Source organism: Falco biarmicus, chromosome Z, assembly GCF_023638135.1.
Source record: "Falco biarmicus isolate bFalBia1 chromosome Z, bFalBia1.pri, whole genome shotgun sequence".
NCBI lineage: Eukaryota > Metazoa > Chordata > Aves > Falconiformes > Falconidae > Falco > Falco biarmicus.
In genome coordinates, this window is record NC_079311.1 from 41,882,528 (window position 1) to 41,985,311 (window position 102,784).

The 102,784-nt window shown below is 41.5% G+C and overlaps 3 protein-coding genes across 8 annotated transcripts in view; 2 read left to right on the plus strand and 1 right to left on the minus strand.

Annotated features, from left to right (window-relative positions):
* ISCA1 (iron-sulfur cluster assembly 1) overlaps positions 1 to 1,805 on the plus strand; it is a 6,761-nt gene extending 4,956 nt beyond the window's left edge. Inside the window, exon 4 of the mRNA XM_056323772.1 lies at positions 1,371 to 1,805. Coding sequence (XP_056179747.1) covers positions 1,371 to 1,519 — 149 coding nt within the window. The 3' untranslated portion in view covers positions 1,520 to 1,805. The remainder of the gene's footprint in view (positions 1 to 1,370) is intronic.
* A 34,982-nt stretch (positions 1,806 to 36,787) lies between these two features.
* GOLM1 (golgi membrane protein 1) lies at positions 36,788 to 69,560 on the plus strand. Of its 5 annotated transcripts, none has more exons than XM_056323795.1 (11): positions 36,788 to 37,029; positions 37,510 to 37,831; positions 43,976 to 44,152; positions 46,176 to 46,355; positions 52,258 to 52,312; positions 53,345 to 53,447; positions 60,097 to 60,235; positions 63,909 to 64,038; positions 65,276 to 65,560; positions 67,593 to 67,706; positions 68,033 to 69,560. In XM_056323795.1, the coding sequence occupies exons 3-11, from the start codon at positions 44,024 to 44,026 to the stop codon at positions 68,080 to 68,082; spliced, it is 1,185 nt and encodes a 394-aa protein (XP_056179770.1). In that variant the 5' UTR covers positions 36,788 to 37,029; positions 37,510 to 37,831; positions 43,976 to 44,023; the 3' UTR covers positions 68,083 to 69,560. The 5 variants fall into 5 exon arrangements, with proteins under 5 accessions (XP_056179770.1, XP_056179767.1, XP_056179769.1 ...); XM_056323792.1 differs by having other exon boundaries at positions 44,031 to 44,152; XM_056323794.1 differs by having other exon boundaries at positions 37,510 to 37,571.
* Positions 69,561 to 70,041: 481 nt separating this feature from the next.
* NAA35 (N-alpha-acetyltransferase 35, NatC auxiliary subunit) lies at positions 70,042 to 98,923 on the minus strand. Of its 2 annotated transcripts, none has more exons than XM_056323790.1 (23): positions 98,829 to 98,923; positions 97,349 to 97,490; positions 96,237 to 96,270; positions 94,679 to 94,793; positions 93,640 to 93,714; positions 92,214 to 92,381; positions 91,317 to 91,383; positions 90,508 to 90,551; positions 89,863 to 89,913; positions 88,976 to 89,059; positions 87,075 to 87,189; positions 86,523 to 86,701; positions 85,553 to 85,612; positions 84,475 to 84,581; positions 84,179 to 84,245; positions 82,801 to 82,899; positions 80,810 to 80,988; positions 78,915 to 79,051; positions 76,821 to 76,888; positions 76,455 to 76,595; positions 74,610 to 74,732; positions 73,117 to 73,197; positions 70,042 to 72,647 (listed from the first exon to the last, which is right to left on the minus strand). In XM_056323790.1, the coding sequence occupies exons 2-23, from the start codon at positions 97,470 to 97,472 to the stop codon at positions 72,588 to 72,590; spliced, it is 2,178 nt and encodes a 725-aa protein (XP_056179765.1). In that variant the 5' UTR covers positions 97,473 to 97,490; positions 98,829 to 98,923; the 3' UTR covers positions 70,042 to 72,587. The 2 variants fall into 2 exon arrangements, with proteins under 2 accessions (XP_056179765.1, XP_056179766.1); XM_056323791.1 differs by lacking the exon at positions 98,829 to 98,923 and adding an exon at positions 98,525 to 98,760.
* Between the last annotated feature and the right edge of the window lie 3,861 nt (positions 98,924 to 102,784).

The following is a 102,784-nucleotide window of genomic DNA, read 5'->3' on the forward strand; positions in this document are numbered from 1 at the left end:
ACAGAAGCTATGTTGGTAGACAGAGCCCATCTTCCAGCTGTCTTCAACTCATAAATTTTATTCTTTAACAGAGAATTAGTTAGAACTTAGAAAATTACTAAGTTGAACCAGATTGTGTGAGATAGGGACTGCCACCTAATTCTGCAGGTGCCTCGATTTCAAATTCAGCTGGTTTCTGTAGTTGCCTCTTATTGATTCAAGAGCTTCTCTAGCTTTACAGTGCTAAAAAACTGTTTTCAGAAGGTATTTCCTGGTTTGGGTCTTAAGGAAGATAAAAGTGGTTTCCCTCAGTCAGGTTGGAGACTTTTTAAGTTTCAAAGCCAGACAGTATTTCGAGCGTGCCTCTGTGCTTTCTGTTTTGCTTTGGTTGCTTCTAGACAGTTTTCCATTGAAGGCTCTGACTTCTAGCTCTGTATTGAGGGAGTCGGTGGCTTTGGATACCTGCAAAAATTTTCTGGCTTTTAGGCAGGAAGGACTGTTTCAAGATCAGGTCCATGAACTTCCATTAAGTTTAACCTTCACTGTCAGTTACTGTCCAGATTGACCCCCAAAATATGTAGATTCAACTCAGTTGCCCATAGACTTGAGTTGTGTTTTTCAATATCTACTATGATGAGAAGCAGCTTTCCAGCAATCTTTCATATTACTTCTTGACTTCTTGTTGCTGTTTATTGATACAATTTTACATTTTTATTTTTATTAATTCTAGTCTGTGGACAGCTAAAGCAGTCCATTCACACCTTTGTATCAGATCTGCAGTTTTGAAGTTCAGTAACTTTCCGGCAAGGAAGGTACTCTGTATACTTTAGAAAAGGGATCTCCTTCTAGTTCCTAAGATGAACTACTCATTCTTCATCCTTACAAGTTGTAGTATCTTTGAACATTCACACCTTTGCCTTATTATAGGATTCAGTATTGCTAGTAGTTAATGTAGACCTAGTTTTTTTGGCACAGTAAAAAAATAATTTTAAGAGAGGAACAGTTGCTTTTTCAAGGGTTTTAGGCATATTGTTGGATGTGCAGACTTCAAGAATGGCAGGAAATGGATTACTGACTAGTACATGGGAATTGTGAACGAATCGCAGATTCAGTATTTGTGTTCTACAGCTTATTTCCCTAGGTATTGTGTTTTTAAATAACCCCTCAAAAAATACATACATTGATGTGCACACAAAAACAGTTCTGTACTGTTGCTGGACTTTTGTGGGTGCAGTAAAAACAGCCCATGTTAGGCCAGGAAAACCAGGTTATACTGGTAGTCTTCATATTTAGCTTCTTGTATTATTTTTATCACTCATTGAAAGAGAATTTCAAAGTTGAGTTGTGGTTTTGCTTTATGTGATTTTTTTTTTTTCTTTGTTGTCTTCAAGGGGTTAGAGTGTTTATTGAGAAGAAGGCACAGCTGACGCTTTTAGGAACTGAAATGGACTATGTAGAAGACAAACTGTCCAGTGAATTTGTCTTCAATAATCCAAACATCAAAGGAACATGTGGCTGCGGAGAAAGCTTTAACATCTGAAGTCTCAGGACTGCTTTTTTGACTTTGAACAACACAAAATACTTAACTATTATGGCTTTCAGATGCAAATGCATTTTCTTTAGGTTCATACACTGCATAAAGTGTGGATACCATTAAGAAAAACAAAGCTAAATAATTTTGAAAACGCAAATTGTGTGTTAAATTATACCACTGATGTAGTTACGCTCTAATTTGTTATGAGTTGGGATCCAAAAGGTAAGAACAGGAAGTTCTGTAGTAACATCTCTGTACTTTCACATGCCAAGGAAATAAAATCTCACTGTTATTTTCCTTTGTCATTTTCTTTATTCACACTGCTCACAGTTCCCCATCCAAAACCCATTTGAAAGAATATATTGCCTATGTGTTCTACATTAATCGGGGGGTGGGGTGGGGTGGGTCAAGGCCCAGACATTTGTATGTGTTTTCTATAAAGATTTATAAACCCAGACACACAGTCCTCAGCCTCAGAATTCACTGTGATTGCGTAGATGCTTGCTTGGGGTTTTTTTTAGTTTTTTGATGTTTTCCTCTTTTTATGTGTGGGTTTTTTGGTGGTTTATTTTCCCATAAATCCAGGGAAGTTCATGTATTAATATAGCGGTAGGCTACCGTACCGCTACTTTAGAAATACTTCAAAATGGGCTAACCCAGTTTTTTAGTTCTGTTCCTTGCCTTGTTGAAGCATAGTCTCTGCTGTATTTAGGAAGTAATTTTCAAGAACATGAAATGTATTCAGTCACTGGCGTACTAAAGCAGGATACACACAGGCCTTTTCTCACATTTTCTGTAGTTAATCTTTCTTGACTGGAATTGCAAAGTGATAAACTGCCTGCGGATTCTGATTCCCCATGTTCACAGAATGTGCTGTCTGTGCACTAAAAGCTATGAACACCTCTTTTTTTTTTTTTTTTTTTTTTTGAGAGAGAGAGAGAAATCTAATACATCTCATTACTTTTAGGTTTTTGTAGTCATGTCTGCTAATTTTGTTACAGCTTGAACTCTGCTTCATAACTCAGTGAAAAACCCTAGATTTTACCACAAAACCTTATGGTAACTTCTATTTAACTCCTGTCTTGAAGTTAACTTGGTAACAGGAGAAAAAGAATTTGTAGTTTAAAACTATAGTATTTCTTAATAATTTAAAATTAATCTAGACAGTGATTAAAATGTCATGCTTACAAGAGGCCATTTTTTCATGGGAATGTAAGCTCACTTGCTTCTAATCAGAATCCTGATTTTTGTAAACCAGTATTTTTTAGGCTTATGAACTCTTCAGCAGTTCTCTGCTGGTGCTTGGGCAGAAGTGTACGTGTCTCCAGGCCTTCCCAAAAACTGGTATGAGAGAATTACTCTTCCATCCTTTTATCTCCATGTTTCTCTGATCGTCCAAAGATGACACTATGCAGCTAAGCTGCTCCTTTGTGCAAAAGAGAAGATAACGTGTCTGCCTGGGCAGCTGGTTGGAACAGCTGGTGAAAAGGGTGCGAATAAAAAGTAGGGGACAACAGGCCTGGGATCTTGCAATCAAGGACAAGAAGGTGTTGGGATGAAAGTGAGCTGAGAGCATTAGGGCTGCATGCTGAAAATCCATAGGTCGTTTTGGTCTGGTCAGTTGTACCCACATGCCTATTAACAACTTTGGAATAGTAATGTGCTGAAGATGTAAAATTGCAGCAATGTTTTTATTCTTCCCTCCACACCTTTTCCCACGTGCAGAGGGAGGAATAAAAATAAGTCTTGATTTGTTTTACGTAGTGCACAGGAGCAGAAGGTCAGAATTTACACACCTTTGGTTTAATATTAAATGCTTGAATTCTGGTTGTATACTGTATCATCTTTTGATGTAAAACCACTTTATTTCAACAGTCAACTGTCGTGCACGGTTACTTTATATAGTAATGCAGGAATTACTGGTAATACACTGGCTGTGTGCATTTATAGTGCCATCTTTCAGTCTTGTCAAACAAAAAAATGCAGTTAATGTGATACAGCTACATTAACATGTCTAAAACTCCAAGCTAAGGGCATTTCTTTAGAGTGTGTTTCTCTGCTGCCTGCTAGAGGGTAAGACTTTTAATGTGGCAGTGCTGGTGGTTGGCAAGAGTACTAATACTCATTTAACTTGATGTACTTTGGGGCAGAGTGGATTGGTTTGCATTATTTTTTTTAGACCTGTGGTATGTATAGCAATCCTTTTCAAGTGTTCTGTGTGTATGCCTTGAATGAAAGTTGGCACTTTCATACTCCCATGAAATAATCCTCTAAACTGTCACTTTACTAAGACACCTATCACACAATGTGTTAAACTTCTGTTAAAGTGCTATTTACAGTTGCATAGGAACATGGTTTTGTTGGTTATCATTATAATTCTGTGCAATACTGTATGCAGAGTTCTCAGTTATAATAATAATAAATATTGCCTGTTGGTAAACATGAAATATTCCTATCCTGAATGATTCTGTTTACAGTAATAAAGCACTGGTGGGAGAGAACAAGTTTGTATGCTGGGATTACAAAGTAGATAAAATATTACTGTTACCTATTACTGTTACCTGAGTTAGTATTTCGTAGAAATATTAAACATTTCCAAATATGAACAGCATTGGAATAGCACAGAAACATATGGCAAAAAAATTAACTATGTACAGAAAGGTATTTACAGAAATCAGAAGGGTGGGCTGTTAGTGCGTAGACTTCTATTAAACTTTGTGATACACTGTTCTCAGGGTAAAACTGCTAACAAGCAAAACAGTTTGAAGGCTTCAACATGCAAAAAAATCATTGTGGTATGTTTTAATGCAGGATGATGATTCTTAATAAAGTAACTGTTGTCATAAAAGGTTTTTAACTGGCTGGGCAATTTCAGGGTAGGAGTCAAAGGGCATTCCTGGCCATTCCACTTCAGGGCTGTGTAATGGCACACATATGCCATAATGCACTATGCTTATGACCCATTCGGAGTTTTTTTTATATATACAGGCTTTCCACCTCCAAAACTGCTTATTTTCCTGTTATGTGAAGATGCTGAACAACGGAGAGTAAAGTCAAAGTAACAGGAAGTCTGAGGGCAATCAAGAGAGACCTCAGGGCACTGGGGTAACTGGTTGAGGGATCAGGAGCACAAGCAGAGTTTTCTTCTATCCTACCAGTTGTAGGGAATGATGGGGGATGTAGTCGGAAGATCACACGGATCAGTACCTGGCTCCAGGCCTGGTGTCACCAGCTAAATATTGGGGGTTTTGATCATGGATCAGTTTATATGGCACCAGGCCTGCTGGCAACAGATGGGGTTCACCGGCCTCAAAGGGGAAAAGGGATTCTGGGTCAGGAGTTAGCAGGGCTCACTGAGAGAGCTTGAAACTAGCTTTGGAGGGGGAAGGAAACAGAACCAAGCTCACTAGAGGTGAGCCAGAGGGCAGAATGCCAGTGCTGGAGTGAGATCGATGGCACAACCGAAGTGCATCTACACCAATGCCTGAAGCATGGGCAACCAACAGGAGGAGCTGGAACCCACTGTGCAGCAGGAAGATTATAACATGATCTCCATCACAGAAACGTGGTGGGATAACGGACATGACTGAGTAACATCCATGCTGGCAATGGGTGGCAACAAACTCTTCAGAAAGGATAGGCAAGGGAGCAGAGGTGGTGGCGTAGCTCTGTATGTCAGGGAGTATTTCCACTAGAGCTTAATGATGGTAACAACAAGGTCGCATGTTTATGGGTAAGGATCAGGGGAAGGCCAACAAGGTGGATATCCTGGTGGGACTCTGCTATAGACCACCCAACCAGGATGAAGAAGCAGATGAAACATTCTACAAGCAGCTGGGAAAAGTCTCACGATCGCTAGCCCTTGTTCTCATGGGGGACTTCAATTTACCAGATGTCTGCTGGCAATACGACACAGCAGAGAGGAAACAGTCTAGGAGGTTCCTGGAGTGTGGGAAGGACAGCTTCCTGACCCAGCTGGTGAGGGAGCCACCCGGGGGAGATGCCCCACTGGACCTGCTGTTGGCAAACAGGGACAGACTGGTGAGTGATGCAGTGGTCAGAGGACATCTTGGGCATAGCAATCACGGGATGGTAAGAGTTTTCAGTTCTCAGAGAAGTAAGGAGGGGGTTCAGTAGAACTGTTGCCTTGGAAGTTCCAGAGGGCCAACTCTGGCCTGTTGAGGAGCCTGGCTGACAGTCCCTCGGGAGGCAGTCCTGAAGGGCCAAGGGGTCCAGGAAGGCTGGACAGTCTTCAGCAACGATATCTTAAAGGTGCAGAGGCAGGCGGTCCCCACGTGCCAGAAGACAGGCTGGTGGGATAGAAGACCAGCCTGGCTGAACAGAGAGCTTTGGCTGGAACTCGGGGGAAAAAGGAGAGTTCACCACCTCTGGAGCAGGGGCAGCCAGCTCAGGAGGGCTGTAAGGATGACACGAGGTTATGCAGGGAGAAGATGAGAAAGGCGAAAGCCCAGCTAGAACTCACGCTGCCCACTGCTGTACATAATAACAAAAAATGTTACAAACACATTAGAAACGAAAGGGGGGCCAAGGATAACGTCCATCCCTTATTGGATGCGCAGGGAACATGGCCACAAAGCACAAGGAAAAGGCTGAGGTACTTAATGCCTGCTTTGCCTCAGTCTTCAATAGCAAGGCCAGTACCCTCACGTTACGCAGCCTCCTGAGCTGGAAGATGCGGACAAGGAGCAGAACACGGTCCCCACAGTCCACAAGGAAACGGTCAGTGACCTGCTGCAGCACCTGGACACGCACAAGTCTGTGGAGCTGGCTGGGATCCACCCGAGGGTACCGCGGGAGCTGGCGCAACAGCTCACCAACCTACTCTCCATCATTTATCAACAGTCCGGGCTAACTGGAGAGGCCCCAGCTGACTGGAGATTAGCCAGCGTGACACCCACATACAAGAAGGGCAGGAAGGAGGATCCAGGGAACTACAAGCCTGTCAGCCTGACCTCAGTGCCAGGGAAGGTTGTGCAGGAGATCACCCTCAAAGCCATCATGTGGCATGTACAGGACAAGCAGGGGATCAGGCCCAGCCAGCATGGGTTTATGGAAGGCAGAACAAGCCTTTGACACTGTTTCCCACAACATTCTCCTGGATCTGGGGGTGCTGGCTGAACATGAGCCACCCATGGACCCAGGCGGTCAAGAAGGCCAACAGCATCCTGGCTTGTGTTCAAAATAATGTGGCCAGCAGGACAAGCAATAGCTTTGACCCCCTGTACTCGGTGCTGGTGAAGCTGCACCTTGAATACTGTGTTCAGTTTTGGGCCCCTCAGTTCAAGAGGAACGCTGAGGTGCTGGGTGCATCCAGAGAAGGGCAATGGAGCTGCTGAAGGACCTGGAGCACAAGTCTTATGAGGGGCAGCTGAGGGAACTGGGGTTGTTTTGCCTAGAGGACACTCGGGGGGGACCTTATTGCTCCCTACAACTACCTGGAAGGAGGCTGTAGGCAGATGGGGGCAGGTCTCTTCTCCCAGATCACAACCAACAGGACAAGATGAAACGGCCTCAAGTTGCACCAGGGGAGGTGTAGATTGGGTATTAGGGAAGATTTCTTCAATGAAGGGGTGGTGAATTGTTGGAACAAGCTGCCCAGAGAGGTGGTGGAATCACTGTCCCTGGAGGTGTTTAGAAAAAGCATAGATGCAGTGCTTAGGACATGGTTTAGTAATGGACTTGGCAGTCCTGTTTCACAGTTGGACTTGATGATCTTTATGGTCTTTTTCAACCTAAGTTCTCCTGTTATTCTCTCATTCTAAGTAATAAATTTCAGAAAAATGCTAAAAATTGTTGGTACAGTTTGTTAATACTCTTGCAGGGCTACAATGTTATAAGCATTATGGAGACATGGTGGAGTGACTTATGACTGGAGCGTCAGAATGAAGGATACAGGCTCTTTAGGGAGGACACTGAGTGGGTAATAGGAGGGGGTGCCGCCCCTTATGTTATCAACCAGCTGGAGGGCATGGAGCTCTGTCTAGGGATGGGTGAGGAGCCAAGCAAGAGCTCATGACTCAGGATTAAAGGGAGCATAGGGACAGATGGCATTTTATTAGTCCTCTGCTACACCTGGCCGTGAAGACCAAGTGAATGAGGCCCTTTATAGGCAGATAGGAGCCACCTTATGTTCATAAGCCCTGGTCCTCGTGGGATACTTCAGCCAACCTGATATTTGTGGAAAAGACAACACAACATGGCCTAGGAAATCCAGAAAGTTCTTGCAATGCATTGATGACAATGTCCTTCTCCAAGTGATAGAGGAGCCAACAAGGAGAGGCTGGTGGGGAAAGTGAAGCTCAAGAGCAGCCTTGGCTGCGTTGACCACAAAATGGTGCCATTCAAGATCCTTAGGACAGTGAAGGGGGTGTATAGCAAGATTACTGCCTTGGACTTCAGGAGAGCTGGCTTTGGCCTCTTCAGGGATCTGATTGTTAGAGTACCATGGTGTAGAGCTTGGGAGGGAAGAGGTGCCCAAGAAACTGGTTGATATTCAAGGATCACCTCTTCCAAGCACAGCAGCAATGCGTCCCAACAAAGACAAAGTTGGGCACAGACACCATGAGGCCTGCATGGATGAACAAGCTGCTCCTGGACAAAATAAAATACAAGAAGAAAGTGAGAAGGAAGCCTTACAGGGGATGTAAGGAAGGACAGGCAGCCTGGAAGGAATACAGAGAATTTTTCTGAGCAACCAGGGATCAGGTTAGGAAAACTGAAGTCCTGACAGAATTAAATCTGTCCAGGGATATCAAGAGCAACAGAAAAAGCTTCTATAGGTATGTCAGCGCTAAAGGGAAGACTACGGAAAATGTGGGCCCTCTCCAGAAGGAAATGGCAGACCTAGTTACCCAGCACTGGAGAAGGCTGAAGTACTCAACTTTTTCACCACTATCTTCACCAGCAAGTGCTCCAGCCACACTGCTGAAGTCCCAGAAAGCAAAGGCAGGGACTGGGAAAATGGACTGCCTGCTGTAAGTGAACATCTTGTTCGAGACCATCTAAGGAACCTGAAGATGCACAAGCCCATGGAACAATGCATCTGTGAGTCCTGAGGGAACTGGCACATGAAGTGACTAAGCCACTATCCATCACACCTGAGAAGTTGTGGCAGTCCAGTGAAGTTCCCATGCACTGGAAAAGAGGAAATGTAATGCCCATTTTTAAAAAGGGAAATAAGGAAGGCCCAGGGAACCACAGGCCAGTCAGCCTCACCTCAGTGCCTAGCAAGATCATGGAGCAGATCCTCCTGAAAACAATGCTAAGACATATGGAACATAAGGAGATGATTGGTGACAGCCAGCTTGACTTCACTAAGGGCAAGTCATGCCTGATCAATTTGACAGCCTTCTGTGACAGGGTTACAGCACTGATGGATCAGGGCAGAGCGACCGACATCATCTACCTGGACTTGTACAAAGCTTTTGACACTGTCCGCATTATATCCCTGTCTCTAAACTGGAGAGGCATGAATTTGACAGATGGACCACTCGGTGGATAAGGTATTGGCTGGATGGTGGCACTCAAAGAATTGTGGTCAACACTTCAATGCCTAAGTGGAAACTGGGAAAGAGTGGCATTCCTCAGGGTCCATACTGGGACCAGTGCTGTTTAACATCTTTGTCAGTGACGTGGACAGTGGGATCAGGTGCACCCTCAGGAAGTTTACCAGTCACACCAAGCTGTGTGGTGCGGTTGACACACTGGAGGGAAGGGATGCCATCCAGAGGGACCATGAGAGGCTTGAGAGGTGGGACCACGTGAACCTCATGAGGTTCAACAAGGCCAAGTGCAAGGTCCTGCACCTGGGTTGGGGCAACCCCCAGTATCCGTACAGGCTGCAGGACGAAGGGATTGAGAGCAGCCATGTGGAGAAAGGCTTGAAGGTACTAGTAGATGAAAAGCTGGACATGAGCTGGCAATGTGCATGCGCAGCACAGCAAGCCAACTGTATGCTGGGCTGCGTCAAAAGATGGTTGAGGGAGGTGATTCTCCCCCTCTACTCTGCACTGGTGAGACCTCCCTGCAGTCCTGCGTTCAGCTCTGGGACCCCCAACATAAGAAGGACATGGGCCTGTTGGAGTGAGTCCAGAGGAGGGCCACAAAGATGATCAGAGAGGCTGGAGCACCTCCCCAGTGAAGACAGGCTGAAAGAGCTGGGCTTGTTGAGCCCGGAGGAGAGAAGGCTCCTGGGAGACCTTACTGCAGCCTTCCGCTACCTAAAGGGGGCTTATAAGAAAGATGAGGACAGACTTTTTAGTAGGTCCTGTAGTGATAGGACAGGGGGTAATGGTTTTAAACTGGAAGAAGGTAGATTCAGGATAGAAGTAAGGAAGAAATTGTTCACTGTGAGGGTGGTGAGATACTGGAGCCGGTTGCCCTGAGAAGCTGTGGATGCCCCATCCCTGGGAGTGCTTAAGGCCAGGCTGGATGGGGCTTTGAGCAACCTGATCTAGTGGAAGGTGTCCCTGCCCATGGCAGGGGCGTTGGAACTACAGGACCCTTAAGGTCTCTTCCAACCTGAACCTAGAATATATGACTTTATGAGTTGCACATTCATGATTCTGGAGAAAGAACCCAACCCTCATACAGTCAGGAGCCTGGAAATTCAATGGTTTCATACAGTCAGGAGCCTGGAAATGCAACAGTTACCCTTCTGTTGGATTTCTTACAGAATTAATAATACAGTATTAGTTATTATTATAAAAAATACAATAACAAACCACTTGCTTGCACCAGCAAGTCAGTATTCCTGATCCACCCCTTTTTATAGCACTCTTTGAATGGTCCAAGAACATATTGTTTAGGAAAACATGAGCAGTTCAATATGCAGTCATCCTTACAACAGGTGATGGGACAAATTTAATTTGAACTGCAAAATACAACATAGCGTCGCTGTTGACACAGAGAATTGTGCAGAAAAACCGAAAGGCCAAAAGGCCCTGTTTATTGTTCTTACTAAGCCTTTTTATACTTTTCTTAAGAATATGTGTCTATACATGATTGGTTTAATTACAGACCACCAGCTCATGATTGGATGACCTTTTGTTTGATACATCTTTGATACACTTCTTCTACTTGTGCATCTGGCAGTTCCTTTATCTCGTTAGCTCAGCCCTTCTTGGGACTTTCCGGACTCTTCATGAATACACAGGTATCTGTTCAAGGCTAAGCTCACATTCCGATCCCTCGGACCAGCCGAGGTTTCCCACAATTCCCCCTTCTTGTATTTGTGTAACAAAAATTGCCAGAGTTGTCCGCTGCAGGGCCTTTTGCAGCAGAGATGCAAGACATGGCAACATCAATAACACAACTACAACAATGAACAAAATCAACAACCTGGTTTTCATCAGAGACAGCAACCACCCTGAGAGTCCCCATCCTTTAAACAAGTTATTCAAGCAATCCCATCCATCACCTACTTGTAATTCTTGAGTCCATCTTTTAGAAACTGAATACTTTTATGTAATGACTCAGAGTGATCCAATAAATTCATACAACACGTTCCCTCAAAGTCTTCACATCCATGTCCTTGTGCCGACAATAAAAAAATCAATAAAGCTCGATTTTGTAGCGATGCATGACGAGCAGAATCAATATCTTTTAATAAGCCAGAAAAAGCATTGCTTGTAGCATTACTTTCTTTAGCAAGCCAACAACCTAACTTGTTGAGTGAATTAGGAGCATGTCCTGTCCCTATAGAAGGGACTAAAAAAGCAAAAATGCACTGCACTGCATTCCAGAACTCAACCTGAGAATTACAGTCGGTTGAGAAATCTGCACTGCCCTCTTTCTGCGTGTGTTGTTTCCACATCCTAACCACTGAGTCATTGGGGTGAAAAAAGGAAAGTTTGCCAAATGTACAAGGTCCCCCTATTGCCCTACTCGGAATTCCCTTCTGAGCTCTGTCCTCACAAATCAAAAATGTGTTTTTCAAAAGGCCAGCAGGGACTGTACTGGATTTAACTGTTCTAGGGGCAGTATAATTGTACCATGCAGACTCATTTCAATAGATTGTCAAGGTACTAGTTAAGTCAATACCCATCGTTTCATTTGAGTCACTAGGTGACCTGGTAAACTTTAAATAAAAACACACGGGAGCTTTTATAGTTACTAATAATTTAAATTCTTGGGGCTCTAACGGAAGGGCTGGGAAGTTGCTAATTTTGTCAAGACCTGTTCCCGAATCATTCTTTCTATACCACCGAGCACTTTCACCCCCTGTTAACCGCCAGGAGGCGTCACACCACCATTTCGGTTCCCGAACGCCCGTACTGACGCAAGCCCCTTGTACAGTCTGATTATACAATGAATCCCATTCCATCTCAGTGAAAGCAATGCCCACCAGGCATGTTTGGAATGGATTTGCTGGGCTACTCATGGGAACACACAGTGTAAATTGAGTGGTCGCATTGGTGAGGGTGAGACAGACGTTGGTATCAGGTAGAGCAGGCAGATGTTAATAGCCATCACTTCTATAGATCATCCAGGGCAGGCCAAATGCAGCAAGCAGGAACCACCAGGGGCCACCATCCATGGAGACACCAGCATACCCTCTTCCCCAGGTTAATAAATCACATGGAAGTGACCATTGACCGCTCTGCAGGTCCTTCACCTTTACCTTAACAGTAGAGGAGACAGTGGTCATTTTACGTAGGGACTCAAAGTGGCGACCCATAGGTGATTCCTGCAAGTCCTCTGTTATATTAACAAAATGCAGCACATAGGTGGCTTTATTAAGCTGTGCTTCAGGGGATTCACCAGTTATTCCCCCTTCTTGTTTTTGAAGAAGGCGCTTGAGCGTGCCGTATGCACGTTCCACAATGCTCTGTCCGGTAGAAGAATGAGAGATACCAGTGGCATGGTAACCCCCCAAAGCTGTAAAAAAGCTTTCACTTGACTGGAAACATAAACAGGACCATTATTGGTCTTAGTTTGATGCGGAACATCACATACAGCAAAAGTTTGTTGCCAATGTTGAATGACATTCCGAGCTGTTTCCCCTGTGTGCACAGTAGCTACCATGACTGATGAAAATGTGTCAATAGACACGTGCACATATTTTAATTTACCAAATTCTCCAATGCGGGTAACATCAGATTGCCAAATCTGCAAAGCCTGTAACCTCTGGGTATCATACCATAATATGCAGGTATGTGTTTTCTGAGGTTTCCCACAAAATAGCATGCAGGTAATGGGACAGTGAAATTTAATATTGAGGAAACACACTTTCTTTTTCTTTCAATTGAATCCTATCTGCCATAGGTTGCTTCTATTCAGTTGGGGGTTTTTTTAATCCTAATTATTATTCCTCCCATTTATTTCAACCAGTGCCTTCAGTGGAAAAATTCTCCAACTATACCACTATTGTGCTTGCACTGGCTGCCTGGCCAGTTATTAGACAATTTTTTTATGATGCTAGAATTGTGCGGTCTCTTTTGACAGAAGAATCCCAAAGTTATCTGATGTGGCAGAGTATGCACCCCTGTGTTCATCCAAAAAAAGCCCTCAAAAGAGTACTTGAAAAATTAGGTTTTGTCACAACCAGTACAGCTTTTTGCCTATGGAGGGATCTGTCAGACAGTGAGGAGTTTTAAAACCTATGAGACATGCTGCTTCAACTTGTTGAGCAAAAATGCAAGTACTTAGCACAATTCCACATGCATTTATTTGGGTTTGAGCAGCATTTGAATGGCAATTTTGTATGCAATGTCTGGCATTTTCTTTACAATGAGATACAGCAAGGGAAGATTAGCCACTGAATTGGAGCAACGTCTTTGCCCTTACGTTTAGGGTGCCCTTCAGTGGACCATTTTGCCAGCCAGTGCATGCCTTAGCTGGCAGCCGTCCTCCCCAAGCTTCTCACACGCCGGAACTCAGGGGTCCCATACCATGTCTGCCTCGGGGCTGGGTCTAACCTGCTCAAGGTTAGATCTAAAGGTCTAACCTGCTGTAGGTCTAACCCCTGCTTGCCTTCGTACACTCGACTCGAAATTCAGAGGATCTGGGAACAGACAACTACTGCCACTGCGTGGCAGCAAGTCTCCAGCCCACGCGTTTCGAAAGGCGAATCCCTTCTTCCCCGACACCCGTGTCCGAAGTTTCCTATAGCATTTCCTGAATACCGCAGTACTTTTGCTTACACGTATGAAAACTATCGTTCAGCTCTGCTGTTTGTCCTTCTTGTATTCTGTGCCATGCTTTTCACCTGTTCCTGAAGGATGGCAGATGACTGCAGAAATGCAAAATGCCAAGTACTTCAGACCTCCTGATACAAAAATAAGCAAAGGAGCAGGGTGGAGCTTTCTGACCAGCTTTGACTATTGAGGCATTGATTTTTTTTCCAGCATTCCTCCCTTTGCTAGTAGTGTGCTAATGTTGTGTCCAGCTCCAAGTTATTGCAGATTTATTTCTGACTGTTAGCTTTAACCTCTAGGGTAACAGAAGTTTCTTGCTGGGTTAGTACAGTTCAGTGGGACAAAGAATCTCACAAAACAGTATAGTCTTCATTCATAACAGAAATATTCTCATCCCCTACACCTTACTTATCTGGGTCTTTTACTGATTGAATAATGATTTTCTTGCATATGCTTTTAATGAAAAATTCCTTCTGTAGCTTACTGAAGCTAAGTCCAGACAGCAGGAATAAGGTCTCCTTACCAGCTTGTAGGAGACCAACTGGAAAAACAATCAATCTAACACCAAGGAAAGGCATTGCACCCTCAGAAGGGTGCAAACAGCAGCAGGAGATGAAACTCGTTAAGGCAATAGGGCGTAGAGGTCCCCTGAGCCTGTCCAAGGAACGTCTCAAATACAAGATTCAAATGAAAGGTTACTTTGTATGAACTGAAGACTGAAAAGAGAGAACAGCCTGCCAAAGGGTGGATAACGGCACAAGAAACAGCAGAGTTAGCAGATTTCTGCAGTAACTGGGGGAAAGGTAGATGCAGCAAAGGGGAGATTGCGACCACTGACCCAATTCAAGACCAGAAAGACTTGCCCCCTCCTTGATGCCTATAAGGAGCATGAGTGCTAGTTCTTTATATGGCAAGCAAGGCTGATTTTAATGGGATTGGCCATGAAGGATAAGAATAGAAGATGAAGGTAAATGCTATTTTATGATTTTATTATTTAATTATGCAGTAAGAATAGGAATGAGAATGGGAATGGGAATGGGAATGGGAATGGGAAGAACAAGTAAAGAAGAAGAAAAGAAGAAGAAGAAGAGGAAGAAAGACGAAGGAACTTTGGATGAGTGCTTCTACAAGGAACACTCCCCATCAGCAGGCCAAACACTGGATCCAGGACTGGGGATCTGTCTCCCTTTCTCTCTCTCTCTTTCTCTTTCCCCCCCCCCCCCTCTTTTTCTCTTATAGTTTTACCTTTTTCTAGTAAGTAATGCAATGCATAAAATTTTATACACATGGCAAGTGATAAGCATTTCTGTTACCTGATTATTTACCAATGAGCTTGACTATGGAATAAAAGTCTTTGTTTACCTACAGACCTGGTATTATGTATACCCTATCCCAACCAAGGGAATCAGTGAATCTTAGTAACTCCGTCCTTCTTGGCGGGACATGACATAGCTAAAGAAATGAGCTTCCAAAAATTTGAAATAACCTGAATAGCAGAATTCAGTTCATTCAGATTTGCAGCTAGCCACTTCCTTTTTCAACCATGTGTTTTAATCTCTAATTTGTTCACGGTGAGTCATTCACATAGAACTTTCATTCCAAACACAGTCTTCCTTCTGATTGAGTACTGAATAGTTGTACGGAGTGTGGCAAAACTGTGTTTAAATTAGATTGCTGTTAATTATATTATTTCCTTCCTTGTGCTTGTTCCATATAAGAAGCTTAAATGAAAGCAAGTATTCAAATGAGGAGAAGAGGCAAAGTGTTAATGAATGTAATGTAGGATCTTACAAAGCACATAAGTGGTAGGGAACAGGAACCCATCCCTCCTGTCAATCTCCATTTTTACGAGGTATTTGCAGAGTGCAGTCCACCCATTGGCACATGAGAGCTAGCTGAAGTGTATAATCAACATTTATTTCTAGTGAATATCTAACAAATACTCCCCCCAAATAAATAAATTGAAAATCCAATACTTGAGTATAAAAAGTGATAACATAAAACTGCTGTTTGGAAACTTCGTTGAAAAGAGAAATCATATTGCTTTTCCTTGAGATACATCCTCTGAATTTCTTCCTTTACTATTTGAGCTATAAACTGTGATTCTACTAAATGAACATTGGCAAATATTGCTGAAGTGGTTTTAGAAGTTTCCTGTGTACTTGTCCCCTCTGAGGCTGCCACTCTTATGGCAGATCTGTGAAGCAAGTGCCTGAGTCTCAGCTGCTGATGGTGACTTTACATTAATGTGTTGCAGTGTGCATATAGTTGCTCCAAGAAAAGAACCTGTTTACTGTTGGTGAAATGGGGGAAAACCCGGAAAAGTGATAAATACTTATATAGTGAGTGCAGTTTACTTAAACTACCCTGTCAAGAATAATGGAGATCATCTGCTGATGTCTTAGGGAGCCTGAAATACCTTCTGCAAGGATTTTGTAAGCTGCATCCCACAGTATTCTTTTCATGAAGACTCTCTGGTTTCTACATATAATTTAGAACATTAAAATGCTCTTGCAACCCTTAAACCCAAAGCTTATTAAACATGTCACAGGGGTCTTTGCCATTCCCATTTGACGGACATGGCCCACTGCAGAACTGTGAGGCAGCTTGAAAAGACTCAGAAAAATGGTTTTAACTGCAGGTTTGGAAACTTTCAGAGAAAACTCTTCAGGTTAGATCTATACATTTGCCATCCTATGTCTCACTGAAATGTGCTGCCAGGGCTGTACTTAAACTGGTTAAAACATCCCTACATTATGAATAGGCCCGTATGTCACAATAAAGAGCCTTTTGTATGCATGTGCTTCTAAAAATGGAATTCTTGGTTTATTATGAATTGAAAATTCGTTTTCTGGAAAACAGCAGTCTGGTGGTAACCCACCAGCACTAAGTTTTGCACAGGAGATACTTGGGTGCGCTGCAAAGGCTGTGGCTTTGTTTCTGCTCTGCTTGATACCTCTGGGCCAGCCAGCTGGAGAAGCTTCCCTCATAGCCACGCACTGTTTAAACCAAGCCTGCCACAGATCATGGCACTTTTAATTCAAGAAAGTGGCCTTTTGAGCAAGAGGTGAAAGGAGAGAGAAAATAGGCAGAAACTCAATGATTTTTCACCCAAGGTAAAGCATTTAGTAAAATACTTAGCCAAATAAATAAAACTTCCGTTCAAATCATGAAGTAGCCAGCCTGAGCTGCCACTTACTGACGCTCATTTGCACGGTCCAGAGGCCCCAGGAGTTACCCCGTGACTGAGACCTGCCTTCCCCTCCAGCTATACCCACTAATACAGAGCTAGGGAGCTGGGGGTTCCCCTCCCTTTGAGGTGTGAAAGAAGGACCAACCTTTCCCCTTCCCTCCTGCTGGGCAGCCAAACAGAGAAAACGAGGCATGGGGCAGATGAGGGGCCCTGCTGGTGGCAGACATGCTCCCCAACCCTGGCGCTGCTGCCTCCTGCCCCCCCCCGCCCCCCCCCGGCACCTCCTGGCACACCCCACCCCACCCCCCCCCGAAAGTGTCCTGAGCTGCTATTGGCTAACTCATGCTCTGTTACCGCCCCATCCACCCAGCAAACCAATCGTGTTCTCCCTGGTCAGTTACTCCGCCCCCCTCAGTGAAGGTGCGAGGGCGGGGTGTGGCCATGGGCGTTCCTTGTGGTGGCGGGTCCCTCACAGGCCCCGGGGTGAGGGGCCAGTGGGTGTTTCCAGCACCCCTCCTTTTCCATCTCACCAAGAGCGTGGTGGTTTGTGCGTGGCACCTGGTGGGGCCTACCAGGAGCCGGGCTCACGGCGAGCAGGGTGTGCCCAGGTTGTCACCAGAATGAGCACCCATGGGCATCCCCCTGAGCAGGAGCCCCTTGGGGGTCTCCTCTGCTCCCCTCCTGGGGTGTGGAAGATTAATTCAGGGAGGATCACAGCAACAGTGGGAGGGCTGCTAGGGAAGCCCACAAAGTGATCTTAGAAGATAGTAGTGTGCCTTGGCAAAATGTACAGAAAGGAGAGAAAAATGCTGGTCTACCAGGATGTGTAGGCAGCAAGCAAGCAGGGGATTTGTCTACTGCAGGAAAAGGGAAACCAGGGGAAAAAAAGAATGATGCTAAGTAAGGAAAAGTTACGATGAGCTTTCTGCTGAAATCTCTTGGTCTGGGAATCATCTCACAAGGGAAGTGAGAAATCCTGCCATCTTTGAGGTTTTACACTCCAGTGGGTAAAGTACTGATGCATCATACAGAGGCACTGTGGTTAGCTCAACAGACACCAGGCAATAAAGGACTGACTCCCTCATGGGCATTTGTATTCTTCCTGTTCATCTTTTTACCTTTTAATACTGTTTCCCTACCATTTTCAAGTCTCTAAACTACTAATTAAAAGTAGTAAAATTGGTATAATTTTAACACAGTGAAGGCACAATGGATCAAAATGGGAAAGATAAACATAGGGGATGTGATACACCCATTCAATGCTGTGTTTCTTTGCCCAGAAATTTATAAAGTTATTTCAGAAATAAGTCCCATTATCTAATTCAACTCTTTCTGGGCTACCATGCCACCACAAAATTTGTCTTTCAAGGCACAAGATGGTGTTTTAGGCAGTGGCATGGTTTACAGGGTGTGTTTCTAGTCACCCAGTAGTTTATTCCATCATGGTGAGTATATAGCACTTGCCTTGGCAAGTTCTTGTTGGTGAGCCAGTGTAAGTCAATTTGCCAGGCCAAACCATACCAAAAAAGCAGCCAGTGCCCTCTGTTAGAGGGAGATTTTATTTGTATGGCTTGCTTGATTGCAGCATGTGTTTCACATTCATGAGTGACCTATGTGATGGCATCCACGGTCAAGTCCATCACTCGATCAGGAGCCTATCTGTATGTTCCATCTGTCCCTAGATGTCCTGAGGTTTCATGGGCCCATTGAGCTACAAATACCTCACCCTTATGCTACCAGTACAGGTCCACCTGAGCTGCTTCAATTTCAGCAGCCTTGTCTACCAGTTCATTGTGTTACTATTATTCAGTAGCACAGCTTTTGAGCATGTGAGCATCTACATTACATACCTTTAAAGCCATGTTTTTCACTCAGGCAGCAATGACCTGCCACAATGCAGCAGCCCAGACGAGTTAACCCGTGCACTGCCAACTGGTCTTCTTCCACTGTTGTAGCCACCCCCACAGGGCACTAGCCACCATCCAGGAGTCAGTACAGAGGTAGAGTACTGGCCACTTTTCTCATTCAGCAATGTCTAGTGCTAGTTGGATGGCTTTCATGTCTACAAACTGACTTGACTGCCCTTCTACTTCAGGGGCCTCAACAACTTGTCCTGTGGGACTCTACACAGCAGCTTTCCACTTCCAGTGGTTTCCTACCACACGATGGGATCCATCAGTTAACAAAGTGTAATGCCTTTCACCTGCTGCTAACTCATTATATGGTGGTGCCTCTTGGGCACGAGCCACCTCCTCAAGTAATGCTCCAAAATCTCTGCCTTCTGGAAAGTCCATGATCTCTTCCAAAATTCCTGGGTGACTGTGTTTCCCCAGTTGAGCTCATTGTGTGGTCAATGTTACCTACTTACTCAGTGTAGCACTGGTTGCGTGATGTGTGGAGGAGATGTTTCCTTTCAACAACCAGCGTAGGCTATTGCAGTGCAAAAAGGAGACGTGCTTCTGTACCAACATCTTCTGAAGTGGCTCAAACCCCTGCATATGCTGCTAATATTTCTTTTTCAGTTGGTTTCTGGCGGGCTTCTGATGCTGACACCCTGGCTCCAAACCCTAATGGATGACCTCAAGTTTCTCCTGTTCTCAAGTTTTCTGCCAGAGGCTCCAGGTGAGACCATGCTCCCCACCTGCAGTGTAGAGTACATTCTGCACAGCTGCTCCTGTCTGGACAGGCCCAAGAGCTACTGCATGAGCTATTTCCTGTTTGATATGCTCAAGGGTTTGTTGTTGTTCAGGACCCCCCCCCCCCCCCAAAATAGTTCTTCTTTTGGGGTTACTCAATAGAGACAGTTCACAAGCTGACTATAACCTGGAATATGCGTTCTCCAGAGCCTCACAAGGCCTAGGAAAGCTTGTGCTTCCTTCTTGTTAGCTGGTGAAGACATAGTTGCTATCTTGCTGACCACATCCATATGCATATGACCACATCTATCTTGCCATTTTCTTCCCAGGAACTGAATCTCCTGTGCTTATCCCTTGACCTTGCTTTTCTTTTTGGCAAAACCAGCTTTCAGAAGGATCTGAATTACTCTTTTTTCTTTCTCAAATAATACTGCTTTTTTGTTTCACACAATGATCTTACTGATGTATTGTAGATGTTTGGGGCATCACCCTTTTCCACTGCACTTTGGATGAGTCCATAACAAATGGTAGGGCAGTGCTTCCACCCCGGAGTGGTCAATTCTGGGTGTATTGGACACCCCTCCCTGTGAAAGCAAACTGGCCTGCACTGTGCTGCCAACAGGATTGAGAAAAATGTGTTGGCAATGTCAGTTGTAGCATACCACTTGGCTGCCTTCAACTCCAGTTCATACTGGAGCTCTAACATGTCTGGTACAGCAGCACTCAGTGCTGGCATCACTTAATTCAGGCCACAATAATCTACTGTTGTCCTTCACCCTCCATCAGACTTTTGCACTGTCCATATGGGACTATTAAAATGCGAGGGAGTCTTGCAGATCACTCCTTGGCTCTCCAGTTGATGAATTGGCTCATGGATGGGAGCCAGGGAGTCTTGATTTGTGTGATATTGCCACTGGTGCACTGTCCTGGTAGGAACTGGCAACTGCTGTTCCTCAACTTGCAGCAGCCCCGCAAGGAAGGGACCTTCTGAGAGGTCAGGCAGGCAGACAGCTGTTTGATCTTCTCTGTATTCACAGCGGCTACACCAAAAGCCCATCGGTACCCCTTTGGGTCCTTGAAGTACGCTCTCCTGAGGCAGTCTATGCCAAGGATACAAGGGGCCTCTGGGCCAGTCACAATGGAGTGTTTTTCCCACTTGTCCTATGTTAAGCTCACATCAGCCTCCAATATAAATTCTTGGCATCTCCCTGTCACTCCAGAGATCCAGAGGGGTTCTATGCCTCTATACCCTGATGGCAGCAGCATACACTGTGCACCAGTGTCTACCAAAGCCTGATACTTCTGTGGGTTTGATGTGCCAGGCCATCAAATCCACACGGTCCAGTATATCTGGTCATCCCTTTCCTCCTGATGGCCGGAGGCAGGGACTCTCTGTTCCTGATCCTGGTCAGAGTATTTACTGACCCTTGCAGTGCCAGACCAGAAGTCCCTCAGCAGGATCAAGGGAGATGATTTCAGTTCTTCTGTGCCTGTGGGAGTGTTGATTGCCTTCCTGTGTCTCTCCAGCCACTACACTGACAGCCTTCTTGGCTGACCCCTTCTTAACAGATGTCTTCCCTCTCAGTTTGCATACACAGGCCTTCAGCTTAAAAGTGGGTTCATCATCCCACTTCCTCATGTCCTCCCCCTGGTCACGCAGGAAGAACGACAGTGCCATGTGCCTGGGGCTCTCTTTCCCTCTGACTGGAGCAAAAGAGGACTGATTTCTTGGGACACCCCTGACAGCCAAGCTGCTGGCTGGGAGGGATAAGGAAGTACAGAGTTTTTCTTCAAAGTACTGGAGCCAAGAAGACACTTTCTCCATAATTGGAGTATCCATATCTGGACAATATATCATTGCCAAGATGTTAGAATATGACACTGGGGCATTTTGAATCACCTTCCTCCACATGGCTGGTATGCACAGGACATCCTCTTCTGGATCTTTGGAGACCTCATCATCGTCTAGATCACTGTAGATGACTTCCAGTACCACTAGTTCTCTCAGGTACTGGATGCCTTCATTTGCAGTAGTCCACTTCCCTAGGGAGTTCACAAGATCTTCCTTGAATGGATATCTCACCCTCACACTTGAGAGGAGGCACCTCCAGAGACTGCAGATTGCTGCCTCTTCCAATTCCTCTCCCAATTCCCCAGCTTCTAGCAAGGGATCCCAGTTGTTGGGCTTCCTTGCCTTCCAGTTGCTGACTGTCGGCCCCGTTATTTCAGCATTGGAGCAGCCAGGCAGCAATCTGCTCACCTGGCTGGTGACTGTAATCTTTCTGCATATCTTGAAGTTCTGATGAGGTCAAGGACCAGGTGATTTCTGCTTTCTGTCTGAATTCTCTCATGCCTTCCTCCAATTTCTTGGTTGAAGGACTGGTCTCGATCAAATCTTTCTTCTTCTTCCTCCTCCCTTATAAATCTATGATCTGGACCCATTGTTCTTCCTGTCCACTGTATCTTTTTTACTACTGGGATATTTACTCCAGTTGTCATTGTGTCCCTGTCACAAGCATGGTGTCCTCAGATGCAGTTTGGGTCCCTACCTCAACCACAGTCCTCTGAGAGTGCTGAACTGTGGCTCAATAGGTACAGGCCAGGCCTCAGTACAGTGCTAGAAGCTACTGGTTTTCACTGGGGTAGGCAAGGCACCCTTCTATCAGGTGACATGTCTGTGTGCCAGGGTTGCTTGCCTGTTCAAATGTAAAGTCCAAGGCTATGGGAGGTGATAACCGTCCCAGGAATCTGCCCAGATCCTTCCACACACGCTGCCACCCCAGGACCAGCTGCCTTGGGACACATTTCAGTATTACCTCACCCAGAAGTTATCTTCTCTTACACCAGGATGAGGCCAAATTCCACAAAACCCATAATATGCCAACAGTATTAATTACTAGTATTAAACAGCTCACATAAGGGTGAACAAGGATCTCAGGAGCCTGCATAACAAAACCATCCACATCAGTCCTGGGCAGGAAGAGGCAGATGTATTCTCTCATCTTCCCACAAAATAGCTGCCCCAGCACAGCAAGGCCATCAATGCCTGGACAAAACGCATAGCCACTATTTCTATTAATGTGTTCGCAAGCTTAGAAAAATAGACATAAGCAGTTCAGCCAACAAGCTTTGTGACCCACACAGGAACTTGATGCTTAATAACTGCTATAGCTATAGCACACTTAACACAAGCTTGCTGTTGTCTTGCCCCACCTTGGGCGCGAAAAAGACTGTGGTAGATTGACCTTGGCTGTATGCCAGGTGCCTACCAAGCTGCTCTGTTACTCCCCTCTTCAGCGGAACAGAAGGGGTTGAAAATAAGATGGAAAAAACCTCACTTGTGGGTGAAGATAAAGGCAGTTTAATGAAGCAACAGCAAAAGTCATGTGCATGGAAGCGCAGCAAAACAGAAGATGTTATTCTCCACTTCCCGACAGCAGGCGATGTTTGGCCACTTCCTGGGAAGCGGAGTTTCAGTACCCATAGGGGTTGCTCCAAAAGACAATCGTAAATAATGAATGCCTCCCGTTTCCTCCTCCTTTCTCTAAGTGTTTATATCTGAGCAGACATTGTATGGTATGGAGTATCCCACTGGTCACTTTGGGCCAGCTGTCCTGGCTATGTCCCTCCCATCCCAAGATCTTGCCCACCCCCAGCCTGCTGGTGAGGGGGCCAGGGGGAAGGTTGGAGAGGCAGCCTTGATGCTGTGCGAGTGCTGCTCAGCAGTAGCAAAAACACTGGTGTGTTGTCACCACCTTTCTAGCTACCGATGCAAGCACAGCACTATGAGGGCTGCTCTGGGGGTCAGCCAGACCCAGTACACCCATTAGACTCTCCCGTTTTATGGCAGGATTCTTTCAGTCATTACAAAGGACATCTCTCTTCCAGACCTACAACCTTGTCTCCAAGTGTTAGCAACATCCTTGGCTCGCATGGTTGTCATTGCTAATCATCAGTCCAGTGGTGTCGCCTTGCCAAAAATCCTCCCTTCTTCCCAGGTGCCCAGAACAGCCACAACCATTCTTTTCAAGCTACTCAGGGGTCTCCACTGCTGGTAGCTGCCTGGTAACTATGCTCTTTTTCTGTCTTTGCCATGTAAATAAGTTATTCCCTGGAGGCACATGTGACTGTTAAACACAGCAGATGAAAACAGTCATCTCTTCAAGGATGAGATACCAAGCATGGATGCAGTCAAGCTGTACCAGATGGTGTTTATCTGAAGAAAAATCACCTAAGCTGCCTTCCCCACCCACCACTAGCCATTTTCTCAGAAATCCCACTGGATGTAAGCTATGTAAAAATGTCAGGTTTACTCTAAAGCTGTAAAATATTCTTTTCAGATGCACAAGGGCTGTGGGAAGGATCTGAGTGAAAACCTCAGCTGGGTTCTACTTTGCTCAGTTTTAATTGTATCCCCACCCAGAGGCTGGCAGCTAGGTGGTGAAGTACTACTATGTGATTTTGGGGTTTTCTAGATTATCTGATCTGAAATTCATCAAAGTTAATGAAAACTTCCAGACTTCAATGAACTTTGAATTGGGACCACAAAGCATGAAATTGGCTTCTTCTGACATATGAAAGGTAACTATTCAGTGAGGATCCTTGCTATTTTCTGGTAACAGCTGTCCCCACTTTAGGATTCTAGTTTGAAAGAACGTGTAGCTTGATTCCCCAGACATGTACTGCTGGAAGAAAGCACTGCCTCTGAAAAACAGTGTGCAACAATGTTCTACCTGAAGGAGGGTAATGTAATTTTCCTGTAGAAATGATTCCTTTAAAAAATGAGGTGTTTTAATGCTGCACAAAGGGAAGACTATGCCTTAGCTTCTGAAGACTCTTGCCTGATGGTGGTGTCATACCGTAGTGTCCTTCCCTCACCAAGTGATCTACAGAATGACAAAGCAGACTCTATACCTCTGATTCCTTCTGCTCATAGAAACACGCTAAGAATGTGAATCTGACATTTATTTAGATGAATTCATAGTGCTAGAGTAGAATATGTGACACAAAGTTTGTGTAGATCTTAGAACAAGTGCCTATAAAATAAAAGGAAGTTTGCGCTTCTGTTTCATTTGTAGCGCTAGCTTAATTGTTCACTGTCTGTAATTTGCAGGAAAGACATATTTCCTAGTATAAACCAAAGATTGCATAATGTCCAGGAGGTCCGCTTAGACTATACTTATTTATGATGCTTAAAACTCATGGACAGGCTAAAACAACTGCTTAAGAGCCTTTGGAGAAGTCTGAGGAGGGAAAGCGAATGAGAAGGAGGAGGGCACTGTGGTTTATATCAATGTATTTATTGACGTAGTTTTCACAGTGAGGAATTTAATTATCACAGTGAGGAATAAAAAAATTATTCTAACATCACTGTGAAACTAAGTAACCCAAAGCTGTGTGTAGGAGAAATATAATCTATTTTTCCAAGCTTTCAGTATCTGCTATGTCTTTTGAGGACTAATTGAGCTATTATCCCATATCTGTAGTTACCTTTATTTAATAAAGATGTGAGAGTCTAACTTTCAGTGATGGTTGTAATGTTGGATGTTTAATTCTGAAGTCCTTTATTTCATGCAGGGTGTCGGAGCTGGCTCACCGTACGGTGCCTGTGCGTTCCAGTGGAAGCCTCTCTGTCTTGATGTGGGTCTTTGAATCCTACTATGCAGCAAGATGATTAGAAGTTACATCTTTAAAGGTGATCTTAAACCTCTCCCCTCTCTTCCATATATCCCCAAGTTGTCCAATTAAGTTCTCTTTAGCTCTCTGTCATTTCAGGCTTACAGACACTGTATGGGCTCTCATGCAACAAACAGTATACATAAAACAAGGGGGAGTTTTGTCCTTTCAAGGCTGCTTCTTTCTCTGACCTAACAATGTGGCAACAAGTTTTCTTTGCCCTGTGATTAGTACTGTAACAGCTTGCATATTTAGGAATGGCTGTGTCACAGTGGGCTGTTTTTTCTTACATCTGAAGCACAGCCTCACCATACAATTATACTGTAGAGGTAACAGAAGACCAGGTTCTTTGGTGAATTACATGTAAAGCACAAAGAACCAGGGCCATTACATTGGAAAGAAGCGGTCCATCCCCACCAGAACTTTATAATCCTCACTGAAATCCTTTTTTATCATTATGTTTTAAGAGTAACATGCGGTGGTGGTATGATGAGAGCAGTTTTCCTCTGTTACGTAGTGGAGTAACTATTTGCCTTGTACAGATTTGCTATGATATCTAACAAATTACAATATGTAACAATTTAGTCTATCATTTAATAGGTTTCCACTAGTTGTTAGTTTGTGTGATTTTTTTAAGTAATGCTTGACAGTGACAGTATTATCCTGCATTCATGCACCCACTTAGAAATCTCAGTGGGTATTTCACTGGCTTTTCCCTAGCTCTCAGAAACAGGCACTTGGTGACTCAAGCTGTGAGCATGAACAGGGCAGCAAAGTTCAAAAACTCTTACAAGATAATATCCTTTTTTGGTTGCTTTCCCAGTGTACCAGTAAATATTCCTGTCTTTTTAGTTTTAGTTTGTTAATATACTTGTTTTGTTTTGTATGACATTGTAGCTTAACATTTCTGTTATGTTATATGCATGGTGCACATAAACACTGGACAGCTACTGAACTCACCAGCCAAAAAGCCTCAGAGCAACTAATGAACCAGCACATGTATGGAAACTTGAAAATATAAAGACTGCTTTCCCAAGGTCACACAGGCAAAGTAGCACATCTGGAAATAATACTCAAGAGCTATTGTCTTCAGCCTCTTCTATTATGCCTTGTAAATCATGCACTGCCCCAAAGCAAATATAAATTATCCTTCTCTTGATTGCAATAGTCCCTGTGTGTTGCCAGAGTAGCATGAAAGGGCTACATGCAAATGATTGTCACAACTGACAGTTATTAATTCCATGTAATGCAAGTGCAAGGCCCTGCTTGTGGTTTCTTGAGGGACTGCAGAGAACAGAGTAAAAGGCTGTCAGTGCTTTGCGGGGAAAAAAATGAAAACAGAAAAAATGCTAGAGCCTGAAGCATGGCAAGAGTTGGAGATGTGGAAGAAACCACAGCAGATACACTGAGATTCACAAAAGGACAGCTGCTAGGCTTTTCCAATTGCTTCATGGGGTTGCCTTCTGTACAGAGAAGGGAGGTGATTAAATTTGAATGGAGACACCTCAAGACAGCCCGGATCCTCTTTCCCACCTGGAATGACAATCACCCAGAAAGCACACATAGGAAAGTGTTACAAGTATAGCTAGGAAATCCATGTTTTCTTTAATGTTTGGGGTTGGTTTTTTTGGTATTTCTTTCCTGCTAAGGTTGTTTTATTATAAGGGAAGATTTTTTAAAGTTCCTTCTTTGTGAGATGGAAGAGTAACATTAGCAGGGTGAGTGGCACAGGTCATGCCCAACAGTAGTACTGCAGACTTGGAGCACTGCTGAGCAGCCACTGCAAAAAGTGAGAAAATGTTTGCTCTTTCCCTATGTCCCAGAGTGTTCTGGGGCAGGCATAAGTGTGTTTGCAGCAACAGCTTGTAAAAATGGTTCTCAGGTCTGTAATTGCTTGTACTTGCAGCTGATTTCAGGCTCTTAAAAATCACATTCATACAATCAGAGAAGAAAAATTATCAATGCAATTAGTCCCCACTTACTGATCCTCAGGCACCAAGAGAGACAGTCTGTGCTGAGCTATGTTCCAGTGGGCTGTCATATTCCTGCTTTGAGTATATTATTTCAAATGCATTATTTTTAGAGCCTTCAAGTCTATAAAGGTCGATGGATATTGGACAAGGGCCAGCTCTGACTGCACTCCTAAAAGTGCTGTCCACAAAGAGCTATTTAGGGTAGTGCCGTGGATAACGTGCAGATCTAATAAGCTCCTGGGCTGTGTTGGGCCAGCTGTGATTTTCTGTGCTGCAGAGCAGCTAGCTCATGGAAGGTGCTTATGTGCAGTTTATTGTCAGACCTAAGGCAGTCCCTGGCTATGCAAAGAGTATGAATTGACTTCAGGAGTTAGCCTTAGCATGCCATAAGCAGGCAAAAGGTAGAAGGGCCCCTACACATAGTTGCATTTCAACTGTTGCACAGCTTCCTCTTCATCACTGCTGCTCCAAATAGTCTTTTGTTGGCAGTTTCCTATACAAATTCAATGATAGAATTAGCCCTGATAGCACTACACTTTCCACCACTGCCACTGTCTGTATCAATAGTCCACATGAAATAATCCAATCTTCTAGGGGAAAGATGGAATGTAATAGTAAACAATATCTCTTCCCAATGGGAACTGTAGTCACTGGTGAAGAGGACAGGCACAGATATGCCTTAATTTCTGTCCTGTCAAGGAAGGTGGTAAAAGCAGGAGCAACAAATTATCTTTCCAGCTTCCACTACTGTGATCGTTGTTCAGAAAGCAACAAAGCAATCCACACAGAGCATTATTTAAAGTGGAGGCTCTGATGGGATCTTGTCAAGGAAGATAAATATTTCCGCAACAGCTCTACCAGCTGCCACTGCAGTATCAAGGGGAGAGACAGAGATGAGACCCAGAAGTGCATGAGGACCAAAGAGAACTTGGAGATGGCCAATTTACAGCAACTTACCCCTAAGTATAGAAACAAAACCTGATGTTTTTACCTACCTTTAAAAGCAAAGGATCCAGAATTTTATCTCACGGTTCTGGTGCAAAACGTCAGTCACTTAGAGGCATGGATCACCTGACAAGCAAAGCAGCATTGCCAGCCTTTGTGCAGAGCTGGCAGAGACGTTGTGAACTCTTCAAAATCTAGCATCTTCTTTCTTGTCAATATCTCAACTCTTAAGCCAGGAAGCTCTAGAAACAAGAATTATTCTTACAGTGGTGATGGCATTGGATTCAAGTGCTGGCAAGAGGTTTTGGGTTGGTTTTTTTGCCACCTGGTAGTGATAACCCATGCAGATGTAAGCTTTTGTGCTTCACCCAGAAACTCCCAAAGGCCTAATGCACTCCCAAAAGGCCTAATACACTCTCCCTTACACACACACTCAGTTTTGGAAAGCCTTGTTTCCTAAACATTACGCTGTTTTGATGTCTGGGGAGACTGTGACTATAGAAGACTGATGCAGTCCCTGTAGCTGTGTAAATCAGGATCACCAGAAATATAGCATACTGTGGTATTTGATTAGGAGTTCTGTATCTATTTATCTGTGGGACAGGACAGATTTTTATGTTTGCCTAGAACAGCCTAGAGGCCAAATCACTGTTGCTTTGGTGAACAGATGGTATTTGCATAAAGTAGTGGATGAAAATCCTGAAAAGGGTTCTTCCACTGCACACTGTTCACTTCTACAACGTTTATGCAGAAGCTATCAGGCCAAAGAGTTTAGTAAGCACCAAAGACTTCTTGACTTTAGATTGAGAATCAGGTTTGACAATGCAGCAACCAGTTGATTGAAGACTACTGTGAATCATATTGCTGATTTTTGTGAAAATCCTAATTTTGTCTCATCTGTTTGTTTGAAGGAACATAAAGGATGTGTTCTGCTAACAGGAGCAAACTGACCACAGAGGTTGTTTTTCATGGGTGTTTTTTGATGTAGAAAAGTTTGACCCATTGTTCATAATTTATGTAGTATTTTTGCAGGTCAGCCTGTTGAGCTCACATGTATAAACACATGCATGAGTTTTCATGGTTTCAAGAAATGTAGTATAACTGAGAAAATTCAAGATACCCATACTATGTGGTTTCTACCATCTGGTGGCTATCTCCATACACTGCATTTTTATTTGCTAATTATTTCTGTCCCTTTAAAGGATTCTGTTTTTAAAATGTATCTGTTGTGCAGTATCAATTCTTGCAGGTTTGCAGGTGAACAGTGTCACAGAGGCTGTGTCTAATCTGAACCTTCAGACTTTGCTATGGTACCCATATTTTTGCCGCACAAAATCTGGAAATGCTGTTGATGTGACACATTCCAAAGGTGATGTGTTCTTATTCCTGCTATGTTGGGAGTGTAGAAACACCATTTGTTTAATTTCAGCAGTATTCTGTACATACCATCTTTGAACTACTGATGGCAAAAGGAGGTTTGACTGCTGTAGCCAGTGAGTTAATGTTGGCAGCAGTCTCAGCCCACTTGTGGATAATTAGCTAGCAGCCCTAATGGAAACGCGTTGTTTTGTCTCAGTGCTAAATCACTTGTAAGGCTTTCATTCTTTATTAGCTCCCTGTTGTGACCCATGAGATGGCAAATCAAGTTCACACACAGGTACTTGTGCCTCACAGACATTAGTTCCAGAAACCACAGCATTGCCTTCACAGAAATAAATACCACTGTATGAAACTTGTACCCTGGAGAAAGCTTTTCATAACCTTTATCCTGGTTTATGTATTTACATTTTTATATATATAAATACATATATATATTTATAGCCACATACTGTCACTAATAAATTGAGCCTCTCAGTGTCCTTGTTAGGTGGAAAAAAGCATTCTTATTCTGACATATTGAAGAACGCAGAAGATTGACTTGTACTTTAACTATGCACAGCAGAGGTCAGGCTAGAACCTGCACTTTCTGAATTTCAGTCAAATATGCCTAAATTTTGCAAATGACAGCCCATGGTCTCAGGAAAACAGGTTTAGCCTGTGACCTGCGCATGTGACTGTGCAAATCTGCATCCTTTATTGCATATGCAATTGGTAGCACAGAAATCTGTCCATCAGTATAACATCCATAGAAAAGAACGTGTTGCATTCCTTTTACTGGCTTACACATACGGAAACTAAAAGGGTTGATAATAAGGGACTCAGTCTTTTATATTGTTTTGGAAAAGAATTACTTAATTCTGGCTACTTAGGTATTCAAGGTGAACCATCAAGAGTGAATACAGCCATTGCCTGCAGGTACTACTTTTCTAGAGAAAATGGCAGCAATCAATACTGAAGAGTAACATTAACCAATGAACCTTCTGAAGCAACCTTCAGAGATATCCTGAATGAAGAACGTATTTCCCAGTGCAGGACAAGGGAGCTGTCAACATACCAAAGACACAGAACTAAGGTGAACAGAAAGAAGTCACACAATGAAGCTGACAGTTAATCTGGTAAGGATCCTGGACAGATATCCAGATGTCCAAGCCAACATGTCTTTGCTAAGGTGGCATTTTACTGCCTTTTCAGATGATAAGTAGATGTTGATTTTGTTCTGGCAAGACCAGCCCACCTAACTGTAATTCTTAGTTAGCCTGGAAGCTGTATGTTTTCATATCAGAGCATACTGGACATTTTCTCCAAACAAGGCTGTGCAATTAAGCAACAGAGTTGATACTTCGAGGCAATCTCTGCAGAGAGAGCTGAAGAAGCCAGAATGATGCTGCCATTTACAGACACTATGCCCAGGGCCAGCATCCAGGGTTACTCAGAGAGAGCATACAAAAGCTGGGAAAGGCAAAGGACATTTCATTGATCTGTGATAAGATGTCTGTACTTAAATAATGCAAGACTGCAGCCAGATTTCAGCTGATAGTTCTTCTGAGATCTGTTGTAGAGGAAAATGTACTGTTCCTTGTGTCCTAGGTATTGCTTTTTTTTGTGAATGCCTTGTTTCAATTTAACATGACAAAGTGATTACCTAAATAGGTGAGTTGGAATACAGATGAAGCTCTCAGAGGGGTTTCTTTTAAAATGGAAGTAGAAAATACCACCTAATACTAACACCTGTAAAAGGAATTAGTATTGTTATATGTGGACAGCCTACAGGCTTTTAAGATAAGAGATCAGCCCCTGAATGTGCATGTAAATCAGGATGCACTTAAAAAAAATACATGCACACCTATTGTGCAGAAGAAAAGACATGGTTCATACTACTTTTTTGTCTGCTACTGAGAAATGTGTTGCAAATGTGGTCTTTCATATCCTGCAATGTGCTCAGCACCTCTGAAGCACATAATGTGGATTTAAGATGCCCTCCCTTGAGAGCAGGAGACAGGAGGCAGGGGAGATGATCAATCTCCCAGCAGCTGCCTTCAGCACCCCATCCCTCTCTAGTTTTGGTATATAGCCCTGACTTAATTAAAATATTTTTTGTTAATTCTTGTTGGTAATCGGTATTTTTATAAATCTTTTGAATGCTTAGATTACAAAACTTCATTTCTTCAGGTTAGATCAGATGTTCAAGAGAATCTCACCTTCAAAGGTAGAATCCTCAAACTCTATGACATTGCATGGATGAGACTTGTCAAGAGTAGAGACAGATGTCTGGCAATTTAAGTTAATGGTATATGGAAAAAAAGGAAGGTGTTAAACCTTTCATTTCATTGGATGCTGTGGGGAGTTAGACCTCTGTTGCTTGGGATCTTTAGGACTAATAGTATAGTCTGTCTTACTTACTGTGATCAATACATGACTAACACTTTTCTTGAGTAGTTTGAAGTTTTATGGCTCTGCTGGATGATAATGGTTTTCTGATAGTACTTTATCTATGGGTGTCCAGAGGGTTATATCATAACTGGTTTGGCACTCTTGTTCTACCAGAAAGTTTTCAGTAGCTTTCAGTAAGCAGAGTGATCATTTTGATTTTTCTTGTTTGATTACTCTTTTTAGTGAAAGGGTAATAACAGTCAGATTGGTTTACCTTATCATTTAGCAGAAAAAGCATGTTAGGAAATAACAAATTGTTCAAGGTAATCTATTGCTCTGCAAAATTTTGAGAGTCGCTCCTTCTTTGTCATGTGATAGGAAAGCTAAAAAACAGAAAAAAGGATCTAACAGAAAAGAGTCTGAGATGTAGGACTGATAAGGAAGTCTGAAAAAGTTAGACCTATTTCAGTTGCAATTAGATGGTAGTAAACTTTTAGCTAAGACATATATGCATGCGGTTTATTTTGTTGACATAAAATCCCTCTCTCTCAGTTTGCTTTGGAGAGGAAGAAGTGACAGCAAGTCTGCCAGCGTCAAAAGTGCAGTCAACATATTTAACACTGTGAAGCACCAGTTTTTATGCTTGGTCTTTTAGGATTATTTTTTTCCCCTGTTGATCCTGAGAAGATGTTCTTACTAGAAAAGACACAAGATAAAAACTTGGACTTTAACAAGTGAGTGACTACACTTTTTTGTCTTTGAAAAGGGACGGGATTTTACTGAAGGAAAAGTTAGCCCAGCTAACATCATATTTTCAGTCAAATTTCAGCATGGGTGTAGGGTCTGAAGATGAGGATCTACTTCAACACAGATGCTCTTACATTTGCTTCTTCTGTAACGTAATTCTTTTTCTTTGACTTGGTTTGTTGGGTTTTTTTAGGGGTGGAGAGATGAGGAGAGGGGCAGGAGGAAGCCTGTGCATAAGATGCATTCAACTTGGAGAGTCAGAACCACTGTTCTGACTGGAGAGTCTATTGTTATGGTGCTACTCTGAGTGATCTAAAAGGCGAATTAACAATAATGCCCTAAATCTTTCTTCATCTAGGCCAGAAGCTGGAGTTACACTTACAATTCTTCAGCATTTAGAAATCACTGTAAGTCTCTGTCTTTTCGCATTAGCTCTGGTAGCTGACCTTTTTATATGTATGTATTGTTTTCATAATGAGAAGAAAGAATACAAAGTTTCAACTACTAGTGCTGTGAAAGCTTCTATAAAAAACAATCCTTGTCACAGAATCACAGAATTGTCAGGGCTTCTATGATTCTAGATGAGGGTTCTTCACCCGGTGTGCAATAAGCCCATCAACACACAGCCGATACTTGCTTTCATTTCTAGTTCTGCAGAATCAGGTGCCAGGCATCTAATGCAGGCAGTACAGCCTCATTCTGATTAATCGTTATGTTTACAGTACCAAAGTACAGCTGGTTGGTGCATAACAATTTCTTTTACTGCCCATAATTACACACAATCATGTTTATGCATTTAACTTTGTGTTTAAAATATTTAGGGAGGCATAATTAGCACACTCGTTATTCACAAAGGGGTGTGCATTTTAGTATTATAATTACCCAAAGTTAGTTAAGCATTCACTGTTATGTGAATGCTGTTCCAAATTCTTGCATGTGTATCTAAGTGAGTAGCCGTAAGACAGCAAAGCAGAAATTTACAGCCTATCTTACCTTGGGGCTTTCCATGATGTTCTTCTTCAAGGTTAAATACCTTTCCATGGTTTAAACACTGGCCTACATGATCGCTCACTTTGGAACTCTTAACCCTATTCTTTTTACATCGTTGCGGGGTTTTAACATTAGTTTTGTTCATTCATACAGGTATCAGAAACACCACACAAAGCACAGACACATAGCACTGGGCTGGTAATATCTAAAAACTGTAGACTGTACAAGTCAAGCAATTATATGTTAGTCATCCCCTGGAAATGTAGGATGCCCACACTTCAGAATAATCTCCTGATTTATTTGTCCAGGAGTTCAAGAAAAAGCAAATGTACTATTTCCATAGCATCAACTGCAAAGTACTTTATACCTCAGATGTTTTCTTTTGATGGAAATTTCAACATCTGTGGAAACTACTGCTTATAACGAAGTCTCTGTGCAGAGAGGCCTCATAACATGGTAAAACTAATGTAATACAGGCACCTACAGAATGCTGTTATCTTTGATGGGATAACTCTCAATGTTATAAAAATGTGCACCACCATCAGTTTTAATGTTTCTGACACAGATAAACCAACATTTGTTCCTTTACCATTGACTAATTTGCTGACTTCAATTTTTGCACCAGAATGCATCCTGGTTTCAGTGCTATGCCAGCTATATAAATATATATGTTAATGATCACACATCTACTGTTGCATTTCCAGTTCATCTAATTATAAATAACCATTATTATACTAATTTGGGTGCTTTTAATACCTCTTTCTCAAAGCACATCGCATTTTCTTACTTCATTTAAACAGCAGTTTTGATTTTCAAAAATACCTCTGGAACAGATACAAATGATGCAGGTGATCCACCTCCAGCAGCCTTCTGTTAATTGTTTACTTCTAGACCAAGCTCTTCAGGCACAATATTTTGCCAGCAGTAAGTCACTAACACTCAGTCCTAGTATGTAGGGTTTTCTAGTACGAATCTGGCTTCCTTCTCAAGGCCAGCTCTCTCCAGGCTTGAAAGTCACATTGTCTTGTGAAGCCTATATAAATAATCCCTTATCAAGTGTATTGCTGTTAGTACTGGTCCCAAGACATCTTGCTGAGATTCTCAACTTTTCTACAGTTTAATGTATGTAGATGTGCACTCCTATTGGCTTCAAAGCAGTGTTAGGACACAGTTCTGAAAGACCACTGTAGGACTGTGAACATACAGCAAATAGGAAACCATGCCGAGTGGTCTGGCTGCTGTATGCCACCCATTTTGTTCTTCTAAACCAAAATAAGCGGTTTTCATTCAAGGATTCTTTGCTTTACTGTGTTTACATTTAAAGACAAAACTTGTGGTTTTGTTAGTTCTCTGTTTAAATACATGGCTATTAGTTTTAAAATAATGATACATTTTCATTAGTGTTGCATGTTCTACTAGTTTTTGTGCAAGATTGGTTATAGTTGTCATTTAAAGTATTAATTAATAGGGAAATAAATGTAGGCTATGATGATGAAATAGAGCAGTTGTTGGTTGTTTGTTTTTTTTTACATAGGAATTATTGCTCTGCAGCAACTGAGCTTTTCACAACTATCTTTCTGGCCGGTATCAATTACTGGTATTTTCTGAAACAATGGTGATGACTGCTGATAAACATTTTGAAGCAGTTCTGTCACTGCCAATGTGTTTAAGTCTTCTTCAAATCACTGTTTTCAGACTGCATAGTGCTGTATTTTTTTAACTTTAATTTTTTCTCTTTGGATCCATACAGCAGACAGTGCTGGCCTTAATAAAACATTCACTCTGCATATTATAAAGACAGGTTTTATGGTCAATAAGGTTTTGAGACTTGTCAGTCATTTCTGTTATCTAAATGATCCACGCCCCACCAATCTTCTGGACAGAACTGCCTCACCTGAAGACATCCTCATGAGACAGGGAAAACAATGGGGTTATGTCTCCAGAATTTTTAGCTGCCTGTAAGCAAGAAGGGCAAAATCAGTCAATCAGTGGTTCCAGCTGCAGGCAGTCCTCATTTTCTTCTGCTTGCACAGTTATTCCTAATGAGTATTTTTATTGGTGTTTATTTTAAACATCTTCCTGTCTTCCTGACAAAAGATGAATGAGCTGTTTTCTGAGTCTCATTGTGATTTTATGGATCTCAACAAACAATTCAGTGCCCCAAACATTTGAAACCTGGTTTTAGTTAAATCACAACTCTAGACTTTGGCTGGGCTAGGCTGCTAATGAAGGATCCACTTTTCCTTAAAAACTGAAAAATAAGGGGAAAAAAGCTCCTACTTGGGAAATCATGTATCTTCCTAACTAGAAGGATGTGATCCGACATGGCTTTGAACTTGTAAGAAAAAATTCTCTTTCTGAGCTAGACAAAGCCATTGCATGTATTATTTAGAAAAAAAAAATTAAAACCCCCTTGTTCTAGCCCATAGGAAAGCTAACATGGAAGTCTTACACTGCTTTTAAATGGTCTTCAAGGACTGGAAGAAAGGCTTATATTCAAAATTATCTTGTGACATGTGGAAGATCAATTTGGTTAACTTCGAGCTCTTTGTTCATTTAGAAATACTACGTTTTTGTTAAATCACCACATTGTTATGGAAATTGATCTCAAAATCGTAACTTCTACCAAAGATTAATAAATTCTTTTGCATTTTTCATAGCCTGCAACTGCTGTTGCAGCAATTTTTATAGTCTGCTTTCACTCTGATCGTGTATCTTCCACTTGCAAAAGCTAACTTGCAGAAACAGCAGGCAGGTCGCCGCCGTGGGCAGCGTTCAGCTGAGCTGATCGCCGTGGAAGACACGCTGCCTAACGCCGAATTTTTTTTTTTTTTTACTTCTGAACGAAGAAAACACCCGCTTCACCCATTTGGCTGTCAAAAATAATGTTCAAACGCCCTTCCAGAGTTTTATGCCGCTGGTTTCTGATTTCGCACACGCAGCTCTCCCCACGCGCCGCTTTCCAGACGCTCCATCGCCTGTGACCGCGACCGGGACCCGGGCCCTGCGCGGGGCCGCGGGTCGGGAGCTCCGCCCCGGCCGCTGGGGCGCGACGCGCGGGCTGAGGGGAGCGCGGCACCCGCTGCTGCCCGGCGGCTTCACCGCGGGCGGGCCCGAGAGCGCGGCGCTGCCGCCGCCAACCCCGCCGCAGCGTCCGGGCGCCCCTGGCCAGCAGGCGCCGGCGGGGCGGGGCGGGGCGGGGCGGGGCCGGGGGCGGGGCTGGCCGCGAGCGCCCGGTGTCGGGGCGCGCTCGCTGCCCCTGCGGCTGCCAGGCTTCGCCCGCGCCCGCCCTTCCTGCGCTGCCCGCCCTGCCGGCCGCGCCCCTTGCCGCTGCCACCGCTCTGCCTCGCGGCGGGCGCCGGGGGGCTGCGGGAGGCGCGGCACGGGCCGCCGCCTGCGGTCGCCTTCCTGCTCGGCGGGCGCGGCGCCGGCGGCACGGCGAGGTGAGGTGAGCGGCTGCGGCCCCCCGCCTTTGCCCGCGGGGCTGGGCCGGGGGCTGGCGCGGCCGGGCCTGCCGGGAGTCCCGTCCCCCTGCACCTCGGTCTCGGCGGCGGCTGAGGCGGCCGGCCGGCGGAGGCGGACCGGGCCGGGCGAGGGGTGGGCGGCGCGGCGTCAGAGACCCCGGGCCGCGGCCTGCCGCTGCCCCGCCGGGCTCGCCTCGGCCGGCGGCAGCAGCCCGTGCCCGGCGGCGGGAGGCGGGCGGCGCGGGAGGTGCTGGGCTCGGTGGGAGGCGGGCGGTGAGGCCGGCGCACCCGGCCCGGGCTCCCAGTCCCGTCCCCCGGGAACTTCCCCCTTGCCGCGGGTGGATGCCTGCGGAGGCACTGGGGTGGCTCGTCAGGGCTTAGGTTGCATGCATACCCGACACTTAACAGCGGTTTATTGTATTAATTATTGTTTTTTTTTAATTTCATCAATCTTCCCTTTTTAGGTCTTCTGCACAGACGTTTCTGCGTGTTGAGCCCACGACAACTCTGAATATTCACAGCAGAGGTAGAAATAATGATGGTTAGAAATCAGAAAGGGTCATAACAAGGCGGGGTGTGAGATGATCTGCAGGCTCCCCTTCCCGGGAAGGACTGGACCAGATGGTCTTTCGAGGTCCCTTTCAGCCAAGGCTGTGGCCTGAAACTGTTCACCTTTCCTACTTCTGAGCCAGCCCTGCTTCAGCAAGTTCCCTGCTTTCCCTCCCCGTGGCCAGACAGAGCTGTGGAGGTCTTCTTGACTTCTGCTGGGGTGGCTGATGCCTTTTTGTAAGTTTGTGCCTCCAGAGGCCTTCCTGCTTCTGCTTGGAAAAGTGTTTCTTCCCCCACCTCCTCAGAAACTTTGGCTTAACTATTGAGTACACAGTAATAACTGGGTTTATTTCCTGCACTCCAAGAGGTTTACCTTTCTTCGCTTTGTTGTTTTCCCTTGTCAACTTGAAGATGGGAGTAGCTGATCAAGTTTTTAATTAACCTAGCTCTTGGATTGAGTCTTATATCATCTTTTACGTTAACAGCACTTTGCTCCTATAGAGCTATTTGTAATGTTGATTTTTATTTTTTTCTCAGGGGAGGTTTGCATGTTTTACAGCGAAACTATACGTGTTGTGTTACAGGGGTGGGAGGATGGTAGCAGTTTAGTGCGGAAGGGTGAGAGTGCAGTTGCTGAATGTGTTCAGCTGTAAATGCTTCTCTGCTTCCTGTTCTTGTATAAAGTGTAACTTCATAATTTGGGCAAATAGTGACTCAGTGACACATCCTGCAGCGTCTGTGTTTGAATTATCTTTTTTTTTTTTTTTTTTTTTGGTGTTTGCTACTTTGTACTTTGGGCAACTGGCTCATTTCAGAAGTTTGAAAAGTGTTACTGAATGTTTCAGGAGTTTTTTGTTTGTTTTGTTCTCCTTTCAGCCTGCAGTTTGCGAATTGTTGTGGAAGGTATTTGGAAGGTTTGTGGTCAGCAGGTTTGAGTTCATTGTACAAAGTTTAAATCTCCATTGGAAGAATATTTGTTGACCTCTTTTTGACTTGCAAACTTGGGGAAAAAAACCACCCCTGAAAAGTGTTGTGGCAGAGGATAAGAAATCTGTGTGCTGTGTTTTGTGACAGTGTATTAGACCCAGTCAGCGCACCCCTGAAAGCATGAAGGTTGCTTTTGGCGGTAGCTGGTTCTTGCTATGTGACTGTGAGTGATGGTACTTGTGGGTAACATCCAGCTGTGAGTGAACACCAACAACTGGATTTCTCTTCAAGGATGATCACTACTGTATGTTAACCACATATGAAACAAAAAATGAAAGCTTTTGACTCATTTTTTTCACCTCTCCATTTCCATTTGCCCCCAAACCATCCTGGTTTTTAAATATGTGCTTTTTGATTCACTTTTTTAATAATTACTTTTTAAAAGTTTTAGTTAGTTATTTTTAATAACACACCATTTCTGGTACCTTTAAGTCAGATTTAGTAAAGTCTGAGTATAACTGACTTGTCAGCGAAAGAGCTTGACTTGCTTGATGAACTGCTTGTTTGGTTAAGCTGATATATTTTTATTCAAGCAGTCAGGCATAGAAATTTGATGGCAGTAGCTCAAAAACCAGGTAATTCTTCCAGAATCTCACTGACAAACTGGAGAGGAATCTGCAAAAGGTGAGGCTAGCACTGTTGTCTTATCTGCGGGAGTCCCTTGATGGAAAGAAGTTACCCCAGTCTGGGCAGAGCAGTCACCTGTTGGCCAGTCTGATTGGGGTGGCATTGTGTATCCTCTCAGAGCTGTCTGGTAGCCCTCAGGTCCTTGTTGGATTTTTGCCTCTGGTTATCAACCTGCCTTTCTAAAGGGGTTTTCGTCAGTCTCTGTCCTTACTTGGCGGTGCAGAGCTCTGAGTAAGATGCACCTTCACACATGTTGCACATGCTCTTCACATGCTGCTTCAGCTTAGGATGGCTTTATACCATGTGGTGGCTGGGTGGTGGAGGAGGTAGTTGGTAGGCATGTGAGTGGGCCAGGGTATAAGGCACTCCTTTTGCTTCTGCTGTGGCTGTGCACTGCTTTTATTTAATGCTTCATCTGCTCAGCAGGTCTCACACAGATACAAAGAGCTGGACCTTGTGAGCAGAGGGGCTTGGCTTTCCTTCTGGGAGTCTGAAATGCACAAATTGTTTTGCTCTGGTTTTGCCTCTGTCTTAGTGTTGAGACTTAGTCAGTGCAGCTGTTAATTATCTGTAGTGGAAAACTGCTGGATACCAGCTATCCTACTTCAGCTGAGTACACTAAAAGAAGGAATTGCTCAGACTGATAGTATATTAATAGGGGAAATAAAAATGTGTTCTACGTTAACTCACTCGAATATCTCAGTCTAAAACATCTTCCTCTCCAGTGAAGCACTGCTTGGTTGGTAAAGCAGAAGGATGAAATGTGCTATTAAGAAGTCAGGAATTTTATGCTCTAGCAAATGTGGAGCATTATGCACATGATACACCACCTCATGTTCACATCTGTCATAAATATTCATGAAACACAGATTCCTTCAAGTTCAGTAAAATCACTTTTTTATCCATAAAATCAGAAACATATTTATTTTCAACTCAAACAGCTGTGACAAACCAGATGTTTCCTGTGAAACAGCATGTAAAAATACATTTCCATGTAAATGTACTTACAGAGCCGATTTGCTTATCGCTTCTCCAAAATGCATATGTGTGTGTGTATCCTTGACAGGAAGTTAAAGTTTTTATTTTTAAACTAATGAGAAGGGGAATATCAATATTGCAACTGAGGTAATGTTTTGGATCTGCGCTATTTGGAAGGAAGATCCTTCTGTGTTCTTCATCTCTTTCCTCTTCCTTTTGCCTTTCTTTCTGTTGAGTATAAAAATACGTTCCCAATTCACATGATTTATTTAAGGGTAAAAAACACTGGATTTTCTATAGAGAGAAATGTATTGAAGTCAAACAGGTTTTGGTGAAATCAATGCTTTCTTGCCTGCCTGCTTTTAATAGCTAAAACAACAGAAGAGTTGGTGAGGCTGCTGGGTTTGTGTACTCATGTAGTGGGTTTGCATGGCAAGGTTTTGGTAGCAGGGGTCTACAGGGGTGGCTTCTGTGAGAAGCTGCCAGAAACTTCCCCTGTGTCCAATGGAGCCAGTGCCACCCGGCTGCAAGACAGGCCTGCTGCCGGCCGAGGCCAAGCCCGTTGGCGACAGTGGAAGCACCTCTGTGGTAGCTTATTAAGAAGGGAGAAAGAGAAGGGGGAAAAAAGCAACATGCAACAGCAGAAGAGAGGAGTGAAACTGTGAGAGCAAGAACTCTGCAGGCACCAAGGTCAGTGAAGTAGGAGGGGGAGGAGTGCTCCAGGCGCTGGAGCAGAGACTTACCTGCAGTGTGAGGTGCAGCCCACGGTGAGGCAGGCTGTGCCCCTGCAGCCCACGGAGGCCCATGGTGGAGCAGATACCCACCTGAAGCTTCTGGAGGACCCTGTGTTGGAGCAGGTGGGTGCCCAAAGGAGGCTGTGATCCCATGGGAAGCCTGTGCTGAAGGAGGTTTGCTGGCAGGACCTGTGGACCCATGGAGAGAAGAGCCCAGGCTGGAGCAGGTTTGCTGGAAGGACTTGTGATCCTGTGAGGGACCCATGCTGGAGCAGTCTGTGCCTGAAGGACTGCACCCCGTGGAAGGACTCACACTGGAGCAGTGCGTGAAGAACTGCAGTGTGTGGGAAGGACTCACGTTGGGGACGTTCATGGAGAGCTGTGTCCCGTGGGAGGGACCCTGTGCTGGAGCAGGGGAAGAGTGTGAGGAGGAAGGAGCGGCAGAGACAATGTGTGATGAACTGTCTGTAACCCCCATTCCCCATCCCACTGCAGGGAGTGATGTTGAGCCTGGGAAGAAGGATGGGGTAAGGGGAAGGTGGTTTTTTATGTTATTTGAATGGTAATAAACTAATTTTCGCCAAGTCAAATCCATTTTGCCCATAATGGCAATTGCTGAGTGATGTCCCTGCCCTTATCTTGACGCACGAGCTTTGCATTGTATTTTCTCTCCTCTGTTCGGTTGAGGAAGGGAGTGACAGAACAGTTTTGGTGGGCACTTGACATTCAGCCAGGGTCAGACTGCCACAACTCGGTGGGTGTATTGGCGTTCCTTTAACATGGTTTTGTGCCCATGCTTTAAGCTACACAGTGAACTATTCGTTCTTCCTTTGAACAATATAGTTGCTTTGCATCTGAACCTTTTTTGAGCTTAACAGCTAGTCACAAATATTTGTACAGTAGTTAAATTCCAGTGCAAGTTGTTACTGCAGGTAATGTGGACTGCTTTCTCTACTTCTGACTGCTAGGAGGAAAATGCAGATTATTTTATTCAAGTAACATTTGGAATGATGCATTATGTCTTCCAGTGCTATGTTTAGTAATTTTTCCATGTTTTCAAGTATAGCGGCTAATATTCTAACATTGAAGAGCAGGATACAAATGGCTTCATGACAGATTGCTATATATATTTTTGGAAATGTAGTATTTTATTCCAGTAAGCAAAAGTAAATGAATTATCTCATTCTTAGCTGATGCAAGAGTGCTGATCATCCCCATTTTCCACCTCTCATTTTTGCTGTTCTGGAGATCTGTGGTTTGTGGTTTTCAGGGAATCTATGTAAGGCAAGGTCACTCTGTACTTCTCAGGCTCTGCTTGTAGGATGGCACAGAAGGAGCATAATGTGTGCAAAATGTAGTTGTTTCTGCAATTTTTGGCTTTGTGTTGGAAATTTGTGTGTATCTATGTGTGTGTTTTAGTCTACTGCATTTCTATTTTTCTGCCTGTTTTTCTGCTTTGCAGCTGTGTTGCATCTATCGGTTTGCTCTGTAGCTGAGGTTTTCTTAGGCAAGAAACTTGAGCCTTGGGTGTTGGACCTGTGCAGCTATGCACACTTTTTTTGGTTTGTTTTCAGTTTGGTTTTGGAGGGTTTTTTGTCTCTGTTTATGTAAATACATGAAGAGAGACCATTTTCAGGAAGCCATTTTTTACTCTTAGACTCCATATATACCCCATCCCCACATTCACAAACTCTTCAAATGAACATGTAGACTTGAAGCCGTAACCAATCTGGTGAAGTATCATGCAGTCCCTGCTGAGAAAAGAGGAGGATGGTTTTATTTTATATTGCCTGTAAAGAGGGTTTTCTGCAGAGGGTGCCGTGTGCACAGTTATGTGTGAGCTGGACATACAGTAAAACTGGCATTTCTGGTACCTGCTAACTGCTGACATCACCTTCTTCCTCTGTGATTACAGTGTATGTCCATGTGTAAACCCTTTGAGAGTTGATACCATTTGTTAATTTTTAAATACATCACAACTTGTGAATTGCATCCATAGGAAAAAGGTTGGTTTATTTAAGAGCGTGCACCTTGAGAGACTACAATATATTAATAGGGAATGTACCCATTTTGGATTTAGTTAGTGTCTTGTGATGCATCGGTGTTTGCTGTCTGATTTTCTGGGCTCATTTTTGCTGGTTTTTCTTTGCAGGAGCACAAAAGGGGAAAAACAGTTGATCTCTCTCTGTTTACAAGAGAGCAATCTGTTACAAACCGTGCTCAAGATTCCCAGTGGATTTGAGGATTCATTGAGTTAGATGCTATTACACTCATTAAGAACAGATTTTACCGTGTCATAGGATGAGTATGGCCTATTTCAAACAGCATTGGAACTGCCCTTTGCCTCTGCTTTTCTGCTAAGATAGGCTATTCCACAGAAACAACCCAAGTTCAATAGCAACCAGTAGTACCATTGGTACTGCTCATTCGTCAAAGCAAGGTTGTCTTCTGTTGGGAGCAAAGAAAGCAGCTGAGGATCAAACCAAACATCACATAGTACTAATTTACCATTGAAATCAATGGAGTGTCTGCTATTTTTTTTTTTCATTATTATTATCTTTAATTTGGTACAATCTGATTTATTTAACTTTCTGGTTCCAACACTGAAAATAAAATAGTATTATCAGAAGGAATAAGATGAAATGAGCCAAGTTTAGGAAGCAAAATGCAAATTACTCCTGAAACAGTGAGGCCAAGTGTATTTTCGGACTGAGGGAATTAACAAGAAATCTATCCTATCTGTAGACCATTGTTGTCTCATTAGCTTTTTGGGTGGCATGTATGATAAAAGGATGGCTGGTTTGTTCTGTTTATTGCAGATCTTCATCACATTGTTAGGAATATTCATGATTCCCTCTGAAGTCCTTGTGAAGCTTTATGTACAAGATTGCTGTTCTTTGTCCTTCAGATGAAAATACCTGGACAGTGGGCCTTCCTTGCTTGGTGTAGGTCCCTTCAGCTGACAGCTCTTGTGTTACTGCAATAAAAGTTTCATTGTGTATATAAAATAGCTGTAGCGAAGGATGCAATATAATTTGTCTGTTTTAATTTGCAGGTTTCCACACTGTTGTGGATTTTTGGGTTTGTTTTTTTTCTTCTTGAAATGGTAGGGCTAGGAAACAGCTGTAGAGGGATGAAGTCTCCACCCCTCCTCCTGGCTGCGCTTGTGGCATGCATCATTGTTTTGGGTTTCAATTACTGGATTGCAAGTTCTCGCAGCGTGGATCTGCAGGTAACTTTCCTATTGCTCTGCATGTCATCTTGTAAATGTGTGGTTAACAGGATGCAAGATGGATGTTTCCCCTGCCTGTGGTAGGCCAGGAGCTTCAGCTTGTTACAGGCATTTTCACAAGTTGTTGCTTACCAGTAGTGGGAGGTGGGGAGAAATGGGAGGAATGCCTTTTTGTACGTGGGTGGGACACAGAACTTGAAGACCTTCATGTATGGTACTTGTTACTTCTGCTCACACAAAGTGTTCAGCCATCTTGTGTTCTTTCAGTTACAGAGGTGGCAAATGCCATCCTCTTTTCTTCCTAATTGTACGTTGAGATGGGCACTCCATTTTTAATGTGAATGGGCATGTGCATTTTGCTCATCTCCCTAGATTTTTTTTCTTACATGACCTATAAGAACGTATGCATACTTCCCACCAAGTACAAGGAAACCTTGCTTGTTCAGAAACAGTGTCTAAAGATCTGTATTTGTGCTTCTTGGAAACCTTTCCTAAAGAGGGCACACAACTAACATGGAATAATTACCTTGTCTGTTATTTTTCTAACAGTAACTGTATTTGCTGTGACTGTTGAACTTTGTTTTTAATCCTTTCTGGAGTGTACTCTGAAGTTAGGTATGTGAATAAAGTTTCTAGTTTGTGACAATGTGTGCAGGATGGTTCATTTTTTTTCTTTGCCCTTTTTTTAACAAGCAAACATAAAAACTAATGAACTAGTGATTAAACATGGCTGATGAGAGCTCCATCCAAGTTTTTCCAGTGAATTTGTGTCCTCTTTGTAATTGAGCAAGATGTTAGTACTGAGTTGACAGCTGTAGCAATCGAACTGTTTCACCTCAGAGTGCGCACTGTTCAAACAGGGTATGTGTCTCTGGCCATGTGGTTATGGGTATGCCTTAGCTTTCCTTTGGTGAGGGTATGATGCCCTGTCCTCTGGGACTCTGGTCATCCCTTGTTTTCCCTTAGTCAGTGGCCTCAGGGTGGTGGCTACCAGCAGTACTGCTGAAGCTTTGCTGCATGGCTGTAAGCCAGCTAATAGGGGGGAAAATAAAGCTTACTCTTTATCTCAATAAACTAGAGACACAAGGTCCTCTGTACTGTTAACTGATTTAGTATATCATCATGTACATTTCTCCCAAGATTAGCTTGAAAATAGTTTCAGTTCTGCATAGTCATGTACTCTGAAGTAAAAGCGTAACTGAAGATGCAGACAGAGCTTCTAAAGCGCGCTGTCAACTCATTCGTTGGCAAGACTTTGCAGCTGTTATGACTGAAATGGAGTAAGTGCTTTTCTTTGCTCTTCCAGCTAAACTACAACTCAGCGCCTCACCCCATCCCTGCCACCTCTCCGTTCTCTCTCTCTCTGTGGCAGAGAAGCAGAGTAGGCGGGCAGTAGTATGTAGCATACTGTGGTGTGTGAATTTTCCTCTGATTGTCACTGCTCTTTGAGCAATCAAGAAGAATGACAATGTTCTGCTTATAAATGGGGTTTTCTCGTATGTGTCTTTGTGTAACAGCCATATGTCAGTGTTTTATGTTGGGCAGTGTTGTTGTTCCTCTACTCTTTCCCAAGTCTTTCAGGAAAATGTATTGATTTGAGAGATGAGTTTTCCTTCTGAATTAATTTAAGATCAACACTGGGAAGTGCAGTGATATCAGAATTGCCTGGATTAACTTATAAAAATTATTTGACCTTGTACTTCAGAAGAATTGTAGACTGCAGCCTTTTTTCGTGGGTTATTTTTGTGGGAGTGTTTTTGATTTTCTTCAAGCTCAAGTACTGAGGCAGCTTTGCATTTCCCTTAACTGAAATTTTGATTGTCTCGGACTATGCTGTACTGTTAATTTGTGTAAAACTGGGGTGGGTGTGTCTGTGTGTGGCAGGTATCCCCAGCTGACACTATACTTTGGTGACATTAGCATTGTTAGTTCTGTGAAATTTGGTATTCTTTGAGTATATTGGGGAAGAGTCTGGCAAGGGGGAAGCATTTCTGTTTGCTTTGACTAATTTGCTCATCCTCAGGGTCGGATCATGGATCTGGAAGGCAAAGTCCGCAGGGCGGCAGCAGAGAGAGGCGCTGTGGAGCTCAAAAAGAATGAATTCCAAGGGGAGCTAGAGAAGCAGCGACAGCAGATAGACAAAATCCAGTCCTTGCACAGCTTTCAGATGGAAAATGCGAACAGAGTACATCAGGAAGAAAAGGTAGGGCCTTTTCTAGCCAGTTTTCTGCGAGTCTGGTTTACCAAGACACTCTGCAACAGAAAAATATTGCTCATATGTTCTAGCCGATACAGTCAGTATTGGTGTAGCAAAATATTTATTTCAACTATTATTGCATAGTATATAGAAAATGGACATCGAATTCACATTATAGCATTCATTGTATGTTAAATATTAGAAGCTGAAAGTAACAGCACTTGTGAATAAAATCTTTACCCCCTCTATAAATTATTCTTACCAATCTTGGGTTGGCCTCTGGCTTCCTTTCCTGTATGCTGATGTTTTAAAACTTCATGAAAGGAAGAAACTGCACCAACAGATATATTCATATTCCCAAATACATTTGTATGTATTTGTAGGCATAAATGGTTGACATTTATTTCTAAATGCGTTACAAATTTTCTGGCACCTCGACCTTCTGTCTCCAAGACCCCATAGTGTTGGGAGACATGATAAGTTTAGACTAGCCTTTTGTGGCAGTGCTCCTGACAGTGCAGCATTGCCAGAGAAGTTGGGGTCCTTTGTGAAGAATGTGACCATACCTTCTTAAATAGCAGTGTGTGTAATTACTGCTGTGTAGTATCTTCAAAACTGTTTTGTTCTGTATTTTCCTCATGTTGTTTATACCAGTCAGGTATGGCTGTTAGTCAATATCACTTTTCTCTTGGTTACTAGAAGTATTTAGCTGAGAATATTTATTAGTGGCTTATTGTTTCTCCTGTGGAGTCTCTTTCCAGGACTATTCTTTTCAGTGGACTGAACAGATACAACTGATGATGGTAATAGGTGCTCTTCAGGTTAAGCGTTGATCATTAGGTGATGATTTGCGGCTCAGAACTTGTGGTGCATGAATAAAATATCGCCAGAATAATCTTAGAAAGACTTAAATGAAAAATGGAAGGTGCAATTGTTTCATTAATACACACATCAGTGGCATATATTCCTAATTTATTTTGAATCATTTTTATCCGAGGTCTTCAAAGAAATAATTCTTTTTACCTCTTGTCCTGGTTTTGGCCAAAAAGGACTGGTTTAACCCCAGCCAGTAATTAAGTGCCACACAGTAGCTCGATCATTCCCCCCTCCCACAGAGAGGTGGGAAGGAGAATCAAAAAGGATGCGAAACTCAAGGGCTGAGGTAAAAACAGCTTAATAATTGAGGTAGAATAAAACCATAAAAGCAATAATAGCAACAATAACAGTTACAATGAAAAGGAGGGGGAAGGGGAGAGGGATGAAATCCAAAGGGAAGGGAGAAAAGAAAACTGAGGCACAGTACGATTGCTCACCGCCCGCCAACTGATGGCCAGCCAGTCACTGAGCAATGATCAGTACCCCAGCCAGCCCACCCTCCCCCAGTTTATATACAGAGCATGATGTCCCGCGCATGGTATGGAATATCCCTTTGGCTAGTTCAGGTCAGCTGTGCTGGCTGTGTTCCCTCCCAGTTTCCTGTACCCCTCTAGCCTTCTTGTTGGCAAGGCCTGAGAAATGGAAAAGTCCCTGAATAGCCTGCTCCCACACCTAATCCACACACAGCACCGCACTAGCCACCAAGAAGAAAATGAACTCATACTTCAGCTGAAACCAGGACACCTCTTTTCATAGAACCGTAGAATCATTTAGGTTGAAAAAGACCTTGATCATCAAGTGCAACTATTAGCCCAGGACCATGAAATTTTCCACTAAACCATGTGGCTAAACATTGCATGTATGAATTTTTCAGACACCTCCAGGGAGGATGATTCTACCACCTCCCTGGGCAGCTTGTTCCAACAATTCACCACCCCTTCATTGAGAAATCTTCCCTAATACCCAATCTACACCTCCCCTGGTGCAACTTGAGGCCGTTTCATCTTGTCCTGTTGGTTGTGATCTGGGAGAAGAGACCTGCCCCCATCTGCCTACAGCCTCCTTCCAGGTAGTTGTAGGGAGCAATAAGGTCCCCCCCGAGTGTCCTCTAGGCAAAACAACCCCAGTTCCCTCAGCTGCCCCTCATAAGACTTGTGCTCCGGGTCCTTCAGCAGCTCCATTGCCCTTCTCTGGATGCACCCAGCACCTCAGCGTTCCTCTTGAACTGAGGGGCCCAAAACTGAACACAGTATTCAAGGTGCAGCTTCACCAGCACCGAGTACAGGGGGTCAAAGCTATTGCTTGTCCTGCTGGCCACATTATTTTGAACACAAGCCAGGATGCTGTTGGCCTTCTTGACCGCCTGGGTCCACAGGTGGCTCATGTTCAGCCAGCACCCCCAGATCCAGGAGAATGTTGTGGGAAACAGTGTCAAAGGCTTGTCCTGCCTTCCATAAACCCATGCTGGCTGGGCCTGATCCCCTGCTTGTCCTGTACATGCCACATGATGGCTTTGAGGGTGATCTCCTGCACAACCTTCCCTGGCACTGAGGTCAGGCTGACAGGCTTGTAGTTCCCTGGATCCTCCTTCCTGCCCTTCTTGTATGTGGGTGTCACGCTGGCTAATCTCCAGTCAGCTGGGGCCTCTCCAGTTAGCCCGGACTGTTGATAAATGATGGAGAGTAGGTTGGTGAGCTGTTGCGCCAGCTCCCGCGGTACCCTCGGGTGGATCCCAGCCAGCTCCACAGACTTGTGTGTGTCCAGGTGCTGCAGCAGGTCCCTGACCATTTCCTCGTGGACTGTGGGGACCGTGTTCTGCTCCTTGTCCGCATCTTCCAGCTCAGGAGGCTGCGTAACCTGAGGGTACTGGCCTTGCTATTGAAGACTGAGGCAAAGCAGGCATTAAGTACCTCAGCCTTTTCCTTGTGCTTTGTGGCCATGTTCCCTGCGCATCCAATAAGGGATGGACATTATCCTCGGCCCCCCTTTCGTTTCTAATGTGTTTGTAACATTTTTTGTTATTATTCACAGCAGTGGGCAGCGTGAGTTCTAGCTGGGCTTTCGCCTTTCTCACCTTCTCCCTGCATAACCTCGTGTCATCCTTACAGCCCTCCTGAGCTGGCTGCCCCTGCTCCAGAGGTGGTGAACTCTCCTTTTTCCCCCCGAGTTCCAGCCAAAGCTCTCTGTTCAGCCAGGCTGGTCTTCTATCCCACCAGCCTGTCTTCTGGCACGTGGGGACCGCCTGCCTCTGCACCTTTAAGATATCATTGTTGAAGACTGTCCAGCCTTCCTGGACCCCTTGGCCCTTCAGGACTGCCTCCCGAGGGACTGTCAGCCAGGCTCCTCAACAGGCTTTTGGGGCCAACCTAATATAGCTGTTTCTTCCTCTTAAGTGCTTTTCACTCCGTCGTCCTAAAACGCAGTTGTTCAGTGATGGGATAGTCTGTGAAGCTTGCTGTTGAAACCTCAGGAGCTGATGCTGTAGGAAGCATTTGATAAAAGTGATGCCATGAACTAATTTCCGGTCTTCTGCTTTTTTTGTACTGGGAAGAGCATGTCTCAGGAGCCTGAAGTGGTAGGACAAGCATGTGTGTGCCTGTGCTCCACTTCATGGCAAATACAAAATTTGCTCTTCTTGCGATGCATGAGTAAATACCCTGCACAAATAGATGTTGTTTTCTAACTGTGTGATTTCAGAGTAGGGAGAGCTGTTTTACTAGGAACCTGTGTGTATTTGTCAAAAGATGCCATCAGTCCAGTTGGCATAGATTCATCCACTCTTAAGTTAGGAATGCCCCTGGTATGGTGGTAAGGAAGAGAGGGAAAACTTAGTTCTCCTTACGAAGGATCTTGATCTGAAGAAGCTGTCCAGGATCAAAGGTTATTGCACAGAGAGATGTGGAATGTAAGAAAAGACTGTTTCTGAGTGATTTTCTTCATGTGTGTATGTATATCCGTGTGTGTGTGTTGTATATTCACATGTGTATACATACTTGTATACCTACACACACAGGCACACATTTATCCTTGTTTTTTGGCCTCACAGATTCTAGTGGAATCGAGGATTCCTGAGAGGCAAGTAATGCATTCACCCTTTCTGGTTATGGGAAACTTGGTCCTTGAACTGAACTTACTTACCCCACAGGGATTAGCACCAAGTATTTACCTAGTCACAAAGGATGAATGCGAATTTGAATCTCCGAGCTTCTCAACTTGCTTCAGAATGAATACAAACTGTCTGACTAACTAGACAGATCTCTGAGTGGGAAATGGGATCTTGTTTAGTTGTTGTTACTGTTTATAAAGAAAAATGAAAATGCTTTCAGGTGATGTGTAGGAGTGAATGATCCATCTCAAAAAACCCTTTTTCAGGGAGAAATGATGGTTGTTCTGGTTATAGAAAAAATCTGTACAGGAAAAAACTTTCACAATGTGGACTCCTTACCAAAAGCAGCTCTCAAATGACATTCAGGACTTACCTTAATTGCAGTTCGTATGTGTTCACTGTGTTTTACTTCTCTGTTGATAAAATACAGAATAATTATGTTCCTGATTTAGTTTCATACCAAATAGTACACCAGTAAAATACTTGCCACATTGAAGTCCATTGTCAGTGGCAGTGTGGTAACCACTTTGAGTTAAATCTGCCACCTTTTCTGATGGAACTGTCACTGTGCTGCTTAAAAGGACTAGGGCATAGAAGTTGGGAGGTGGTCAGAGTCTGACATACCCTGTGGGTTCACCATTCACTAAGGCAATGTAATCCTGGAAAACTGTTGTAATTATGACATAATTACCCTCTTAGGTGTGAGTATGTGTAAATCACTTCTGTGATCAGTCTTCTTTTAAAAAATCTGCTTGACTTTTTAAGGATTAATGTAAATTTAGAAAATATGTTCTGGAAATCCATACAGAAATAAACTGAAGAGATGAAGAAAGCTTACATGAATAGATAAGGAATCTGAAATGTAAAAGGGCTGTTTCTAATCCATAAGCAATTTTCTAAAGAACAATACTTTGTATGGCTGTTATTTAGAACTCATAGCTTTTGGGATATGTGCAGCAACAAGAATCTTTTTGAAGAGGAGAACAGTATGTGTAATGTCTCTTATTTGTAACTGCCAGAATGTGCTTTTGCACTTCGTAATTTTCTTTGGATTTCTGTAATTCTTCTGAGCCCACATTTTTTTACTGAGCAGGGACCCAAGCTTTGTATATTACATGTGAAGCATGTCACTGTCCTGTTGTTCAGTGTCTTTTAATACTGGCCACAGCTGCTCTCAGATCCCCTCCTTCTGGGAAAATTTGAATTCCCAGCACAGCCTTCTGAGACAGAGTACCTATTGGTATGCAGAGAGTCAGCTCTGCTCAAAAAAAATGACAGTGGACTGGGGTGGGGTGAGGGGAGAAGAAAGCCTGCTGTGAGAGGGAGAAGGTGCCTACATGTGTTTTGTTTCTGTTTTTTAAACCAGTGTTGCATTTTATAGTTTTGAAAAAGCTTTAATGAAAAGCAAGCACTGCCTCATGCACCACTCTACTTGCTATAGCATGGTGTTGCTAAATTAGCAAGAGAAATCAGTCTGCTCTGCTTATTCATGACTGGTACAGCAGAGGTCTGGAAGACTACCTCTGTTTAAAACGTATTTCCACATGGTGGAGAAAACAAAAAGGATGGTCTGGTACTAGCTGAAGTTGTAGGCACCCTAACAGTGGAAATTTAGAGTGTGTATAGCTTAAGAGTTATCTACTGGGACATTTCTACCTCTTCATACCAAAATGAATGGACAATAACAAAAGCAGAGGGTACATTATATGTACCTGTACAGGTTTTATGTTAAGAGTCTTACATCATAGGTTTCTGCTTTGTTTACACTGACCACTATTTGGATTTTTCATTAACTATAACAGTGTTGTGAAGGTCCCCTAGCTGCACAGATCCTGTTACAAGTGCTTGGTTGGTGGTGTTTATAATATTAATGGTAACACAGGTCCTTTGCAATTAAAACATTGTCTTCTCTTCTGCTCCTTTCAGGCAGTGCTCATGAGTAACATCACAGTAAATGACCGACTGATCCAGAGTCTACGAGGTATGTTGTAGTACCTCTCTGCATCTCACTCATGCTGGTTTTTATCCCCCTGTTTTTAAGACTTGCATTTTTCTGGTGTCTTCTGAGAAAGCTGCCTTTCTTCAAGTCATGGGGATGCTGCAGGAGCTGTGGTGGCTTAGATCCTGCAGCTGGCCCAGTCCAGTGAAGTGTCTGGCTAATCTGCCTCAACAGTAGAAGGATTTGCCCCTGTAGCACTTAATGTAGGACTCTTGACCCTTATGATGCAAAATAATATGGAATAAACCTAGCTTCTCTATGTATTGTGAATAGATTTATTCTTCATTCTACCTTTTGCAGCATATTCTTGCAATTCCTCCCTGAGGTGTTTGGGCCATGCACTTAAGCTCTGGAGGAATTAAAGAACTCCTGTATTAAATAAGAAATATCTAACTAATTTCTGTTCATGCTGGTGCTTCAGAATTGTTGTTAGCAATTTATTCCTCAGGAAGTCTGAGTAATGGATCCTAAGTTCTATTAACAGGTCAGTATGCTGTGGTGCCTTCCTCTGGTGCCTTCACACACAGCTTTCTATCAGGAAGAAAACAAAATCATAGATGCCTCTGTTTTGGGGGAACATAACTGTAAATTGCATATTATTCAGGGAAGTATTGTAAACTTGTCTTCCGATGGCTAATAAACATGAATACCATTTCATGCTATGTTCTGATTAGTATTTAATAGACCTAAAGATTTTCTGGGCTGAAACCTAGCAGAGCAAGGGTTTGCAAACAAGTTAGCGTATTCCTTATGAAGAGAAGTAGGTAAAAAAAGCTGTTACACTGTTTTTGTTAATATGTTAGGCTGAAAAGCTATTCTCACCCAATCCTGTGCATCTTTGATGAATAAATTCAACAATTTCCTATGCATTTGTTTACAAAATGTAGTAAGCGTGACAGATAGATGGAATTAGCATGCTTACCATGATCTGTCATTTGATACTTCTACTGTAATATATGTAGGTATATATATGTGTGTGTATTTTAATATACATTTTAATCCTGTTCTGGTCAGAACACTTGAAAGAATTGCAGACGGAATATGGAAGGCTACAGCTGGATGTTTACTGGTTTCAGAAGAACCAGACTAACCTTCAGAGGAAGTTCTCGTATGACCTGTAAGTATGTTCTTTCTAAAAGGTGGCTGCTGGAGCTGTAGGTGACTTGGTTGTAACCCAGAGGATTCTGGTGATAGCTGTCGCACTGTTAGTAAATGTACGTTTTTAAGGAGAAAGTAACACCTGACACATGTAAAATTACAGTTGATCTTGGAGAAGAGCGTAGACCTTGTAATGCTTGGCATTTCAGAATCCACAGATTTCTCCCGCCCTCTTGATGTTCCTTCCATTGCAGGAGGAGAAAGGTAGCAATATTCTCATCTGAGAGTTGGGGGGGGGGGAAATTGAAACACAAAGAGGCTAAACTATGAAGAAGTTTAAGAACTAAGATATGGGAATACCCTCACTGACCTGCCAGAGGTCTCAAAAAGTTTATGGTACAAGTTGTGGTCAGAGCCATGTGTTCTGCATTACAGTTCATAACTAGTCATGGTTTTTGTTGAAATTTCCCACTGAATTATGAGGCATGGGTAACTGAACACAAGTGCTTGTCAGTACCCTTACACTAGATACACATTTCTGGTATTCCTAGGAATTTATCCTGGATTCTTTGTAGTCAGTAATGTTCTTGTTCCCTCTACCAGTCTTCACATGCTTTTGTATCTTCCCTCTAGTATGTGGCTACGGAAAACCAACAGAATTTGCTGTTTGCATATTCTCGTAATGATTTTCCATCAAGAATATAATTGCTGAAGTGATGAGTATTTTTTCAGCAGCCACTGTTTAGCCAGATTTTGTAGGAATTACAAGTAAAAGTTCAACACAGCAATCAAAGAACTTGAATTATGCAGGCCAGACTTGAAATACGTTTTTTCTTTATTTTCCCTCTAAGAATTAAGGATTAGTATTAGTGTTTTGGGTGGTTTTTTTACTTTTTTTTCTTACAGATTACCAATTGGCTTTATACTTTTTTTTTTTTTTTTTTAGAACACTATTACTCATTTAATAATGGTGACCCAGATAGATTGTGTTAGTGGTGTTCTAATAACTTAGGACTTCTAACAGGAAAAGTAGAAGGAAGTTGGAGAGTTAAGTTTTTACCAACCTTTTATTAAGACATACTGCACTTACATGTCCACTAAGATACATTTTCCTTCTTAAGCTTGTTGTGTACCACGGTTGTTAAGTGGCATGTCTTTGCTGTTTAGTTAAATGACAAGGCTGGGACTCATTAATAGTCCTTTGCAAGTTAAGAGTACCTGTTTGCCAGCATCTTCTTTGTAAGGCTGGGATTGGCAAGAATAAATAGATCTGTAGCTGTATGTATGTGCTGTACGGTCCTGCTCTATATGAGAAGTACATCCTTGAAGCACTGGATTGGTCCATGTGTGTGGGCAACTGATAGAAGGCAAACGTAGTGAGTCTAGCTTCTGAAAACTAAGGTTTATTGCCCATGTCTGGTTAAATGTTTTAAAGTACAGCTCCATCAAAGAAATCACATCTCTGCTCATGGGAGTATACTGTGAAGAGTCCCTCTTTGTTTATCAGAAGAGGAGAAGATCAGATTTGGAGGGCACAGCTCCAGGGTCAAGGCTTGGCTCAAGGTGAAGAGCTGAACAAGTTACAGTGGTGAAGATGGGTTTTCTTGTGTCTGGGTAGATGTAGAAACAGGCATGATAATTCCGCCGTGTGCTAGCTGAACAGGGACTTGCCTAGCTGGTCTGCCTCCAGCTGGTCCTGAGGTAGATGCTGCACTCTTTCCTGCAGTCTCTCCATGGGAGTCCATAAAAGCAGTTCTCTCAGTCAAGGGCCTATACTTTCTTCAGTAGCTTTGCTATATAACACATAAGTGTTCATTTTCTATTTCTGGATTTTTTTTGTAGCTATGCAAGTGAGGAAAACAAACTTGGCACTCAAATTTTCATGGAATGATTTATAGCTTGGACACCGTGTAGCATGCCCACGATTCTAGCAGGAACATATATAAATGTATCTTTTAAATGTTGCTTGTTGTGTACCTTTGGGGTGGGTGTGTTGGAACATTAATACTTCACTGTTGCAGTAAGTTACATTTGAGTTGTGTTGTGGTAGTTGTAGAAACAAACATCGGATTGTACTTGGTTACATACAGTCCTCTCTGCTATTACTAAACACTTACTTAATACTGTCATTTTAAATGCTTACAAACAACCTTTCCCCAGTATGATGATGGGCCTAGAAAAACAAGTATTATTAGAAAGACTCAAAGTGTTACTTTTAATCTGTCTTCCTTTGCTCAATATTAGGAGTAAACCAACATCTTCCCACTCTGTTCATCTTTAGTAAGCCTTTGCAGGAGGCGGCGTTAGACTTGCCTTTGTGCTGTGCCAGTGTTTCTCCCTTTGACATGGATGGTTTTGCACCTTACGTATCAAGTAAACTTTGCCCAGTGGAAAACGGAGAGAGAGTATTATTATATAATTGAAAATGTTAGAAAAAGATGACAGAAGTCAAATGCTTTTTTTTTTTAACTGCATGTGGAATACATAAGTAACTTTGTTACTTAGAAGGCACAAAAATAACTATTTTTCTCATGCCCAAGTCTTAGTTTCATCTTCGCATTTTATTCTTTTTTTTTTTGAACAAGCTTAGTGTTTTCCATACAGAAGTCAGGAGAATTATGTGAGCTTACTTATGGTATTGTGTGCAAAAGGAGTGCATGTTCCTCAGCAATCCACTTAGCAAAATACCTCTGGTGCACACTGTGCCTAGTATTGTCTGCTCACATTAGAGCTTGGTCAGCAAAGACTGACTGTTGTGTCCTGCATCAACCAGAGAGAAATGGAAGACTCTAGACCGATCTTTTGAAGATATTTCAACATTAAGATGCATTTTGATTCCTAGGAGCTTTGTTTGTTACATAGCTGCTACTTTGGAAATTTTGCTACATGTAAAAAGGTCTGATAATTGGTTAATTTGGTATTTGCAGCCTTGGCAAATGTAAGAGGGTGAGTGCACAAGTAATCTTTTTTGGCAGAGATGAAAGGAGCTGATGAGATATGCTGATGAGAGGAAAAAGGTGCCTGTTTCTCACCGTGGGGTTGAGGGCAACAGATCCAGCAGCCTGGGAGGGGAGAGGCTGCACATGCATTCTTGTGCATGCAGAGCACGCCTGTATGTAGCCAGGTGTGCGAGTTGACACGGAACCATGCAGCACTCACACAAGCACGAACACCAGTAGCTTCATCCAGGTTTCCTGAGGGTGGGGCGTTGCTACTGAAAAACGTGCTTGTGTACATAGGTACCGGCTGGCACTGGTCCCTGCACCGCCTCTGTGCAGCCCTCCCACCCCCATCTGACTCCACTTGCTGCACTCACCCTCCCGTACATGCGCACACACACAATGAACAGAGTTCCTCACGCAGGAAAGAGCTAAAAAGGCATTTAATAAGAAATGGGACAGACTGTGCTGGTAGGTTGCAGGGCAAGGCCAGAGAAGCACACCGACCAGCAATGTGTTTACATGCAACTGACTTCCTCAGCGCTTGTTCCTGTGGGAGATCTATCCCTTTCCCTGCCTTTGGTCCCATAATAAGTCTTGTGCGATCCTGACATCATCTATCCCTGCATCCCATAATGTGTCCCGCACCCTGGACAGGAAACACCTTGGTGCTGTTGACTCATGTTGATGTATTTCACCCCTGAACATGAGGGCTGAGGCTGACATGAGACAGCCCAGGGGCTATGGGGTGGTCTGGACAGGGTGTCCCTTCTTCTGAGTCCATAATTTAGGCTCCCCGCTGCCCTTGTGCCTCTGTGCTCATGGAGGTGGGCCTTGGATGGGCTGACAGCCCCTGTGATGGGCCTGGGAGAAGCTGCGCGGAGTATTACTTGGGCTTCCTTTGTGTGCACAAGTGAGCTGTGTATCACAGGAACTAACTCTATTTTGGAAAACACACCACAGAGACTGAATTTAAGAGCACTGGTTTGGTTGTCCAAAAAGCAGATTCGTGGCCTGGTGTACTGTAAGACAGTTTTCACACACGCAGGGAGACATTGTTTATTTATTTCAGCTTTGTGCAGTCCTGGGTGGTTTCCCACAAATCAAGCAGACCAAACAGGGCTTCCCGTGATAAATTCATGTACTAATACTATTAAGTTAGTAAGTTTCCAAGTCCATCCTCTTTACACTGATGAGTTAGTAATTTGCATAACCTTATAATATAGTTACACAACCATTTCTACTATCATGCATGCTCAGGGGAGGGGTCTTCACCTGGGTCTTTTTGACCTGGGGGTGTGATTTTTAGTATTACAGTGAGGATAGTTCAGTTAAGGATACATGGACCTTAAGTCTTACGGCCAACTTGGCAATGCTCGTGAAACATCCTCAAAGTATCCTGATTAAATGTCTCTTCAAGGACTAACTGTTCCAGAGTGTCCTTGCTCAAAGAATGGCTGTGTACTTTCCTGATGGCAGCCTAAACTTGTAACATACACGAAGTATATCTTGCACAAAGCAACCAGGCCATTCTGAATCTATGAGTTACCCCTCAACAGTTTTGCACATTTGAAGTATGTCAGGAGATGGGACGAGGTAGAGAAAACTAGTGCTGTTCTTGTGCTTCAGAAGTTGTATGCATGAGTATTCAAATCCCCACAAATCCCTTTTACAAGAAGGGAATTTCTTCACGGATAATAAATTAAAAATGATGAAGGTTTGCCACAGATGTTAAGTGAACTTTATTTTCGTGTGCGGTGTGGGATAAGAGCATTTGCGAAAAGTTGCTCTGTCTCCAGCTTCAGGTTGTCTGTGTACTGCATCTTTCTCAAGTTAGCAAACTGAGGTGCAGGCAATTCTGATGTCCTTTTATTTCCTAGAAATTGGTGAACAAGTGTATAACTGAAGCCTATGTTGTTGTCTCTGATGTTCATTGACTTAGGAAACACTGCTTATTTTGATGACTCTTCCATGTATTAGCATTAGCAAAATCAGGCTTTAGAATAATGTCTAGTCAAGAAGAGATTGTAATAATGGTAACTAATTTGTCAGTTCATAAAGATCATTAATTTGACAGTTCATGGCATATCCAGCCACTGTTCTTCCTTTCTGGGTGTGAACTACAGAAGAAATCTTTTGCTTTTAAGAATTGGGGCTGGAGGAGGATGAAGATGCAATAAAAATGAGTGACTTGCTGTTACAGAAGGCACACGCCCTGAGAATTCCTCTGGATTAGGTAGTAGTTTATTTGCAGCTTGAGAAACTAAAACATGCCTGTCTGAACCAGCTGCTATACTAGGGCGGATTAACATTCTGCCAGAGCTAGGCTGAGAAGAAAACCATCTCCCTTCTTAGTGAGGGGGAGGTAAAACTTGCAGTATGTTGACTGTGTTGCTGTGCAAAGACCGCTGAGAGAGGTTTTGCATGCAGGAAGATGTGTTTGCAGGGTCTGTAGCTGATGGTATACATTGAACTCAAAAGTTACCTTAGAGTGGTAAAAAACGAAGGAGAGAGAAAGGAAAAAAGGGTTTAAAAACCCCAACAAACTGCTTTGCTGCTGGGGCCAGCAGGGAAGAGGAACAGTGTGGTCCCCAGCCAAACCTCTTCTTCGGACACATTCTCCAGTGCAGCAGGTGCTGACAACAATGGGGATTTTTCACTACATTTTCCTCTAGCGTGAGGCACTTCCCATCAGGATCCGTACAATCCTACTATTGCTTGCTGTCGTTCACAGTGGGATCAAAGCACACTTGGGGGTACTGTGATGACTGGTTTCTAAGCCTTCTACATGTGTGTTATGGGGTAATGCTTATCTGCTTTGTTATTCACTAGGTCTTGTTCTTCCTCTAATATAAAGTGAAAGTTACAAAACAGGTTATGAAGAGAGTGGGGGAGGAAGGGTGATCTTGCCCTGATGGCAGTCACTTCCCCTGAGTGACTGTACTGAAACCCAGCTGTACAACACCCCTGGGGTTTGCACGGGATCCTCAGCACAGCCACAAAAGGGGAAAACACTGCCCTGGAAGTTTCAGGAAAAATGCTGCCACAGGAGCCTGGGGCCTACCTAGAGGGTATGGAGCTGTGTGGGAGAGGCAAGCTACAGAACTGCAAAGTCCTCTGGTGTCATGAAGGTTAAGGCACTAATGGCACTGTGTAACTATTAAAAGTATATAAAAGGTACGCAGTACTTGCATTTTTAGGAAATACTCCTTTTGGAACTTATAATAGCTGTTGATGAACTCAATTTTTGTTTTGTTATGTCTTGCAGCACAACTCTTTGGTGAAACACTGAGAAAGGGTGTTCAGTTTGCTCGCAGTACCTTATGCTTTTTTTTTTGTTTCAGCTATGCTGTTTCCTCTCCCTAGCTAAAATCCAAATATGCATTTCTGTTATCATACAGAAATGCTACAAGGACCAAAATTGATTTTTACTGAACTGAAATTGGCTGGTTAGCAGAAGACAAGAAAATTAATGTAGTTTGTTGAGCTGGTCTAACAAAAGCAGTTTAAATTAATTTCTTCCAGTAGAACCTGGACCGTCTGGACCATGAGTTTTTCCTTAGGATTTAGGTTAATATCCCATTTTTTCCTACTGATTTCTGAAATGTAAGCACAGAACTAAGGAAATAATAAAATGGGAAAAAAAAGAAGTAATGATTTTACAAAAGAACATTTTAGAAGAGTGTGGACAAAAGTTAAGAACTGCTTTTTTGTTCATGTTTTCTCCAGGTCACAGTGCATCAACCAGATGAAAGAATTAAAAGAACAATGTGAAGAAAGGATAGATGAGATAACAAAAAAGGGCAGTGATGTACCACAAATCAGAGAAAACAAAGACTTCTCAGAAGATTCAAAAAAAAATAGCCAGGTATGGTTTCGTAAAAATCTTTTTCTTTGTAGTTCTTAAGCGGTTTTTCACCTTTCTGCTGTCTCCAGCTAACATTAGCCCATGTCATTAAGTTTTGGACAGCTTTCCTTCACATTCATTGAATGTTTCTGGCCTATGGGAAATAGACTGATTCCAAGGACAGAACAGGGAGAGGTCCTGCAAGAGACTCCACTATGTCTCTGAGACGGGCAGAATTTCAGAGGTGATACGGGGTATGGTGTCGAATTAAAGAATAATTCGAATGGTGTCCATTAAAGAATATTTAGCCTGCTGAGCTTTGGTTCACAGCTCCTTTTGACTTTGTTAAATGACTTAGTTGCTTTGTGTGTTGTAGATGTGTGTTGAAGATGAGGATACATTGTGAATCACTTCAGAGTAGCAGCAAGCCTTGAATATATTTTAGCCCAAGGGCCTTTGAGGTCCATCAGCTATAAATTTTCACAGAAACCCTAATGTCAGCCTTTTACTGTGGGCATAAGGGAAGGATCAGATGTCTTAGCTGTTTGCTTTTGGATATTTTGAGTCAAAGAACCACAAAAGGCATTGATGTATGTGACATGGGAAGGCTCTCTAGGCTAGGGCTGGCTTGCCACATAGGGTGGCTGCGTGCCAGTTGACTCTTCCTGGGGAGTCAGAGTGCGGGAGGAAATCCTGAGAAAAGGCAATTTCAGATCACCCTGTTGTCTTGGCATGTGAATTATTGATGCTTCTCCAGTGAAGCAGGATTTGGTCAGCGATAGCACTTGATTGGTTAAGCTTGACACAGATGTCCCTGGGAACACACAGTGAAGCTCCTGGGTGAGAGGGCCGCTAGTTTATTTCTAGGTACCGAAGAATCCCTTTCTTCAGGACTACAAGCACCAGTTGCAGAAGTTGTGTTTTTCACGTGTGATTGCAGTCATGCTTTTCCCCCATACTGGGTGGCCAACTCTCATTGCAAAGGCAGTGAGGGTTTGGTGGTATATGCCTTTTTCTCTTTGGCTAGGAAAAGGCTGTTAGAAGAAACAATTTGATGACTTCAGAAGTGGAAGGGGTAAAGCAATGAATGTTTTGCAAATAGCTGGAAATGGGTGGGTGAAAATGGCTGAAACATCTGCCCAGAGACCCCAGGGTGTGCAGGTAATGATTCCAGTCTGCATCCAGTCCTTTATGTAAAATGGTGGGAGAGAGAACTGCTGAAGTTTGTGACCTTTTATCCTGGGAACCTGCATTGGATGACAGCTGCAAGATTGATCAAGGCATTAGAGACAGGAAATGCTAGCCAATTGTCCCTTTAAAAAAATGAAAGCTGTTGTTTGTCAATATTTTTTATCAACAGTATCACATAAGTAAATAAAAAGTAATACTAGCAAAATATAGTAATAAGTAAATAAAAAGCCCACCATTTGGAGATGTCAAGATGTATAATACTGTTTGGAAAGTTGATGTGGGGAAGACCATATTAGAGAGGTGGTCAACTTAATTTCTAATGTGGCTTTGCAGCAGATGGGGTTTTGGGGTTTTGTTTGGCGGTTTGGGTTGGGTTTTTTTTACCATTTCCAGTTTGGAAGGGAAATTATCCCCAGAGGGATCTGAGGAGTTTGGCTGAAGACCCTCTGCAGGACAATTTTGGTCTCCTGCAACAAATCCCATAGCTGGAGGCAATCTTTCCTCAAAGCAGGTAATAGGTTAGGCAAGGCTAAATAAATTCTGTCTGCTTGCGTTCCCTAGTATCTGTGACAGTATTTTTACATTAAACTGTAACCTTCTTTACCAAAGAATTGCAACTATTTGCTTGTACAAAAGCCGAGTTATCCTTAGTGCAAGGTGATCCTGACAAAATCTATGTACATTTTCAGCCTGTGTTTTTAGCTGAAATAATTCCTTTTTGTAAGATGTACATGTTTATGTAAAGGAAAGGTCAGTGTTTCAATAAAACAGAGAAAGAAAAGGGTCTGTTGGTTGGTTAATAAATATACAGCTTTTCTTACAGCTCTGTATTTTAAGGAATGATATATTCTCAGTTGAGGAATATACAACATATTCCAATGATCATTTTTTCATCCAACCACTTCAGCTTCCAAAAGTTTCAGCATACACCCTTTTAATTTATTTGACACTGTCATTAAAAATAACTGAGCTAGAAATTTAAGATAAGGGCTTTTGCATGTTTAATTAAGAGGTAATTTCTTGCTGTTGAGTGCAGGCTTACTCAATACTCTGTAAAAATACCTTAATTCATGCCCAGCATAAAGTGAAAGATGGTTCTATGTTCAGTTTCTCATGATTCCCATTGTAGAGTGAGCTGAAGAGGCTGAACTATTTATAAAACAGAAGCATTTTTCAATACAGCATTTTTGTTTTAATGACTGAGGGAAAATGGAGTTCTGAGTATCCTTACTGCAATAACCAGATATTCTGTGGTAATATTTGCTTCGCAAACTTCCATAAGAGTTAGACGATCTGTTGTTGATGTGGGGACTCCATGGTGTTGACTCAACAAGGTCTTTAGTTCTGCCTGGCTTTGACTACAAATCCCCTACAACTCTGGCTTCTTGGTTATTTAACCACTTCTTTCTGCAGCCATTTTTCCAAATGACTGTGTGAATACCTGACAACCTAGTGTTTTATTGACCTGCCGGGAACAATGGGTAGTTACATTCTTACCAACAATGGCAACAGAATACTTTCTGTTGACTGTATGACTTTCTATACCAAAAGGTTTCCTATTCATTTCTATAGTACCAGATAGGAACAGGTTTGTCTCTAAATGTCTGTATGCTTGTTCTTTCTCTGCATCTCTTGATTATTTTTCTTTAACAAAACAAAAACTCAACAAAAAATCCCCACGGAACAAGCAGTTTTGTAAATGTTTTTTTGCACCAAAGCTGGTACAGCACAGCACAAGCTCCAGGTGCACACTTCACATTCAGGGTTTGTATGAACTGAATTGACATAGCTCTCAGCCAATTAAATGCCACTGTGAGAAAAAACTGTACATAGAATTTTAATTGCTAAATTGGAAGATCTTCAAGGTGGTGTACATCTTAGCCATTAATCTTTAAGGAGGTCAGATGCTGAGAGCAGCCTAGTATTTAATACAGTCTTAAGTAAGCTCTCATCATGTTAAAGAGACAGTTGTCTACATGGTTGATTTATGATTTCCCTTAATCCTGCAATCAGCATAGTATTAGACCAGTTCTGTTCAAGCTTGCTTAACTGAAGTCTGTTATGCTGAAGCTTGGTTTCCCTGTCCCTCTAGATTACCAACAGCAGTTAATGCAGTCTGGTTTTTTGCTATGGTAGCTTTTTGACACAGTAGCAGGGCAACAATGGAGAAATGTGTGGTGTTACAGTTCTGTGACCCTCAGAGAGTAACACTGTTTCTTGTGAAACACTAACCCAGAATAGTAACCTCATCCTTAGCTGCAGTTAGATTAAAGGTGTTAAATTATCCCAGTGTTGTGCTGTTACGTAGAAACATCACTGCATAGTCGAGACTGTATGGTGCTTCCATCACCAAAAAAAATTTTGGTACAAATATTTCCGAGTGTGTTAGGATCTTTCTCCCCCATACTGAATTCCAATCTAACCTCTCCACTTCCCTTTCCAGATCCAGGAGTAGTTATATCCTTATCTGTTATATGCTTATCTGTTCACGTGCGCTTTATAGGTCAATATTGAACTGCCAGCCTTGAAGCAGACAGAGTTCAAGGCATCTGACTTCGAACAGCAGAAACCCAATGGAGATGTACCTAAAGCAGCACCTACTGTAAAAAAGCCAGACCCACCGCAGGATAAAGGTGAGGTGAAAATCACCATCTTACTAGCAGCTGGATAAGAACATTTGTAATTTAATTGAACATTCAAAAAAACATTTTTGTACACAAGATTAAGATGAAAAATGTTACACCAGAAGACAACTTTAATCAATTTTCCAGCTATGGAGAGGTATAATAATCTGTTCAAGCATTTTTATTACTAGCATTTCTACTGCTTCATTTTTGTTGTAACTCACATGTTGCATGTAAAGGAAAATACAAATATTTACAATTCTGGAGTCATATTCCTCATTTAATACAGAGAAAATACCCTACTTTTGGAAGCAGTGATTTTCAAGAACATTTACTATTTGCTTTCTTAGTAAGTTTGACACATCTGGTCTGCTACTTCTTCCTACAGAATAGCTGGAAGTTAGGCTTCAAACAAACCCACACACCCATGCTTCCCTTGCTGTCACGGAGCAAAATGCAAGTAAAGGAAATGATATGCATGATATCAGATTAGTTAACCTAATGGGTGCTTTTGGCACTACACTCTCAGAAACTATTAATTTGAATGGATGTATCCTCATGCATCAGTCTTGCATTATACTGTACGTGATAGAAAATCAGTTTCCTATTTAGTTTTTCTTACATGACATTTTAAATTCGTCTTGGAAGCATGCAACTCATTTTAAAGAACTAGCAAGTGAAGACAACGTCTATATATAGTTTATTCAGGCAAATTTAATCTTTTTTTTTTTGTTAAAAATACAAATACACAGGAAGAAAGATATTGTAATGTCTGCTAAAAGTAATAGCCCTTCCATACTTCCTCTTCCTCTTTAAAAACAACAGCCTTGATTTACTTGCAGATCTGCCCACGTGACTGCTTTGTTCGGAGCTACGTTTGAACACCAATCATTTTTATTGTTGGTAACAAAATTAACTCAGAAAACTGATGCTTATATAGCACACTGACATTTTTATTTAAACTGCTGTGTTTCACCTGCCCAATTTATTAACTGCATATACCAAAATTTTAAGTAGGTAGAAGCATGAATCTGTTGACAGTAAACAATGTCTCATCCTTGTAGGAAAAACATGGGTTGGCTTCTTTTTATCTTTGGAACTGTTGTGGTTGAAAGCTACTCTTTCAGAGGAAAACCAAGATTTGAATGAGAAAGATAAAGCGTATTTATTAAAAGTTTTTTTTTAACTTGTGCCACCACTGAAAGGCATTAGGTTGTTTACTTACAATCATGTTTATTGTTTACAGAAAGAATAAATGGCCTAGCTGAAATCAGAAAACAGGAGCCTAAGGCAGAAGAGAAGCTTTCTAGTCAACTGAAAAACCCACAGGATTCACTCAAGGCTGCCGCAGGTCACAAGGAGATGCAGTCTGAGACAGAGAAGGAGCTGAATCAGTCTAAAGATGAAAAGCATGTAGCGGGGCAAGATGCGTTACAGCCAGCAGAAAAACAGGCTGCCAGTGAGGAAATTGAGAGGGAGCAGCTCCTAAATTATGATGCTAAGCAGGATGATTCGCCCCCCGGAAAGGCTGGTTGGTATCATGTCATGTATTATTAAGAACACTAACGAAACAAAACTCTGGAATAGGGCATGATTTCTGCAACAGTGGTGGCAGCTGGCTTGTTTCATAAAGGTTAGTGTGAGATGTAAGAGCTCAGTCGTTCCCAGCAGCCTTCTACAGTCTGTGGGTAAAGACTGAATCTTCTGTTTCTGCAACATGGGGCTACCAGGCTGAGTTCTCCATCACCACAGCAGCCTTCCTGTCTCTCTCTCTCCACTGGCTGTACAAGGCATTTGGGGAAATAGGGCCTGAAACTTCTGGGTGTTGAGGCTTTTTAAGAATATAATGTATGTGAAGAGGACAAGATGTTATCTCTCTACTTGTAAATGCTTTGGATGGTTGCTACATCTTGATGTTTTGCAGATAGTCCTTATAGTGTCAACATGTAAATGCTAGCTACCCCTACTTCAAAATAAGCTAGCGTGAATAAAACTCAACCAAAGGCTTCAGGTATCTAAAGTTGCATTAGTGAGTCTGCAAAACTGCAGATCAGATGTTGCAAAGGTTCCAGTTTCTGGCATTGACTACACATGACCCTGAACCATGTGTCTCCACAGCATTAACCATAAGAGTATCGATGTTGTGCCTAAACCTGACCAGAATCTGGACACCCCACTGTCTGTCCTGAGGAACTCAGTCTCAGGTGGACACAGCAGCCCAGAGTAATCAAGCGGGAAGCTTTATGACAGTCAGAGCCAAAACTGATGCTCACAAAAGATGCTGTCTATGCTTTTCTAGTAAACACATTCATAGAATCATGAGTAATGATGTTAAGACTATTGATAACTTGGCAGAGATAAATAATCTCATCTGCATTGCTAAAGTATTATTCTTCCAGCCGCTCCAAAGATGCTGGCCAGAGCAGGCTGTCCCCCAAAGAGAAGTGAATAGAAGTTACCTAAACTGCTTCCATTTTAATGGAAATAAATAGTAGAAAGGTAAAAAAAATTATCCAACAACTAGTGCAAGAAAAAACTCTGACATGTAGCTTGTGAAAAGTGAGAGTTTCTGTGAGCTAGAAATACTAGCTTTTCAGGTTTGATTGTTCAACAAAAATACCATACCTCACTGCACAGGCTCTTTGTAGCCTAAGGAGTCTAAAGTAGACACAGATTTCTTCCCTATTCTCTGAGCATCCTCTGTCACTTAATAGAAGCCTCTTTTAAAAGTCTGAGACCTTTAGGTCTGTAACTGTAAAAATCTGCTTGATGTGGTGCTCTGAACATGGACAACACTGAGGCTAAAAATTTTCAAGCCTGTTTCTATGCCAGTTACTAATTAGAGGGCTTGGTTTAAGAACGTTCAGAACCAGAGACTTATCTCTCTTAACTGGGGTATGCCTCTATGCTGTTATATTTTTTTCCTGGCTGATTAACTGAAAAATAAGGGCATTTCTGATTTGACAATCAGAAATAATGTTTCCATTTACTTCTGAGCTCTCTATATAATAAAGAAATCCTAAGATAGTCATTAAAAGTTGCTTAAGATTACTTAATGACTGGGTGAAGAAAATCTTACAAAACATTGCTTTTGTTTCAGGTTAGCACATCATAAAATAACTCTTTTATTGCTATATTCACTGCTTTCAAACTAAAACAAGTGGACAAGCTAAAACAAGAAGGGGGAAGCTGAGATTCATTTTAGCGGTGGTGTTAATACATATAAAAGCAATCCCCCAGTCAAGTACTCAGTAGCGGCTTCAGGTTTTACTCTTCCTTAGGTGGTCCTTTAATGTATAATACTTTTTCTTTCTGAGTGTTGGCTGGATTTAATTATATTTTCCAAATTCCAAAAGATAGTCTTTCATCTAGTTCTTTATACAAGTTTTACAGCAAAAGCTGCTCTGAAATTTTAACAGTTCAGAAGGAAAAATATATTAAATGAATGAAAAAATTCATTCAGCAGCAAAGTAAATTCTGTGGAAGACTATTCCCGTAAGTGTTTCTTGTGCAGATGACCTTGTGGTATTGCATAAAACAAATTAATTTTAATGCTTTTGCAGAGAAACAGCAACATGAAGCACTGAACCTGGACAAGGATGTTGATTACAATTTAGATGAAAATGAAGCTGAATCAGAAACAGACAAGCAAGCAGCACTTGCAGGGATTGAAAATGGTAAAAAAGAAAAAAACAAGTTTTAACCCAAGTACCACATGCTGAAAATTTTAAGATTATATTTTGAACAATATCCTGTAGCAGACATAGCTAGCTAGTTTCTGTTTGTTGTTTGAGCTTTCCCTCACGTTGACAGTGTGACCTATTTTCTGTATAGCATCACTGAAGTTACTGTTTAACTTGTGGTGGAGACAGTATCTGTAGCTTTACTATACAGTACTTAACAGTTGTTTCAGAATTCTCCTGCTGTGCTCTAGATTGTTTTCTAGATAAAGAACTATTACTTCTGCCTCTCACGGAGATTTCTGTACCTTTTTTTTCATTAGTTAAAAATCCTGAAGATCTGAACCACTTATCTGAGCATGCTGAAGAATGACAGAGGTTGTGAATGAATGATGTTCATAATGCAGCTTAGTCACCTCTTCATATAAATGCAGCAATGAAAACAAAATTACCTGAAAATGTTTTGATTATCTTCTCAAGGCTTCAATAAGAGGCCAAATGAAGTAGTATTTTCTTGTGAAGTTTTAGTACTGTTTCAGTGGTGAAAAAAAATCCCTTAAATCTGTGGAGGATTGTTTTAAAGCAGCTTGACCTCTGCAATGACTCTTTCCTTCCTACCAATTATAAAGCTGAAACCAGCTAGCAGTAAGTGCAGTAACTTCGAAATCAGCCAGCTTGCACAGTCATATTACAGTAACAATGTGTGGATTGGAGGTACATGAAAGAGTTCTCTACCAAGGATGGATCTCTCCCCTGAGAAATGCAGTAAAGAAATCCCCAGCCTAGTTTTAAGAGCAGCTTAAGGGGACCTAACTTACCTTGACGAAACACGGGAAGGATGAAAAATGGCCCATGCTGCATCTACCCTCGTGTCTATTCTGGCACCTTTTTACTGCAATGTAGACAGAATCAGAAAGCCGGATTGTTGTCCTTAGATAGGACAGAATCATAGAATTATTTAGGTTGGGAAAGAACTTTGAGATCCTTGAGGCCAACCATTAACCTAGCACTGCCAGGTCCTCAGAATGATACATTTTTCTGGGCATCTTAAATGAAACTGCTGGCTTACACCATCTGTAACCAGGCTGAAACACTATCCTAGTTGTGTTCTGAGCTTTTAGATTATAATATTCTGACAATAGTGTCTTCTTAAAGAGATTAGCCAGGAAGATTTTTCTCTAAGCTTTGTTGGACTCCTGTTCACAAGGTCACTACTATGGTACGGTTCAGTTAGTTACACTTTGAACTTGTGCAAGTACAAATTAAAATTCCTGAACTTTAAATGACAAAAGCTATCTGAAGTGTTGTTAGAACTACCCTTTACTCCACTCAGCTGCTATCTTCTGCTAAAAAGTAGCAAGGCACATGCTTGCCTTGTAGAACAGCAATCATCTCAGCCATTCAAAGTGACTCATCTCTGCAGGATTTCTGAAGAAGGTCAACCAGACTATGCATTTACCAGACACCTCAGTGTCTCCCACAGGGAAAGCTGTACTTGTTGTGAAGGAAGTCCTGCATTATGCACAAAGTATCACGTTGTTAATGTTCTGTAGTCTTTGTCTTTTCTGTAACTTGTTGAATATAAACTGGAAATTATTCTACAATAATGTCGAAATACCCTCTGCTACCACTAAAGCACCCTTAACTGCAGTACAACCTGCATTGCGTGTAGCCAGCTGTTTTGAAGATTGTATTTGTGTCTATTCTCAAGACCGATACCTGTATTGGTTTGGAGCAATCTTTGAGTATGAACCAACCTGTCAAGAGAGCATGCGAGCAGACAGACATGACTGACTTCCCAACCACAAATTCCATTTAAGAAAATACAAATTTGTCTTGGCTTTCTGTTAATTCACTTCATTTTGTAACTGCCTTTGTGGTGTGTCATTCCTATTCCTCAGTGTACTAGTTTACAACTCCTGGACCTTAAGATGTCTAAATATGCAAGTGGAAAGTTTATTCTTTTTGTGTATGAAAAGAGTATTTGCTGTCATCAAGTTACAAGACAGAGCTCAAGTCAAGTGGTGACTATTAAGCCTAAATACGTAAACAATTCACTGATAAGACTTGCCACATGGAACTTAGATTCTTCCAAGAAAACCATTAACTTCCATTACTGGGTTTTTGGTTACTCTAGGTTTTTTTCACCATTTCAGTCAGATTTCACTGGTCTGGGCTGCTACAGTCAATATAGCAGGGAAGACAAATGCTTGTAAGCAGAAGAGAAAAGAAGGTATAAGCATCTCTCCTAACTGACAAGTATTAGGAAGCTTGGACTACTAAGGTGGGGTTTTTTGCAAACAATGGCATGTTTTAACATCAAAATGTTTACTCATATTCTCCATAAAAGTGGCATTTTCGTAGGACTTAATCTGTAAACAATTACATAGCTGAGCTGATGTTAATCAGGAATTTAATAGTGATTGTTAAAGAGCGTATATATTCTAACAGTATAAAATGTACAGTGAAACACAGTATTCAACTTGATGCTGGTAAAATCCCAAACGAACAAAATCCTTAAGGTAATCAATGTATTGCCAGTACATCATTTAAAAGGAATTGTTTTGGCTGTTCAGTACCCAAACCAGACTGGGCTTCTCGCTAACCAGCTACATATTGTCTGCTCCATGAACAAGACCACCTTTGTACAAACCACACTTGTTTCTTCTCTGACAGTAGGGGATCTGAAAACCTGTGTAAGAGCAATGTTCAAAAGCATAAAGGAATACGATCTTATTCTCAATTGCTCCAAGTGCTACCGGAATGTAACTAGGGTGGTAGGTTTCTAGTAGACAAGGGGCCTGTATGTCTAATGTATAGAATTTTAAAATTAAAGGACTTCTAGTTGGAAAAAAACCAAGAGATTCATTCTGAACTGTGGTTTACATAGTCTTCTCTATCACTAAATTTTTTAGTCGTGTGAGGCAGGGAAAGCTTTGCTGTAATCATCTCGGGGTTAACACTTGTCCTTGATTGATCTTTTTTTAAAAAAAACTTACACCTGATCCATTTTTGATAAGCATTTTAAAATAAAAATGTCTTCTCTAATAAGAATGTATTCTATTAATACTTCTCTAATAAGGTGTATTCACCTTGTTCTGTACAGTTCATCCATGTCTAATATTAATAGAAAAGATGATCATTCCTGTTTTCTTAAGTTCTATGCATTATGTGGAACTTGGTTTCTCTTTTCATTTGCAGCTTCCTTTGGAGAAATACCAAAGGCTGTCCTTGAGCTGCTGTCATGTAGTTCAAGATTTTTAAGACAGGGAAGATTTTTGTGATTGTTCACAAGAAGGCAGCAAAAGCCAGATGAATTTTCAGTGCCCTGCACTAGAAAGAGTTTCCCAACTTTACAACTATGTTTTCCAAAATTTTCAATCCTGTGGCAACAACACAGAAGCATTCAAGTATATTTACCGTGACGACAAGCAAACATAAAATGGTATGCAACTTCCTTAGCAGAGAAATTAGGAAAAGCATGTCTTCAGGGCAGTACTTCTCCTTATTTCAAGAAGCTACAAATCGCTGGCAGACAAGTGGGTGTTGCACTTCACAGTTTCTTTTTTTTCCAGCTCTAGCTCAGCAGTGCTGCTGCTTAGGTGATGGAGCTCAAGTGGTATTATTCCACAGCACAACTGTGTTAGGAGAAACACAAATGTCTTGCATGGTCAGGAAGGAGCTACAAGCTCATCGCTATAGAGGAAGACATTCTGCACCAAAATGAAGAACTGTCCATCCAACATGGTCAGACCTGGAAGATTTGCTTGTATGGCCCAGGTAACGACTTGGCAGTATGGTTTATCAAAGAGCAACACAGCTTTTTATACTTTTTTTTTCCCCCTCTTGTAGCAGAAGGTTGCTCAACAACAGCTTATCTCTTATTTCACATCTGGAAGCACAGGAGGAAGAACTGTTCCAAGAAGGAAAAGGTAGGTTTGGGACTGCTCCTGTTCAGGACTTTTACCTGTATCAATCATTAGAGAAGGTGGTAGGATCCAGCAGCAGCATTGCAGTCAAAACGAGAGAATGAAGGTCACCCAAGAGCTGACTGAGCAATGGAACAAATAGCAATCCCTTGGTTGCACTGGTACAGTAACAACAGGATTGAAATAAAGTTGCAGAGCAGTTAAAATACACTCCTAGTGTGCTGCGTTCCTGTGTTGCTAGTGACTTAACAGTGTGGCAGCTATGCAGATTCTCCAGTACCATGAAGAATGAAGACAATGACAGCTAGAAATAACAGTCCCTTTCCCACTGTCTTCAAGTACTTATTCTATATTTGAGACAGAATACTCCTAGACAACTGACTTCAGTAAAACAAAAATCACTTCATTCAGCGCAGTAAGAGGAGCTAACTAACTAGTTTTCATCTGCTCTTGATTTCTACAAAGATTGTTTTAGCTTACAGGACTTGACAAGAAAAGAACCCAGTCTCTCTACTTGTAACAAGCAAATTTGATGCAATTTAGGCAAAAATAGTGAAATTCACAATCTCTCCAAGTGGCTTTGTTCAAGGTAGAATTTCAGAAGCTCAGCTGTGCCTGTCAAACATGAGGCATTATTTTTATGCAGTCCTCAACGAATTACTAAGTCCCTAAACTACCATATTCTGGCAGAGCTCATTCATAAAATTAGAACAGTCTCCAACAATACAGTTCATTAAAATTGGCTTCACCCGTAAGATTTTATACAAACCATTTGAAACAGCAATTACCATTCAGATGATGTAAAAGCAGCAGACTATAGATATTCCATATAACAGTACTTTTATCCTGGAGATCCCTCTCAGTCTGGGTATAGCACTAGATATTCAATCCTACAGCTGGTATCTGATGCATATATTATGCTTCAGGAATCCTAACAATCTCTCGTCTTTCAAACAAGCTTCACAACTGGAAAATATTTATGAGGGGAGAAGTCAAATTCTGGAGGAACCTAGAAAGAAAAAATTTAAAACATTTCACAGTGGTACTACTGAATTTAATACTCAAAAGGAGGGATACCCTGCAGAGTAAAACTTTTAAACAGCAAAAGATTGGAAAAAAATCTAGCTTTTTTAATTAGTATCTGAAAAATATTCCAATCCATTTCTGGATATGCCAGTCATTCTCCAGTAGTGATGGGCACAAAGCTGTGGAGTGCTTTTGAGGAATACTTGTATTTGTACATGTCATTGCACATACACTCCCAATTTATTTTTCCAGAACATTTACAAGTGAGTTTTCCATATTTAAATAGTTACAACAAACTATTTTCAAGGGAAAAAATGGATTAAGCCACTTTCCCAGTCCTTTTAAGAGCTAGAGTAACTATGTCTGAATCTGCTCATTTAGCTGTAAGAGATCTGTGGTAGCACTGCATGTAATGCTCCATTTCACATTCAATTCAACTGGCAGTTTCTTACCTTAGAGTCTTTTTTGTGGCCGCCTGCCAGCAGCTTCATGACCACAATATTGGGTTTAGCAACTTTTAGAATTCGACTGACCTAAACACAAAACAGCAAGAAGTTTTCAAGTGAAAGCATAAGAGAGGGGATCTTATCAATATCAACACGTACAAATATCTTAAGGGGACATGTCAAGAGGCTGGGGCCAGGCTCTTTTTGGTGGTGCCAAGCACAAGGACAAGGGGTAACAGGTAAAAACTGAAACACAGAAAGCTCCATCTGAAATAAGGAAGAACTTGTGTACTTTGAGGGTGGCAAGGTTACCCAGAGAGGCTGTGCAGTCTCCTTCTCTGGAGATATTCAAAACCCGCCTAGACGTGATCCTGTGCAACCTGCTCCAGGGTAAACTGGCTGTAGCAGGGAGTTGGACGAGATGATGTCCAGAGGTCCCTTTCACCCTGGCAATTCTGTGACCTGAAAATTATTTCAAAACTAATACTCAAATGTTTACATACTCTTAACAATACAGAAGTCCTGTTATAGTATCAGTTTAAAAGAGATCAGGGTATTTTGGATTTGCTTTGAAGTATAACAACTGTCTTAATGAAATTTAATGAAGAGAACACTTACTTTAATAGTCACTTCTTAAATTCTGACTTAATATAAACTCTCCATACTTATTTTCAAAAATTGTTGAACTATGGCGGTTCTGAGGCACTCTATAAGGTTTTGACAGACTAGACATCTACGTCCAACATGATGAGAAGGGGAAACTCAAGTACCAAACTGGTGGCTTTTTGCATGAAGGTGTTCTGGGCACACTCAAACTACCTCTTAACTACCCCGCTTAGCCTCAGTCAGATAGCTCATGTACGAGTACCACCAGGATCCTGAGAACAGGCAGGGATTCCTAAATTCTCAGCAGAACCTAACCCTGTAACTGTTCTTAACCTGCTCAGGTGTAACAGAATAAGCACCCCCCTTGCTCCAAAATAGTCACAGACACTTAGTTTTAGGCTATGGCCAAGAGGGAGAAATTTCTACCTATGCTTACAGTCCAGTGCTGAGAAAACTGCTCCAGGAAACAAGTGCCAAACTCCATCCTCTTTTCAGCTTGATGACATTCAAACCTATTTTTCCCATCTCTCAGGAATACATGTGAATTACCAGATTCCAGGTAAGTGAGGCAGGTCTCTGTCACCTTCTTGTTAAAACTGACAGTCTTTTAGAATGGGGCTAGAAGGCAACGGCAAGAAGGCATCAGGTTGCCATCTAGCACCTAATATACTCAGCAGCAAGAAGTTTGTAACAGCACAACCCTGACTATGTCATCTAATGTACTGAAACACAGCACCTGTGTCCAATGCCACCGCCCTCCTCTGTCCACTCCTTAATGAAAACACTCCCCTTTGCTCAGCATTTTGACAAAGTACACTTGGGATCTCAAGCAGATCCAGCTGAAAACAAACACTTAATGAGCAAATACGCCTTTTTCAGTATTTTAGTCTTACCTCATAGTCTGGATTAGGAATATTCTCAAGAATCATTTTAGCTTGCTGGAAGTGTTTGCTAGCTGCCATGTAGAGATCTGATGACTGAGGAGGTGGGCTGTACTTATTTAAATCAGACATTTCCTAGCATGTTACAGAAATACATATTAAAATCAGTTGCCAACAAACTATTTTCATCACCTTAAATAAAAAAATTACTATATTCATGGAAAAAGTTATGTCAACTAAGTAGTATTTTAGGAATAAATATTGAAGTGGAAAAGAACTATTTAAAATGGCAAATACCAAGGAGCAATATGGTGGTTGACAATTGTTCTACAGTGCCACAAAATGCAATGAACTTCTCACACTTTTTAATAAAAACAAACCCTCTCCTAAACAACTTGTTGTTCATTTGCTATGACTGCCATGCAGCAGGGTGTGAAAACTCAGGAAAAAATAGGAGGAAAAAATAAGTATGTGATATTGCTTACTCAAACCAAGTTTACAGCAAGTCAGATAGATACTGAAACTGTTCAAAACTTAGTTTTATATAATTTTGATACTTCCAACTTTTTTTTTTATTAGGGATAAAAACACTTCAGTGACGAGGAAGCTGTGACAGTGTAGAACACTACAACTCTTCATAATACTGAATTAGGGAGAATGACTTTCATACAAAATAATGCAGTGTCAGTTCAGAGTGACCTCTAGAAACTTAAGAAGTGGCTACCAGAAATTTAAGTTCAACAAGAAATGCCCAAATTTCTGCACCCGAAGCGGAATAACCCCACTGATCAGTAGAGGCTAATAACCAGTCGGATGAGTAGCAGTTACTGTCAATGTCAAGTTGAATGCAAGCCAACGAGGTGCTTTTATTACAAATTAGACAAGCCTCCTATGGGACTATACAAACAGCAGTATGGACAGCAGGTCAAGGAAGGTTATCATCCTATACTCAATATTTGAGCTGTAACATCTGAAATGTGGCATCCAGTGTTGGATCCACTCGGTTCAAGAAAGATGCTGACATGTGGAGAAGGCTGGAAGCCTAGAGCACATGACCCACAAGGAGAGCTCAATGGACCTGGACTTTTCCAGTTAGACAAGAAGGATGCTAATGGATAATCTTAATAGCAGCCTACAACTAGTTGCAAGGCGGCTGAAGAGGAGAAATATTCCTTGTTACTGGCAGAGAATATCACATGGAGGGAGAGATCACAAAGCATGGCTTGGATAATTCACACCAGTATTAGGAAAAAAGGTCAGTAGCGTGGCCCTCAATCAGGTTATCCAAAGGCTACATGGACCAGAGGAAGTAACTGGATCAAGTTAACCGAAGAGGTCTGAAAATCTCTGTTCTGATTTTTTCAGACTTGGCTAGGCAAAGACACAGCTGATGTGATATATAATGCTACTTCAAGGAGGAGACTGGACAAGACTAGTCCTTTCCACTAGTCCTTTCCAGCCAACACTTCTGTGATTTAACACTCAAAATTACTTTCGTTTAATTTTCCTGTTTGCTTGCTGCAGTAACGAAAACATGCTGCTATAGAAACCAGAGCCAAAAAGTCTGTCAACAGACTTTCAAGAGATTTTATTTTCATACAAACCAATAAAGTACCTCATAAATGGCCACGTCAGACCAGTTTTTAAACATCTAAGAGTCCTAATTTTAGGTAGAATTCAAAGCAATGTATTTTCTTTGCACAGAACTACAGCTAGAATTCCTTGCCATTTTGACTCATGCTTCCATATGAACTTTAAGATAGTAAAGGTTCTTTATGATGACAGCAATGTGTAAAGCAGGTGAGCAAATGACTTTTCATAAAAGCATGAATGGCACAACATTTTAAGATCACTCACTTTAAACTGCAAGTAGTGCACTGGGGGTGGTGTGATAACACTGTTGAATGGAGCAAACCTGTGCTCATATCTAACTTGTTCACTATCCAGTTCAAACTTAGGTTTTCTTACTTTGCCATCCATGTCAAATGCAATCATTGTCTAAAAAGGAAAGGATAAATACAGTGAACATTGTTAACTCTATGTCATATATTGCTGTGAGCAAAAAGAAAGTTAAGATTTAGCTACAACTGGAAGGATAAAAAAATAGTAGAGAATTTACCATACCACATAAACTTGAACTTAATTTCCAGTCCCACTAATAACAAAGAAGGTATGCAATGCATGCAAACTGAAGCCATTATTCCGCAAGCACAAATAAATTACCTTGTACATGCCAGCACACATATTTTGGTATGCTTGACTCATGGTGATCTCTCTGCTGAGAGGGCGAACTGCAAATTTCACATAAAAATATTTTTGTTTAGTCAATGTAAGCACACGTTCATTTCAGATCAAAACAGTTCTTTCAAATTTTCAGAAAATGACATAATTCTCAATTATATTTTAAAATAATGAAAGAAAGCATGGGCATGCATTTCTGCTCACCTGGCTCCTGATTACACAAAGCAACTCAAGACATATTTAAGTCACAGGAACACCATACCACTGCCAATGAAATAAACTGATCCAGTCAGTGATATTAGCATGTCACTATACAATGCTGGTCTGGAATTTAAAGCTTGTAGCCGAGAAGCCTGTTTGCTTAGTTCATGGATTTTTTTAAACTTCTAGGACTAAAAAGTTAAAGCGTTTTTACTATAGTAAGGAATATTGTCAGGATAAAAATCTTTCTTAAGTGCCCCGTGCCCCTTTAGCTTCCAGTGTTTTAATTGGTGCAAAACTGCCCCACCCTTGGCACCTTTTCAAAAAGCATAAAACAGTTGTAATTTTCCAAATTTCTAGAGACAAGGGAATGTCATTGATATGACCTTGAGCTTTTGATATCTAATTGTTTGTTCCCCTTGAAAAGAAGGCAAGGATAAACACACACAAAAGAAGGAATAGCAAAGAACGAATGATAGAATCATCACAGAATCGTTTGGGCTGGAAAAGACCTTAAGGGTCCTGTAGTTCCAACCCCCCTGCCATGGGCAGGGACACCTTCCACTAGATCAGGTTGCTCAAAGCCCCATCCAGCCTGGCCTTAAGCACTCCCAGGGATGGGGCAGCCACAGCTTCTCAGGGCAACCGGCTCCAGTATCTCACCACCCTCACAGTGAACCATTTCTTCCTTACTTCTATCCTGAATCTACCTTCTTCCAGTTTAAAACCATTACCCCCTGTCCTATCACTACAGGACCTACTAAAAAGTCTGTCCTCATCTTTCTTATAAGCCCCCTTTAGGTAGCGGAAGGCTGCAGTAAGGTCTCCCAGGAGCCTTCTCTCCTCCGGGCTCAACAAGCCCAGCTCTTTCAGCCTGTCTTCACTGGGGAGGTGCTCCAGCCTCTCTGATCATCTTTGTGGCCCTCCTCTGGACTCACTCCAACAGGCCCATGTCCTTCTTATGTTGGGGGTCCCAGAGCTGAACGCAGGACTGCAGGGAGGTCTCACCAGTGCAGAGTAGAGGGGGAGAATCACCTCCCTCAACCATCTTTTGACGCAGCCCAGCATACAGTTGGCTTGCTGTGCTGCGCATGCACATTGCCAGCTCATGTCCAGCTTTTCATCTACTAGTACCTTCAAGCCTTTCTCCACATGGCTGCTCTCAATCCCTTCGTCCTGCAGCCTGTACGGATACTGGGGGTTGCCCCAACCCAGGTGCAGGACCTTGCACTTGGCCTTGTTGAACCTCATGAGGTTCACGTGGTCCCACCTCTCAAGCCTCTCATGGTCCCTCTGGATGGCATCCCTTCCCTCCAGTGTGTCAACCGCACCACACAGCTTGGTGTGACTGGTAAACTTCCTGAGGGTGCACCCGATCCCACTGTCCATGCTGCTGACATGCTGAATAGCACTGCTTCCAGTATGAACCCCTGAGGAATGCCACTCTTGACCAGTCTCCACTTGGACACTAACCTTTTGACCACAACTCAATGCAAGCAAGCTTCTGCATGGTGGTCATTTGCAATGTTCAAGCTCTGACATACCACAATCTTAGTAGCCATTTAGGCACCCCATGTATCAAATGCTGTTCAGACACTGGGTTTGGATGCATTTTTTGGTAGTAGGCTTACAGTTCTGAACACAGAGCCAGACCACTACGATATAGGTAGGGAAGTTCTCATTTTCTCTCATGCATATACACTGGAGAAAGTATGAGTTTCTAAAGGATCTTTTGCACAACAGTACTACAACTGAATTGAAAAGGGCAACTCACCCTTGCAAAGTTAAGAAACATGCTACTTGTTTCTACAGTTCTACATGGCTGCATCAAGGGGGGTGTGTGTGGCGTCTGAGTTATGCTCTACATCTAGATACCTTTTTTCTTTTTCTTTGTTTTCTTACTACTACGTCCCTTCTGTTGTTCCTCCATTATTCTCTCTTCCGCCATTTGAGAGCTGTCAGCACGGCTCAGTGTTGACATCAGCCAGGCATAGAGGAACTCTGACAGATACCTACAGTAAAAACAGTATGTAGCTGTTACATACTACAGTGAAAGACATTCATAATCCACACATCCTCACTGAATGCCAAGTCATTTACTCAAAGTAGTAATAGTAAAGGGCAAGTCAGGGTATTTAGAACTCTGTGTTGCATGGCTGAAATCAGCAGATTAGTCTATGTTCTGTTTCGGTTTTTCTTGTTTTGTTTTAGACAAGATGCTGTACAGATTCAACCACAGGCAGCTCAAGGTATGCAAGTTACTTATACGTTTACTAAACAAAGTCTAAGGTTATTATTTCAAAACCTGTATAAGATCAAATTTTTCTAGAATTTTTCCTTCCCCCAGCAAATGAGACTTTTTAAAAAAATCACTATGTTAAGACCATTTCTACTTTTGTAGAATGTTTTGAGAAACAAGTTTAGTACTGATTTGTTTCAAGCATTACAAAGCCATGAATTATTAACTAAAAAGGTCAAGGAAGACTAGATCTATATGCAATTCTTAAGATTTAAGAGCAATTGTTAACAATTCTTCAAGAGTGATTTAGTAAGTGGAAGTGGGTCTAAAAAAATCTCTTGACTGACTTCAAATCAAACAGAATAGGGAAAAAAGACAGTAGAAATTACATATTTGGAGCACATGAAGAAATAATACTTCCTTTATAAGAATGCATAATTCACAAGAAAAATTACTGAGAAATAATTATGAGTCCACTTGCATATTTCCCCTCAGAAATTTCCTCTTTTTGTTCTTCAGTTACAGTAAGGAGATAAAAGCAGTTGAAATTACAGTTCAGATTAAAAACCATTTTATTAAAACGGTGAGGGGAAATATGGGCACGTAGAAAATACTGTCTTACAGAAAACTTGGTATTACTTACTGGAAGTGTTACTAATTAATACTGACTATCTGGTAACTATCTGGAGTATTAATTTTCTCACTTAATGCTTAATCCACTAATGAGACAGCACAGAAACGTAGTTAAGATGCACTGAAGTTGAAGTCATTTGAACCAGTCTAATCTCTCAGAAAGAAGGCTTGCAGTTTACCTAGTAAAAGTATATTACAGAAAAGCACCCCAAACCAAAACACAGAAGTACAGAAACACTTTAACACAGGAGATTTTTAATGCTGAGTCAAAAATGAACCATCTAAAATAATTTAATCTTTCAGACTAAGCTATCAACTACGAGAAATAATTAACGTGACGAAGTGGAAAAACAAAAAGTCTTTTGACTCCATATAGTGCAATAATTTTCACTAAAGGCAGATGTCTCTTCAAATATGGTTACAGAACAAGATGTTATTTTTACCTAGTCAACTTCCAGATTACAGTCACAACTTAAAACTCTGAAGATATTTTTAAAAATACTACTACAGTTCAACAAGACTATTGATCTTGGTACTACAATGACAGAAAAGAATAAGCAAAATTGCTTTCCTCCTGCATGTTCTTGTCTGCCAAAATCAGCATATTTTTCATTCATTGTCCTTAGAAGACACTATTTTAAAAGCTAAATGGAGAGCAAATTACTATTTCAGAGGGGGAAAAAAACTACACTAGCGAGTTTAGAAAAGACAACACCACATTTTTTTCTCCACTTGTAATTTTATGAGTAGGTTGACTAAGCACTGTTTGAGTAAGCTTGAGATTAAAAAAAAAATATAAATATCTAAAAGCCAGTTGAAGTCCCTCCTTTAAATAGTTGCAGTTTAGCTCTGTGGGAGCATCCCTCCTCCAACAACTGTCAATAAAGCATCCTCTTACCAATATATGTAGTAATATTCATGCATACTGTAAAGTTCCAACTCAAAGCCACTCAGAAGATACTGTATCATAATACGAAGGTTATGATATAGGACCCAGGTGCCCAAGCAAGCCAAATGTTGCCTTTGTGGTTCCTGCTTCAGTAACATACTATGAAGTGCTGCATCTACTTTCTCTGCCTATTGAAAAAGAAAGCAAAGTAACAGGGGAGGAAGAACATTTGACTGAAACATCCAAGTTTTGCCAGAAATAAGTCTTAACAAAATCTGAATACATATTAGGTCAGTAAAGCCATGCTCCACATTAAAAGACAGAAATATGATTTTACAGATGCTGCAGCTCTATAGTCTAGAACTGTCAGAAAACTGTAAAGTTATTCACATAAGTAAATTCTGCCACACAGGAAAAAATATTCTATACAGTAATACAACAGTAATATTAAAATTTTTTAAATTAAGAATTTTAAAAGCTGTTTATATATAGTTGGCAGTCATGTGAGCACTGAAACTCAAAACCCATTACAAGTTGTTATTCATCGTGCTATATTGGCAATAATTACTTTTTTTTGTTATTTGCTTGTTTGTTTTTTAAACCTAGCTGCATTTGGAAAACTAAATTTAGAAGCTTAACACACAAGAAATAGACAGTGTCACACCAGAGAAACTAAGATATTGCTAAGACCAATTCAGTCTTAAAAAGTAATTGTATGGAAGACATGAAGTCTCCCACAGCTGGAATATTACCAGCAGTCCTGAATAAATTAATCCGTATAACCTGTTACAAAGGGAATAGTGTGTCTTAGCTGCAGTACCGCAACAAACTCTCAATCAAACCATCTCAAGGGAAGCTGGAACACACAAAATTTTGCCCCAACTCCAAGTTCCTCATGTGCTTCTTAGCATGCACATGTGGGAAAATATTTTATTATTTCATGCCTCTCACTGCTTAAAGAAATAAATTTCCAATAAATGAAAACATACCTTTCCCTGTCATCTTTCACTCCTCATTCTTAAGAAATGTTCAAAATAAGTTGGAGCACATACTTTTAAGAGTTATTTCTTACTCTTATTATATATTATTATTATAATTATAAATAAATATAAATATAATAGTAATAATAGTTATTACAGCACCACCTGAGCCAGTGCTTAGGAGCATGGGAAAAGTGGAGATGGGTGCGCTGGACTGGCTCTTTCCCAGCTCTTTGGTACATCTCTGACAGCCAGATGCCATCATGTTCTTTTCATCTGACTTCCCTGCTGCTTTGGAGTTTAGTCCTTTCTAAGAAGCATTTCCCTAGCTTTCAAATGACTACCTTGACTGTAGGACCCGCTAACATTTTTCTTCTATTATGTATTTTAATACTCTTATGTTGGCTGAGCTGAAGAACCTAATATTCTGGATTTTGTTTTTAGGGCAACAGTAGTTTCATTGGAAGACTTTGAACAAAGGCTGAACCAAGCTAATGAGAGAAATGCATTTTTAGAAAGTGAATATATAGAACATATGAAAAATAATAATATAAAAATATATTATTATAAATAATTATTATATATTATTATAAAAACATTATAAAATTTCACCAATTATATCCTACATAACTGTAAGACTGAATTTTCAAAGGTGTCTTGTAAACATGGCTCATCCACCTCTCCCTGGTCACCTTCTGCAAACTGATAGCTACAAGTGGGATAGAGACTACAAGCAGTAGAATTACCGGAGTTACAGACATCACAGCAGGTTCCCCTGAAGTCTACTTATTGGATGAAGTTTTAAAAAATATAATACCTTCTTGCTCAACACAACTAATGGAAATTCTCTCAATGCATCCTACAGACTTCCTGAGCTGTACTTTAGGAATCCTTGTCCTGAAGATTTTAGGACAAACAGAGAAGTTGCTTCATTTATCTAGAATCTAACACCACATGCTCCAGTCTGGTAAGAATATACCTGTAAAGAAAACTTTGCTGGGCTGCTGTCTGGGACATTACCTCATCCTGGAGGGTGGCAAATTCTTCAAGAATGTGACCCAGTTTATCTCTCTGACGAGCTCTATTGTGTCCATGGATTTGAATTAGACTACAGAATGGCTGAAAGAAATTTAAGTTTTAAGTTTTCAACGTACTTTGAAACTACAGCAGTAGTACTATGATGTCTATTTAGGCATCTGTTTTATACATCTATATTAGGAGGCAAGTTCCTTAAGGCTCCCCCTTATGGAGTGCAAGCTAGCAGGCAAGCAGGCTCCCTAGAGCGATGCAAGAGTCCATTTTTCTGTACACAAGTCAACATGAAATTGCACCAGCTTCCTTTAGAAATCTGGTACAAACAGATTACTTGGGGTAAGAGAGAAGATATTTCTTATGCCTAATTCCATGCACCCAGGTGGCCAATACCATCCTGGCTTGTATCAGAAACAGTGTGGCCAGCAGGACCAGGGCAGCGATGGTCCCCCTGTACTGGGCACTGGTGAGGCCGCACCTCAAACGCTGTGTTCAGGTTTGGGCCCCTCACTGCAAGAGGGACGCTGAGGTGCTGCAGCGTGGCCAGAGAAGGGCAACAAAGCTGGTGCAGGATCTAGAGAGCAAGTCCTATGAGAAGCAGCTGAGGGAACTGGGGCTGTTTAACTTGGAAAAAAGGAGGCTCAGGGGGACCTTATTGCTCCCTACAAGTACCTGAAAAGAGGCTGTAGGCAGGTGGTGGCAGGTCACTCCTCCCAAGTAACAAGTGGTAGGAAATAGCCTCAAGTTACACCAGGGGAGGTTTACATTGGGTATTAGGAAAAATATCTTCACCGAAAGGGTGGTAAACCACTGGAACAGGCTGCCCATGGAATCGGTTGAGTCACTATCCCTGGAGGTATTTTAAAGATATGTAGATGTGGCATGTAGGGAAATGGTTTAGTGGTAGACTTGGTAGTGTTAGGTTAACAGTCAGACCAATGATCTTAAGGGTCTTTTCCAACAAAACGATCCTATGACTTTCTTCAATTTTAATTGTGCTGCATTCAGTAACTGAACCTTTTTAAAACAATTTTGTAGAATTTTTGAACTAGAGTGCAAAAACAATTTTGTTTTTTACTAGTGTTATGCATTTGTTTTGTGGTATGAAACTACTGTGTAAAGAGGCAGCAGGTGCAGGCCCCTAATAATTGAAATCTTAGTGAAAAATCTGGAAGTATAACACAGGAAACAAACAGCAAAAAATAATACTGGCTTTTTAAGAAGTGTTACATTTTAAGATGGCCAACTTCTGCAATTTTGCCTTCGTATCAGGTGTCTAAAAAAAACGGTCTCATTTTCAAATGTAAGCAAATCTTTAAAGTGCTTATATATGCATAAACACACTGTAATTGGAAAGCACGCTTACCCGAACGCAATGTGTCACAAAGGAATCAATGTAGTCTTTCGCCTGATGATTATTATAGAGACAACACCTAAAAGGGAAATATTTGTGTACATACATATGCTTATAAGTGTCATCAGCCTATGTAACACAAAATTAAAAAAGAAACACAAGGGCAACCACAGCAACTGACTCCTTCACACCTAAGGACTGAGTACAAAATGTGTATGTTCTTTGTATGCCTTTCCTTGTTTTTATAAGCAGGAATATTTTTTCATCAGACATGTGAACATATGCAAGTAAACTCAAGATCCACTTACTTTGGAGAAAGTACTGGAGGACTGACAAAAGACCTTAAAGCATCTTTTACCATGTCTTGCATGAGGTGAGTGCCAAATACCTTCTTGTTATCTACCAGAAAAGTTGTCTGAAAGTGAAAATATATTTTTAAAAACATATTTTATGTTTAAAGAAATGTATGTTATTTAGAAATCACTCATAGAAAGCTCTTACAGTACCTGTAAATTGTATCAGAAATTTGCAAGATTGCTTTAAGAATTAAAATGGTTCAGCTAGGTACAAGCTTACAGACTCAGAGAGGCATACTGAGATCTGTCAATTCTGTGGCATTCCCATGACACAAAATACAGCTCTGTTACTCGCATAAGACAATGCATGCAAAATGATTTTATTTCTTGGACTTTAAAGATGATTAATCAGACAGGTGTTTATGAAGATTAACATAAAATAGGTTATGTGGTTTCCCTGGAGGCTGACAAAGGCAATAGCCTTCAGACTAATGCAGACTTTTTCTATGCCTACAGATACTACTGCTTTCATTGGTCATATCTGACGCCCATTCCACTTTCCTCCATGAGTTCTGCATCCCTTCCTTACACAGTTCTTGAGTGGGTGGAGATAAAGCTCCTCTGAGTTATGGAATATGTAATAACACTTTCAAGTTAAGTAAAACCATGAAAAGAAAAGTAGCAGCCTGTTCTGCTGTAACAGTAAAACTGATGGTTACGGCAATAGAGGCAGTATCTACATGAAATTCAGTCCGAACAGGGAGGACAAATACAAACATCAGCCCCAAACTCAGACAGCATAAAAATACATATACAGGCCCTACTTTATGGCAAAGAAAAATTTTTAACACTTTCTGTTTTAATTAGCTTGTACTTACATGATCTAAAAACTGTATTTTAAAATGTTTTACAAAATGAGATCAGAAAGTAATCCTCCATATATCTAACACTTAAAATATCTCCAGAAAAAATTTTACCATGTATATATGAAGTGATATGCAACTAATTTAATTATTTGAAACACAAAGATGAATCCATATTTATAATGAATGCAGAAGTATTTTATTCAAAGACATAGATTAGGACTTGCCTGTAACAGGGATCTTGAAAGAACACATGGTGACTGTTCGCTAAACTCACAGAAAAAATCCTAATTTACATTTAAGAAAAAAAAGATAGTTCAGGTTAATATGCCAAATTTTTAGAGATGCTTTTAAGAAAGTAAGCATGAATGATTTAAATAAAACAGAAAATATTATGAAACTAAAATCTCTTTTTGCTACAATTACCTGTTACTTAACATACCAACAAGTTTCTGCATTTTCTTCTTCAGATGCAACAATTAGGATGATAGTATTAAAAAAAGGTACCGTGAAACTGTTAAGATCACAATGTAACAACCAATTATGTAACAAAACTGCAGTGTTTAACTGGTACAAAATGCTTCATGCAAACCCTGCTTTAATTAGTTTAACAGGAAACAGGAAGACAAAAGATTTTTGCTTGATCTTTGAACTGATGTAACTGTGACTCTTTTCTCCATCCCTGAATGTGTGTATGGTAAGTGTTTTAAGCATTTAAGTGTCTTCTAATAAATGTAGGCAGTAACTTAGAATAACATCACTTAGTCAGGAAAGAATGTAAGCAGGTGCTTAGCTTTATGTCTGGGCAGGGAATTACATGCTTAAACAGATCCTAAGTGCTCTCTTGTGTTATAGGCACATATGTAGAATACCACTTTTTGCATCTAAAAAAATCAGGAATATAGCAGGGTATTATGTTCTCCTACTGCAGATGCAGCTCTTCAAGGAGTTCCAAGGAAATTAACTTGCTTGAGCTCTGCCACTAACGTGCATAATTGTTAACAGATTACGGGAAATGGGAGGTTTCAAAGGAGGAAATTTTGAAATTGTACACAACAATGAGAAACACCAAAACATTTATACATACAGCTCATTCTTTCCTCCAGTGAGCAACAGCATGTATATATGGAATGATTTTTTCCAAGTTACATTTTAAGATCTTATCTTTGGCTATAGATAGGAAATATTCATGCTTACCAGTATACAGTGCAAATTAGTTAAGTTGACTACTTCACACACAGTTTTTATTCGGTCTATTAGTTTGGAAAAATAATTGACCATTTCTTCCCTTTTTATTATTTTTGCATATCGAGGGAAAGTTGGTGGCAGCAATCTCTGATTAACAAGGGGCTCAAAGCCCATCATAATAGGATGATCTAATGAGGGAGGAGGGTAGAAAGAGAGAGAAAAAGCTGCGTGTAAGCTGTGTTTTCAGAACTCACTTAAAAGTATAATAGAAGTTATGAAATCACCCAAAATTAACTTTTTAACTGACAGTTAAATTCCAGAGACACTAAACACCCAACTGAAACAACTACTATTTAAAAAAAAACCCAGCCCTCAACACCTCAGCATATACTTGTACAGACAGTGCAGTGGTGGTCCCTGTTTTAAAATGGCATATTTCACTGATGTGAAGTCCAATGCACTTAACCAAAAGTCCGTATTATCTCTGTCTTTGAAGTGAAAGTATCACTTTCAGGACAGCATATTTAAGAAAGGAATAAAATTATGAAATTCGATACATACCTCCTTTAGTGGTATCATTCTGTGCCTGTATACCATGATGCAGTGAATTGTGGATAGCAGAAAGCAAGTCAGATGCCTGAGTCATTAGTTTCTGAGCTTCTGCAACTGCACTCGTCTGAAAGGGAGGTAACAGTTACTCACATTATGAACAACGTATTTTGACCACGGAATTAATACTAGTATCATAATAAAGAATGATATTGGGATTCTAATGTTTGTACACAACTAGTTCTGGGGGAAAAAAAACCACAGAAAATCCCTACCACCCAACATATCTTTATGCAATAGCATTCTTTATATTTTATGTATCTATACATTTAATGCTGTATTTTTTTGCTGTATAAGATAAGCCTTAATAATAATTAGAACTGAAAGTCTAGTATACACTACATGCAAGTCCTATACTTCTGCTTCTGGCTGACTGGCAGGAGGTGTGGGGTGCAAAAGCCCCACAAAACACTTCTGCCCAATGAGGCAGAACTCCAAACTGCAAAGAGGAAAAAATCATTAGAAAATGCAGAATTCTTGAGAATACTGGAAAACCACAACCTATCAACTGAAATGAAATCACTACATAACATCAGAAGATTCCAGACGTCCATTAGAAATCTCGATTCATTATCTGCTGACATGCTGAATTTTCTGATATCCTATGAATCAAAATCTGTGAGCAAATGGGTACCATTAAAAATAGCTCTCTGTAAAACCTAAACTCTTGTTTTAAAAGTTCTGCACTAACAGTCCCTGATGGAACTTCAAGTATTTGAAATCTTAAGTCAAACTGAAACTCTACTTTTAGAAAAAAAAAGATGTTTAAAATGCCTCCAAGATCTAAAGAAGCTGCCTAAGATCTGCAGCTCTGCATAATGTATGTTCATGCATTATAGCATCCACAAATCCACTAAACAAATAAGCTGGTAAGCACACCTAATTCAAACCAGCATAGTCCATGACGTAAATAACTTCAAGTAATCACTTTAGTGACACTAAGGTAATCTGATTTTGCACAGATCATTAACACATAGCAGTTAACAGACAGAATTTGGCTGCACCTCAGTGCAGATCACTTCTATGTCACAGTTTGATTTCTGACATATATTGCACACAGAATGCACTTATTCTCAACCACTCAACACTGATATCTACCAATGATACTTGCACCTGAGTTTCAATTTAATCAAGGTCTTTAAAACTGTACAGTATGCAGCTGCTCCAACAGCAAAATATGTGGGAAAGGCTCCATGCCACTTAAGTAAGAAACTCACTTCTTTATGAAAACAGAAATAACAATAAGCAATAAGCAATACAGATATTTACCTTTAAATAAAGAAAAAACAATTAAAATAAAAAGCTTTGTCTTATGTGACATGTGATTCTACCCCTTTGCCCTAACGCAACCAGTTCCTTCCCCCCTCAACCATTACAAAATCTTACATTCAAAAAAGTATGAAAAAAGCACAGAAAGCAGTTCTATTCCTTTTCTCAGACCAAGTAAGTTTAGATGCAAATTCAGTATCACATGGAAGGAAAAGCTTACAATTTTCTAGCAATGGAAAAAACACTGCCCAGTGTCAGTTAACTCCACAGAAGGGGACTGAACTCCAGAAAGAAAAGTTTTCCTCATGTATGTGAAAAGAGTAATCCAAAACTTGTATTTTCTTGAAGTGTTCTAGAGTGAATATTCTCTCTGCAACGCCACTACAATGTCAGCTACTAGCTTTCCCTGTGTTTTCTTTAAAAATGAATGAAAACTGAATGCTTGCCACTGTAAGGCCTTATCCAATGCTTTACCTGCAACAACATCAATTCATATCTACAGAATAATTACTCAACCTTAGAGAATAAAAGATTAGTATTTCACAGGATCACAACGTGAACACAAAAAACCCAAATGAACGTACCTCTTTTTTGGTAAAGGCTATTAGAACAGTCAGTAGTACCCGGGTAAACTTGACTCTGCTGAACACAGCTAAACACTGTTGGTGCTGTAATAAAAATGGCCTGCAAATTACTGAGCAATATGCATAAAATCCTCAAACTTTTACAGTTTTATTGAAGTATGCTCTCCAGTCTTAAAAATACAGGATGTAGTATGATTCTGACAAAAAGTTATAGAATTTATAGAAGAAATCTCTACTGCTGTTTGAAAAGCACTAACACAAAAAATACTAAGACACTTCAGGTAAAGCCCAACCTCTGTACAGCTATGTCCTATGCACACACTATTTGAATCTCAGCTTAAGTGAACAACCTCAAATTATTAAACCAATTTTACCTCCTTTTCACTGAAGATCTATGTTACAAGTAATTTCTGAAGAAAACATTACTGGGAAAAGAAACCCACACCCTTCCAAATCAACCACATCAACTGCCACTTTTAACAGAAGGAGCTACACTGCTTTCACCTTCTCTTCCTACTTTTTCCCTTGACAGTGAGGCTGCCAGCAGCAGTAAAAGCTGCTGGGAACGAACCAAGGGAAGAAAGTACAGCATAGGTAAGACCACCTTCTTTTCTAATGGCTTTTTCTTGAGGGATAGGTGCATAAATGGCAGATCTGCAGCAATAGCATCACTATTTTGCCATTCAGATCGATCCAGAACTCCACCCTCCAAAGCATAAAAGCCTAACTACTAGTCTGGGATTTGCTTAGGGTCACATTTAGAACAGCTCATATATGACAGCAGTAGCAACACTGGTCATACACATTTCTCACAAGCTGTTGACAATGACTGAAGTAATGTACTAATCCATGAAATCTAGAAAGAAAAGAAAAAATATATTCATTACTTCAAGTTCAACTTCTGGATCTCTCTCCTCTCCTTGTCGACTTCGAGTACTCTAGAAGGTAAAGGAATTTCAAATAATTTACTAAAAATTGCAAAGGGAAGCTTTTGTAGTAAAATTCCTTTATCATCTCCAGAACATCCATCTGTTAAATAACACTAAAAATCAGTTCTCAAGTCCAAAACTTCTTAATATATAACCTAGGTACTTGAATGCTACAAGACTTTATAATAGTAATGAGATCTATCTCAGTCCACTCTGCAAACAGGCAAGGAAATTGTACGAACATTTTATATTTTAAACTGTGGTAAAGGAAGACTGACTTCTTTAACATCACATAATACATCTGTGTAAAAGCCAGAGGTCAAACACACACTTTCTGTGCCCCAACCCTGTGTTAAGTTCTAGATCATGATATACCTATTACCAGTGAAGCAATTAAAGAGTTTAGAAAAGTCTGAAGACTTCATCATCTTTAGAGCTGGAAGGCAAACTACCAGCATGTTACACAAACCATTATGGCAGTTCTTCAAAGAAACCCCATTTAATGACACAGAACTTCTGCATTCTTCATAATCCAACTCCTTCCCCCAAACCTATGTTAAGTACGCTGAAGACTAACCGATAAGGCAAACATGAGAAAAATACCTTCACTCGTCTTTGCATGTCATCTTCTACATCTTTTAGCATACCTGGAGAAGTCACAGTACAATTAAAAGCTGAGAAGCATTCCTAGGTACACCTACACCACTCAGGGGAAAAAAGTTTTGAGAGGAAATCAAATTTTGAAGAGCTTTACATAATCATTAGCCAAAGACAACAAAAAATATTCTTGTGAGGGATGATAGGGATGGCTTGCAACAACAAATAAATCAGAGACTGATCCAAAGCTAAAGTGTTTACAAATTTTCTAAAAATAAACGGAAAGCTCAAGTATGTATCAAAAACAATGCATCAAAAGGTTTTTACAAAATAGCATATGTATTCATAGCTTTAGAACACTGTTTTTTCCTCAAAAGCCATCTGTTTAGATCACAACAAATAGCGAGGCAGAGAAGCAGAATTCAAGCAGCGCACTTTCCAATGGTTTGCACCTATCTCAGTGCTGGGTAAGCTCGGGCTCAGCCACTCGGCTGGCACTTCTAAAAGTACTACTTCTGTTTCTCAGGCATGTAACAACGCTGAAAACAGCTGAATAAATAAACACATATTTTATTTAATAATAACAATATATATTGTATCATTATCTATAATAGATAATAATAAATAAACAATAAATAAATAGCTGAACCTTTTCAAGGAAAAATAATTTGACCTTTTTACCAAGCCACCAATTTTCACATGACTAATGAAAAAACTTAACATCTGAAGCTCCTACCAATTCATTAGGTTTGGTTGAGTGCAACCAGCATGCTCAAAAGGGAAAGAGACTGATGGACAGAAAGTACAAACTGTACCTGTAACTCTAAGATCTGTCACAGTGTTGGCCATTTTAAATCCGTAAGTCATTGACTGAAAATCTTCCTAAAAAATAAAATTCAAAGAAGCAGTATGCAGTGAAATATGAACAGCAGTAGTTACATTTTCAAGTTGAGGTTTGGGGCTTTCTTTTTGTTTTTTGGTTTGGGGTTGGTTTTTTTTTTTTTGGGGGGGGGGGGGGCAATGTTGTTGTGTTTTGTTGGTTTGTTTGTTGCAGGGTTTTTTGGGGTGTTTTTGTGTAACTACACAAAGTATAGAAGTCCAGTTTTATTCTGCACAACTGAATACACCCATGGTTTGGGTGACTTTCCTGCCCAAATCCAGCTTTGGGTAATTATTTGCTGCATAAAACCTTAACATTAGTATGCCCTTAACACCAGTGCCACCCCATCAAAATGTTATGAGAACTATGGATGCAAAGTACTATTTAGTCAATTTTAGGTATAGTCAGTAAGAAGTGACTTGTCCAAGCTCAGAGGAAACAAAAATTGCTGTGAACACAGAACACTGGATTCTGATTCCATTGCTAGATGGACATTTCAGACAAAAGGCTAAAGTAGAAAACAGGAAGAAAACCACAAGTAAAACTGATTTTAAATGGTTAGCCACAAAGACTTGCATTGCTTCTTGAGTAAAATCTTTATGAGACTCCAATACTCAAGCAAAACACAGAAAAGCGTATGAAACACCTTCACTGAAGCAGACTGCATTTCAGACAGATCAAGTCTAACACTTTGGGTTTTTAGGAGGATGAACTGCCACTCCTACAGTATCTTCAAACAGCAGTAACTTTATCTGATGTACTGCTTTATTTGCATTATGGAGCGTATGTATAATGCTACATATTTAACCATGGGTCATACTGAAACACATACCTCCTCAAAAACAGCTGCTTTGTTAACTTTTTCTCTGGCAATATCACAGATTTTTAGGATCCCTAGTGCAAAAGCCTTCATGGCAGGATCTTCTATGAAGTCTGGATTATGAATGTAAAGGCACGTGAATACAGTCTGTGCCAAGGAATGTCCTTCTAACCATGTAATCTAGGGAAAGGAAAATAAAATGTTTCACTCATGACAGCAAAGTCCTCATTTTTACATCTCCAGTCTTTTTCCATTCTTACTATGCTTCAGTGAGTTGTAAGGAAGTCTATCATGGCAAACTTCCATTAGGCAAAAACAGAGAGTCTCTCAACCTTTAACCTTCATGCTTCTGCTGGCTGTGGCAGGCAGCAAGTTACTAAACCCCATAACACCGTGAAATTCTGGTGTTGGATAAACCTCTTCCACAAAGTTCAGGTCTAACCTCTGTGACCTAGCATGACATTAAGAGACCATCAGATTTATAAGCTTCCTTTATACAGATACTGAATGAAAAATGCAAGTGGCTATGAAACAACTCAGCAATATTCTGCATGTTCTCTTCTACAACTTTAAGATTCTTTTCATGTCCCCCTCTCTCTACTACTTTCAGGCTGCTTTAAGCTACAGGGAAAGATTAAATAATTTAAACAGTTATTTCTATCTTGAAACAGCATAAACCACTGTAGGACCAGACTTCTAATATGCTCACTGTTCCTTTTTTAAAAAAGGAAAGTCAGTATTTGGGAGGAGGAGAGAGAAGATGGATTATGTTATGTGTCAAATGATACAACATTATCATACGTAACATGCAACACTAAGTGGCCTTAATATGTCGTTTTGGACTAAACTAATTTGAAATGTTGTTTTAAAAACCAAAGTCATTTTACGGATGTCATTTTACAGAGTTACTGAGAATAATTTGTATCATTCACTGAGGAAATTAAGACATATACATAGAGAAATAATCATAATAAATAAATAAAAGATAATTCAATTATGTCCTTTCCAAATGGATTTAGATATTTTCTTTCTTCAAAATGCCCCATAAGCTCAGTCATACTGGCTGTACAGAAATGAGTAACAAGAGTGCTGTAGGTTGCTGCACACTCACTATTCAGCACAGTCAAACACCAACATACAGCAGGCAGTCAGATACCGTATGTGTAAAAACACAAATTACAAAACCTTTTTACATCATTCAAAATGCTACCAGTTCTCTTCCATAATTACTTCTACAATAAAAAAAGAAAAAAAATCAAAATTATGCCTCTTAATAGCCAATGCAAGTATCTAAATGGAAAATAAAATACTAAGTATATATTTTCTGCTTGGTGAATGTTTTTTTTGAGTTCTACTGTTTTTTCTTTTTTTAAACTAGATTAAAGGATTGTATTTTGAAAGCAAAAACATCTAATGTTAAGAGCAGAGAAATGCTTACCAAACAACAAAAACATGTATCCATTATTCCTACCAGCTCAGGTGAAGTGAGATCCTTTATTTTTATGGTGCCATCCTTAGAAAACAAAGAAAGAAAAAATCCTAAAGACTATGGAAACCTATAAACAAAACACAACTGATAATCTGTGCAGCCGAAAAGGAAATTACGATTTGGTTAAGGCTTCAGAATATTTGTATACCACTAGCTTTACTGAGCAGCTTCATAATGTGCCATAAGTTCTGAAAAACTCTGCTTTCCATCATTGTGTTGAACACTGACCAAACACAAAGCTATTCAAAGAAAAAGCTAAAATAAAATTTCTGATATATGAATAGCCAATAGAAGTTTAAACCAGGTAACTGTCAACACTTAAATCACAAAACAGTATATATAATCATAATAAAGACTGAACAAGGAATAATATGCAGGACCCATTCTTTGAAGACTGCTTTTTACACTGCAAATACTTGTAGAGTTTTACGGCTTTCAAGGTCAGCTTTCATTTTATTTGTCCAATGTATGCAACATTGCATATATTCTACATGACTTAGCCACTATTTTAGTTCTCTCAGTCCATTCAAAACAAGGTTTATAGTACATGTTTTTAAATTAGCCAGCTTCTGTTCAATGCTAATGAACTGATAGTCTCAGGAAGTGTTAATTTCCAGCTTTTGTAAGGAAGCTGGTTTCCATTCAGCTTGAAGAGGGACTATCCAATACATCTTTATACAAAACACACGTTTGGGGGAAGCACAGGGTGACCTGCAAAACTTCTGAAATCCACCTGAGGTACCAATACCCAACAACTTCACAGTACTTTTCACTGGAAAAGTTAGCATCATTGTGATAATGTAGGTAACAAAAAAGGTAAACATCACAAGCTATTTCTTACTTCACTATCCAAAACAAAAAAGAAAAAATAAATTTAAAGTAAAGATTGAAAACATTAATTATGTTGAATTGTGCTGAACTGCAATTTGATAAAACTGTATCATACTTTTACAGACTATGTAGGCAAAACCAAGGAAGTCACACGAACCTTAATAGCTTGCTCAAAGTTAAGAACCTTTCTGTTAACTTGGTTTCCAATCATACCAGCATCCATCTTGGGATCCATCATTTCAATGGCAGACATGGCTTCAAAAAGACCAAAACTAAGAACACCAATAAAAAAATTTTCTGAATGTAATTATTTTATACAAAACAGTCTTCACAAACCAATGTAAAAGAACATAGGATGGTAAACTGAGTACACTGTATTCTGACTACAAACAGTAAGGTACGTAAAGATTACTACTAATCTTCAGAGATCATGGTTTTCAGGAATTCGAGGATCTCTCAACAAGTAACACAACAGATGTCTAAAAGTACAAGAAAACTCAGCCTTTTTTTTTTAAAGCTGAAAAACACTCTTTAGCCAAATAACCCGTTACTAGACCTATGCACACTTGTTTCTACACACCTCATAATGATATAGCACCTTTTTAAAAATCACGTAACATAATAAGCCGATATTAAGCAAGCTGTTTTGTTGTGCTACATCCAAAAACTTAAAGATATGTTCCCCACAAACTGATGACAACATGCATGACACAAAACAACAATAATATACATTGAATATACCAACCCTGTTTAAAGAGAGCATGTTAAGAAAACTGATAGGAAAAAAACCCCCAGCATTTGACAATGCATCACTTGTAGTCAGGGCATAAAAGGTTGCAGGAGAACCACACCAAATGAAGACTGGCCTACCAAAGAAGGACTATAGTGCCTCACCTTTGGTACATACGATATACATCAGAACTGCCGCACAAGACTTTATTCTATAAAAGAGGTTATTGCATGTGGCACATTCAAATTCTGAAAACTGTTATTTGCTCTGAAATGCTCTTATTTATGAAATTATACCTGAAGTGTGCTTTGCTTCTACTGTATAAGTACTTGGTGATATCCTTGCATGCATTTTTAAGCGGGTTTGTGTTTAATAGTGTTCCTGTCTTCTGAGCTATTAGTCTTAAATAAACACTTTTTTCTTTACGCAAGTTAACAGATGTGTGGCTAAACAATTTACTATCTCATTTACTGTATCATCCTTTAATTAATTCAGCAAGATTTTAGCACGCTTCTTTCTGAAATAATTTTTTTCAGAATCTGTAGAGCCCTCTGTTTCCATTTCAGCATGTCATTTAAAAGTTACATTAAAGGACATGCATTGTTTATCCTGAACTTATTAGTAACATCCAAAGCAACCAAATCTGAAGTCTTTCTGGCATGTTTTTATCAAAGCATGTCTACACAAAATAGTTCCATAGATTCAGTAGTGTCAATGCCACTGATCATAAGATGTGCTATAAACTTCTAAACTACATTGATGAACTGAAAATGTTATGTTACACTGGTACCATGAGAAACGTTCAGCATTCAAATAGGTTCATCATATACATGCTGAGGAAAAATGATATTCTGAATATTTCACTTTACTTAAATCACAAATTAAGAAAGCTTAGTTGATACTGCGTGACTTACTTATTAGTAAACATTAACATGTTTGCACTAATCCTATCTAAAAACCAGAACTATCCCACAGGCATACTTACAGCTTGTCATGAAGCAGTTCTCCCAACTTCAGTTCTACAAAGGAACAGAACAGGATAAACGATTACAATCATCTTTCTAGCACAACTTTTCCAGGATAGTCTTGTCACTCAACAAACTGTCTTATGCTAAGAGAGAAAAATGTGTGGGAGGAGACCAGACATTTCTACTCCACCTTCATTTGCCTTTACTTACAAAGCACTTTCAAGACTGAAAGACTAAAAAACCACAGTTGTTCACATCCCTCTCTGATGTTACTCATCCCTCTCCGTTATTCCAACAGTTAAAGGGGTTTTAAAATTACCAAATAGTAGCATCTGAATAGCCTGGAACACAGGCCAGCAGTTTTCTGTGCTCCTTTATGGAGATGTCATATTTTTTCCCCAAGGGACTTTACTGAAAGGCTTGCTTTTCCTCATTACTTTTAATGAAGCTTTTAGATGTATTTAATGTGAATAAAACCAGTTTATCACTAATATATAGCAATTATTTGATGGTATAAGGAAATTGTGTTTGTCCTTATGTCATATTGTGTGTGGTAAGTTGCAGGTTCTTATTTATTTTTCCCTATTATCATCATAAAATCAGCTGAAAAAATATAATCACAGTACGGTAAACTAGCACTAATATCTAAGAACAATAAAGGTACTGTTTAAATGGAAGCAACTGCTTCCCCATGACTGGGATGCACTGCATCTCCTCAGAAGCTCACCCCTGTTTCAAAGATGAAAAACGACCAGTTAAATGAATAAATTGTTTGGACCCTACAGATCCAGAAATGTACAGGAAAAAAAGCATGTTGATTATGCATGGATGGATGAGGCTTCCATTTGGCTGAAGAGTTAGGAAGAAATCTCTACAAAGAAAAAAAGCAAATGTAAAAATGCGTAAGATTAAAAAATACGACTTAAAAAGGTATTTGTGTAATCTGGAAGAGGAAGTAAGGTGAGGGTCTCCTGATATTTCCAACCTCACAGTTAAGTTAAACACAGGGAAACATACAATCAATGTAGTCCATCCATCTGGGTCAAACTATTGCTTAAAACACCTCAAAAAAATATGCTCAGTCCTGCAAAGGATTCCATTTTTTCTCAGCGCAAGCAGTACAACTCACCTCTACAAGCCTCTTCAAAATCCTGGGTTATATCTATCCAGCTTGTATGACTCTTTTCCATCTTGTCAGGCATACCAAGTTCCCATCCTGAATCATCATCTTCTACTGAAGCTTTCATAACCATGATACTGCACCTTTAAAACTGTATCACAGACAACGCACAACATGTACAAATCAGAAGTGCTTCACGGGAGTAACTTTTTTCATTTTCAAGAAATAGGTAAAAAAGGGAGACTAACTAACCTGATTTCATTGAAACAGCTACCATTACATAAAACCAGGCCAAAAAAAATGAATGAAAATTATTGTTAAAAAGTTTTTTTAATTTACCGTTTCTTTCTCTACAACTAGCTTGTATGCTGTGAAACCTTCAAGAACTAGGGACACCAAAACTTTAGCAGTAGAGACCCTTAATAAAGCATGTACTGTCAAACTGGAAATAAAATGGGAAATAATGTCAAAAAAATCCTCTCTTATAACAGATGTAGATACGACAAATATTTTGTTGTTGTTTTTACACTATCAGAAATACACATTTCCTCCCCCTGCTCTGTCAAAGGGATTAAAAGGAGGAAATTGGAAAGCTGACCACACACAAGGGTTTTTTATTCATACAAAGTGCATCTAAAGAAATTTGTAAAAACGAGCATGTCTCCTCTGACTTCTTCAGCAGAAAGTAACATGAAGATTACCGCTGCAACGTTAAGCGGCTTCAGACTGGAAACTTCGCAACCTCGTGATACTCGGGGCAGCCCCGAAGCTCCCTCACGTTTGGCCAAAGCGCCTGCCCGTGACAGGCACCGCCGCCAGCCCTCCCCTCGGCCGCTCGGATGGGCTTGCGAGCGGCACCCGCCGCCCGGCGAGCTCGGAGGGCCTAGCGGGAGCTGCCGCGGCAGCGCCCAGCACAGGGCCCCGCGGCACCGGCCCCCCCGCAAACCCCAGGGGTCGCGGCGGAATGCGAGGCCCGGCCCCGCCGCCCCGCCACGCTCGGCCTGCCCCGCGCCAGGCCGCTGTGCCGCTGGTTCCGAGGCGACAGCAGGGTCTGCCCGGCGCAGCGGGCTGGGATGAAGAAATACGTGGGAAGCGAATCGAAACAAAGGGAAATCACACTTCAATTTCGGACAGGATCGCCGAGGCACCCAGATCCTGCCCGACTCGCCGCTCCCCGCAGCTTACCCCGCCCCGGGAACCCGGCGCTGTCTCGGCCCCGGCAACCCCGCGGGGCGCCGGCCCGTGCTCAGGCACGGGACCGGCGGGCAGCCCTGCTCCGCCAGGGACGGCGACCGAACCCCGCTGCTGCCCGGACGGCAGCTCGGTCCCGACGCTGGAGAGAGGCTAGCGCGGCGCCCACCCGCCTCGCTGCGGGGCACCGGCGCCGCGGACTCCCGTCCTCGGCTGCCCGTCGCCGAGAGCTCCCTGGCTCCCTCCCTCCCTCCCGGGAGCCGTCAGTACTCCCCCCTGCCCCGCACGGGGACCTCACCCGCCTCGCCCCGTGCGCGAGCCCGCTCCCTCCCGTCCTCTCTGGCCACCGCCGTTGCCGCCACTGAGCGCGCACGCGCAGCCCCGCCGCCGCCAGCCAGCTAATACCGGGATCCCAGCGCAGGCGCACGCAGGGCTCGGCCGCGCCCCTCCCCCCGCCGCGGCTGCGCCGGCGTGATCCGGCGGGCGGTGGGCCCTGGCGCCCGCCCCGCAGCCCGAGGGAGGGGTGGGGCTGAGGCGGGTGCGGCGGAGGCCGCTGCGCTGGGCTCGGCGCTGGTGACGGTGCCCCTCCCCCCCGTTATGTGGAGAAGCGGGGTGGGGGCCCAGCGGGGACCCCAGCGGTGAGCGGCGGCGGTCCTTCTGGGGAGGCCGGCGGCCCGAGCCTGGGCTGGGGGGGGGGGGGGGGGAAGGCTGAGAAGGGCCCGAGGCCCGGCGGCAACGTGGGGGCTTATGGCGCCGTGGGCGGGCGGCACCTGCGGCGGAGCGAGGGCGAAGTGCCCCGTCTGTCCCAGGTGGTGCGGGCGAACCGCTTGTTAGCGGCGGCGCGGCCCCGCCTCGGGCTCCGCGGCAGCCGTGGTGCCCGCTGCCAGCCCCGCTGCCTGCCGCCGCCTGCTCGCAGCCCTGCGCGGTGCCGCGGTGCTGGTTGCGGGGGCCGTGGGCTGAGCGGGCAGCGCGGCGCAGCCGAGCGGGTCGTCCTGGCCGTTCGCCGAATCGCGGAACTGAAAGCGCACTTGAGGCGATTTTTTTTTTTGTGTGTCGTACGTTTCTTCCCTTTCGCCCTCTCCTTTTTGATGAAATGCATTTGCTAGAGGTTACGTAACTGGTGTCTCTGCAGAGTTTGCTCAGATGTGCTGATTATCTCATGTCGGGGGGGGGAAACGGCTGACAGAAGATACGTAAGGGAAGTGCGCTTTTAGAGCCATTTACGGTGGATTTGATCTTTTTTTTTCTCCATCGTGCACAAACTGAATGCCTCCACTGTTTCTGGCTAAGATGACCAACATAAAAGCCAGAATGTGCTTTACTAACCAAACAGACAAGTTTAAGTATATTTGCCTCGAAGGTTATGAGAAGCAGTTTGATTTTAAACTGAAAAGGCTAACTTGCAGCCATCACCCTTTCAGTTCAACATGCTCAAAGTACAGAGCATTTCTAGGGACTGGGGGAAAGCAAGAGGAGAAAAATCAGTGTAAGCTGTTAAACCAATGACGGCACCTACTTCATCCGAAAGAATTGTCAGTTCAATGGCTGTTCAAATGTCTGATGGTTCACTGCTGCACTCAGGCTTAATTCCTGTGGTGATACATGTTTTGTTAACTGTAAAGATTTAATTAACACCCACTTTTTCAAATTGTCTTGTTTTTCACTCTAGATACTTACTTCACTCCCCCTCCCTCTTTTATTTTGTAAATACTTCTTTTTTTAAATACTTCTTGTATCTATAGTAGCCAGGACGTGAAGAACTAACAACATAGTTCCCTCCATGTACAAATTGTATGAGTAAATTCTTTTTTTTTTTTTTTTCAAATATGTGAGTGCGGAGGTTCTTGTTTGACTGGAATACGCAAGATTCACTCTCGATTTTGGTGTTGTATTTTTTTGTTAATGTCCTTTATATATAAATTAAATGTGGTTGTCAGTAGGCCTATGGAAATAAAGTGGTTGACTTGGTATGAGCCTTTGAAATACGGTGCATCATTTCAGAAATTTGTCCCCTTCCTGCCTTGAAAAACAACACCCACTCATTCCCACTCCCAGTCCCCGGAACACTTAGATGCAAATATCCACCAGGGTACAAATGTGTATGTTCTGAATTACTCTGAAGAATATTGATGGGTTATTTCATTTTAGTATTACAAAAGCAAGAGTAGCTAAATGAACCACAGATGTGAAGTTGAACTGAAATGCTTTTGTATGCATTGCAATACAGAGGTAACAGAGCACAAAACATCTTCTCAAAGGTGAAAAAGAACAGAAGCTATGTTGGAAAAGTACCAAGTATTCTGATGGGTAGGGAGCAATGACATATCTAGACATAAAGGCAACAACAAATTCTGCAGTGTGTTTATCAAATGTGGGAGCGATTGCTTTTCAGAGTTAAGGAGTGCTGGTAGCACATTAATTAATACCAGTCGTTTTTTCTTAAATGAAATGACACATTTTGCCAGTCTAAAATTAATTGGATCTACTGCTGTATCCTCTTTTTTCAGTAGAGAATTCTCGTATTTTTAACTGATTTATTTTTGTCATGTGCCAGTACACATACAGAGCTGTTTAAAAATATTATTTTCTTAACGAACTTAAGTGAACTGACTTTGACTTCAGCTTTAAAAAATTTGAGAGATTTTTATCTACACGCACCCCTTATTTGCTCTTTACTTGCCAGAGCCTGCCTGACACTATTTTTGTCTTTGCCTGAGTCATACTTGAGTTCATTCCATGTCTTCTGCTTTGCTTTAGACAAAGTTATGCATTCAAAATAATTCCATGAATAGAACTCCACAGAAAACTTCTAGCTGTACTGTTTGCTGTTTTAAGTATTCTTTCTTAATCGTCTGTGATGGGTGTTACAGAGCAAGTGAGACTGTTCCTACCTGTTGCTACTGTGCTGGTAAATTCCTGCATTCTGATTACCTGCATTCTTATTCATGCTAGATGACTGGAGAAACCTGTAAGGTAAGCGAGGGAGTCATCTCCTTCCAAATACATGTGTTTTCTGATCCTAACCCTTGAGTTTACAAGCTCTAGGATAATTAATCATTTGCTGGAGAAAGACCAAGTGAAAAATAAAATCAAGGAGGACTGGTTATATGCCTTAATCTGTCCTATCCATTCATGTTAATAAGGTGGGAAGGGGACGTCAGAACATGTAATCAAGCATTTATACATAAATTATGTGATAATGGACTAAAGAATGTGTTACACCACTTTAAACTGGAATTAACTCCACCAGAACTCTAGTTGACTTTCCTGATTTAGTTGGTAGAAATTGGCTGATGCCAGTTAACTAGACACACTGTATTTAACCAGACCCAGGTAGGAGGGCTGGTAACTCCCATCTGTCATAGGTATGCAAGAGTGGTCCCCTACTGCGACTTGCGTTGTTTCTGCTGACTTGCCAGTAAAGCAGCTTTGTTGTGATTTAAAGAATCAGTCACCAATATTTGAGTGAGCGGAGGTTATCTTTATTTGGCAGCGCTGGGTGCATGGGGGATTGCTCCACCAAAGTCATGCACACCGAGGGGATTTTTCAGTCCCCTCTTTATACAAGCAACTCATACCTATTCATTAATTTTCCAGGAAATCATTTACATATTCATTACACTTCCAGGAACTCATTTACATATCTTGCTAAACTAGTGACCATGATTTAAGTCCTTGTCTTTGGCACGTTGTATAAACAACAGGAGCTTAGGCCCAGATAGCCTTTTTAAAGATGACAAATCCAAGGACTTAGCGATTAGTACATCTGTCATGTTAGCAATAAGGGTCCTTGGATGTTTCCCAACTTTTAGATAAACATAAGTACATCATCCTATAGATAAGTGGTACATCATTCATCATTCAGTTGTGTGTCTGAAAGTTACAGATGTTCATGCTTTCTGCACAGATCTGTGGACTGTTGCGTGAATGATAAGCAAAGCTTGTGTTTTGAACACTGTAAAGCCATGTGAATTTAAGGGGTAACAGGTAGTAAACGATTATTCAGGTGAATCAGCACTAAAGAAGAGTTGCCAAGCGTCACCTGAAACACACAGCTACTTCCTAGACATCTGAAGAGTCTTGCGTATCTGTTTCTGTCTTTGTAAGACAGTAGCTGCAAATGCTGTAGCCAGATGCATGTATTTTAAAAGGCAAGATGTAAGGCATGTACAATTTAAAGGATCTGAAATATGCTTTTTACAGAGTAAAATTTAAGATGGGTAACGCCAAGGTTACACAATGTTATTGGGAAAT

Coding starts and splice junctions, on each gene's coding strand:
- NAA35 (XM_056323790.1), bottom strand. CDS start 97,472: ATGGTTATGAAAGCTTCAGTAGAAGATGATGATTCAGGATGGGAACTT. Junction 85,613..86,522: donor CTAATTTGCACTGTATACTG/GTAAGCATGAAT, acceptor AATGTAAATTAG/GATTTTTTCTGTGAGTTTAG. Junction 76,596..76,820: donor TGTGTGCTGGCATGTACAAG/GTAATTTATTTG, acceptor TTTCCTTTTTAG/ACAATGATTGCATTTGACAT.
- GOLM1 (XM_056323792.1), top strand. Junction 60,236..63,908: donor ATTCAAAAAAAAATAGCCAG/GTATGGTTTCGT, acceptor TGCGCTTTATAG/GTCAATATTGAACTGCCAGC. Junction 67,707..68,032: donor ACTTGCAGGGATTGAAAATG/GTAAAAAAGAAA, acceptor TTTTTTCATTAG/TTAAAAATCCTGAAGATCTG.